Source organism: Aphis gossypii, chromosome 1 (genome assembly GCF_020184175.1).
Source record: "Aphis gossypii isolate Hap1 chromosome 1, ASM2018417v2, whole genome shotgun sequence".
NCBI classification, from domain to species: domain Eukaryota; kingdom Metazoa; phylum Arthropoda; class Insecta; order Hemiptera; family Aphididae; genus Aphis; species Aphis gossypii.
This window is the reverse complement of record NC_065530.1, coordinates 40,904,870-41,036,339: the sequence shown is the minus strand read 5'-3', so window position 1 is coordinate 41,036,339 and position 131,470 is coordinate 40,904,870. Positions and strand designations below refer to the sequence as shown.

General features: G+C 28.5%; 9 protein-coding genes, 1 long non-coding RNA gene and 1 other non-coding gene across 17 annotated transcripts in view; 6 read left to right on the top strand and 5 right to left on the bottom strand.

Moving 5' to 3' along the window:
* LOC126549567 (uncharacterized) overlaps window positions 1-1,629 on the bottom strand; it is a 4,599-nt gene extending 2,970 nt beyond the window's left edge. For both annotated transcript variants that reach the window (XR_007603673.1, XR_007603674.1), the window contains exon 1: window positions 103-1,629. This is a non-coding gene — a long non-coding RNA (uncharacterized LOC126549567). The remainder of the gene's footprint in view (window positions 1-102) is intronic.
* A 9,325-nt stretch (window positions 1,630-10,954) lies between these two features.
* Window positions 10,955-11,073, bottom strand: LOC114123533 (5S ribosomal RNA). Its single transcript, XR_003592360.1, has one exon. It is a non-coding gene; the product is annotated as a 5S ribosomal RNA (ribosomal RNA).
* A 5,899-nt stretch (window positions 11,074-16,972) lies between these two features.
* Window positions 16,973-21,336, bottom strand: LOC126549558 (uncharacterized). Of its 2 annotated transcripts, none has more exons than XM_050199065.1 (7): window positions 21,210-21,336; window positions 20,456-20,620; window positions 20,279-20,386; window positions 19,004-19,259; window positions 18,157-18,351; window positions 17,841-18,050; window positions 16,973-17,210 (listed from the first exon to the last, which is right to left on the bottom strand). In XM_050199065.1, the coding sequence occupies exons 1-7, from the start codon at window positions 21,249-21,251 to the stop codon at window positions 17,029-17,031; spliced, it is 1,158 nt and encodes a 385-aa protein (XP_050055022.1). In that variant the 5' UTR covers window positions 21,252-21,336; the 3' UTR covers window positions 16,973-17,028. The 2 variants fall into 2 exon arrangements, with proteins under 2 accessions (XP_050055022.1, XP_050055024.1); XM_050199067.1 differs by having other exon boundaries at window positions 16,973-17,204.
* A 6,653-nt stretch (window positions 21,337-27,989) lies between these two features.
* On the top strand, window positions 27,990-35,713 carry LOC114123524 (retinaldehyde-binding protein 1-like). The gene is made up of 6 exons (XM_050199081.1): window positions 27,990-28,423; window positions 31,827-31,986; window positions 32,160-32,412; window positions 33,043-33,153; window positions 34,444-34,546; window positions 35,295-35,713. The coding sequence occupies exons 1-6, from the start codon at window positions 28,267-28,269 to the stop codon at window positions 35,453-35,455; spliced, it is 945 nt and encodes a 314-aa protein (XP_050055038.1). The 5' UTR covers window positions 27,990-28,266; the 3' UTR covers window positions 35,456-35,713.
* A 14,255-nt stretch (window positions 35,714-49,968) lies between these two features.
* Window positions 49,969-103,176, bottom strand: LOC114123530 (cilia- and flagella-associated protein 298-like). Of its 4 annotated transcripts, none has more exons than XM_027986547.2 (6): window positions 102,942-103,172; window positions 101,185-101,348; window positions 100,774-101,009; window positions 100,537-100,707; window positions 99,090-99,311; window positions 49,969-53,723 (listed from the first exon to the last, which is right to left on the bottom strand). In XM_027986547.2, the coding sequence occupies exons 2-6, from the start codon at window positions 101,321-101,323 to the stop codon at window positions 53,610-53,612; spliced, it is 882 nt and encodes a 293-aa protein (XP_027842348.1). In that variant the 5' UTR covers window positions 101,324-101,348; window positions 102,942-103,172; the 3' UTR covers window positions 49,969-53,609. The 4 variants fall into 4 exon arrangements, with proteins under 4 accessions (XP_027842348.1, XP_027842347.2, XP_050055013.1 ...); XM_050199056.1 differs by lacking the exon at window positions 49,969-53,723 and adding an exon at window positions 61,648-61,915 and having other exon boundaries at window positions 102,942-103,176; XM_027986548.2 differs by lacking the exon at window positions 49,969-53,723 and adding an exon at window positions 84,801-84,957 and having other exon boundaries at window positions 102,942-103,175.
* On the top strand, window positions 76,984-86,850 carry LOC114123532 (uncharacterized). The gene is made up of 4 exons (XM_027986550.2): window positions 76,984-77,122; window positions 81,866-82,277; window positions 84,248-84,801; window positions 86,349-86,850. Exons 2-4 carry the CDS (start codon window positions 81,888-81,890, stop codon window positions 86,401-86,403), a joined length of 999 nt encoding a protein of 332 aa, XP_027842351.2. The 5' UTR covers window positions 76,984-77,122; window positions 81,866-81,887; the 3' UTR covers window positions 86,404-86,850.
* On the top strand, window positions 77,878-81,229 carry LOC114123529 (uncharacterized). Its single transcript, XM_027986545.2, has 2 exons — window positions 77,878-79,558; window positions 80,136-81,229. Exon 1 carries the CDS (start codon window positions 78,133-78,135, stop codon window positions 79,546-79,548), a length of 1,416 nt encoding a protein of 471 aa, XP_027842346.1. The 5' UTR covers window positions 77,878-78,132; the 3' UTR covers window positions 79,549-79,558; window positions 80,136-81,229.
* LOC114123528 (uncharacterized) lies at window positions 87,169-94,263 on the top strand. Its single transcript, XM_027986544.2, has 6 exons — window positions 87,169-87,463; window positions 89,946-90,364; window positions 91,182-91,384; window positions 91,478-91,744; window positions 91,848-92,142; window positions 93,167-94,263. Exons 2-6 carry the CDS (start codon window positions 89,963-89,965, stop codon window positions 93,533-93,535), a joined length of 1,536 nt encoding a protein of 511 aa, XP_027842345.1. The 5' UTR covers window positions 87,169-87,463; window positions 89,946-89,962; the 3' UTR covers window positions 93,536-94,263.
* A 1,311-nt stretch (window positions 103,177-104,487) lies between the features above and the next one.
* LOC114123520 (coiled-coil domain-containing protein 97) lies at window positions 104,488-106,418 on the top strand. Its single transcript, XM_027986534.2, has 5 exons — window positions 104,488-104,701; window positions 105,054-105,377; window positions 105,466-105,638; window positions 105,718-106,116; window positions 106,183-106,418. Exons 1-5 carry the CDS (start codon window positions 104,687-104,689, stop codon window positions 106,412-106,414), a joined length of 1,143 nt encoding a protein of 380 aa, XP_027842335.2. The 5' UTR covers window positions 104,488-104,686; the 3' UTR covers window positions 106,415-106,418.
* Window positions 106,419-109,960: 3,542 nt separating this feature from the next.
* On the top strand, window positions 109,961-113,500 carry LOC114123514 (otolith matrix protein OMM-64-like). The gene is made up of 4 exons (XM_027986524.2): window positions 109,961-110,081; window positions 110,234-110,461; window positions 110,522-110,626; window positions 112,807-113,500. Exons 2-4 carry the CDS (start codon window positions 110,237-110,239, stop codon window positions 113,338-113,340), a joined length of 864 nt encoding a protein of 287 aa, XP_027842325.2. The 5' UTR covers window positions 109,961-110,081; window positions 110,234-110,236; the 3' UTR covers window positions 113,341-113,500.
* A 12,602-nt stretch (window positions 113,501-126,102) lies between these two features.
* The window catches only part of LOC114123523 (uncharacterized), a 15,709-nt gene continuing 10,341 nt past the window's right edge, over window positions 126,103-131,470 (bottom strand). For both annotated transcript variants that reach the window (XM_050200000.1, XM_050200007.1), the window contains exon 4: window positions 126,103-126,465. In XM_050200000.1, coding sequence (XP_050055957.1) covers window positions 126,388-126,465 — 78 coding nt within the window. In that variant the 3' untranslated portion in view covers window positions 126,103-126,387. The remainder of the gene's footprint in view (window positions 126,466-131,470) is intronic.

Sequence of the window (131,470 nt, the reverse complement as noted above, 5' to 3'; positions counted from 1 at the left end):
GTTAGGTGTGAAACCGGAGAAGAAACCGGTATCAAAAAAGACGAAAAAGGTGAGTTATACGAAAAAATATAAATATAATTTAATTATTATTTTATAGAGCACCTCTATCTGTTATACAGATAAAATATTAGATTTAATAACAGATCCAACTATACCAACCGATGCAGAGAACACCTTAAATATAAAAAAGCATGAAGACTCATTAACGGTCAAGACGCCTGTAGAGAATACGGCCTTAGATTATTGGACTATAGCACATAATAAATGTTATACAATTAATTAATTTTTTTTAAATAAAAAAAAAAATGTCCTGCTACTCTTTTAGAAGCGATAACGAGGAGTCGGTTGTAGTATCCGAAGTAAGCAAAAACACATTTTTTTTTATTACAATAATAGATATAATTAATTTAATCAAAAGACATTTTTTAAAAACAATCATTAAATATTTTATGAAAAATTAATTTTGTAAACCAACATCACCTTATCGTCTATTTTAATTATAGGATAATGTTGCAACAACATCGTGTAGTAAACCGACATAGTCACTTTACTAGCACATAATCGTTTTACTATTTATGATAGTTAAACACATAGTACAATAATTTATTGGCTTTTTGTTTAAGCATGTAGAAATATGGGATAAGTGAACCAGTTTACAATTCTACGAATTTCCTGTTTTCCATGACACGTACGTATATTTTTGGGACTACGCCCAAATAGTTTAATATAAAGAGGGTTGTGGTAGTATTAAGAATTAGACATAGTTAAGCCTCACTCACGCATAGACCGATGGCGTTGTTCTATACTTAACAACACGTTGGGCTAGCTTTTAATTATATACATTGTCTCAGTGAATAAATAACTTTAAATTCAAACTTCCTACACTCTCTGAAGAAGACATACGACAAAGTGGACTTCGTCGTTAAATCGTGCTGAACCATCTTCACCAAGACAATGGTAAAAAGAACGAGTATAGTAGTTATCTCTGATGCTATATCAAATAGCTTGGAAAAATTTGAGGTTAGTAAGTTAGAAGGTAGACCTTTATTGCTACCAATTGACGAAAAAGCTAGACCCGTGATTGAAAATAGTTGCAAGTAGCAGTTAAAGAGATAAAGAGAATATTTGTGTGTAAAACATAGTTACGAGATAATTGGATTACGAACATGGTTTTAATAATCGTTTATATAGATTTTTAAGATTAAAATTATGTATTTAAATAATTGGTCATAGTAAACATGAAATAGAAACTTATAGTCGAATTTCCTGTTTTCCATGACACGTACGTATTTTTTTGGGACTACGCCCAAATAGTTTAATATAAAAAGGGTTGTGGTAGTATTAAGAATTAGACATAGTTAAGCCTCACTCACGCATAGACCGATGGCGTTGTTCTATACTTAACAACACGTTGGGCTAGCTTTTAATTATATACATTGTCTCAGTGAATAAATAACTTTAAATTCAAACTTCCTACACTCTCTGAAGAAGACATACGACAAAGTGGACTTCGTCGTTAAATCGTGCTGAACCATCTTCACCAAGACAATGGTAAAAAGAACGAGTATAGTAGTTATCTCTGATGCTATATCAAATAGCTTGAAAAATTTGAGGTTAGTAAGTTAGAAGGTAGACCTTTATTGCTACCAATTGACGAAAAAGCTAGACCCTTGATTGAAAAGAGTTGCAAGTAGCAGTTAAAGAGATAAAGAGAATATTTGTGTGCAAAACAGAGTTACGAGATGCGTGTTTAGATCAGTTAAAACAAAGTTTAAATTCAACACGAAATAATTTAACGAGAGAGTATATTGATCATTATATCAAACAAGGGAATAAGGAAAATATTATAATAGTAGTATGGAATGGGCATTCGGATAAAACAATTCTACAAAGGTTAAATTTAGATTATCCAATGTTAAACATTACATGTTATGACAAGTATTTTAATAAGAATTTTTTTATTCAGTTTGAAAAATTATGCAATAGGGAGAATATCTTCGAAATAGATATAGGAAAATTCGATAAAACAGGAAGATTGTTGAACTTAGTAGAAACGCATGACAGAATATGTAATAAGAAACATAAGACTACGTATGCACATGACCCAAGATTGGATGTGGAATATACAAAGTGTATATTCAATTATGTGTTACAGAAGCAACAGTACGAAAATTTAATAAAACATTTTAGAGTATAAATACTGTTATATCCTATGATTAAGTTTAGTTATTCAGTTATTTAATTTGGTATGTGGGTAGAATGTAACTTTCGTGTATAATATTAATTAATTATTCACGAATTAATTTTATTATTTTAATTGTAATAATCAAGGTGAAGGAGATTTAAATATTATAAAAAAATATATATAAATAATACATAAATTAATAAATTGTACTAACATACTTTATATTTTTGTTAATTGATTTAAATTTGATATAACTAACACTATTATTAAGTGATAAATGTAAAATTGAAATTGTAAGTGTAACTGAGTGCATTTAATAAAAATTATAAAGATTTCTGTCTTGCAGACATAAACCTTTTTTTGTGGGGAGGTGTTATGGGCTACGAGATATCAAGGCTAAGTTAGTATGACCATGCCTCGTATCGAGAGAGTTGCATATGTTATTATGACAATGACACGTGTCGGGAGAGTAAGCGGACCAATAATAATTATAGTTCAGTAATGATGCAAATACGATGTTATTGCACATTATCAAATGTGGGTCCGAATTTTCAACAACAATTACAAGGACATCTGGTTATTTTATTTGTTACATGTATTTCGTTTATACGTAATAAAGACATTATTCGTTATTAAGTTTTAACTTTCATTCAAAATAACCATTTTGATTCAATTTTGATACTCGGCACACAACATAATCATAGACTTTGAATTTTCCATGGTAAAAAAAAAACATGTATAGTAGTTATTTCCGGCGCTATGTCAAATAGCTTAGAGAGATTTAAGATTAGCAAAGTAGAGGGAAGATCTTTATTGCTACCGATTGACGAAATCCTAGACTTATGGTTGAGAAAGAGCTAAAAGGTGGCAATTAGAGAGATTAAAAGAATGTTTATGTGTAAAACAGAATTACGAGATGCTTGCCTAGACCAGTTGAGACAAATTATAAACTCAACTAGCAACAATTTAACGAGAGGTTATATAGACAATTGTATAAGACAAGGGAATAAGAAGAACGTAGTAGTAGTTTGGAATGGGCATTCGGATAAAACTATTCTAAAGAGGTTAGATTTAGGTCATTACCTAATTTTAAACTTAACTTTTTATGATAAATATTTCAATAACAATTTCTATATTCAGTTAGAAAAACTTTGCAATAGAGAAATAATATTTGAGTTGGACATAGAGAGATATGAAAAAACAGGTAGACTACTTAATTTAGTAGAAACTCATGACTAAGTGTGTAAAAAAAGTACATAAAACTATGATGCGCGTGATCAAAGAATGGATGTAGAATATACCAAATGTATATTTAATCATGTGTTATAAAAACAACGTTATGAGAATCTAATAAAACATTTTTAAAATATTAAAATAAATTATATTTAAACTTTTATAAGAAGAACACAAAATCCTTTATATATATTCAATTATCTAGATATGATGTATGAGTGATTTTAGAATGTAACACACGTGTGTAATAATGATTAATTATTATCAGATTTAGTTTATTTTAATTTTTTACCTCAAAACTGGGTATGACTTCAACTGCGCAATCTAAGCTAAGTTTATTTGCCATTTTATTTATAGAGGGTCTACGATAGGTTAGGTTACGATAGTACGAAAAGTTTGATTTAAATCGATTAAGTTGCTATCGGCCCCCCGTGCTCATAATTGTAATTGACGTACCTAAACTTGAATCTTCAGATTCGTTTACCCTTGAATAAGGTGTTCCACTTTTAGTAGTTATTTACTAGTTATAAATATGAATTTCCCTTAGACTTTCAGTTAGACACGTAATTCTTCAAATAACTTACAATTTGTCTATGCTGTTTGAGATTTATTCGAAATTTTTCCTGGTGGGTGACTTGCTAAATGCACAGGTTGAAATGCTCTGATTGAATGTTCTGATTTAAATCGCTGATGGTTTGGCTTCATGATTAATTTGTAGTGAGCCGGTTTGTAGTAGGTCCGCTTCGGTGATGAAAGATTTGTGGTAAATAAACAACACTAAATAAAGTTAAAAGATAAAGTTTAGTTATTGAAACAAGTTAAAAATAGGCAATAGCCCGATAAGTAAATTAGAATTACTGCACCGGTCTGTGCATAACTGTGGTTAAAACATGACTAATTCTAAACAGTAACTACAGTCCGTTTCATGTAAAATATTGACCTTAGCATAACATCTATGGGCCTGTCAAAGTAGACATGAAAAATAAAAAGCATCTATTTAGTTGTTTACCACCTAACCTTACTTATGAAATTTACAAACTAATAAAATAGTTTGAAAACAATAAAAAAAATTATAAAACTAATAGTTTTATGTATTATTATTTTTTTTTATTATATTATTTTATTATATTACTATTAGTCTTTGAGTAAAACCTGAGACTAATATAAAAAAAAAACAAATAATTACTTTATTAGAATGTGTTTTTTACCGTTATCACGTTTTAGAGCAGAAGACTTTCTAGACAAAAACTCCACAAATTGAGGTTATATGCTAACTGATTATCTACTTTTACTTTCACTTTTACTCTGCAGCGCTCTACACTATACAATGTCAGTGATAAAACAGCGACCAAACCACAGTTACAATGTCGATTCATTTGCTATTTTAATTTTATTTTATTTAAATTAAAATATTAATCGTTATTAAAAGCATTGGAAAGTGATGTAGTGAGCCAGTCTCAGTAGAGATTGACTAAACATGTTTTAACGACGAAGTCAGCTTTGTCGTAGGTCAGCTCTGGAGGTAAGAAGTTAGTTGTAAAAAAATGAACACTTGGTACATTTAAAATACAAGTTTTAATTTTAATTAATTTTTAATATTTTCATACACATATAAGAACAACTTTTGTTTAACACCAGAAAACTCTTTAATTGATACTTAAAATAAAAAAATTAAATTAAATTTAAATTGTCAACAATATAATATAGTTCATAAGATATTTAATAATTTTTTAATTATTTTATTTATACAAAAAATGATCATACAATCTCCGTCTCTGTTCTACTGGCATATGCAATCACCACAAACTAAAGCATATTATAACAATTATTTAATGATCATATTGTTGCGAGGCAAAAATAAAAATAATCTAAAACAATAACAATATTATTTGACTATGAGTTATATCAACAATTTCTATTATTCGAAAAAATTCGCGTAGTTCGTATTTAATGTACGATATGTGGATATCGCTTGATTTTTATAAATAGAAGGTGAACGCAAATGATATCCATATTTTAAAAAAATAAAATTATTGACTGGGAGAAGAAACACTTTTCCTAGTTATAATACATGTCAATTAAAAATTAATCAATGCGTAGAAATGTTTAAAAATATAATATAAAAGTTCCTCATAAGTTGTCAACAATTATATCTAATAATTATTTATTTTTAAACGATTTTCGATAGTGTTTTATTTGATTCGTAAAATTATAATAAAGTAAAAATAATTACACAATTATTATTTTTTAATTCTAAACATAAGTAATGATCAATATATTATAAGTTTCATTCAAATATTAATATACGAGTATAAATCCAAATTCAATATACCTAATTAAGACATATAATAAAAAACACCAACAAATAACAAAATTAAATACTATCCGAAAATACCTCAAAATAAAAATGACGTAAATAACATGTACCGTATACAAGAAATATCGCATAGTTCGATTATGATTAAAGGTAATCGTATTTTGCTTGTTACCGTAATGAGCCGGTATCGGTAGAGATTAACTCAACACGTTTAATAACTAAGTCCACTTTGTCGTAGATCTGCTCCAATGATAAAAATTTTGTAGTAAATAAATAATCACTTGGTTGGTTTAAAATATAAGTTTATTTACTGAGACAAATTTAAGCTAGTCCGATAAGTCGTTAAGTTAGAACAACTGTACCGATCTGAGCGTATTATGGTCCAATCATGTCTAATTAAAAATAGCAACTACGACCAAACTACAGTCTATATAAACAGTTAAACAGAAAATAAGGCGTAATTCATACGTGTGACTGTGGTGGAAAACATGAAACAAAATAAATATTGGCTGTTTACCATTCAACAAAGGTTAGGTCATTCATTTACATATTTGTGAAAGGATGTTTAAAAAAGTTATTATCTAAATCTAAAACAATATAAAAAATAATATAACAATAGCCAACACGTATTACAATAAAATATGAAATGTAATATTAAAATAATTCTAATATATAAACATGTTTAACAGCTCGAGGTAAGTAAACAACATAACCGTCCGGGTTACTACATTACGCATTCATATTATGCGATATTTATTTTTCCTCATATCAAATTATATTAGCCCGTTTCACGGCTATAATTAGGAAAGTTATGAATGATCCTATGATCCTGTACAGATAAAAATATAATATGGTTCCAAATTTCATACTAAAAATACTTTTGTTACAAACCACAGCGATTGACAATATTAGTAGTCGGCGACTTCAACGCCAAACACCCTATAGTGGCACAACCACACATCAAGCACAGCAGGTAGGAATCTACGATTGCATGTGTGGATATTAATACTCAATAAAAATTTCAGTCTCCCGACTACGAGATGTAAATCGGACATGATAAACATCGCCAATTTAAGCATCCCATTTCAAGTTCGCTTTTCAAGCTGAGATATTTTGATTTCAGCACACACTTCGTAATACTAAAAATAGCAAGAACATATAAATCTCATCCCCACAGATTTTTCTTAAACCAGATCGTTTTATAAATTTGAGAAATCATTGTAGGTATTCAGATCAGTTATAATCACTCAGACAATTCCCAAAACGTATTTATTTAGCTCCAAATCAAAATTGACGAAGCAAAAAAAAAATATATACATCTATAACAAAATAATTCTTTTTTTTTTTTTTGTTTACATAACATACCTATTTATTTATTTGATTAATAAATAGGTCAAAAGCACGGTAGTTAAAAGCTTAACTATAAAATTCCAATACAAATATATTTTATAAACAATAAAACCTAAATACCTACTATTTAAAAAAGTTATGTGTTAGCTATTATTGAAAACCATGAATTTACAGACATTTACCAACAATTTCCTGTTATTAATTTATTTAGTAAAAAATAATTCGTGTCTAGCACATTTAGATGGCCACATTTTTGCCAAGATTAAAAATATATAATTCATTTTCATACGATTCGTGTCAAAAAATTATTAATTAATATAATTTATGTATTTTATTAATGTTACTACTTTTATTATACAATATGATAATTAAACTATAAATATTAGTAATTTATCATTATATTTTTATGTAAGCCTCGAATAGTTATTATAAATTAATGTATTGATTTATATAATATTAATAAATGATATTTTATACATTTAATTTGATTTATTTTTAACTGCTATTATTATTCTCCGTTTTGGATTTGTTGAAAATCTATTCAATATTTCCCGAAAAATATATATATATATATTTTTTTTTTTTAAATGTTTATATATTTTGAATCCCTATTTGTTGTATTTAATTTTATACTAGTTATATGGAGTGATCAGATATTTTGGTCAGATAATTAGGTATTAATTAAATAAATGCAGTTTCAGAATTTTTGTTTTTTTGGCTTTCTACAATTTTAACATTTTAGTACTTGTATCGGCCGTGGACTTTATTACAGCTAAATAACTACTTACACGAGTACTTTACCAATGTTTAATAGAAATAAAAAAATAAAAAAATTAACATCGACGGGGGGGGGGGGGGAAACAAAAAACAGATTTAGTTCTTTAGAATGGAGATACAAATATGTTTCTCTTAAACCGTCTGGATTTGCACTATCCAACTTTGGACATGAGGGCCTATGACTGTAAAAATGACCGACAATGCCCTCTACCACTGTAAATTAAACGAACTATTGCAGAGATAGCATTAGGCAAGTTTAAAAAAAACGGCCCAATGTTAAATCCGTTGTAGAGTTATGGTCTGGCGTAGATCACAAAACAACCCATGCTCACGACCCCTGTGTAACGTAAAATAAATCAAATATCTTTTTGACAAACTATTGCGCAAAATAACCTATTCAAAGTTAAAACAGGAATAACCATAAAAAAAATACAAGCAACAATTGAAGTAAAATTTACATATCACAATTCAGTAAAATTTTACAGGCAACTTCTAACCCTTATCTGCATTCCAATAGTAATCAGTGTAATCGTTTCTTTGATGAAAAATTACACCAACAAGACGGACTTAATTACGAAAATCGTGGGATTGTTCACATCACGCAACATAGTCTTAGGATTTAACAGCTTTTATGGATTTAAAAAAGTATAATGGGGTTATGTTCATTAAGATTTCAACATCAAATAATAAGAACAAGACATAAAAGCTCGTAATTAAGTAATTAAATGTACAAGTGTAATTCGAGAGAATTAAAAAATTTAAAAATAGAAAAATTTAAAAAATGGAATATTCTTAATCTTCTTGAATCAGATTTGTTAAATCTCTGGTAGAAAAAATTATTAACCAGGATCGAGAAAACAATGAATCGAGAAGAGGAACAGAAACAAATTAACATAAAAGTGTTAAATAAAAAGATTCGCAAATTATACGTATAAAGAAAAGGTAACAAACTTAGTTGAAATAAACAAATTGAGATATGAAAAAAGAAACATTTTAAACCAATACAACTTTTTTAATTATATTAGTTAAAAAAGTGATAGACACTTAAATCAACGTTTTTCAAATTTGTACAGTCAACTAGATGATTTAAAAAATGGTAATTTATTATTTTGTAATAAATTTTAAAATTTTAAAAATTTTAAAGGAAGTGGTTAGAGTTTATATTCAATTGGTGCATTACAATTAAGAATTAATATTTTAAACCCCGTTAACCCATTAACGAATTTGGTTTTAAAGAAACTATCTAATTGAATACAATTATAATATACTTATAACATTTAGCAATTTAGCATAAAATTATATAATTTTATTTATTAAATTAATTAAATTAAAGTTTGTGATATAATTAAAAATTAAATTATCTTCAATCATATTAATATTTTAAAAACACAACTTTATGTACTTGCTGTACTTAAGTAATATTAAATTATAGCATGAAAGTAACATCTTTATAAAACCAAGCAAAATAATAAGCAGAAAAAGAAAAAATGATGTTGAACTCGAAGCTAATATTAAAATTATAAAAATATAAAATGTAATAATTAATATTATTAATAATATTATTATTATTTCTTTAATATTTTAAATTCATACACACATTTTTAGTAATAATTTAAATATTACTTTATAACAGCAATCAGAAACATATTAAGACCTACTAGTTGGTTTGGTTTCAAAAGAAAATTTCGAAAGTAATGTGACTAAAAGTTTGAAAACGATGGAAGGAAATTGTTCATAAACATTGCCAACACTGTATAATATATTTTATTTAAAATATAAATAATTATCTGACCACAAATGATATTGTTCGAAAAATATCGAATCGATTCTCAAAAAATCCATATTGGAAAAAAAAAATTAAAATTAAAATAGTAAAAATTAAATAGAATTAAACGTACCAATTTAAATGTTTAAACTATTTATTAATATTATATAAATCAATGCATTAATAATTATAACTATCCGAGGTTTGTATAAAAATATAACGACAATCGTTAAACCAGGTATAATGTCATATTATATTCATATCTGATAGTGAATTATTGTAAAATTAAAGTATTTCATACATAAAACAAAAATCATTGTTCTGTTGTATACAACAAAATTATAAAATCAAAATAACGAATATATCTACTGGTTTGTAAAATTATTTCGCTAACAAGATAACGGTAAAATATTGAGAATATTGATGTTGAAATTTAAGTTGCTTTTAGTGTTTACCACTGTTGTAAATCAAGCGTTAACATTTTTAACTAGAATTACTTGCTATACATTCTGTTATAACAGAAATTATTTTTTTAACCAACAATCCAACGGATAAACTTTACTTGCTTAAAGGTCAGATATTGAATGTGGACTTTGATATAATGGCTGGAATTATTTTGCATAACGACGTCTTCTTTTTGATATAGACGGTATATTTTTTTAAAACGTATAGAAATAATGAATGTAATAATTTTAATAAACGTAAATCACGGATGTTAATATAATACTGTTAAATTATGATCATTACAACACATGTTTTCAAACTAAGTATATTACTTGTACAGTTGTACCTATATGACTTTGTATTGTCATTTAGTAAACTGTTTAGATAAAAATGTTTATAAAAAATTAAAGTGAACGTGACATAAAATAAAATAACTCGTAGAAGGGATAATTATTGTATACATAGGTATTTGATCCGTTTAACGTGTAATTTTCATTATGTTGTATATCTAATTAAAACTTGAAGTGTTATCTTACTTGTCATCAAGTTCACGATGTATAAAATCAAATATTAACTCATTTAAGTTGGTTAATTCGATATTTATTTAGAAACGTATACAAGTTATTAAAAAAATATGGTACATACAACTATACAAATATACTAACAAGTAGTATCAATGGTATCATAATATCCATGATATAATTAACAATGTATATTATTATATTATATAATTCAAATATTGATAAACATTCGTTAAAATCATGAATATTTGCAAATTATTTTGTTGTTAAAATTCATAAAAAATTTTTGAATATTATGTAGCTAAGAGTTGACATTTTAATACAAGATTTTCCATAAGTTTGTTACAATAATTAAAAAGAAATGCCAACGGCACGTAGTGTTCCCAAGCGGTCACCCATCCAAGTACTAACTACGCCCGACGTTGCTTAACTTCAGTGATCGGACGAGAACTGGTGTATTCAACGTGGTATGGTCGTTGGCGAAAAGGGCTTCGATAATAAATATATTTCAATGGATTATAAATAAAACATTTTAACAACATTAATAATAATACTATTACTATTACTATTACTATTATTATTAATTTATATATAATATACATTATTATATTATAATTGATAATAATGATACTAACTAAATATTACAAGTTTCCTCACCACCTTAGCTCACATTAAATCACAAACAAGTTGGCAGATAGGTACCTAAACTTTGTTTCATATTAATGTTGCATGAGGTATTGCATAACGGCGCGTTTTTTTTATTGTGGTGTCGCCGTGTGGCGAGCAGCCACTTACGCCTATTCCACATAGAAAGAAGAATGAGTGAATTTATGTTCATTCTAATATTCTGTAGTCCAAATATAATAATAATAAAAACTGTCGATAATTATTATTTATCTAATTCTAATTTTTTTAAACCCGAATATGTAATTATGGGTAAAAACAAAAAAGACGATTTTATAACGAAAGTATACATATAACACAGTTGAAAAATGCACTCATTATTCTTTACTTCAATGTTGAACTCAAGACTTAGAATAGTATCATGTTGGTTATTATCATCTGGCGTCAGAATAAACAGAATTTATAGCATTCAAAAGGAGTAAAAAAAATTTATATTTATAATTACATATTCAATATTATGTTTTGGATACACTTCTATTTACTGAATTCAACATTGTATGTATAAGTTAACTAAGTATAATATGAGAACATAAATACTTAATATTATTATTTATTTCTATAATATTTCTGAAATTACTTAAACTTCTTAATTACTATGTACCAGGCGCGGACTGGTAAAAAAGGGCATGAGATGTTACATAATTTAAAGAGAAAATAACAAAAATTATTAGGTATACCAAATTTAAAATATGTTGATTATTTATAAAATATTATCACAAGCAGTGGTCTTGAAACAAATATAATACATACTTATCTACTTATCATATCAATAAGTCACGCAATGCCTTCATCATTTCTATAACTATTGTGCAAATAACATTATAATAATTAAAAAATAATCAGAGAATTATAATCGCGCATCACTGTGTCATCTACTAATAATAAACTAAGTCCAATTCGACTCGCAAAACTATACAGATCAGGTCAAATAGATAACCCTCGCACATTGACATCCGAATTTATTCAGTCATCAACATTTTAATCAAAAACGTATAATTTCCTCTTCGAACTGTCTCAGAAAAAGAAAAAGAAACCAATATACCTATTTGACTCAAATAATCGCTATTTATTACGTTTAGGTAACCACTTTGCTGTAATTATTAATAAAAATGTTTTAAATGTTTTATTTTTTCCTCCAAAGTACCAATTAATTTCATATCTCTCCCTCCAAAAAAAAAAAAAAATTAGATTTTCCTAACCCAACCTTTACTATGATACATATAAAAAAAAAATATTAAATAAAAATGCATATCACTGAAAAATCAATACCTACATTCATAATCCAACATATGTAAATATTTAACAATAAAAAAAATTGTGTTTCTTCAAATAAATAAATTGAAAAAGTTGTTCGTTGGATCAAAAGTTAACATGTTACAACTTTCAATCTGTTATTAAAATATGTTAATATATTTAATACATACTATTGAATTAACTTAAATTAGTTTCTGGTATGAAAAACTATCAATTTCACCTATATAATATTTAGTATAAATATTGCCTGTACAAAATTTTTTACAGTCAATAACAACCTTTTCTTCTAGATTTTTTTGAAAATATATCTACTTTATCGTTCATTGGTTCAGTGGCTTGCACTACTGACTTACTTTGAACCTGCTTACGAAAACATTAAATTTAATATTTAATTCGGAAAAATATTTTATACTATACTACCTACAATTTAATCTACACTCAAATATAATATGTAAAAATGTTTGTTTAATATAAATTATACTTATCATATAATTATTTTATCTGAACATATGCGGTGGTTCAACAGAGTTCGTTATATTTTTGTCCCCATTCAATGTGACACACCAGCTGTGGCCATGTCGTTTGAACTTTTAGAGTTGTGGGTCTCAGGTCGGTAATAAACTATACGTAATATGAGGATCAGTAGTGTATGATTTCGAAAAGGAAAAAAACACTTCCGTCTTCGTATACAACCCTCTTAGGTATACGTTTTTTTTTTTTTTTTTTAATAATAATGTACAATTGAATAAGCCTCTTTAAAACCACATAACAAAATAGTGTACGCATATAGATATGCTCGGATATGTTCTGAATGTACTTTCCTATTAAAAATTAAAAAAATAATGATCATTGTAAAAGCCTTGTGACTATAATAATATAGAAACAAATTGCTTTTCTTTTATTATATATTTCAAACGGATTTAAAACAAAAATTATGAATTAGAGAAACGATCATTATAAAAGTATAATAAAACAAGAAGATATGTTTGAAATTGAATTGAGCTATTGAAAAATACTTTAATTAAAGTAAATATTATAATTTTATATTAACTTGACTGAAAAGTCACTAAAAATTCATTAAGAATAACATTGAAAAAAATACGAGGCAACGTTACACTTAGAGATTGTCGCATTTAGTCAAATAAATTTATAATATATAATATTATGTTTATGTATAGTATTTATGTGAATAGAATATGTATATCGAAACGTTATATTTAATAATCGTTGGAAAAAAAATTTGTGTATTTTAATTTATTTTCAAATAATGTGATACTTTAAAGACGCTAGAATAAAATCTATTAAAGAAAATCCTTTTGGCATTCATATTTAAAAACATAACACAATAGTCATAATATTACGATTGTTCGGATTTATAATGATAACGTACAGTATTCAGCTTCGCGAATAAGTTATGGAGTTTCTTTATCATATTAAGTCGACTAAACATTATTCAGTAACTTTGATTTAAAAACTTGAATTAAAAAAATATAATATATTACTATTTACTGGCTTACAGAATACCTATGAGGTTTTATATAAACATTATTTGTTTCTACAATTCCGGTATATCTAGCCTAAGGCCTACATAATATTAAACCATTTCGTAATCAGAAAAAAATGTAAAGAAATAAAGTATTAGGTAAAAAGAAAATAAATAAATATAAAATAAAAACAGTGGAGTTAACAAATAGTTAATATTACAGATACATTGTTTACTCTATAACTGATAAATCTTAATACATTTATTGAATATTTTAGTCCCATTATCTTACTTAATTATTATGTTAAATAAATGTATAATAGTATCAAAAGTAGTAGGTAGGTACGTATCGTTATTTTATAAATTAAAATTATTTTATTTATATGTTTTGGCTACAATTTTAAAAAATTATAATAAATTATAATTTTCCAGTTTGCGTGATTTGAGATTTCGACAAAGATAACCCGTATTTTCAATTATTAAATTTATCAAAAACCGAATACTGCAGCAATTTAAACACCACAGGAGTAAAGAAAAAGCATATACATGTAATATTGTAATGTAATGTAAATAATTGTATAAACTAACAACTATAAGTAATCAAAAATTGTTTCGTTCACTAAAATGATCACACACGACTCGTCAATTGTACTTATGTGAAGCGATCATCTCAATCACTAACACGATATCTGATTCAGGTAAAATAATCATGCTTTATTATAGGTAGTAGATAATAATATAGGTAGATCAGTAATGTGGAAAGAGCGGTTCTCTGACTACTCCGCTCGCCCACGTCTTCCTGACCCTTCTAACTCGGCCCGTAACGTATTTTTACCCTCCCCATCAAAATTGTTTAGTGTTCGTTATTTTTATAAGTGATCATTGCTATGGCTGGCTCAATCGCTGACAACGCTGCCTTGTACAAAAAGAATACCTTTACTTATGTGGCACCGTCACCACCAGCTGAACTCATCGAATCTACTAGCAGTACAATCGTCTTTTCAGCCCATAAGTTTGTATATATCGATATTGATCCGACTGAAAAATTACAAGTCGTTGTTCATTTGTTAACTTCATCGCGGTACGTACATATTATTATTACTACTGATTTTTTGAAAAAAATTTTCTCGTATATGGGACATATCTTATCGTTCACATTAGACACACCACAACAGTATATAAGCGGGTAATATTTAAATAAGTAAAACTATCGAGTACGATGTACGGAGGAGAAAATGTGCTAGTAAACGAAGCAAAAAATCGTGATGGATGCAGAGTACTGTTGAATCGGGCGGACCTCATACGTCTTCAATATCTTGAATTTAATAATGGATAAGGGTCTACCGCTAACACAAGACACCAGTGCTTAAATGTATTGATAATTCGTACTGTTAATACGTTTATAATAATCTGATAAAAATATTCATTAATAATTATATATATAAGACATTAATGCTTTTTACCAGATACTGCTAAAATCTAGTATTTTTATGACACATTTCTAGAATCAGTCTGCTCTAGACACCCATACCCGTGCATACACATTTCGCTCTCTCAGTGGTAAAACACTATATGTTTTATATTGAGTCTTTTATATTGATTATTTTAATTATATAGAGATAAATTTACTCGAAGTCGTTCCGTTGTGGTTGTCGGACATCGGCCCGACGAGATAACGTTAAAGTTATTATTTGTATTATTTTGTAAAGGTCAACAAAAATACTAAATAGCGACCTAAAATACATAATACCTATAATACCTATACTACATTCGTTTCACATCCGTCTTTCATTATGGCCGACGTCGTATATGTTAGTTGGTGTTTTAAAATCATTATTCATTTTACATCATTTTAATATTTAATATTATTTTTTATGTGGTTCCTAAATTAAATATAATATATTATATTTTTGTAAGTATTACAGCGTTTCTGCGTTTTTACTATAATATATATTGAAATACCTAGGTAACCCACGCATCTACCGATCTATCACTTTGTTCAGAATTTAAAACTATAAAATCGTTGAATTCTTGCATCCTATGGATTTTATTAGGTTCTTTCACCAAGTTTGAGAACGACTCTTGAAATTTAAAATTCTGAACGGAGACGAGAATATATATTGATTTCGGAAAGTATTTAGGTTTATATTGATACAAACACACTATATTAACGCTTGTGTATCGCTCCAAAAGTTTGGTGTAGTAGCAACTTTGAAATCAGTAGTTAAAGTCTTACAGCTGATACTTATAATAATAATATATTTTACAATATTATGATACTTATAACAGATTGTTTTTGACTTTAACAGTATTTTGGTTTCTCTAAAAAAGAAGACTAAATAAGTAGGTATTAAAAGAAAAAGTTACTTTAAGCAAAAATATTTTATGATAACATAGATTTAAAAATAATATATTTTATAATTATTGAATATTGATTTTTTTTTCATTCAGAAAATAATAAATGTATACCTCAAAATATATTAATACTTATCGTTTATTATTTAATCAAAATCGTTATTTAAAAATTTATTTTTATTTTTTTCGAAATGCCTACTAATTTAATTTCTAATTTTATTGAAATTATACATGTTTAATATAACTTATCTATGTGACCTGCTGTAGCCTTGTGAATAAGTATTATAAATACAATTTATTTCTATTTTAATATTAATTTAATAGTAAAATAGTATTTTTTTTATCCAGAAACATATTTTAAAATATTGTAAAGTGAAATAAAATACGAATCAAACTACTTTTTACCATAAAAATTAATTTACATTCAATAAAAATTATTGCATATCTATATAGTGTATACTATAACGACGTAAATACAATATGATAAATTAACTAAATTAAGAAACATTGCAGGCATATTTTATTTTATTTTTTGAAAATCCCATTTTATATTTATAAACATGAATTTGATTTATATTAAAATATAACAATACAAAATACGCGATAGTGCTATAAATATTTATATTTAATGGCCATCGTTCATTTGTATAATGCTGTTTTCTAAGATCCATATAGTTTTGAAAATATCTTTTCCTTAGATGGAATAATGTGATTGAGATCCAACTTTACCAATTCCCAACATCTAAGCTGTTCTGTTTCAGCCATGAACCAATGAGGAACACACAAACATCTTGTTTCGTTTGTATCGGTGGTTATAAATTCTTTGTCTTCCATATCTTCACCTTATAATGAGAATTAATTACGAATATAATAAAATATAATTACATAATAATAATAATAATAATAATAAATATTATTATTATTATAATATAATGATTTAATTAACCTAATCTAAATCTATGTACCTAACCTAATTGGGAAAATAATTAACGTCAGCGTTATAGTTATCGAGTATGCATCATCATTTAATAAGTCACTGTAGTAAAACACTGTATAGTGTTAAACTGGGATTCAACGATAAATATTATTATTTATTCCGTACGGAAAGGATTTTGTGCGAAAACGATCTGTCAGCCTAATTTCTACCCATGTATTATAAAATGCAATTTATTTGTATTACTATTATACATTATTTTTTTTTTTTTTACTATTAATAGTACGATAGGCGTTTAAAATTTAAATATATAGGTTCAAAAGGTTGAAAATATTAAATGTTTTCATAAATGTATAAAAGTTTAGGTGACCGAACCTCATGGATGTGAAAACGAAGTTTCGTAGGTACTCAAGCCAACGTAATATATTCAAGATATTAACGCATGTGATACACATTAGTAATTTATTGTATCGCTTAAATCAGTAAATTGGTGAAAAACATTGCATAATATTATTATTACTATTTTCAATTTTGTTACCAATATTAAAACATGAATCCGACGAAAGTGTACAAGTATCAACGTATACATTTTTGTATTTTTTTTCACTCAATTTTTGTGAATTCTTATTTAAAATAAACTTTGAAATCCCATAACGATTGACAACCCGTCTAATTTCCAAACGATATATTAAAGATATTTCTCCATCTAATACAAAGTGAGCATAATCAACATCGCCTAGCCCTTTTCCTATGACAGAAAAAGAATATTATTTACAAAATATCGATTTTTTTTTTTTTTATTAATTTAAATATTATTGTGTTTAATATCTTTAAAAATTAAGTACATTATTCACCGAGAACATATTCATTGCCTTTGAATATTTTAATAAATGAAACAGTGCTGCACCTATTTAACTCCAATAAACTGAGGTGTTTGAAATATGAAAATTTTTTTATCGCTATTGCATTTGCATTCCATTTAAGTTGCAAGTTATTTTTGATAATATCCGTGAAATCATTTTTTGATATGCAAATCAATTCCACTGTACCTTTATATTTATGAATATATTTGATATAATTAAAAATTAATAAATTATAATACATAATATTATTATAATGAGGAATTTATTATAATATCAAATGGGAAAATAAGTAAGTTCAATAAAACTATACAGATCAAGTAATTTATTTATAAATAAACATTATGACTTATTATAATAAAAATATATGTGTTCACTGTTCACATATTATATATTATATTCTAAATAAACTATGTATATTTTTACATAATAATGTATATTACCTTAGGTTAAAACATAATCTAGAATTTAAAATGTACATATATAATACGTAGACATAAAAAATCACGCAGTTAATTAAATTTTATTAGGTTACAAAATTTGTTTTTAAAAATGTATACCTAATTTATATTTTTTTCTTAATAGTTATAACAAAATAAGTTTTTTTAATTTCCGATAAAATATTACTACCATTTAGCATATTGTTATATCATAACGTAACGCAAAACTAAACGTCTCATTTGTGAAAATATATTTACCAATATTGAGACTATATAATATTATTAAAGCAACACGTTTCTAATAGAAATTATAATATATGTATACATGAAAATATGTAATAAACATAAATGAAATTTTAGAACCAATATTATTAAGTAAATAAATAAATATATGTATTTACTTATTGATTGTACAGAATTAATTCTACTTGTGTTAAACATAACGGCATTCTCGCCAAAAGACTTTTTTTCCTTTAATATGCAACGCTCGATCCTTTCCATAACTTTAGTAACAGGATTTGGAACATCTTCAGTAATTCTTACACTTCCTCTGACAATTAAATACATATTTTTTGATAAATGTCCCTGTTTCAGTATCCATCTATCAGGGCCATAACATTTATACGATGCTCTTCTGATTAGAGCCATTTTAATTTCCTAAAAATATATTATTGCGATAAATATAATATTATACATTTTAAAATTAGTCAGAATTATATTGATGTATATTATGATATTTATTTAGGTATAGAACTACTAATCGCACTAACTGGTATAGATTTATAATAAATGATGGTATTATTGCTTGTACCATAAGAAGTGGTGGGATAATAGTACAGTTTTAAGGTACTGAGTCAGTAGTCTTGAAAGCAGCATTTGATTATAGCAAATTTTTAATGTTTTTTAGCAAGAACATACTTTTGTACTTTCACCTCAGACTTCGTTGGTCGTGTAAACATGATTCCAGTATTATATTAATCTTTAAAATTTTCATTAAAATTTTTTCCAACAGAATTTTGATATCTTAATTTGCCGATTTTTAAAGATTTTTAAAAATATAATAAATTTTCTTTACAAATTGTAAATAAAGTCTGAACTAACTTGTTGGTTTAAAAATAAATTTGGAAAATTCGATTTTTTTAAGAAACTTATCATGCTTGTTTTGGAATCAAACTTATATTTTATAACCAACGAAGACTGAGTGCTTTTTAGTCGTTTACAGATTTTGAAAAGAAAAAATTGTATTGAAGACACTCGAACTATAACTTACTTATTAGTTATTTACACAGTTTTTAATTTTAAAATATGTTTAATTATTATGCATTTATATTACCTATATTTTATATTGTCCTCACTAATGATGTAAATTATATATCATATTATATTATATTTTAGGAATATCATATAAGTAGGTATCAAGTATGTAAAATGATACAAACAATTTTACAATTTAGTGAATTTATCGTATTTTAATAATTATAAAAATCATTTCACAACCTAATAATAAAAATAAAAATAAGATTGACAATTAGCAAGAAATGTATTTTTAATTTACAAATTTTTATATTTTAACGTTAGCTAATTCACGCAGTCATCATATTATATAGACAGATTTATCCATAGTTCCAACAATATTTTAAAAATAATCAATTTATTTTAATCGTTTAGTTACTTACAACTGGACAAAGATGGAAAAATTTAAATCCTATTGCAAACATCCATTCAATTGTTTCTAATTCAAACATTGTTCTATCATCTGGTGGTTTGAATAAAATTAATTTTTGCTAAAAAAATTAAAATATATTTTCACGGTATTATAATACTACAATATGGAAAAAGCGTTGCGCACTCACAAAAACAGATATTTCAGATAATTTACATGCTGAAATAAGGTTTTTCATGTGTATTGAGCCAAATAAATCAACTGGAGCGGATTGATAATCATCGTCTTTTAACCAAGGCAAATTAGCAATCACCATAAAAACAGCAGCTCTGAATCTTGATAACGGTTGTAAACCCTAAAATTTTGGAACTGTGAATTGTTATTATAAAACCACTGAATTTATTCATTATTTTATTCGTTAGTTTTGTGTTTTTAAAATTCCTGACCAGATGTACAAATTTATAACAGCTGATATATAAGTTTAAAATGTGTTTGCTACATAAGTTTAAATTCTATGCTTCATAATCATTTAGTGATGTGCCTTAAAATCGAAACTTATTATATTACCTAAATTATAATAACTACTGTTTTGATGCGAATACTTCTTTTATTTCTTCACTTCATAGCAGCTTAAATCACTCCTCCATCAATCACATTCCATAACCCACTTTACCCTACTAAGAACCATTCCTTTTTTTTACGTTTCTTCTCATCTAACCACTTATGGCCACCACCCCATAAATAATAAACGCTCCATCACCCTAACAATTTATTTTAGTTTTTGGACTTCTTACTATTTTACTCATAAACTGATGTATTCTTTTTATGTTTTTGAGATTATATGATATTTTAAATTTCTTTTTTTATACACTGCGTTTCACTTATATTCCAAATTATACATCTCATCAACTGCTATTAATTAATTATTACGTATAGTAACTTGCCTTTTTTGTAAAAACTTCATGATGTAAACTCATTTGACTCATTTTAATACTTTTTCTTACAAAAAAAAAATGTTATTACATAATAATATAATATTATGTATGCCTAATATTATGTTAATTATATCAATTGATACTAACAAACAACAACGACGAATAGTAGCCATGCAACAGGGAAGTGAATGTTTTATTTTATAAAGCTATAGAAAATTATCGGGTTATCATGAAAATTAAAAAAAAAATCCAGAAAAGTCGCTTTTCTGAAGTTTTTTCTGAGCATTTGTGTCTATAAATGTATAACGAAACACTTATTTATTTATTTATTGTTATACAATTCAAACAATACTGATTTCTTCTTCTGATTTTCTTAGAAATTTAAATAGGTATGTTTATAACAATTTAATATAAAAACGGCGGGTGTCCGACTGCTTTGGTAGCATATCACTCGCTCGAGCTATCACTCTTGCAATAGTCGTACGCCAATGGGACCGACAACGAAAAGGCGACCAGTGGCCTATACTCACCATCTTTCATCCATTTCACCTTCACCGTCTCGTATTCTCCCACCCATTTCGTTTAATGTGTTGTCCTGTCGATTTATTCTTTTCCCTCCTTTCTGTTTGCTTTTGACCTTTTTTGTTTTCCTAAATGCTTTTATTTATCTATACATTATTTTAATATTTTATGTCACTGACCAGTATTTTTATTTTTATTTTTCTGTGATTAAAAAAAAAAAATACAATTGTTAACACGAGAAATATTGTTATTTATTCGTATTTTGTTGAATAGGCATATAAATAAATTATTTCAAAAACCTCGTACTGAAAGATATTGTTATGGGCTACGAGATATCTACGAGATATCAAGGCTAAGTTAGTATGACCATGCCTCGTGTCGAGGTTGATGCATATGCTACTATGACCATGACACGTGTCGGGATAGTAAGCGCACCAATAATTATAGTGCACTCATGATGCATTTGAGATGTTATTGCACATTATCAAATTCGTGTCCAAATTTGCAACAACAACTATTACTACAAGGACACCTGGTTTCACCCAGAAGGCGACGACTCGACGTAAACAAGAGACGCACCACAATATATAAGGGAGCCCGAAGACCAGCAACTGCAGATGTACCAAAGCTATCAACAACTGAGCACTTTCACGACAATCAGCCACTTATTTTATTTGTTACATGTATTTCATTTATACGCAATAAAGACATTATTAGTTATTAAATTTAACTTTCGTTCAAAATAACCATTTGAATGCAAATCTGATACTGGCACGCAACAATATATTAAAAAGAAGAGGCAGCGAAAAGATAGTTGATAGATTGTGGTTAGAACTATCAAGAAGACCATTACCGGTAAGAGACCACTAAGTAGATTGTGTGAAAACACTGAAAACCGTAGTGAAAAGAATTCAACTAGGTATACCATAGAGTGTAGCAGCTGAAAAAAAGGGGCAGATGGAGATAAAATGAATGTCAGAATGGTCTCAATGACTGAGAATACCTCCCCACCTAAAAATCCTTTTATAATGCACTGAACTAAATTGGTAGGTATTTGGTTTAGTGATATAAAACAAAATGTCTACAATAAATTGAACTTCAATCTGGAACTAACATATAGTGACACATCTCTAGAAGAGGGTTACCCATTTGCGCCAAAAAAAATTAATCATTTTGGGTCATTTGCGTCATATTTAACTGCGTAAACATTTTACATTAACAACTTGGTTAATTCATATAATTTAAAGACATCGTGCCTGTAACATATAATAGAGTTATTTTAATAAGTCTAAAGATTTTAAATCTTTATATAATATTATTGCATAGAAAGATAATTATTTTTAAAAACATCGTATCTACTATTAAATATTATTACCAATATTACCTATAAACTATAATTTTCAAAAAAAAAATTATTAAACTAACCTAACCTCGACCAACAGACGTGCTATCCGAGTATTGTCGGGCTATTCTTTAAACGTAAAACAAGCATAAATTATTTCGTTAACATACATTTTTTATCGATTTATTGTTATTGTTTTACGTTTAAAAAATTACCCGCGACAGGAGAACCATTTGATATATTGTAACGTTAGCAAAACTATCGTCACAGGGAATGTTCAAAATTCAAAAGGTCTTATTATGTGCATCGAAACCAATATTATTTGTTAAATATGATACTTAGAATCTTAGGTACGTGTTATTCCTAATACGACGATAGGTACATTTTAGTCGATTGCGCATAAACGTTCAACTACGCCTTCCAATCGATTTTTAGTCATTTGTTAACAATAACGCCATCTATGGGTTCAATAAAAAAATAGTTTAAAGGTGAAAAAAGAGGAACAGAAATAATAATGTTGTTAGTTTTCTTTGTAGTATATGTTTTACAGAAAGATGTCGTTGCTAGTACTAAAATTGCGAAGAATTATACTTATTTATTTTAAAATAATATAAGTTATTATTGTTTGTAGGTAAGAATCATAGGTATATATTTTATTCTCACGAAACCTTGTATCTATCTCTTGCTTTATTTCAAAAATATTTTTCTTTGTGATATTGAATATTTTCGGAGAAGAATTTACACTAATCTGCGTTTTTCTTCTTAGCAAAGTCCCTCTATGAAAGTTCATAGCAAGTGCATTGCCAACACAAACATCTTTTTGAAAAATACATAGGATAAGAAACATATGCGTATATGACGCAGAATTCCTAACATTTCACAAAATATCAAATTTAAAAGAAAGCTCTCATGAAGCTCAAACTTTTAGTATAATAAATTGATTTCATCTCTATTTATAACTCACATAACAAACTTTGTAAACTTGTAAAAAATACCTGATCATTGCCACATATAAATTGTGAATAATATATCAATTAATTTATATTATTAAATATTTGTGAAACATTTTGATCTAATAATAGTATATTCTGTTAGACAATAAATTTAATATTTTAAGCCTTAAAACGTATAAATAGAAAACTATAAAAAAAATTAATACTGTCGATCGCAGTCTTCCAGAGTAGACCAAGTATACTTAGGTCTGTCAAAAGATACTCTTAACATGCACTTGAATTATGTAATAAAAAAAAAAAAAATCATTCACGGCCGAGTAGTGTTTTAATTTTACGGTTATACGTTTTAAAAGACTTAAAACATTTCAATGCTTATACATAATTTTTAAATCTGAATTGCCTTCTTAATATGTATACAAATAGAGTGAATAACCTTACAACAATGTATATTATACAAGTATATTAATACTTAATTGGTCTTAAAACTGTGTTTTCATTAGATTTAATTTTGAATTACAATTTATATAATATATAAGATCCTACTTATTAATTTTACTACAAAAAATATATGGATTAATACTATTAATTTTGTTTTAACATAGATATGTTTTTTGACTAATAACCTTTTTTTTTTTTTTATATAATCGTGATGGTTTTTTTTTAATTTTAGCGTTCTCGTTCTAAAACTTTATAGCGTTAAAACGCTATTTTTTTGAGTTACAGTATCTATAGGTTGTCCCTAACAACCCAACCGATGAATGATATAATTGCATTACCATAACAACCAAAAAAAAAAAGAAAAAGAAAAGGGATGCAAAATCTAGATACAAATTTTTTTTATCATAGGTGACAACTAGTAACCGGGACATACTATAATTAATAATCTTAGACATCTCATCATTGATACATTATTTTTTATTATTATTATAGTTTTAAAAAAAATCTATGATTTCATGTTTTTTCATGCAGGGGTAAAAATATCATTTAGCGTTATAAAATCTAAAATAGACTATAATTCACGTATAAAGAAAAGCTTAACGAAAAAAAAATACAAATGGTTGCTACAAAAAGGCTACAATAGATAATATTTTTTATGATTAGTTAAATACCTACTTATTATTTAACGAGTGGCTTGAATAAATCAAACTAGTATTAGATATAAAAGTTTTAAACATTATACGCCAACCGTAAAACAATTCAAGAATAAAATTTATACAAATAAAATTTATAATTGCAATTTAAATGCCATATATTAAAAGTTTGAAAAAAACACTAAAAGTAATTGTACCTATGATTGTTATGTCTTATATGACCTTTAATGACCTTTAATTACAAACAGATTCTCAAGGTCTTAATCATACGAGATTGAATTAAAAAATATATTCATACAAATACTGTATATAATTGTATGTGTTATGCATATATGTGTCACAATACTCTATACTCTATAGGCATAAATTAACTTATTAATTGTTATTAACTTTCCTTTCTATATAAATATAGTTATATAATTGTGATGATATTTTTCTACGTTAATGAAAAATGATGATAGGGATCATTACATATATTTGTACAATACAGTGGTTTTTAAAATTTTTTTGATTAATTTTTATTTTTACTACAAAAAATAAATGTTTTAATAATAAACAAATATGTAAAGAAAACCTATAGGAAATATTAATCGTAATACCTTCTAAAATATAGGATTAAAACATAAATTAATCATAAAAGCTGGTCATTGATTAGTTAAAGCAAATAAGCTAAAAATTTCATTTTTTTAACATTCTTAAATTGACTAGTTAAATTACCTATTTTAATTTTTACAATTTGACTAATATGTTTCCAGTTAATTTTAATATGTCAAGATAAAATTATGCTTTTACAATATAATATCCATAACTATAATTTTATTTTAATTATTTATTTTGTTAAATCATATAGTACAGGTACAACGAGTTTACGATGGCAGCAGAGGAGTAGTAGTGTTCACACAGATCCTCCTCTGCTGTCGGTTCAAACGAAAAAAAAAAAAAAAAAAAGGTACAACGAGTTTAAATAAATAATTATTCTTTGATTTAACAATTTAGTTGACGAAAACGTGTAGTTACAATACGTTAATGCAATAAGAATAAAGTTGTATTTATAATATAGATTCTGTATTACTCAGTTTTATAAAAAAATTTCAAATTTTCAAAAAACAAAAATATGTCAAAATCATAATAATATACGTTACAGGTGTTCTGATGATCGTGATTTTTACCAGACCCACGCTGAGTAAATGTAATGAAAAAAAATATATATATAATATAGTATTAGATAGATTAATTAATTTAAGATACCTTTTTTTTATCATGAAAATTGTTCTCAGTGACAGCATACTTTTCTATAATTAAAAAGACTAAAAATAATATTATCATAGGTACCCAGTATGTCGAATCCGATTGATAGATAATAATAATAGGTATAATTAAACATTTTTAAAGATATAAAGAACTTTTTTAGGACGTCTAACAAGGATTTACCAATTTAAAATGACCAACAGCTAATGTTTGTGAAATTAAATTATGTAACAAGTATACATATAGGTACATAACAACGACACATAATACTCAATTTCAACTATAAGGAGTCTTTTAAGGAACTTCATTGTAGAAGATGACGTTTTCAGCTGTTGTAGTTATTTTAGTAACGTTCGTTGTGATTTTAAACATAGTACAACACAATTTCATCTATAATCATAAATAATGTTTTAAAATAAACTATAAAGATTGATAAAATAATTACCAAAAATTAAAACAAGATGAGTGTATTGTTTCTTTTATTTGATTATAATAAAGTTAATACTGATTACCACAAGAGGGATCAACGTTATTAGAATTTGTTTTTATGTTATATAATTGAACAAAACAAAATCTATGAATTTTAACTTTAAATAACATAATAATATTATATTAAAAATGTATAACTAACAACTACTTTAAAATTCGATTTTAGAAAACAGAAACATTTTGTTTTCAAAAGAGTCAAACATTTTAGAAAAAATGAAAGTAGAAGGTTTAAGGTATGCTTACCTTTAAAATAATCACTCTTTGAATAAAATTATAATTTTTAGAAGTTCAAATTACGGGTATAATGCAAATTTCAACTTTTGACTAATCGCTTTAAAGTAAAGACTATCTTAAGACTATAATAGTTTTAATCTTAATGTTTGTTATATTATTCTCTTCAAATTACACAAATGTTCAAACAAAACGGGCTTTTGCAATACAAAGTTACAATACCAATACACAAATAACAATGAGATCAAAGTCTGTCAAGCATTATATTATTATATTGTTAACTATTATCAAAGCATGCACAATACGCCTCCAGCACTGACTACTGTGTATTAATACTCTGTTACACTGAACATCTTGCGTATTACGTCGTATTATCGTATTGTATCGAAAATTATTAGCGAACTAATCGTATAAGGATTATTTTCCGGAATTCAGACTGCCCGCGGCTCTATTGATGTGTGCAATATTCTCGACTTTTAGTCAGTGTTTTATTTTTTTATACATATATGCTTTGAACCGACGACTAAAAAATCGCGTTTGAAACGACGAGACGAAATTCTCGAATTAAAACACGGGGGAAGGGATGCGAACGAACACGACTCGCGACAAATTAAATCGTGTTCGTAAAAAAATTTAATTAAATTCGAAAAACTGCCTCGACGCGTAATAAACCACGACGGCGGCGGCAATAATATCATCTCCGGTCGACGTGAGCGGCGATGAGTCGACGGTAATGCTTGTAAGTTGTCATTATAATAAAATATCGTGAATGATGGACCCGTACGTAATTGCGTTAGTAACGCGTTTAAACGTCGATATGACATTATTAACGACCGCGGTGGCAATATTTATAGTATATACTCATTTTATACACGCTATATTACATACGCATATATATATATATTTACACACGAAAATAGTGGAAGTTAAACCGAAACCGTGTGTGTCGCCGATCGGTCTGAAATCGAATACGCGCCCGTCCGTTACCAGAGTTACACCTTGCACACGGGTCACACGCATAACCTATACGTTTCGTGTCAACACCTGTTGCAGTGTCGCGCGTCAGTGACAACAACGTCGTCGTAAACGGACAGCCATCGTTATATAAACACCAAAATTAATATTGTACCAAAGTACATATAATAACATTTTATACAGCGGCGCTCGTATAAATCACGCAATATCGCGAAATGCAACGAGACGACGGTAAGAATAATGATTCCACAGCCGTCCGGGCCGACGAACAGCTGTCGGCCGGCGACGATCACAAACTGAAACCTTACGACGAAGAGGTAGACAAACTGATCGAATGGTTGCGGGACATGCCTCATTTGCCAAACGTAAACGGTGAGTATGATGCCAGGAATCGATTTAATCGATATAAATATCCGATACTTGTGTGTTCACCCGACGAAACTTAGGCTGGCCATTATTTTGAATATTTTTAAAAGGAATAAAATCGTGACCGAACAATATAATATTATTAAACGATAAACATGCACCCTATATGTAATGTTGGTAGGTATACTGAATAGATATATGATAGTAAGTTGTTTTGATAATTTCAGATAATACATATATCTATAAGCGGAATCGATAACATTAGCTTGATTTATTGAAATAATCATTTAAGAATTCTTAAAAGATACATTTGGGATGAGCATGCTTAGTATGTGTACAATATAATGTTGATTTAAACCAGTGTTTCTCAAAATAGGCGATATCATATCCTCTGAGACAGTAGAGCTGTCCTGGGAAGAAATGGAGAAAAAAAAAGAACAGAGACTTTTCCAATAATATTAAGTTGTACAAATGTATTTTATGTATTTAGAATAATTGTTCGTTGTTTGTCATCTGTCGAATCCAATTGTTATCGTAGTAACATTTTTAATATTTTGAAGAAATAAGTTGTATAAATTTCGTATTGTTGGTATATAGTTTATAAATAATAAGTTCATTATTCATTGCATAGTTTTATACCAATATTTTTGTTTTTAAGGGTAGCAGGCGTCTGTTGATTTTTTTTTTAATTGGGCTATTAAGTTTAAAAGTTTGGAAACTACTGATTTAAAAAAATGATTAATCAATGTACTATAAACTTTTAACTTAGCCTTATCGGTTAATTTATCGGTTTAAAGTTTTGCCAGGCGTATATGATTAGATAGGTTAGGTACTAGTAAATGGTATGATGTTAATATGACCTAAAACATTCTAAAAAATACAATTATTATAAACCCAAAAAAATAAAATAAAATATTAAAATAATACAATATTATAATATATTTTTAATAGGTTATGACTTATAACTATAATATCTTCAATATTTATCTATCTATAAGTATACATTACGAACATTTTTGAACCGAATATAAAAATATGTATATTTAAAAAAAAATGTTGATATTTATTTCAAATGTAAGAAAATCACTATTATGTAAAAAGTTTCGTCGGAAATCATAAAAATGTATTTATTAAAAATTATATTCAGCCAAATTCAATTCAAACGATGGATGAATATAAGGTCGATAACAATTAGGACTAAAACAATCAAACATTTTAAATGTCAAAGAAAAAATTCCAACATGGCCAATATAGTCAAAATAAATATAAATTTTAAATTCGATAACATACAATCCTTAAGAAAATATTTTTATAAGATTAAACTGTAACTGATTAACTGTGTTGTCTTTTACGAGTGGCTTTACTATAGGTATTTTGTTACACAACCTGTAAAATTTAATATTATGATAATTAAATTTATAGTGATTACTGATTAATATCTGCTAGCTTACACTTTGAGATGAACTACTTATAAAATACATTTTCAATTAAGACATCGAGAATTATCAAAAATTACAAATATCAAATTTCACAATATTATGTTATTCAATATACACAGAAGACAAAGTGTATTTGAAACAATTTTTGAAAAAATTAAATAATATTTACAACATTGGAACTTATATCTCATCAATCATCAATCACTTTCATTTTATAATTTAACAAACATTAGTAAGTCACACTATTTTAAAGTACCTTTAAAAGTGTATTGTGTAAAATGTGTCTTAAAATAATATGTAGTTGCAGTATTATATTTCTCCATTTTTAAAAATATATATGCCATTTTTTAATTTAATATACAACCTAAATTTTACTATCTAAATTATCTTAATACCATTTTTTTTTTTATTTTAGCCATAACTGTTTGTTGGCCTTTTAATTTGTCAGCTATTTGACCTATTTAGAGTCGTACATTAATATACCCACCTGCTTAAAATGGGAAAGTCATAAACATTCTATCCCTTTTAATCAATAATATAGAGTTTAATTTATTGAATCCAAAATATTATATTATTACAATAATGAATATGCATATAACATGTAAACGGATTGAGTATATATGCTATTTTAACTGTTGCTCGTGGAAAACACAGATTTCAAAAATCGATAGGTAGAGAATTATCTGGAAAAATACATCACAAATTAAGACTGTAATTAAATTTACTTCCAATTACAAAAATAAAATAAAATATTAAAAACACTTAAAGAAAAAATATTATAGTTCTTATAGTATGATAGTTAATTAATATTTTAAGTATAAAAAGTATTAATGATTAAGAAAAAAAAGAGTTATCAACTACCTATGTAAAAAATTGATTTTGTCGAAAACTATTTTGCGTAAAAATTCCTGTTTTACTGTCACTTTTTTTTTCTCAATTTTTTTGAAAACTGTTGGAAAATTCTTACTTTTTACCTTATTAATGCAGCAAGGATATACACTTTGCCATCGGAAACCACCCCCGAAATTTGAAATTTAAGCATTATTTCAACAAAATACTGTACAAAAAAAAAAAACATCATTGTAATAAAATCAATACATTCATCACTTCGTTCAGAATCTATAATAATATCATTATCATCAATAAGGGAGATATTATGAACTATAGAGATATAGATATATGTACCCATATTGCCTATTCAGAGCGCCGTGTTATCATTTTTTTGAAATACCTATATCTTAGGATTATTTTCACATGACTTGTTGACTTGTTCATTTCGAAATTATACTTTTGTTCCAGAAATATATTAAAATATGTGAATAACTAAAAAAAAAATCATTATCATATATCTTCTATTCAAATTGTGTTATATACATATATATATATATATATGTAATAAAAAATTATTTTACACTGCTGTAATACAAGGAAAAGTGAAAGTAGGAAATTACTGGCAGTGTGTATACAAGCTAGGTGATTTTTCTTTGTACAATTTAAAGCCATTACAAAATAGCATACAAAATTTTAAACTTTGAAATGTATACTAATCCAAATGTGAAGGTTTGTGAATTTTTAGTATATAAAAACCGAAATATCTAAAAAACAATAAAACCATCTCAACTACTGATGACTTGTTTAACGCAATAATATAACAATTTAAATAAAATATTGTTTTGTAGAAATTTCGTTTTATTAACAAAACAGTAACACTAATAATCCTAAAAGACACAGTTTATTATTTTCTAAGACATTATAATATTATATACATTCTATACACTGTATTATCTATACTTTTTTTCGATTCTTGAATTTACATTGTTTTGTAATTACACAATGAAAAGTATTTAAAGTATCAACTATACAGTCGTTAGCTAGCGTTATTTATTTTATTCTATAATTTAGAATATTACAATAAATGGCCGCTGTTTTTATTATTAACTGTTATAATATGATTATTGTTTATCTCTCAGATCGAGCGTGGTTACGAAATTGCTTCATTGGACGAAAGCTCCGAATAGAAAGAACAAAAGAATCTTTGGATGGATATTTTTGCTGCAGAGCGATGATTGACGAGTTTTTCGGCGTCCGCGATCCTCTCGGGGATGACGTCCAGACAGCAATGCGAAAAACGTCAGTATACATTATTGATATCGTAAAATTATTTATTCGGATTTATAATGTGGTGGAACATTGTAGTTTTGTTTTACAAATCCAGTAGAGGGAAATAGATGCGATTGAAAAAACGTTTGATCTGCTTATCATTACTAATCATTATTTCTTGTTGCGTGTGTACTGCAATACAGGTGGTTTGGGTTTTCAACCAATTTGACAGACGAGGGTTATCAGGTCATAGTAACGAGAAATCTCACTGATGAAGACGTTCCCGGCAGATATTTAGACCAATGGACAAAATACTTTTACATGTGCATCGACTGGAACTTGAAGCGGGAAACGGTAAACGGCGTGATCATTATTTACGACATGGCCACGACGAACAAAAACGAAGTACTCACTCAAGTGACACCAAATTTTCTCAGAAAGTCTTTACAGTGTTCGGTGAGTATTATTCAAGGTATTCGTACGATATTTAAGGACATCAGGTGTGGCCGATGCAAAAAGAACTCTTAGTTTCAAATACGTGGCTCGTAAAAAAGAACGTAAAAGTGTGCAAATTATAAACATATAACAAAAAGTATTACAGTATTTAATAGTTATATAAACGCCGTAACTTAAGAGTACTATAAAATTTAATCTAAAATTATCACCAACGATGTGAATTAACGAAAGTGTCATAAAATTCATTCAGCCACCAATTGGTTTATTCATCAATACTGTACATAATTAATAAATTGTTGTACAATAAAGTATACTACCAGCTGTTTGTTTGTGTACGTTTATATAATATAGTGGCACCTCATGATGTTTACTTACAGAATAAAATTCGTTATAATTGTCTGAAACTAATGTAAATTATAACATATAATATTATGTTCATTGTTTAAAATGAATAATTATTTTGAATAAAAATTGTATGGTTTCTAAAAAAAATTAAAAATAATCAAAAAGTAATATTGAATAAAAGTTTGTTAAATGGAGATTCAGCTGTATATTGTAGTTGATAACCATATTGTTTTTATAATTACACAGACACGTTTCGTTAACATACCTATTATTGTTTATTTTCAGACATTTTTCCCTTACAAGCTTATACAGGTCCATTTCATAAACGTACCATCGTACGCAGCAGTAGTGTTCAATATTTTAAAATCTCTGGTTCCCAAAAAAATTCAATCTCGAGTGAGTATTTGCAGTACATTTTTTTTTTATCTATTTGTGTCAACTTTACTGTCACATTAAAACAATACATCTAGATAATATAGTACAAATTATTGAATATTTAGTTTTATATTTTATTTACATTAGCTATTATAAGTACCTACCTACTTTTTAGTACTATGATAATCTTAAAATTCGTGGAACTCTGCAACGTGTTCGCTTAAAATTTTTTGATAACTATACTTTATAATTAACCATACTAAATTTTCGGAAAAACTGGAACTGTACAGGAAGCTAATCGAAATTAATTATTTGTTTTTGAAATATTCTTTTAATTGCAGACACGTGCAAAAAAATAATTCTGATAATTATGCTTAAGTTACACCAGTGTGTAATAATGTTAATTGTTTAAATTAAGAAAGTACCTGTTTTCATATGTTGATATAATTGTGATTTTCTTTCATAAACTATATGTTTTCCACATACGTTACAAAATATTATTTTTCCATCTGAAGTAAAAACTTCTGCATTTTTGTTTGCACAGGAAATCTACTCACGTACTTTAGAACTAAAAGAAGTACTAACTTTTGGCATTTTGTACTTTTGAAATTTTTTTGAAATTAGTTTATTTTTATTGGTGCCGTTTTATTACTAAACAATGTCGATGTCAATTGTTAGCAAGGTTGAAACTCGAGAATAGTTTACTAAATGTTCATTTCATGGCCTGTAGGTTATATTATAAAATTAAATGTATTTCATCGGTAACGACAATATAACAATTAGATTACAGCAGGTCAGCTATTTCTTTTAACACGATGGTATTACCTCTATCATTTCTTATGTTAATATATTATACTACCTTTATATTAAATATTATAATAAGTATTTTAAATTAAGATAGGTAGAACTGTGTTCTTACTTCGACGTACTATCGGCCGAATTTTTTTCGTGACATCGCAATCATTGAAATATGCAACGAATATGCATTTACGATAAAATATATACATTACAGTCTAATTATATAAAGACACAAAGTAAAAATACATTAGGATAGGCATACATTATAATATGATTTATATGAATTTATAATAATGTAATAAGATAATGTAATTTTATATTAATAACATAAAGCGTAGCGTTTAATTTTTTTCATAAATATAAATTGATTGGTATCTGTTGTTATTTATTTTGTGAAATAATATACCAATGTAGTCTAACTGTAAAACAAATAAAAACCTATTTATTTATATGATTTTACATTTACTGACAATAATATTGTTTTATTGAAAATTCAAATGTGTTTGGCTTTAGATATTTATGCACAATAATCCATCAGATGTACTACAACATATCCAAAAAGAATGCGTTCCATCAGATTTAGGTGGTTCCGATAAATCTATCCAAGAACTGGGTGGTGAGTATATTATATAATTATATATTGCATTTAAAAAAAATAAATTATTGGTAACGATGTAGTGAAAACAGACCTATAATTTACTAATGTCGTAAGCGACATTATATATTGTATTAACTATACTTACTTTATTGAATATTCTTAATCACGAAAGGTTGTTGGACTAAAAATAATGATTTTGAAGTTTTAAAAGTTATTTAAAATAATAGTAATAAATCACTTGTAAAATGTTATACTCAAACGTCAGAAAGTTTTAAAATATTAAGTAAACTTTTATGGATGCATAGATATCCATTGTTTTTCTAGAAACTGACTTTTAAGTAAAAGAGATTCGCTATTGATTCGTATATCACATTTATATAATACACGGTAAACTTTGTTGACTTTAGTATACGTAAGTTCCAATTGGCAAGTTAATATAAAGTCTTCGCTGTGATAAATTAACAGTTTTTTAGGCGAATCAACATTTTTCAAACTTAAGATTGTCTCCATTTTATGAATCTATACGGTGGTCTCTAGTTCTATGTTTATCTTATAATTACGAACAAAAGGATTGTTTGCATCACTTTTTTGATACATTTTCAGCACCATATAACTTTTTTTGTGTGGTAGTTGAGGTTAATTGTTGAAAAAAATGTGTAAATAACAATAATAAGTATGGTAGATCGTTCATGACATCGATATTGAATTGTTAATAAACTAGTCTGATATTAAATTTAATCGATGTGTTTGAATGGTTTATCCACAGAATTCTGTAAGAAGAACATCATAGCGGAAAGAGAAATGTTTATGAACGGAATACTATCATTAAAAGCAGACATGGAAAAAAAGCCGAAGGATACAAACAGCAATGAACAATCGGAACTTTTCGGGTTTGATGGGAACTTCAAGCAATTGAATATCGATTGAAAATTTTACTCTGTTATACTGGTGGATGCTTATTAAAAAGCACGAAAAATACATTTACAGTTCTTAATATTACAACAAAAATAGTTAGTGTACACGAAATACAAATTGTAATTACAATCATAGTGTAATATATACTTTTATAGAATTGTGATAATTATGTTTTTTCGTAGTATCCATTTCAAGTCTATGTATCTTAGAGATTTTGTCATAATTAATATTTTATTAAAAAATAAACAGACCTATATAAACATTGACTTAAATAATATGCGCTCAAGGAGCAAACAATTCCTTAATATTGCAATTTACAATCGCACAATAAAATAAAACAATATAATATAATAGAAAAAAATACTGCAAATAATTTACATTTGATTTAACTTATTTGACTGTATAATATTGTAATTGTTTTCATCGAAAATAAACAATTTTTTTTTACCAAAAATTATGAAATAATAATAAAAATACATTGTTATGTAATTATGGTGCTATGTTATTGTTATGGTGCGAAAAACATTTCAGATTATTTATATATATATATTATGCATGTATATAGATGTGGCAACCGAGATAATTGGATAAGAGAATTTATTCATGGCTGAGTCATTTAATGCGGTGCCCGTTAAAGTCAAAATGATAATTATTTTATTCATTTTGCACCTTATTTATCATACATACCTGCAATATGCAAAAAAAAATAACATATTAAATAAATAATCATATTCGTGAAAACTCATAGATTGTACGACAAAACAGAATACTTTTGTACGATTTAGAAATATTGTTAATATTATATCATATGATAATTTATAAAACAAATAAAATAACTGAATTTTTTTTTTAATTATGCAATAAATGCTCTCGGCTATTAAAAATTATTCGTAAATTATTATTTAAAATAGCAGTTCCCATTGAAAGTTTATTTACTCATAACCGCATTATAAAGAGATCTTCATTAAAGTGGATAAAAAAATGAACAATCGAAACTTTTCAGGTTTCACGAGAACTTCAAGCAATTGAATATCGATTGAAAAGTTTATTTTTTTTTGAGAATTTTTTGGATTCAGTAATACGCCATAATACTGGTGGATGTTTATTAAAAAGCACAAGAAACACACTTACAAATTACAATTCTTAATATTACAATAAAAATAATTAGTGTATACACAACACACTACATTTTAATTACAATCATAATAATATAATACATACTTCTATAGTATTGTGATAATTATGTTTTTCGTAGTACCTATTTTAAGTTTATGCTTCTCAGAGGACATTGTCTTGTCATGATTAAAAAATTTTCGTAATTTATTATTTAACAACAGTGCCTGTTGAAAGTGTTTTATTTACTCTTAGCCGTATAATTGAAAGGAATCAAAAAAGAAAAAATGTATAACTATACTTCATAAACGTTACTGTGAAATGGAAATGGAGATAATACCTAATATTAAAATAAAATCTGAGATCCGCTATTAAACATAAAAAATAATGCCCGTTGAATTCGATTGTTATGAATGAATCAAACATTTGTTTAAGTATACTTTTTCGGGCAACTCGTATCTATATATCAATCAAATTATGTCATTAAATCAGTAAGTATCTATGCATATATTAGCGTTACATTAAAATACGTGTACAATAAATTTTAATGTATCTATAAAACGATACTTGAACAAAAGGCACATCCACCACCACTCTTCGGCTGTAAACACTGAACACGACAATATTCCCGAGTATTTATCAGCAAAGTACCACTTAATATCACAAGTGTAAAATTAAAATATGCAATCATATTATATAAAAAGCGAAAATTATAATGACACGTTCATAAGTGGCTGATCAAAAGATTTGATTGAAAGAATAACATGATTAAAATTGTAAGGTTTTACGAAGAACAATGAATTATTTTAATACCGTATAATTTTTAAAATATTTTGCCTTTAGATAGATGATACTTAATATTTTTTACACATTTTAGTGTGCAATAAAAATGTAATCTAACGATTTTACATCGTAATCATAATAAAAAATAATTAGTTTTCATAATTATGGGTCATGTCAATATTATATTATTAAGTCATCATTTTTAAATACAATATTTTAGTTACAGTAAGACATTGTTAAATTAGTACGATGATAAAAAAAAGTGACAACTAAGCTAATAAAGGAACCATTTTCATGTGAAAGTCTATAAATAAATCACTGGAATCTAAAAGAAGGAATTATTATTATGTATAATAAAATATTGAATATAATACATGAATATTATTTATTTAATTGTTCATATTTAAATAAATATTTTTTTTATAAATCCAATGCCAATGACAGAGAGATATAATTAGTTAATCACATAATATTTCAACTGTAAAAGAAGATGACCCAAAAGAGTAATTTGTTAATTTCATTTTATTAGTATGAAAATAATTTGTACAAGTTAATAATGGTCGTTTATAACAAGTAATTATTACTTTTATGTAAGAAAACTTAAAAGTTTTAGAAATAATTTTCCAAAATTATAGTTATTAATATTAATTAGAAATAAGTCATGACTCATGGGCCGTAACAAACACATTGAAAAACTCTGTATAGTTAATTACGGAACAAATTTTATTAAACTGCTTGTTAGGTATAGTTTTTAAATATTTCTGATTATAAACAAAAGAAGTACTTTCCTTTAACTAAAAGGTTTAAAAATAACAAAATACCTTATAATAATAACGAATAATTTGATATAATTTAGCAACAAGTTATAAATATAGGTCTTACCAATAAAGGGTCTTCCACATTCCGCATCATAAAAAACACGGGATTATAATTCCATGACAACTCATCAATTTATTTATTACGTTGTATAATTCTTATGTAACATCCACGTTTTTGTGTATCGCAAAATAATAAAGATCCTATATTTTTAATCTTATAAATTACATGATCAAAAACAAATATTAAATATTTAAATATTTTGTCTCATTATTAGAAACCACATAAAATCTAAATCAATCTGCCGGTATGTTTGAGATTTTTATTATGACAGATTTTTAAGATACTTGTCAATAGCAGATTCATCGATTTACAATGGCTTCTGATATAGTAAAACTATTCGTAAACAGTAAAATGTTACACTAACATCATCAATAAGATTATAATATCGTTAAAAATGAAAACAATTTTCTTAACACCTAAAACTGAAAAAAAAAATGTGTATAAATAAAAAAAGGAATTTACTAATTTGATGACCATTCTGGTATACTATATGTATTGATTGTACCTCATAAAGTCATAAATGAGTAAGTTACTCTTGTAGAGATGTTAAATATCAGTTCAATATTAAACCATTGCATAGAAAAAAACGGTTCTAATTGAAGAAGACCAATATCATTAAGTATAATTTATAATATAAAATAATAGTAATAATAAAATTAATTTATTTTACTACTAGTAATATCATAAGTTTAAATTATCTTCGCCGAAAACATTGCATTTATTATATTATTATATTGTATATTATCCAAGTACCCATATATTTATACCATATTATATTATTATTAACTTTTGAACCATACCGCATTGCCGTCTTACCGTAAGGCAGGCTATGAATAGATTTATGGTATAAATAAGTATTATCTATAACTTAATTTGCATATTTTGAATTTTTAATTACATACATTAAAATCCGTAATATATGTAAAAGTTAAAGTTCCTACGAATAATGATGATGTTCCTTAATTTTCTATTTGTTTTTCTCGATTATTTAAAAAAAATACTATGAATTTTCGACTTTGATCTCTTTAAATTACAAACTAGATCCAATTTACTATCCCCCTCAAAGTTGAAGATTGAAAATTATTATGTATGCATACACATCATTGTAAAATCAATACATTCATCGCTCTGCTCAGAATCTAAAAATCTAAAATAGGACGAATAGAAAAAATAAACATACTAAGTATATTGAATATTTAATGTATAGCCTAAGTAGTGTGTGGGTGTGTATTAAAAATAGTCAAAAGACGATATTCAACACTCCATTGAGATAATGGATTTTTAAACTTCTGGATATTATAATAATAATATTATAGTTCTCCGGGTTATGATAATTTATTTTTACTGTTTTGTGGTATTACAGAAAGATATTATTAAATGTTGAATTACTCATATTTAAGTTAGATATAATATATATTATGGTTTAAGTATTTATTACAATAATAATTAGATACTAATAATAAATAATAATATAAATACCTAAATGCAATATTTTCGGGAAAAAAATACATCCATCTACCGTAATACTAAATATAAAATAAATAAGAAAAAACACATTAGAAATAATATACGAGTACTTGAGATATAAAAGGTTGACAGACCGTTTCCGTTCAGAATTGTTTTCGTAAACAACGATAAGTCATAAAATTCAGTCTTAACACACCAATGATAGTGACCCATTCAACACCTAATGTTCAGCAGAGCGATACCCTGTTGCCTACCTACCTTTTTTATTTTACATTTGATTTTTAAATTATTTAGTTTTTTTTTCAAATCTAGCTTCTAAAAAGATATTACTTAAAATATGTTTATGAATAAAATATAAAATAAAACAATCTTGTATGCAAACTTCGAATCCGAGTATAAATGTATTATTAGATAATATTAAGTTTTTGCTATGAATTATGATACCAAATCTTATACGAAAATTCTTTTCGTATAATTTTACCGTAGTTCCAAAATGGTTCATAGGTCGTAACAAAATCAATACATTAAATTGAACTGTTTGATTATCGAATACAATTTAAATCCCTTTGTAGACAACGATTATAAACTATATTATATAGAACACGATTTCTCAGACTAGAGTTCACTAAATTCAAATATCATAATTCAAGAAATCAAGACATCATCCTGTTTGTACACTATAATGTACACATACATTATAATAATGTATGCTCAGTGTGTGTATCTATATATATATATATGACGTGGTATAAACGCTCAATATCTCGTCGAACCCATTATACACATCTGCAATCCGCAGCTTGACGCGTGTGATAGAGGTATGACATTCGAATATATATACATAATATTATATTATCTGGTAATTTATACGGTCTTAGAGTTTTTTCATAGAGCGTGTGCCTTAATACGGCTTTTGTTTTTTTCCTTCTACTTACGTCGGTATTTTCCGTAGGTAGGTAAGATTCGTGCGAGTAGAGAAAATCCGTGAAAAATAATGATTCGGATTTCGCGAAAATGCGTTAGGTTTTTTAGAAAATACCGTAACGTAGATACTCGACGATATATAAGCGCGTAAATAACACGAAAAACTACGTCACATATATTCATACAGATTTAAGACCCGAGGAGATATTATACATACACTATTATCGATTGTTTCCGGTGTAGGTACGACTATAATAGGAATTGGACTGGAAACAGCGCAGGTTTATATTTCTGCATCGAATACTACCTAGCTACATGTTCCATATAAAAGTCATCACTTCACACCACCGAAGGCCGTACGTGAACGACTTGTGTCATCAATATGATAATAATAATAATAATAATAGTAATAATAATATGATATGATGACATGTCGACACCCAACACGTATTGGTAGGTTGCACGCTATACCATAATAATAATAATAATAATATAATATTACTGAACAACGTTTGAATAAAACAATATGTGAAATATGCTGTTTTCGGTAGCGAACATAATAAAATGTAACTCTTTTTTCTTCTCCATACAATTCGATTGATATAATATTACATTATTATATCCTACGATTTTTTTTTGTCTTCGTTTTAATTACGAATAATAATGGGCGTTTTAAATGTCGAAAATGATTGACACGCCGCCTATAGGTATATGCAACTGATAAAGTTGTGTATATGTATAAATATTATACAAAAAAAACATCAATTATTTAAAAAATAATGCTAGACGAACTATATAACGCCTGCGTAGTAGGTACTGCGGACGTTTTACAACTGAACGATAACTGCTTCGTCGATTTTCCATGCCGCGATCGTTGGTGGTTATGTGATTTAAATATTATTATTAACCTCTTGACATATATTAATATTATGAATTGTTCTGTGTTTTATCTTTAATACTTTTGTCGATAAAATTCTAATTATCTTTTAAATCATTAATTGATGAGCGTTGAATAATCATCCATTTTTATGGCATTAAGGAATTTCCGATGTTGACAGTAGATCGACAATCGTAAAACTTCATTTTTAAACGAGAAACGTCATTTATAATGTAAATGATTAATCAAATCTATTTTTAAAAACGTTGATGTTTCTGAATCAAAATTAAAAACGAATGGTTTCTGAGTTACAAAACTCTATAGATAATATCAACAATCAACACCATAGCTCTAAATAGGTTTAAACCAATTTTCATTAATAACTAACAATAGTTAACCTTTGTTCGTATATTTTAATAATTTGAAAACCATAAGCTCGAATTTTGATTTCTATACTATAAATATGTTTATATATAAAAATAATAATAATCTACTAAACAATTTACAGCAAAAAAAACCGATGTAATAGTTGAAAAAGTTGTTTATATTAATGTATGATAATAATTCTTAAATTATATAAAAACAAATCTTAAGTCATCGTCAAAATGGTGTTTAAATATTCCAAACTTTTGAATTTAAATAAATGCATTTTTAAAAGAAAAACAGGGACGAGCATGCTAGGTATGGCGAATCACCCTGTATACATTACAGCTCGCTCGTATGCATTTCACTTTGTTCGTTTTTGTGCGTATTATTGTTTTTTTTTGAACGGGGAATTTTGATTGTTTGAATTTTACAACACCATTTCACTCAAATAAGACGATGCCCGCAGAGCACGGTTTGTGGGCTCGCCGACGAGTAGAACAATAGCAAAACATATAATAATAATAATAATGAACTTAGCTCTAAAAATATGAACCAATATAATAATAATACAGGCGAAGATATTTTACAGAAACGCGTCAATTTTAATATTTCAAAAGATTGTAACTTTGACTCGAAACTTTGCGCGATCGATTGACGAATTCACACCAAATACCACTCCCTTAAACGAGAACAAAACAATTATTATACATTCATAAAAACTAATGGTCTTGTTGAAAAGTTATAACGAAAGGAGTAATTTTTAGAAAACTTATCGCGTGAATAAATCATTATCATAATATTCAACATTCGAAATGGTTATTATTTCGAAGAGAACTATTGGTTATAAACGTCAAAATGAAAATCATTATGTTTAATGTATATATAATGTATATAATAATTTATTTTCTTACTGAACTACATAATATATTAATCAAAATAAAACTGCAAATCGTATCTCAAGTCAGTTTATATTATCTTGATAAATGAAAATAAAATATTGATAACTAACGCGGTCTCTTAACAAACTACGTGATTAATTACCTTGCAGTTTATTAATAATCGGCTACTATATAATGATTGGCTATATTATTGTGCAGGTACTATTGAACATTAAAACCCGTTCATTTTATAATATAAGTCGCACACGAAAACGACTTCTCACTGATTTCTGTAGTTTTCATAATAATCGTACTGTTTCGTTATATGTACATAATACGAGTGCGTGTGTGTGTGTATAAGGGGGTGGGGTGGGGGTGGTTATTTTAAAGCCAATTGCAATAAATTCACATACACGATTATCCGTTGGATTTTCCGTACTTATAAATACAGAGTGATCGATTTAACTTACATTTCTCAATCATTATTTGCGATACCGAAAAAACTTGTTTTTTCATAATACATTTAGGTTAAATAATTAGGTAAGCGTGTAGATGATTAAAACTATGATTCGCTTCAGAAGAGAAACTGAAAATCTCAAAAATAACTATACGGTGTAATGTCTAAATGTCATAGGCATACTTATATTATATTTTCCGTAAATACTTCAAACTGTATATTATATATAATATATTATATTATATTATGTCAAAAAACATTAAGTTGAATCTAAAAATTAGTATGAATCAGGTTAAGGGATCACTCTGTATGTGTATATGAACTGGCACCGAAACGTCATGCATACCTAACACGCGTTATTGATTTATTTATATTTATGTACATATATATTATATATGAGTTTACTATTGAACACAAAAAAAAAACCGTTTATTTGTTTAAACATTTACACAGAAAACATCCAATCTGTTCCGCAGTGGGTATAGTGGTTCACCAATCGAATTTTTTTTCCATTTAATCGCGCTTATAAATAAATAATATATTTTTTGATCCGAAAAATACGAATCTCATACGTGTTAATCGGCACAGTGTATTCATATGAATATATTTTTTGAGCATTAAAAAAAAAACCATTTTCGCAATCGCTTAATCTGCAGTATTCTCGTGCCCTTACTCTGAACATAATATACACATAATATAAAACGATAATATGATTGTTTTATAATTTAATCGACTTTTTGCGATTATTATTTTTTTATTATCTAACTTAATCCAACCAATTATAAAACGGCACACTCAGTAACTAAATAATTATTTTTTTGAATAATGTAAACATGCTCTCTCAGATACTTATACCTACGTATTTTACTTGAAGCACAAAACTCTCGATGTACGCCTGTGTTTTCGGTAATACTGGACTTCCACTACATATAACTATATTAACACTTGTTTACTTATTAAAAATCAATCATACCAGTAAAATTTCAGAAATTAATATTGCATTTTAAATTTTTTGACTTTTTTAAATATAAAATATTGAGAATAAAAAAATAACTTGTAAACGAATAAATACATACTATTTCCAATGCTAATAATTCAGTAATAAAAACAAATTTAGAAATTTCATTAACACTTTTATGGAAATATTTTAAATTTTAAACTATTTATAAAATGTTTAAATACAAATAACATTAATACCTACACTATAAAAAAAAACTCATTCTGATAAAATTAAGTATGTTAATTATTATTTTATTATTATTATTTTTTTTTTTTTTAATAGTGTATTTATTTAATTTAATCGATGGAAGGTAAAATTAACATATTTTGGTTTTTGTCATGAATAAATCAAAGTGATAACTTTATTAATTTGAATGAACCCAAGCCATGGCCGCATTGCATTTAATATATCCAGACATTATTATGGAAATTAGAAAACGGAGGTATAGGATTAGGGCTATAAGGGATAAGTGAGTTTATAATAATATGATTATTAGAATACTAATATTTTCGAAGAAGCACGAGCAGTGAGCACCCAGTTCGCGTAAAACAAAACAGCTAGATTTAAAGCGTCATTTTCTGAAATTGAGTCACTCACAGGAATGTTTAAATTTATTGAAACCATCAGACGTTTTTCCACGTCAGCTTGACGACATTTAATAAAAACGGCATTCTTTTTTCGATTTCGATAAAGATTTTAAATTACGTATATTTACTGTAGATTGAGAAATTTTTAAAAATTACACGACTTAATGAATTTTTGAGATAATTTTTAAAAATTAAATACGTTATGTGAAATCTATATTAGATTTCCAATCTAACTAAGCTATAAGTGAACTTATCTTATTTGACACTATACCAAAAGTTTTTATAAAAAACTTTAAAAAAAACAGCTCCCTTACTCGTTGATATACTAAACTCGATCCACTTTTAAACTATAGAATGATAAATTGACCTTTTTTTCGCTCTAAATTCGATAATTTGCATCTATAAACAAGAACCATAATATAAATTTCTATTAAACGAATTTCTTATTCTACCGACTACGACTTTCAGTTAAAAGTTCATAATATAATATAATGTATAATATAGTGCGTATAATACTCACCTTTTATAAGAAAAAAATATTTTAAGCTCTGGAATGTAGTGAAAGTAAAATTATTTAAGGCATCGTATATTTTCGACGAATAAACAATAACAAAAACTATATCCGATTATTTTTAAAAATACATTAATTAACAATATCAATATTAACACATAATATAACGTTTATTACCATAAAAACTTTGATTACTCAGATTCTCGTCAAAGCAATATGTTTTTTTGTTATTTCTAAAAAAAAAAAAACGTTTTTCAAAAATAATATTCGAACAAGAAAGGTTTGTGTTGGTAAAAAAAATATGATCATACATTTCAATCATCTAATTTTTACATTTACAATTTTAATAACTATACGTAATATAATATATATAATATATATATATAATAAATTATATTATATTATATACATCCATTTAATTTTTATCAACACCAATATAATATAACGAAGCACGAATAAATCAATATTGTAATATGATATAAATATATATTAATACAAAATATTTGTTTAATGTTTAATAAAAACAAATTCTGCTAAAATAAGTAATATTATTGATTTCATTAACTAATAATTACACTCAAAATTAATAAAATTGTATTTATTTAAATTTATCGTTTATAAATTGTAGATGTTCAGATTCATGAACTTAAATCATCAGTTATTCATACTGGTTTTATGACAATATTTAAGACCCGTAGTTATTTTCATTTCACGATATCTGCAGTTATTTTTCATCGAGATTTTATATTTAATAGAAATATTACACATGTGAATAATACAAAAAAAAACAAATATAAAAATTAAATACATCATAATAAATGCGTATATTTACCTCAGACGTCTAAAAAATCTAACTATTATTTATTTATTTGCTCGTAAATAAACTCCATTTGTATTATAATGAGTACCTAAATACAAATTTTTATAGTTATTTATATAATGTAAGTAATATTTAATATACAAAGAAAATTAATTATAAATAAGTTAAAACTTTCACGAAGAATTAAATTATAAGCATTGGTACAGGCATATTTTCAAATTTTACATTTGATACAATTTTTACGATTTTATATAGTTATAAACACCAGCAGATTTACAGACTGAAATAAAAAGTGTTGTAGGAAAAAATTGTGAGTGATCGGTTTTTATTTTAGGTATAAAATCATTATTGTTAGTATTAAAATTAAATTTTCAAATGTAGGTTGACAATCTACTTTTATTATTTTATTGTTTTTATAAGAACAATAAATTCGGGTATTTTTTCAGCGTAGGTAAACATTTTTAAAAACACCATTATGTTCGGTGTATGATGTTCTTTTTTAATATTATTTTTCATCATTCTTTTTATTAATTTCGACAGAGTGGTTATTATACAGTCCGTTTTTCGGTAGATGTCTACATCATTTTTAAAATTGAACCAGCCGAACACGAATACTTAAAATTAATTAATTCTACAAGACTATAGGAATTTCATACATTCCGAACAGTATACGCCATACACTCTGCCTTTAAATATAATATGATACATATATTATTATCTATATATACACGTTTTTGTAAATTATATTTTACACTCAATACGTGCTTTGCGTGCACGTATATGATACTTACACATGAAAGTATTAATAATGACATATACGCAGTAGCCATTATATTACAATATGTAATAATTATAATGTAGGTAAGTATATCCTTTATGTGTCATACGACACGACTACAAAATATTACTACACGTATTAAAATTTTGTGTCATTAACACGAATACGAAAATACGTTTTTGTTGATTAAATAAACGGACAAGGTGTATTTAAAATAATTATACAATTCGTATACGAAGAACTATTTATTCTTCAGATATCTCTCTATTTTTAATTGACGAATAATATTTTTTTTATGAAAACAAGCAGGCGAATGATGTATGACGGGTCCGTCAATCGATTCAGATGTCAACACATATTTCATGGGTGCAGAATTTAAAGATATATTATTAAAAAAAAAAAAACTGTTTTAAAATCTTTATAGAGTACCAAAAATATAATTTATATGGTAACTTATTTCTTATGTTAATTTAGCTATGAAATATTGTATAGTATTATTTTTCATTAAAAAGGTTTGAAGATACATATTATATACTACAAAGTGATTTATTAGTAATTTAATTGATTTACTTAATTTAATTTATTTTTAATCATAGTTTATTTGAGAAATAATGTGAGTTAAATGATAATTTATTTTAATTAAAAAATTTAAAGAACTCTTATTCGTTTTTATTTGTTGTGTTAACTTAATTTACTTTTTTTAGTTTATTAGAAAAATTTAAATATGTCTTATTTAGTCCTACTACATGTCAATAAATGAGTTATATGGTTTAATTTAAAAATAAGCGATTGTAAAATGTCTTGAACTATTTAACTATGTAGTCTATCTTATTTCAGTTAACTTTAACTATTAAAAATGTTATATTTTATAAAAATTGAAAATACCTTTATTTTTTTTTATTCTTAAAAATAATTAAAAAATTGAGTTTTTAGTTTTTCTTTTTTTGGTAAAAATAGTAAGAGTTTAGAGTATTATATTTGTCCTGCTTTACTTAAACTAACTAATACTACATATTATAATATTCTTATATTATGGTCTTATTTTATTATTTAATAATAATAAGCTCTTACCTGTCTCTAAAATAAAGTGTTAAATATTTATTTTTCCACATAGCTCGGTTGGTTGAAAAAAAGTTTTTCCTTGTTCGTCTAATTTTGTGAAACTTACTCTTTTCCAAAATATTCATGACGATTTCTGATTTTTAGTAATGTATGATCAGTTAGATTGAAAGCTGGAAGACTGTATGTATTCATTTTATTATCCTGAAGTACACTTTCATTGCTAAAAGAATGTCATTTTGTCGTGTGCACAATTGTAAAGAAAACTAGATAGATACGTGGATGATGCGGTTAGAATTTTTTTTTGTTTTCGTTAGTGACAAGAACAATAGATAGAAAAACTTCAGATATAGGCTACCTCAAATCAACATACTAGCACATTTCATGTTGTAGTTTGAAATTAATATTATTTTCGAGAATTCCGCACAATTTACCTATACCTACTTAAGATTTCATGAAATATAAAAAATAAAAACAAAATAAATTGAAAAATAACCAAGTGACTAGTGTTACCTGAATCTTAAACATATTGAAAATAAAATACTGTAATTTTGAGAATTTAAAACACTATTTTAATTACAATGACGAGAAAAAAGGCAAATAACAATTCGATTTAAAACACGCAATGTTGGTATGAACTTCACAATTACGCGAATTACACGAAGAACAAAAGTCAATACTGACAGAAATAAAATTGTATTTTGACATAAATGAAAAATTAAATATTAGTGACGGTAGTGAAAATAAAATAAAATTATAATTAGATTTAAGCCTAAATATATTATCATCGTATAAAACTAAAACTATGTGGTTAGAATAACGTTATCATTATATATAATAGTTTTATTGTTTTATATGTAGAAGTCGTACGTTTTAATTTTCATTATTCCCAGTCACACCACCTCATACTGTCACGTAACCACCCTTTTTAGGGCATGCTCAGAACATATACTCTCCGTTTTATGTATTTTTAAATGGATACGATGTTATAACTGCACCGTTAGATTCCGTTAGATTGGGATTTAATTTTACTTTTACCTCTAAGTGATTGCCATTTAGCGTTTATATTATAATGCAGGGCATAATTTAAACTGTTTGACAAGTCAGCCAAATTAATAGCACAGCAAAATAAAATATTAATTTGGGAAATTTACACAGATTTGTAGCTAATAAGTACCTATAAAAAAAAATAACAATGCTTCTCTTACATCACAACTAATACGAAAACTAACGGCAAACACATTGTATCAAACCATTTATGTATTAAAACAAATTACGACCAAAATTTAATATTTTGAAGATAAAAGTAAATACATGATATCAATTTAAATAACAAGATAATATGTATTCGGTAAAAAAACTTTTTAATATGATGAAAATAAATTATTATCAGATCATTGCACCCATAAACACGCGTTTTCCTTTTAAAATTAAGATTTGTAATATTGTAATAAAATTACTGATTCCACACTCGTAGATCGATAAATCTATGGCAAATGAACCGTATCGATAAAAATAGAAATTACTATATTGAAATAAAAACTTTATTTCCCGTTGATAATAACGTTTCGTTATTAAAACAGTGTTTACAAGCAAGGTTTGACCTTTTTTGGGGAAAAAAAAAATGTTTATTACAGTACAGGAAATAGGGGCTGGTGATGCACTGCAGTCTATGCGCATTGGGTTCTTCATCAGCTCGTTTCACTAGTCACCGTACATTCTTAATCATTGGTTTATACCTATACTCTGGTTACACTACTTGCTGCATATACACGCAGAATATGCGTGTAAATTATATATGCGGTGTAACGCGATGCACCTACGAGTAACACCACATAATTAATTGCATTACAGCGGTGTAAACAATACAACATGCAATATATTATACTGCGCAAATATATAATATTTTAAGGTATGTACACAGACATAATATTAATATATAGGCAAGTGAACACAAATAAGTGTTACTTAACATTATTATATTATCATTATGTGATAACAAGGCGTATTAGCTCAAAACACCAAATTATTAATAAAGCCGTTCTTTTATTTCCACCATAATTTTTTTTTTTTCATAAATTGTTTCACATCGATGGTTATAATAATAATAATTGTCAAATATTATATATTATAATACAGTGTATCACATAAAAGTAATAGTCACATACCCCGCGTGCTCTTTCTAAAATTAACATTCATATAACAATGTAAGCAAAAACAAAAAAAAAACAAAATTCGAAGTAATTATTATAATATATTTCTGTTACGATAAAATAATTGTAATAGTAAACGTGAACAATGAAAGTGCAAAAAAATAGACTCAAAAAATGAAACACTCTATTATTGTACTAGAGAACAATGAAAAATATATTCATAAAATTTGTTTCTTCTTTACAATATTAATGTTAAGAATAAATATAGTAAGTATAAAAAATAAAACGCTCTCAAAAAATTGCCTAAAAAAATCTAGGCCTATATAAAAAATGCGTAAATTTAATTTAAAAATTAAACGAACAGTAAATGAAGAACTTACATACTAAAAGAACATCTAAATTTAGAAAATCTGTACTTTTACAATTAAAATTACCTAAATATTATAAAAGAATGTTGTTTAAATCTACCCGTACAAATATAATAATATGTATCATAAAGGAGCTGCGGTCACAACATTACAAAATTTAAATGTAACAATATAATATAATACTATGATTAGTTCGATTGTATTGTAATTAACGTCTATAAATACATAATATATAATAAATGAGGAAATCAATTAATTAGAAGTAAATACATTATATTATATTATACTTATATGTGTATATTTATAACATAATATAAGAAACGTGATTAAAGTTTTTTTAATGATAATAATAATAATAATTTGAGATCTTACGACTACTCATCATTTAATATTTAAACACGTCACAATAATATTATTATATCTACAACGAATAGCACGTATCAGTCTTTTTGGAAATGATATTTAAGTATATTAATATATTAGATTTAGTTTTAAAAATGTATATAGTAATAATAAAATAATAATAATAGTAGTATTGTGGCCAATATTTCATCGTCTTGCAAAAGCGGTGCACTTTCTACCACGGTTATTATAATATTATTATTTTGTCGGTGTAAAATTTCAATAATAAACCATCATATTAAGTTATAATAAGTACCCACTTATCTGAGCTAAACTATGCGTATAAAACAACAAATATAATAATGATGATTTCTATTAAAAACAATGTCTGTTGAAAAAGAAAAAATATTGTATAAAATGGCACCCATATTTTAAAATATGGCATTTTACGGTCATAAAATCCCGGACGTCTAGTTAGGAACACGTATTATAATTGGTAATTTATTGATAAACGCAGAATGAAAATGGCGTTTTTTACTCGGTTGTATACATAACAATAGTAATAATAAAATTATTATTATTCGATAACTAAATAGTTATATACCGCAACCGTCACACGCAAATGATAAAACTAACATCATACATACTGCACTTGCAGAGTTGGCCAGACTTAAATTTTCTATTAGATCATCAACGTGACATATAATATTTTTTTCTCGAATATTCGACTACAATTTTGAAGATAAAACCCGTCGGTGAGCGATCATCATAATCATAACGATCAAATGTGAGTTATACAGTAAATAAAATCTCTGATAAATCACTACAGAGATCTGCGCTTTTAAAAAAAACCACACGTCTGCAATCGTCTACTGTTTTTTCACTCTTCCAAAAGAACTATTGAAAAATCAAAACAAAACTAGTTGTAATATAGTATCTATTAGTATAATAAAATATATGTTATTTAAGTGAAATACTTGGCTTTTTTTCAGAAAATTAAATTTGCAATATTGTTTGGGGTCTATATTATTATTATTATTATTATTATTATTATTATTATTGGTATGTCTCTCTCAGTGTGCAGACGATATAAAGCAAAAAACCATGACTGTTTGGCTTACTTTCCAGATTGAAGGAACAATTTAAGGACATAGTATAGCCACTCGATGATGATTTGATTTGGGGAAACGTGGCAGATATTTCGACCAAATCGTCTCGAGCACCGATCTCTATATTTTCATCATAATATTACACGGCTACGATTTAATATTATTACATTCACCATCGACTATAAGGGTGGGCATAGATTCCAACGAATCGCGATGATTATTGCAATTATGTATAATGCGTGTCAATCGTTGCGTGCCCGGTTTACGCAATGTATTATAATATTGTGTAGGTAAACGAAACAAAAGCCGCCAGCCATTACGACGATAATAATAATATTATCAATACACATACAAAGTTTTACCTTTAACATTTATAGTATTATTGTTGGCATATATGTGCCAATAGTGTTGTTTTGTACATTACAAATTATTATCGTACTGAATTTGACGGACAATGTGATGACGATATAAAACACGCCATTATTGCCACGTCGTGTTAGGTATATACAGGGCGGAGAATCGAGCGACGCGTTTTCCCATGGTCTCATCGTGATATGATATGATGCGTAGTTGAAACGGAAAAACACGGAATAACCCGACTGTTCGCACTGTATAAATATATCAACTTCGTTCGTGCAAAATGTGCGCGCCAAAGTATGCAACGAAATTATACACAAAAAAAAAAGTTTGTACGGACTTTCGGAAAGTTTTCCTGCAAATCAAAAAAGAATGATTTTTTTTTTTACGCCATATCAAAGTTAATATATTTCTTTTGTACGAAAAAAAAGTGGCTTTGTAAGCGTTTTGTGAATAACATTATTAAATGCACAAAGCGATTTAAATTTTATTATTTTTCCTTTTTTTTTTTTTTTTAATAAAATGAAAACATGTTCAAAATACAGAGTCGTCCTGCAGACGTCTTACCATACCGAGGCGACGTGTTTGGACTTGGTGCATATAGTCGTATAACGATTAAGTGAATCTGATAATGACAACACTATGGATACTATAAATATTAAATACGAGTAGAACGTGATCGATCGGACACGAAAATTCAGTTTTCGCGATACGCGGTGAGACGTACCTATAATCTCGTCGATGTACGAATACGTATAACGAGACACGGCTGAAAAAAAACATGTGAAATCTCACACGATTTGTTGGAGAACAAATCGAGTGTACCTGTACAATAATATCATAGTAATTAAAATAAATGATCGTCTTGTTTAATGAACATGCGCTAGTCACATATTATTGAATAGTAAAAGATGACCGGTCGGACACTAATGCTCCCGCTACCGGCACGTTATATATTATTTAGTAGGCATAACTGATGATACATTGCGAGGACTATGAAACACTGGCCTAGCGATTGTGATGTCAGTTGTAGTACAGGGTATACATCGCGAGTATATACGTATAATATATTATATTGACCTAGATTACCGTTATCCTATGGTTGCTAATGGTACGCTGCAGACGAATTACTGTATAGTAAGTATAATAAAAATGTAAACTTTCGACGGAAAACCACTACGATATTAAAATTTGAGTGAAAATTTAATTAAATGTTATCAACTATTTATAACAATTATATTGTAAACGCGTATTATCAAATAAAAACGAAAACCGCACGCGCGATACGGATCGGACATTATAATAATATTATAATATGGCATCGCGTATTATATCAAATCATTTGGTGGGCTTCCAGGAAATGTTATTGATGTGATGCAAATCTCTTTTCAGACTTCTGCCGTCGGCCCAGGGGGAGTTAAGATACACGTCGTCATCGTCTTGGTCAAGTTTCTGAAACAAAAAACAATATATAATTATATCTTTGAGTATTTCATATAAAACTCAATATATCGAATTAAATCAAAATAAAATATACATATATTCATAGCTGTAAGTCATTGAATTTTATTTTATTAACGAGACCAATAGAAGACGGGCCCTGTGGATAGCATCACATAATTACTGAATACCTACTATGCATACGCGCAACGCGCGTATTAGATAATTAGAGTATTTCATAGGACCCTCGATTAAGTATAATACAACCTCATTCTGTACGATGATTATATTGATTTTAAATATTTAAATGATACATAATAATACATATTTGAGAGAACAAACCCATTCACTCAATATTGATGCATTTTATTGTTAGTAGTATGGAAAGTTTTTAAAGTGTACAAAAATTATACTAAATGTATAATTATATGTTTAAGATGTATTTTAAATACTACTAGAATACAAAAAATATATATTATTAATATTATTATAAAATATTATTTTCTTGTTATTCATAATTTTATTTTATTCACGTCTGAGCATAGTGAATATTATAATATAACTTTGATTTATGTAATTGCATAAGAAGTCATACAAACACATACAATTAGTTAATATTATATGAATAATATTAAGATCACAACTATATGCGCTTTTTATACCTATACAAATTTAGAGAAGCAAAATACATTTCACTAATTACTGTGAGAATACCTCTGATAAAATGGACCCAAAAAGAATATACTGAATAATATTAATAATTGTTATAGGTTAGGTAGTCATCCGAGGAATAAGGTATACTTGTCTCGGCAGCGGTTAACGCACGACTGTCCTGTACAGGCCATACCGTTTATTGTCTTGGCGAGCGCAATGCAGTTATATTATTATTATTGTATTATTTTACTGTTTTGAGTACGCGCAAGCGCGTTATGATGAACTCTCGTGGAGAGCTTTGAAAAGCAAAAGTTTATTTTTTACGGCTCGTGAGTCACAAGTGTAGACGGTGATTATAATACGGGAAAAAAAGACCCATCAGAACGCCTCAAGGGACAAGGATGACTGTTAAATATACAAAAATAAGCTACTTTTCCCCAACCTTTTTTAACAATACGAGCATACAAAGCTCCGAATGAAGTAATAATAATATGTGTTAATAAACCGCAACGGCGGTTTTATTTTTGTTTAAGATTTGGACTAACACATAAGCTCTTCGTGCTTCATTACTTATTACTAAATCGTGTTTTCATTTATTTGTATAAAACGCAATTATAAAATGATAGTTATACACGAAAAGTTTATATTTTAAGTCATGCACTTGAACAAATAAAACAATTCATAAGCCGATTAATTATTTCAAACGATATTTAACTAAAGTTCATTGAAACGACGCCGTATCCATCGCCGACTCTATAGTCTATAGAAATATATTTCGATAATTCAAAATTAATTATGTTTTAATGCGTACATATTCCGGATTTTGATACTTATATATTATGCCACGGACTCGATTCGAAAAATTATGATAATTATAATTCTCGTTATCGTTTACAACACGACAAATTACGAGTGTTACAACAATTAAGACACATTTACTAATATGTTATCATGATTACATTGATATGTATAGTTATCCCAAATTTATAATAATATATCGAATAGGTCATTGGGTCATTGGGTCAACGGTCTCACGAGTCGCGAGGTGCGTTGTAGGTACGGGATGAAAAAGAAGATCATGCGCTCGCGTGTTTCATTGGAAATTCAACGATTTCATCTCATCGTGGAGCCCCGGGAAACCCTCGTCCGTGCGGGCGACTTTCGCCAAAGCCGATTCGCCACCGCGAGCACCAACACCATTTCGTCCGATTTTAATGTTCTTAAATTCATTATAAGTACGAGCGGATAAATCGTCAAAATCGAAGTAACGAGGTGAATCACATCTATATATATATCACGTAGGTATCCAAAAATCTACGCATGTGTGTGTGTGTGTGTGTGTATGTGTGAGGGGGGAGGGTTTAATATATATATACTTAGCACTGGCCTGGGACGATAATTAACGTTTAAATTTATCGCGTTTGCACAGCACGCACACACATATAGATACGAACGATAGATACGCGATACGAAAGATACGCGATTGACGCAAGAGGAAAGCTAACGAGTCGACTTCACAAAAAAATAAATACAACCCTGGCCGATTGCTGCTGCAGAGATTCCGGTGTTTACGAGGAGAAAAATCGATTTTCGGGAAAATTATAGGTTTTGTGAAGTGTATTTGCTTACCGCGACCCAAATAAACACACGAATAAAACGGTTTGCACGTATTTAAGTATACGAAATGATGCGGAAAACGCGTAAATACCTACCTACCTACTATAAATACGATGGACAGCAACGATCGCGATGCGAGTTGCAATAAGATTTTTATCATTTAATAATATAATTTGACGAGAAAATCCGATACTTATATAATATATACATATTACAAATATATATATATAATGGTAAAGCGCAAGCAGTAGTGTACAAACACATGCACATTATACAAACACTATACAGACGATTAATACGTCTCTGCGAAAAACTAAATACAGCAGGACGGGCAACAGTGTTTCTCGTTTTCGTGCTGTGTTAAACTTATGGGAGAAAGGGAAAATGTATATTCCCCTGTTTTCCACCTCTATTTCCCAACGTAAGCCGCCAACCTAAACTATATTAATTATACAATTGTATTATCAATAACACTAAACAAATAAATAAGCAATTTATTTAATTCTATGGCCTCAAATACATTATTTTACACGTAGAGTACTCCAATACCATAATGATTGGAAACAAGATGACTTTAATTTCTATACAATAAATACCATTAAAATGTATAAGTATTGAATCTTTACAACGTACCAATACTTCCAAATCGGTACCGATACATCTAAAATTCATTCTCAGTTAGAATTATTATTTAAACAGTTTAAAGCTTTTTTTTTAAAAAAAAAGTTTAACATTTTCATTTTTATGTTATTGTAACCAAACAAAAACAAATAATAGAATTATAAAAATTCGGTATAATCAATTACTCCTATGATTAAAAAAATATTATATTCTTAATTTATAAATTCTATATCGTATATTATGTTTATTTTTGACAAGTGTTTTTACATTAAAAATTTATGAGCCGAGTGTTAGTGGAGTATATTCAATATAAAAATAGGCGCCGAAACATAAGTTGCGGAAAAATCCCAGTAGGATAAAAAGAGAAAACCACAGTTAGATTTTTAAATTTTGATTCGTGAGAAAACCACTCACGAATAAAAGGGTTCTTAAGTGCGCTGCGGGAGGGACGACTGCGTTTAAAACTAACCGATTTGTTTATTATTATTGCAACCACTCGTCGTATAAATGAAATCGTTATAATAACTACCTATATGTATATATACTTTCAAAGTTCAAATAATAATATTGCGTGTCGGGTAGTATTATACAAAAAACGGTGCGCTGACAAAATATTATAATTATTAGGTTTTTACCTGATGTACCTACTGTCGAGTAAATAGCACACTATATCTCACTGATAAACGATGTGGTTTTACTAGGTATATCATATTTTATCAAACATATATACATCGGATAATGTGCATATAAATTTCATGATATGTAATAACAACAAAACGTACGCACCATTACCTGCGAGTACATAACAGTAAATCAAAATATAGGTAAATGAAATACTACATAATATTTTATTATTATTCCTTACAATAAAGGATTACTGTGAAGTATGAATACACAGATAATTTTGGTGTGTTTCGGTTAGATGACAATCTCATGTACAATTGAAAAAAACCAACTTAAGAAAAAAATAATGTCGTCGAATCGACAGAATATACGCAAATAATTATTGTAAATACATTATACATAACACACATATATATATATTAAATAATTTAAACGAAAACTTACGAGTTAGCACGTTTACAGTAAGCCGCAATATCGTAGTTACGGTTGTTTTAAGGGTCGATGAGAGAAAAAATAATACGAAGCGAAAGCGTGTTCAATGTACATGACATCGTCACGTCAATAAATACGATGATATATATTAAATTAATAATGATTCTGAGACACAGCGCATTAAATAATCGTCTCCATTATTATATTATTATCATTGAAACGGCCTGCCGGGCACGATTTAACTATATAATTACCTCCCATTGCGTTTCTCTAATTATCGCATTGAAAATGTCAAACTTTGGATGCGACAACCATGCTCGACAGTTTCTTTGAATTGTTTTCATCACGAGATTATTTATATATATATATATAAAGGGATGACACTTTTCTAACTTATTAGCTAAAAACTTATGAAGCACGTAAAACATTTCCGTGTACACACACAACGTAACAGTGTTATTTTGACATGGGTATTAATATAAATACATGTACTATGTACGTATTGTTGCGTTACGGCAGTGTATGCAATGTCTTTCTCTAGGATTGCAGCGGAATCTTTTGACGAGCCACAAAAACAACGTACCTTTACACATTGCACTATTAAGTTAAAATAAATTATAGTTACACTAAAACAAGCACATCATAACGGTCGATAGTTAACAAACATTTATTACATATAAGCAGCTGAAAAACTATAACAACGACGAGAAATTAATGCTTTATGGTGTTTACATATAATTTTTTACGAACGTTCGATTATTATTATTATTATTATTATTACTATAATCATTTCCATGATTGTGTGCCAAACAGAATTTATAAATTAATAATATTATATTCAACATCCGATCTACATAATCAAACAATATAATATACAGAAAACTGTATCCGATAATAATAAATAGTCGAATTACTTTATAGTATATATATATTATAATATAGCCATATCAAATCACTGGTATTAATAAATCTCTCGCAAACAATACGTATATTATATTTTTCGTATACGTTATTAGATTATAAGTCATAAAGATACATATTGACTTAAAACTCACTCAACCCCACGGTTGCCAGAAAAAAGTACCCTCTCACCCCGAGTGTTTTGTAAATCTTTTACTTGTGACGATTTCATAAGTAATTGATTTTTTATCATATTCTTTATAAAAAAAATTTAACTAACGTAAAATACGTAAAACACAAATTTTTTATTTTTCCAACTATTGTGTGGGGGATTATAAACTGGTACCAGAATGTGGCTAACTGTATAGCAAACACGTTTTAAAATCGTTTCGATAACTTATCGTTATCAACAATTTAAAAAAAATATGTACAAATTATAATAACTGTACAACAATTGATTATCTTCATAGTGTTGCACACAATTTTCAATTGCAAACATAAAATCTATGTACCTATTTATCAACATCCACAAACGTTATTCATATAATGTATACGTGTAAAACTATTTATTGAAATTTGAAATTATTGTTAGCTATGTAAACTATTTTGAATTAGATAATAGTAAAATAATGAAAATAATAATTTTAATGTTATGTGGAACTTATTTTAAATAAGCAATATAAATTGAACTTGTGAATAATTTATGCACGAACAATTGTCGTATTTTTGAACAATTTCCGTGCAAACATTAGACGCGCAAGAAACTGTCACGCGAACTATTTTCAGTGAACAATTGACGCATATTCAGCTGATTCGCATTACTCGTTAAGTTTAAGATATTGTATAGATAATAATATAAGTAAGACTTGAGTTTCTTAGATTCCCTTCATTCCCAACAGAAAGTTGTGAACATTTTCTTCTGTTAATTAAAAATATATTACTATATCAAACAAAAAGATTCTTAATTATAAATTCCGTTACAATATGGTTATTATACAATAAATTTCTATGGGCTTTATGAATGGTTTAAGCTCAGAAACAATGATAAATTAAATTTAGTAGAGAGTTTTCACGAACACTTTAAAGAGATGATAGTCCTCAAACAGAGTAAAGGAAAATGACACAACTGGTGGAAAAGACGTGAAAATAAACTACTTTAAAATTAAAAAATGCATAAAAAAATATAGAAAGAATAGAAAGATACGGGAAGTATGCAAAAATAATGCTGTAATATGTAGTAATACACATGTTAATGGGTTTAAATTCTGTGTTTAGCCGCTGTAATACTATTTTTAAGGGCTTTAAAACTAGGACAGATACAGAGATACAGAGAAGAGTTAATACTTTAATAGAACATCACGAAATTCTTCATATTTCAACACGTTTTCGATTTAATCTATAATTTATGTTGTAAAATAAAATTGTTCACTGTATTATAATGTGATCAATCTCCTACTGACAACCAATTTAATACAGAAGTATCCATTAAAAACCCTTAATTAAATACAAAACTAATCGTATAAGCTATTATAAACAGTTTATTTTAGCGGTTGACTATAAAATACTCTTTAGAAAATAAAAACTAATGATATATTGAAGCAAAAAATAAAAAAAATTTAAGCACCATACCCGGTGGAATTAGTTGGAAACGACGAAGTGGAAGCAGCGACGGTAGTGGTAGCGGTAACGGTTTTTACTGACCGTTCGAGGCTACTCTCGCAAACGCTCACTTCGCAGTCATCATTCTCGTCTGACCACTCGCCCCTGGACGGTTCGTTCGAGTCTGATTGTCTGAGCGTGTGTTCGGACAGGCGGAGAGCGTTCACGTAGTCGGCGATGGAGTCGTCCACGCCCAGCGTGGACCTGAGCTGATCACCGTAATACGTTTCGGACGCATCGTCGTCGTCGTCGTCATCGACATCGTCGCCAACACGATCGCCTCGTCGGCGATACAATGATTCACTGCCGGGTGTTCCGGTGCCGACGGGTGAAGTCGGCGCGACCGCGGCGCTGCTGTTGTTGGTGAGCGGAGTAGCCTCCGAACCAGATTTGGCCCGGGAAGCGGAACCGCCGTAGCCCGCAGCACTTCCGGTACCGACACCGCTTCCGGTAACTCCACCACCGCCAACCATTCGTCGGACGACGCGACGCTTGACTTTGGGCTTGCTGTGCCGGCCGGCGTACACGCAGAAATACGCGAGCGCCACGTACACGACGGACACGACGAAACACGGTATGGGAAACACCATAGAGTACACTAGCTGTCTGGTGCTCTTGGCCAGGTCCAGTTCGGTGATGACCACCCACGGTTCGACGCGGCTGTAGTAGCACGGGTAGCTGGCGCCCACCTCAAAGTACCTGAGCCGAAACTCGGTGCAGTTTAGCTGGGGCGGGTAACCGCACCCCTTGACGTTGGGATATATGCGGGCCAGGGAATACGTCCACCCGGCGGCCGGCTGCTCGGGCTCGATGGGCCGGTAGCCGCGGACGAGCAACGACCGCCGATGCCGGGCATTCAAGTCTCTCACCCCGGGCACGGTGTAGTTAACGAATATCTGCGCACACTCGTATATCTCTCGGGTGCAGCCCTCCCGGCACGACGCCCAGCCACCCGGAAGCGAACAGTTGGACGCGCCCTCGCGGACCTCTGAATAAGCGGTCACGCACGTTGTCGGCGTTTCGTCGAAATCCATCAGTATGGTCGTGATGGCCGGCTCGATGAGGAACGGCACCAAGAACAGAAACACGAACAGGCTGACGATGCCCAGCAGTATGAAGAAAGTAGTCAAGTAGAACAGCACCCGTTCCCGGAGCTCCTCCAGACGCTTCTTCTCCGCCTCTTCGCGCTGCTGTTTCTCCAACTGCTGCTCGATCGCCGCTGCCGCGTCGTCCGCCGCTGCCGGCCCGTCGTCATCCATCAGCTCATCATGGCACGTGGCCGTTGCCGCCCTCTTGCCTAACCGGCCGGCTGCTTGTTATTCGCATCTTCTACGCGATTTTTTCAATTTCAATTCGTTTGCTTATTTATTATTTTTACGCTATATATTATACGACCGGCGTATTCTGAGTTTAAAAAAAAAAAATTGAGCACACGTTTCACAAAAAAAAAAGAATTTCTTAAAATCAAATAACACTTCGTTGAACTATATTTTGTCGCTGTCGTCGAAGTTTAGTCTAAATTTTAATATTCACGTCGTTTATGTCGTTCGTCGTCGTCGCCGTCTGTCAATTGCCGAGGAGCGCGGAGAAGCGATCGTGACGTCTAATCGTTCGCTCAGATCCATTTTCCCGGTAGTATTATGAGAGTATAATGTACGTGGTAGATATGGTCATCTATTCGTCTCCGTTTGCACGTCCTAAAAACGCATATTGTTATAAAAATACAAACGCACATACTTGTATATCTTTTCACCAACGCAATCGCAACGAAAACTTTCTCGATCTCAACGCGGTGAGCTGGATTTGGATTGGGGGAAGGGGGTGTCTGGGGTAGGTTGATATTTTACGCACGTATTTGTATTGTATAAATATAATGAAGGTACCTTATATGTACCAACTCTTAAATTTTATTCAACGCTGCCGTACAACTAAGATACACGTACTGTACTTCTTTATATAAGTATATATATTATATCCGCTAACAAACTTATAATATATGCCGTTAAAGGACGAATGAGAAACGAAACTCGTAAGTAGAAATAACTTATATTTATTCAAGTTCCACGTGCTCAAGTCACTATACATATATGTTATACGCATTATATATGCGCCGAATATGTTTGAACCACTGTGCAATCAATCGTTTTACGCATAACTTTAGGTAATAATAATTTTACGTAGTATATAATATAGTAAATGGTAATAGGTGTGGTATGAATGTTCCCAATTCGTCTAGTAATATTTAATTTTTAAGAACATCAAATACAGATTATGCACAACTACCTTATAACAGTAATATTATCATCATTTTATATAGCTACTCATCTACATACCAACACCCTCCTTTCTTCCTTCAATCCTTCGATATATATTACACGTTACGCGTAATTCGTATAAATGAAAAAATATAAAACACAAAAGAAATAGAAATTAAAAACGTTAATAAAATTATCTCTACATATGAGATAAATATAATTATATTATATAGTATATTATTATTAATACCTACTAACATAAACTGAGATAGCTCGACAACTACAATATTATATTATATTATTATAGTTTATTTTACTATAGCCTCTATCAATAACATTACGACGTCTCGCGACAGCGTACGTTTATAATATTAAATGTAAAAATAGTGAGATAGTGAGAGAGAGAGAAAGAGAGCGAAAAGTATACGAACGCTACTAAAACACGCACGAATCTCATTTGTTGTTATTATTTTCGAATAAAGTACAATACGCAGTACGTGAAAACTATATATACTTTCATTGCATATTAGATATATATAAAATACGCTATACACACAACTATATTATATAACTGACGACTTATTGTTCACGCGCGTCCTCTATAAACCTATTATACGCTTAGTACGTATTGTTTTTTTCGTTAACGCATAATTTTATGTCTATCGTGTGTATATAATATATATATATATATATATATATATATATATATATATAATATATATATATATAAGACAGTTTTTTTAACACGACAGACTGGATTATCGTGGTTGTATTAACAGTTTTATGTTTTTGAAGGGAAAAAACATTTGTTGGTAGAAACAAATTTAAAGTAATAACTACAGATAACGATATGCACGATATGTTGGTATACACCTATTACACCTACACATTTTTCAATACGTTTTTTATCTTGGTCATATATTATTTTAAGTTTTCGCTATATTTTTAATTTCTTGTTCGAATAATTTTGCCAATACAGTTATTAGGTATCGAACCAATACATTTTAATAATTTATGAGAATTTTAAGTTTTTATATAGTTGACTGAAGTAGAGCATAACTATTTTGAGGGATATTTTTTGCAACTTTTACCACTTTTATCTATAAACTTTAAGAGCTTATAAATAAAATAAAAAACTATGTCGGTTCAATATTCGGTATATTTATAATACATACCAACATATTCATAAAATATGAGATATAATAAAAATATGAATAACTATTCCAAAAATTAGAAGTATAAAAATAAAAATAAAGATCACAAAATGTATATACGAGTAGAAGTACTAATAACTTATAATATTATGTACTATTAAATTATAGTATCTATATCGAAATATAATTTAAATAATAAAAATATGAGATTATTCAAACTAATGTAAACCACGATAAAGTCAAACCAAAAAGAAAATTCCCTTCTCAGAATGAAAAAAATTCACTTACACACAGGTGTTCATCGTATTTAAATAACGGTCTGTAATAAAATACACATTTATTAGCGTTTCATAAACTTTTACCTGCCTATACGGGAGTTATTATAGATACTATACTTTCTTGTTTTAATCAAACACAAGTTTAAATTAAATTAAACGAGGTCACTAAGTTTGATAAAAAAAAATAATATATATTACGTAGGACTAACGTACAATTCCCCATTTATGTTTGTATCGTAAAATGTAAATATCCCTCCGGACGGTTACGCGATGTTCAAAGCATATGTAGTATATACGTTGTATAATATTTACCTACGCTAAAATATATTCAAAATTGATTAATTTAAAATTTTAATAATATTCAAATGTATATCACACAGTGTTTATTTTAGAAATATTTTTTTTCCGTGATATGTAGATATACTTCATGACTTTATAACACGCGGTTTATCCACACAGATTACTAGTAATATATATATAATACATAATGCATTTAACACTCGACCTATGAACGTACGTTTATCTACAAAAGTATTTATCACAATTTATTCAGACGTGATTTTTTGCATAATCGTGCAATATTAGAGCGTAATATATCCTCGAACAACGCGTATTATATAATATATGTGTACCTACTCAAACGGAACGAATATAGATCGTGATCAAAATTCGGAAATTTCAGAATTGTGTATGATGATCGACGAGAAAATACATCATCGCGTTATTATATACATATTCTATGGGGGTATAATAGAGGTACAGCTTGAGATAAAAATAATATATATTGTGAAAAATCGTAGATCACGTATGTAGATTAGAGGAACTATGTACACAAAGCATGTCAGCTGCGGCGGCGGTGGCGGCATCAGAGATCGAGAAAGTTGCGTCGGATTATGCCGGCAAAATTGTATTGTATACGAACATAAAGTAGGTATAACGATATATTAATATATAGTATGTATAAAATATATTAACAGAGGCGGATCGAACACACTTTTGATGGTTTTCCGAACCAACAAAATTACGTGATGGGAGGTCGTCATGAGCATATTATGTTTAATGTGATTTTCAAAGTATAAACTTTTGAAGAGCTATAAGGAGTAATAGCGGTACAGTTACGGCCTACTGTTTGAATTGAACGAGACTAAAATACAAATAGATTTAAAATAGATAAAAGACCGTCACGGATATTTCTAGAAAATAGTACCTATAGCCATCATATAGTGATCCTGGCGACTTCGAGGCTATTCCATTATTTCCGCCTTTAAACATATAGGTAAATATATAGTTTTAAAAAATTTAATAAACAATTATTATTAGGTAATTGATATATTCATAATCTCCGGGCGCAAGTCGATAAAGGGTCTCGGATCAAAAAAAAAATTAAAAATTAAATTAAAAAAAAAAAAAAAAATACTTGATCTCGGGCCGCCTCTGTTAATAAATACGTAAAAAAAAAAAAAAACTATATCGCTATAATATTATAATAATATTATTATCATTATGCACAACGGATGAGACTTATATGACGTACCGTGTGCGGGCGGAGCGGCGACGGCGGCGGCGGCGTAATAACGTGGCGACACGGCGCGCTGCTGCTGCTGCGACGGCGGCAGCGACGGCGACGGTTAACGTGCTACTGAGAGAGCTCCGTCGGCGGGCCGCGATACGGTCGTACGGCGGCGGCGACCCAGCGGATTGATCGAGAGATCGAGCGGAGGAGCGACGTCGCCGGCGTGCGCTGCTCCTCGGTGCGATGCAGAGCGGCGACCGTCGTTGAGTTCGGCGGGGGACCGGGCGCCGTCTAGCGGTGTCCCGGCGGCCGCGGCGCGCGCGTGTCGTCCCGTACAGCGACGGACAGAGACGGACGGACGGCCCGAACGAGCGCCCGCGCAAGCGCCGTCGCGGAAATTACCACGACGGCGGCGGCGGCGGCAGATACGCGTATTGTGTGTAATGTATATATACATGCGTATAATTGCACGTCGGTTGAAAAAGTCGAAAGACGAAAAAAAAAAAAAGGGGGGAAAGACGGCCACCCGTGACCGCGTTTATGCTGAGCGCCCGTCGAAAAAAAAAAATGTTTACAACCCTCTCGCACGACAACGGCCGACGACGATAATCACGACACGCAGTTAATTATATTAACCCTAAGCGGGCCCCAAATCAGATATACCGATCGCCGTCGGTTCGATCCCGAAACGTTCCGACGATCAACCGTTCTGAAAACCTACACCTACAGACGTATTACAGTCTATACCATTATAGAGCACGTGCGTATCGCCAAGTGTCGTCCGCGATCTCGAGTCTGACGATGTGTTATCATGTCCTGCAGCCGACCGTATATGGTCACCGAGTCGTGGCCTCTGGTGACGGTAAAAAGTGGCGAGAGGGTAGGAGGTCACATAATGGGACACAATTCAGCCAATCGATAAGGCTCGTTCGCCCTATATATTTGATATATATATATATGCGTATTATATGCGTATGTGTCGTGGATGCGTAGAGGGTTGGCGGAGTGACGGCATACTATATTCGGACGGGAAGGAGGGCGGAGGTCTCGATAACGACGATTTGACGTAAAGTATTTTATGCACGTGCCGCGGGGGTGGACGGCGGAACGCGCGATATATGTTTAGACGATAAATATTATTTAGTAAAATACGAGTGTATAGCGAAATGACGATCTAGCCTGCGTGTATTACGCAACGACGATACGAGGAACTAAAGTCCCAAAACTTTGGCCGGTCTGTCGGTCCGTTTTTTCTTTTTCTTTTTTTTTCTTTTTTTTTATGTATATATCCTAGAAACCACCCGCCGCCACTCACACACACCCCTAGCGCGCGCCAATCCCGACGCCGCGCGATGGTGCTGTTTGATATATAAAACTATACATAGTTTCACTACACATATATCTGGTATAATGTATACACTGCGGGCTAGAGACCCCACGGACTGTGTATGTATTTCAATCCCCCCGAGACTGCTCTCTGGCGTATCGACTGAAGTCCACAGTACCTCTCCGCCATCGCCACAGACGTCTATGCTGTTATTATATTTTACGCTAATTTACATTTGACTCGCTCGCGCCTTATATTTCGGCGGACCGGCACAAAGACGGAATGACTTCAAAACAGCGACAACATCTACACCGCAATAAATCGGCCCCCGTGTATTTATATATCATAATAACCATATATAGATTATACGTACCTACGCACACGGCATCGGTGAACGTTTCCAATCGTTTCCTATACACCCGCGCTTCCACTTACACCCCAACTGACATCACACACACACACACACCGTAGTCGAACGATCCACCGCGCAAATGGCAATAAAATACATTTTGTACAATGCGTGTGCTGCACACAATCGGTGTCGGGTCGTCGTGCGGTCGTTGTTTGCAGTGGGGGGGAGGGGGTATATGTGTGTAGTACGTATTATTATTATTAATAATAATATTTTGAATCACGTGATTCGAGAAAACAAAATTTACTAGGTCGGGTGACGGGGCAAACTAAACCACGGTATTTGGCTAGCGAGAGATTGTATTGGACTAATAGTATTCTACCACGTATATTACCTATACATACGAAAGGCATTTTTCTTATCGTTGAATATCCATACAAGCTCGGTTTTAACAAATTACTAATAAACGTGCGAGTATAGGTATATTACGTATAAAACAAATTAAAATAATAGTTGTTGATGAGAAGTAGATAGACGGGGTGTACATATAAGAAGACTACGAAATGATTCAAGCAACAAGAAAGAAAAATTTCCAGACATCACTGTAGGCTATGCAATATACGTGTAACAAGAGTGTGGCCGATTCCACTGCGTAAAGAATTTAAATAATACAAGTAAACGAGTGAATAACTCCGAACAGAAAAGTGAGCAAGTTTTATATTATTTGCTTCTTTTCATGTCCTTAACGCATAAGTTTAAATGTTCTTAGTGAAAAAATAAAATTATTCAAAAGTTCTCGTTTATTATTAATTGAATCCACCGGCCACCTTGATCCTCAGCAGTAAACACTGTCGCAACATAATGGGTGTCTTTAAATGTTGAAAGAAAAAGAAAAATGATTCTGTTACAGAGCTTGATAACGATAACTCACTGAATTTTACGTTTCATAGAAACGCTATCTCCTCAAAAACTATTCAAGAAACTATACACGTGCCATACTGAAGAATTCCAAAAATTACCTCCCTCAAGTATGTTCGATAATAATTATAGTTACAGGGCTTTATAAAACTTATAAAACTAAAAGCTAGTTGCTATACGTATAATGTAGAGCACTAATTTTGATTTTTTAAGTTTAAATATTGATTTATATCAAACTTTAAATGAAACTAAAACACTAAAATAAATAATTATTAGATAAAAACTATTAAATATAAAAAAAAACATTTGAAAAATGTATGTAAACAATCTTATTTATTTATTTACGTCTTATAAATATTTATAATGTATACTGCAATATACTACGATAAGCTGTAATCTGTATACACTAAATATTATAAAATTCAATTTTAGATATATAACTATAAAAAACAATAATCTGCACAAAAACACAAAAACGCAAATAGTAAGGAATGAGTATTATATTATAATGAGTTGAATAATTTTCTTTTAAAATAATTACAAAAAATATCTACATTTGCCTAAAAAATCAAAATTAGGATGAGTAGTTTATAAGTTATAACTGTTATAAGTATTTAAAGTTAAGGTTAGCGTAGTGGAAGAGTACGGGGATATCCCGCGGTCTACTACTCTGTTTATCTTAAGTTTAAATACTTTTTAACAACTCATTAATTACTTGTTCAAATTTCAATATTTATGCAACGAAAAACTATAAAAAATATTCTGCTTTAAAATATTAAATTAAAAGTTTATGTTTTCAATCAAAACAGTAAAAAACTGAAAAAACTCTAACGATAAAAATTATTATGACATATGATATATTTATGATGATTTATTTAAAATAATGAGTGGTTCATTAAAAAAATTACCATGTACAAAAAATATTATAATTTTAAAATCTCGTTATAAACATTTTTTTTTTCTATTATTATTAAAATTATGTTTTTTTACGCCTGAGATGATTTACGCTACAAGAATTCTGCACCTTTTGATGCTTATAATTACCAATTTTTGGAGCAAGCCTGCCTAAGTAAGTATAACTACCAACTGCATAATATTATAACTGAAAGAATACCAAAATTATTGCTTGTAAAAGATACAATAAAATAAAACAGGGAACTCGTTGAGTAGGGCACTCTAATAGATGCGTGTTAAAGTTTAATTTAATGATAAATCATTGTACTTGTATGAAAAATGATTCGGAATGAAGTAGACGATTAATATATAATACAGTTTGAAAATTATATCATTTATCTTGAAAATTATTATTTTAATATTTGTTGATAATTTCAAGTCTCTGTGGTTATTTCTTTCTAAATAAATTATTTTACAACAACAAAAACAATCAATTTCTTTAAAAACAGGCGTTGAATAAATATTCTTGTTTTTCATTGTTTTTTTTATTACTTTTACTCTAATAACTTAGAAAATAGTTTGCTATTATTATTTTTCATCTTTCAAAGTACAAACTAGATTAATTTTTCAACCTGAATAAAAGATAAAAGAGAATTTTCTCCTTCAAAACATAATGATTTATAAAAACGAATTAAATAAAAAGTAAATTTTATAGTAAGACCAATACAGATAACGGTGATCAGTAGAGATTATAAAAATAGTAATAAAAGTTCTTATTTTATGACACAGTAAGAAAACAACCAAACCGGAGATAATCATATATGTGCCTATAATATTTACTAATAAAAATAGATAATTTATACATAACCGATATAATAATGAAATTATGAAATAGCATAAGTTAAACAACTTTAAATTCAACAATAACCAGTAAAAAAACTAATAAATCTAAAAACTAAAACTAAAATAACATTTAAATGTTTTACCCGGTGGCCGGTATATTTGTGATTTATGTTTTTTTTCTTTTTAATTTAACTGGTTTTGACATTATTTTAAGCAATCATTACAACCTCAATTCATACCTTAATAAGTTCTACAGTGCTGTCATAAAGTTGAAAAAATCTCTTAAAGAAAAAAATAAAATATTTATTAAAATATAGCTTTAAAAACAAATAAAATTTACTACATGAAAAATCATGGTAAAAAATTAACCTAGGTATATAGAATTTGTTCTAGTACCTATTATACGTAGGTATTGTAACCTTTAAATATAAAACAAGACAGCTATTGGTTTTACAGTGATATACTTGAATTACTGAAAACGCTTTTAAACAATATTCTCGTGTTTCAATCCTTTTAAGTTTATAGCCGACCTAACCAAACACCTAAATAACATAATATAGATACAAAGTACTTCGGGTTTAAAAGATGAAAACTTTTATTGCTTTTTGGTATGTATAAAAAATAAAAACAATATAAATTATTATTTCACTCGGTAATGTTGCTTGATTTATTAAGTTTTAGCTTCTAGGTAATTTTACATTTAAAGTCTTACAATTTGAATTGAAATATTACCAAACAAGTAAACTATCCAAAATCTGTCTTAAAGTTTTCGAATCCTTTTAACCAACAAAAAATACCACACAGGATAATAAAGGGAATTTGAGAACAAATAAAACCCTTATCCAATCAATCGCAACAGTGGCTTAAATAAATAACAATAATAAATAATCTACTTTAAATCTTCGGGATTTACACTTAAAGCTCACATTTTAAGAACATGTAACAATATAAATTAACAAAAGATACTATAAGTATTAAAAAAACTTTATATTTATAAGTATTTAATACTTAGTTACAGAAACAACATAAAAAAACTGATTTAATTTAATTTAATTTTTTTTCTTTTTGAACAGACCTCAAAGAAAGCTCATCTGTGTAATCATTACTACTGCTTTTCACTTTATTTATCAACAAACAACTTAACTTCATAATTATTTAAAAACTGAAACTATCATTATACAATGTTCCGATTAAAAACAATTATTAATAAGTGTTCCTGAGTACAGATGGCCATCATAATGATTACGTCAAATAAAAGCAGGAAGACAATAAACTGTGCAAATAGTATACAATAATTTACCTCAATAAACGAACATTTTCAAGATTATGTTTTAGCAAATTACATTGAATAAACTAAATTTCCACCAATTGTTTGAATTCAGGAATACTATAATTTGAAGACTGAAGACACCATTCACCATAAATACAATTGTTAGTTTAGATTTTTAGAGCAATACTTAATCACTATAACTTTTTATTCACGCACATTTATTATACTAAATTTCGCTGAAAATTTTTTTTTCAATCATACAAGGAATAAAAACTGAACTAAAAACAATAAATTACATACTATCGTATGGTTAAACCAAAAGCTGATAGTATATTGGTACATCAATCATTAATAATATCGTAATAATTAGACAAATATTAGTATAAACACTTATTGTAAATTATTTCGGCTCTGTCGTTCGTGTATTTATCTGACTACTATATGATATATGATAACTCCCTACACATTTTTTTATGACTTATTACTTTTATTATTTCCTGTAACATGTAACTGACAGTAAAATTGTATAGTACCTACCTACATATTTTATACTTTCATATTAAAATCGTACATTTAGATACCTATATTATGGTAATTATGCGTGTAGCCAACTAATTAATTCATTACTTAATAAAAAAAACAACAATATTAAAAAAAAATTTGAATACTTTAATTGTATTATTATCCTTCGTATTAATAAACAACAATTATTTGTTCAAAAATTAATATAATTAATTAATTTTATATATTAGAATATGCATTAGAATATATTTATAAAATTATATTAATTTTATTTATACAATATGTATTAGGCCTTTTAGCAGAAACAATATTTTATGATGACGAAAAACCGAAAATATTATATAAGACACAGTCATAAAAATGTATATAATACCAGAGAATGCGTCACAATATAATAACTTGTTCATAAACTTTAATTGGTAAATATCAACTTTGACGCACGCACACACACACAATAAGGAAACAATACACTATAATAAACTCTCGAGTTCCCTTCATTCCTTCAATAAAGACCTTGCATTAGCAGCGACTAACAGATGTACGTTGCGGGAGGATTAATGAAACAATTTTATACGCTCAAACTGTACCTAACACAAATCTCTCATTTAAGTGCTACATTTACCGCTATATATAAAACGAATTCGTGTTTACGTGAGGTAATCCAACGATAAACGTAACAGAAAATAAATAACAAAAATGAGAAAACCACTCAAAGTCGAAAATAAAAATTTCCTGGTGCTGTGCAGCTATTTTATTAAATTTAAAATCATAATTCCGTATATTATATCGATAAAATGACCAATGTCGAACCCTATTCATCATTATAAATACCTACATCTGTCGTAAACTATAGTTTTATTGTAATGATGAGTCATAAAATATAACACGTTATAAACGTTAGTGTCTCCAGCACCTATATTATACCCTACTCATAAATATAATATAGTCGGCGAGGAATTCAATTTATTCTACTTAGTAGTAACGTAATCATTTTAATCGAAAACGAGCTATTTAAATTACGTAACTGTAGCACGACAATATTATGAACCACGCGATTTCAAAACGCATAACGGAAACGGCAAAGAAATAAAATAGTTTTATGTCGAACCGTATTTTATGTAGCTTTAACGCTCAAACGTTAGTGCATAAACGTCCGCCACATGTGACCGCCACACACCGCCCATTGATCGTTGATCGATTTTTTGACTAAAGCAAATATTTATATAAAAAAAAAAAAACTTATAGCAGTACGTTCAAAAATCTGCTTCAAATTCTTCATTAAATAAATCGCTATTCACTGGAATACGTATCATCATAACCTAGCCTGTTACATACATTTATATTATTATACTATTATATTACCTCATATGTGTAAAAATTTTCATTAGCAGTCATGTTCATCATCGGGCGCTTAAAATTTTTATTTTTAAATTCTTATTGCACCATGTCTTATTACCTTTGAGTGACTGAGACAGTCGCTCAACCCCGAGAAGTTCAATCAACGGATGGTTTCTTAACTTAAGACACTTGACAGCATAATCCATCACAAGCACTTACTATAAAATAATTATACACATATTGTGCAATGACATGCATAACCAAAAAAAAAAGTCAACATTAGTTTTACTTTCTTACGGTTCACCATAAATCTAAAAAAAAAAAAAACATATGTGGTCGATACTATTGATTCGTTTTCATTTTTTATCACTCGATACGACATAATATATTATTATCAAACTTTAGAATAATCAAACTATTCAAACAAACATAGAAAATGCGACTTGGCTCATAAATATGATAACATTAAACAATAATATACCTTTATCGTATTGCATATTTATATATACACCACTGCGCGTTAATATAAAATGATAAAAAAAAAACTTAAACTGCATAGTGTTACCAAATATAATATATAGTTACATTCGTTTTAGATCATAGAAATATATTCACAACAAATGTAAAAATAATATCTAAATGAAGTAAGAATGGATAAAAGATGTTGTAACTTGTAAGAGAGGTGGCGGAGAAGACATCAAATAAAAAAAGTTGATACTTTATGCGAACTTTGTAATAGAATTTCAGGTTACCGTAGTAACGAAATCTGACGAAATGGCATCGGGGGAAATAAAAAAGAAAAACCAGCTGCAAATGGACGAGATGAGACAAGAAAGAAAAAAAGAAGAAATGCACTACGCATTGGTTATATTTGCAAGCTCTGTTTACTTTGAAATCAAATTTGATTATTGTAATTTATTATTCAAGACAAAATATAATCATGAATAAAAATAGCGAAAACTTTTCTGATTATGTTAGAAAAATGCAGTTGGAAAATATAGAGATTATATATAACATGTATATACGCTATATAGTTGCACTCGCTGTCAGTTAGACATATTTACTATTTAATGGGTGGAAAGGTTAAGACGATTGCCCCGGGCGTGATATGGGCGTGATGACTGATGAGTATAGTGTTACTTGGAGAAATTGGTCAAACAATGGCGACAGGGTGCTAAGTATACACCAGTGTCGCCAATGTCCTTAACTCAACGTCACACTACTGAAGTTAATTCTCACGATACAGTATAATTTAGAAAAATACTTAATAGAATACCGGATCCGGCGGATCCTATACATAAATTGATAAATCAAATTTTATTGTAGATAGAAAATATATTGTACTAACCCATATTTTATAAAAAATAAACTTGCTAAAATGTACATGTAAAAATATTTGAATTTGGCCGACTACACGGAAAACGTAAAAAAATATAATAATACTATTTTATCCTTAAAGTTTCTTATACGTTGTAGCGAAAAGATTTGACAAATACAAAATATAATTATATTTATTTTGTATCTGTCTGTCAAACTAAATCTATAACAACAAGTGTACTCTCTTTCTCGTTATTTTTATGACAAGAAGCAATACTATTTTATAAATAAAATCAAATTCTGTACATTGATTTGGTTTCAAAACGCATTCATTCTGTTTAACATATTTTAAATAACCTTCTAAAATATAAAAGAACAATTTATAATATTTACACCAAATAATCAAACGATTCATTTGAATAAATATTGAAAACTATATAAATTAATCGAGTGTTTTGTTTCTAAAACAATGTATAAGATAATATACAGTTAAAAATAAAAGTATCGATTATATTATTTAATGGTATTATAGTATTATGTTTTAACAGTTGAATGTGTAGTGAACGGATCAGAAAAAAATTATAGAGCTTATATATTTATCGGTAGTTACGAAATAAAATAAATCCGTTCACTCCTAATACCGTACACTTCTATGACTATTTTATTGAGCTACCACAAAATGGCTAAGAATTACGGTGGTACTATAGCACACCATAAATATAATCAATAAATTATAGAGACATTAGCGGTATTTTATATGATTTTCTGTAAGTTTTTTCTGAAATATATAAGTGATAACCTAAAATATTATAAGAATAATATAACATAATCTAAATGGTATTTTATTTATTTTTTATTATTTATCTATATAGGTAATCAATGAAAAAAAATCCCATTAGAAATAATTGGAACACATAAAAACGTCAAATACTAACAAAAAAAATCTTCAACAATGTGTAAACATAGCTATCTTGTTCCAAACATAATTTAAAAATAACAAATTATATTCGGACGAAATCGAACAACCAAAAAATTAGAGACAAAACATAAAATTATTGATCGTTGAACAAGAAATAACAATTTATTCAGTTATTTTTTATTTAAATCGGTAACATTATATTAAATTATACAATACACTTAAATGTTGTATTAATAATATATATATATATAGTATACCTACTGTTTGACGAGTAAAAACACCAAAAATATTGAAAAAAAACTTTTCAATATGAACAAAAGATACTATAATAATGTATTTCTAAATAGAATTCCAAACTATAATAATTGTATATCCATCGTAAAATAATTATTATGTAGGTAATATATTCAAAAGCGAACGAGGCCACCATGAAACCATTGAGAGGTGCTCGTATACTCGTATACCTGCATATTAATGAATGTAATGGTACTCATCCCTTGCATACGAATGTAGGATAAACATTATCATAAATTATTGATATAATATTATTAGTGATTTATTTTATTTATTCTGCTAAAAATAATAAAATGTAATACACCTCAAAATAATAAAACTTAGATTTATAATATGCATTAGTAATGTTTTTTATGTAATTTCTTTTTAGACATTCGATTAAAATAATGTCCATGAATATTCAAACAAATAATCTATTATTTATTTTGCATATTTTTATGCATTTTAACTGTATTAACATGAAATAAGCACGCTTTATGTTAGGTATACCTTTTTAAACGAAAGTACAGTGTAAAAAATAGATGACGCTCCTAATTTGCAATTACATAAAAATAATAATTTTATCTTTGATGAAAAAAAAATGTAAAAATTGTATGGATTTATTCAAAAGAAATACGATTAACATAAATAATTTAGCTCAAACCTAAAAAGAAACTGTACTCAATTTATTTTAAAACTATAAGAAATACTTTTACTTAATGATGGTTTGAAATTTATTGTATATTTTTTTTGCATATTTCAACTTGTATTATAATAAAATCATATGCATACCTTATCATTTTCTATATTGTATATTAAAACAACAATCTTCAATATTTTCATTAAAAATGATTGTCGAAATTCTAGAACTTTTGAATTTTGATACCACTTGACTACGATACAACTTCACTCTAGAGAACAAAATAAAGGACCTCCACTATGAAGTGTGTCTCCAATGACCGAAAACAGAAAACCATATTTGTTGTACAATATACAGTGAACACTAGTCTATAAATTATAAATGAGACGTGTCGAAATAGATGAATACGTTTTCTTTGACATTCAGTGCTTCGGGAGCAATAACCAATATGTATTGACTGCATTCTCCATCGATGTTTATACACTTTTCGTAGTGAAGAGGACCCAAATAAATATTTATCGTTTTATTAACGATTTTCTTTTTTTAATTGCATGATATAACTACGCGGGGAACCCTTAAGCGAATGTTTAATTGAATTTTAGTGAAGACTAACTTTATTAATTTATCCAAAGGAAGGTAGCTCGCACTCAGATTATAATTTACATGTAGTTAACGAATAAAAATAAAATTCCAAAGTCCATCAATGAGGATGGCCGATCTTATTCAGTTACCTCTTCCACGAACACCCCTGGTTATGCAGTACGCGACATTAAAATGAGCAAAATAATACAAATAAAAACTATAAAGGAAATGAACAGCCGATACCAATATCATGTCGATTTTACAAAAATAATTCAACTAGACGGAGACGTGCAATATGAACTCGTGGCTCTACCTATAAACGTCAAAAACTGCCAAGACCGTTCTCCGTTTATCGGAGTAAAATGCTAGTCGACTCTTACCACCACGCACGTGAGTGATGTATAGATAGCGCCCGAACACTCGCCAAAAGCTTGTTTGTTGAATCACAAAAGTCCGTCAGTCGACTAAACCCAATCGTAGCAATAACAAGAACGTCGCAAGCTTTTCCGGTAAGATTTATAGCACGTGCGCGCAAACAATACTATTATTTTTACGATTATATAATAAACACTATACTGTAGATTGTAAAAGTAATATTATATTATTGTCATACACGGTAAATGGTCGGTAGCGTACTTACAGGCGTGCGGGGGTTTTGTGCATTTTTGACATTTAAGTCGCGATTGGATTCTTCAGTTGTAGAAAAGCGTATATTATATAATACTAATGTCAATCTCGATTTCATGTTAAAAATTCAAATAACCAATAAAAACATGTAGGCGTTAGACGTCAGCAGAACGGGATTTGCGTATTAAATAATCGTAAATAGGTAGGTAGTCGTCAATATAGATAATACTTATCACACATTACACAAACGACGACATCGACCTGTAATCACAAAGGTCGTGCGATAACGCGGTTTCGCGTGGTGTAAAGTTTTTTTGTAGGTAATTTTTAATAGTACAGGTGTAAATTGGCCTTGCATTCGAGGTCAATAAAATATTGTCGGCGGGTGGTGGATGATAATGGGCATACTACAATTCGCAAAAAGCAAGTCGCTGGAAGATAACCGGAAGCGAGCGGGCAAAGTTATTGAAAAAACTACTCAACACTCAAAATTGACCGAAATCGTTATCAACGAGCGGAAAAAAAACACAAACGAAAACGTGATAACGAATGTCGGCGTCGAGGTTATCTGTTCGCGCAACGGTCTGGATTTATTGATTTTTCTGCGGCGGTCTAGATTCCGAGGCGCCGGTCCGTTGGCGGGCGGCGGCGGCGGCGGTGAACCCCGGCCGTCGCGCCACCTTCATTGTGTGTGCACACACGGCGTTTGGCCTCGTTATTCGCGTTCGCCCGGCGGTGTCGAGCGAGGGGGGTGTACCATTGTTGTTGTTGTTATCGTCGTCGTCGTCGTCGTCACCGTGTCGAGTAGTTCGAGCAGCGGCCACGACCGCGAGGTTTCACGGCATTATTGCAAAGGTCGTCGTAACACGTCGCCGTCGAGCCGGTGCGGGTCATGCCGAAAAAGAAACCGATACCGATCGAAGACCTGGTGGTTCCGCCGCAGGACACCCGGATATGCGGCACGATATGCGTGTGCCAGATGACGGCCGTGTTGAGCAGCGTGGCCATAGTGTACCTGACGGTTGCCATATACATGCCTACCATGCGGGAGTTCAAGTCCGGCATATCGGAGGACCCGGTGGTGTGCACCACCACCAGGAACGTGTCGTCGCAAAAGTGCGACTGGAGCTCGTGCAGCGAATGGTGCCTGAGCAAGCCGTCCGGTGGCTGCGCGCAGATCTACGTCAACATCCGGCAGAACGGGTCGGCGCTGCTGTTGCACAACTGTTCGCACGTCGTCAACAAGACGTGCTTCGGGTTCGACCCGGAGAACGCCAAGCGGTACACGTGCATCCGGGACGAGTGCAAGACGCTGACCGGTACGTTCAACTGCACCGACGGCGTGTGCATTAACATCACGGACGCGTTCCGGTGCGAGTTCCGCAACACCGAGCCGCCGCTCAAGTGCAACGAGTATCGGGGTAAGATCACGTGCATGTCCATAGCGGGGCTAAACAGTTGCGCGCGGGGCGAGTGCAGCCGCATCCTGGAGCCGTACAACTGCGACCGGAGGTGCGTGGACATACCGACCAGGAACAAGAACGTGATCGTGTTGAGCGGCGACCGGACGTTCTTGGCGCGGTGCGACGCGGCCGCCCACCTGCCCGGTTACATGGACGGCGACCCGTTGCCGCGGGACGTCGACGACGGCGGCACCAGCGCCGGACGACAGCGGATATGGTCCGAGGAACAGGACGACGTGCTGATAGCGTCGTGCATGAGCGTGGTGCTGGGCGGGTCCGCCGGAGATCTGCTGGCCACGGACTGCGTCAACGGGTCGCTACTGCGGCAGGACGTGCTCGCCGACTTCGCCAACTTCTCGCACCTGACCAACCTGAACGCGCAGAGCGACCGGCCCATCGTAGCCGGCGACACGGTAGCGCCCCGCGAACACAAACTGCTCATCGCCAAAGACAGCCACCTGCACATCAACCTTGAGGGCTGCGTGAACACGCTCCGCGGCGAGTGCGACGTGTTCATCCGACGGTACGGCAAGGACGGTTCCGACCACAACGCCCGCGCCAGGTTCCGATGTTACTACGCCACCGACATACCCGAGCTGGCCGTCGTTCGGTTCGACCTGGGCCGCACGTACAAGGAGTTCCTAGTGGCGTCCGTGGTGCCGGTAGTCATGCTCGTCATATCCTGCCTTACGCTCATCCTTTGCCAGCGGACCGTCGAGGTGGGTGACGACGCTAAGATGCGATTCAAGCGCAAGAACCTCATGTTTCCACTGCACGACCGCGAACTGGAAGGCATTGCGGGCCGCAGACCATCGAGCGCCGACATGGACAATACGTCCCTCTGAGATTCGCTACGTGAGTAAAACACAAAATAGTAATTGACACGTATTGAGTCGTGACGATCGTCTTGTCCGTCCAGTGTATTTGTCATGGGTGTTCTTGCTGATGTGGAGGTAGAGGGACTGGCATTTTTACATCCACTTAATGGCGGTAATTGTGAAGATTTGAGCCGTTTTTGATATTGTAAATCGGTGAAGGGTTTAATGATCTATATTATTGTACTAATCATGAGTTTATATTTTCCTGTTAATATTATTATTATACGTTTTATCATCAACGACCTTTTTCTTAACTTATAACGAAAAAGTTACTACAACTTCAATTCTTGAATTATTTACATGTTCTTATTTCTATTGTTGTTCTATATGAGCGGTTTTGCAAACCAATTTTCTATCCCACTTCGTTAAAAAGACTTGAGAACTGCTATGCACTCTTATACATTATATCTAGACTCTTATACGAAAATTATTAACACTTGATATACTATACCTATATGTACAGGACACTATTATTACTACTTATAAAATTTTGTGCAATTTTTTTTGTTTTTTTTACTAATCAATAATCATGTTTGTTGTTTATTTTATTCCAGGCATTCCCCTCTTACAAGATAGCCCTACTCGTCAGCAACAGATGTATTCGTTGCCAGACTACTAGAGCTTAACATTTCACCACGATCCGGACAGCTTACATTTAAAAAATAAGCTTCTTACACAACACAGATCTGGATCGGTGAGGGGAACGCGTGATTGTTAAAACATTAAAAAAATTGTTACTAGTGAGATTAAATTGTATTCATTCGTTTAAATATAATTCATTGCATCTCGGAAATTTCGCACATAAATATAAATTTGTGACTTGACACATCTTTACTGCGTCGCTAATTTTTGAAAAATATATATTTTTTTTATACACTCGATGCCTATCTATTTACACACGATACTATTAAATAATAAGCTTTATGTAATACTATATGTATATGTGCGACAAAACAAATTTGCTGTACTTTATAACAACAATTAAAAATCAATAGCACCAAAAGTATAATTAATTATTGTACCTATACAAATAATATAATATAGGTGCGCAATGCGCATATATACCTTATATATTATATAATTTTATATTTTAAGATACCGTTTTTAAATAATTAATTGTTCAATATTAAGTTTATACTAATTGTAATTTATAATTTTATTGTTATATTATATACGTTAAATATTGTTTCAATTATGTATACAATAGTGCATGTACGTCCAACATGTATACACGAGCATTTTTATCGGTATAAGTAGAACGTAATTATAAGTATTAGTTGTTACATGTATAGTTTTAAAACGATGCGCTTATAGATCGAGATTTTTAAATCTACGTATTGTATATTGTATATTGTATTATTTACGTTGTCATTCTTTTATAAAAAAAAAAAAATCTCGCCCGTATCAACAAAATACTACGGTCTAGAATAATGTGTATGCACCAATTTCGCATTCGAGATTCAACACGCAAGCTATGTAATAATATTGTTAATAATGATATAATGTCTTTTGACATGTTTTATAACTAACAACTAATATAAAATTTACATATATTTAATATAATATTATATGTACGCATAATTTCTATTGCTTAACAATAGTGAAATCGACGTAAATTATACTTATAAATATACAAGATAAATTATTATATTGTTAAAATGTTTTTTTTAACCACATACTATTTAAGGTTACTATAGATTTTAGTTTTAAGAACGCAATCCAGGTCTTTCAGAAAATATTACACATAAATTACAAGAAAGGAAAAGGGTTTTTAACACGAAAAATACATAAAATTACATCGGGTTTAATCGATAATTTATTAAATCTAACCATTTAAAAAATTTTACTACCAATACTACTGTTGACGTATTTGTTTGATAACTGTGGATAATAGTAAAAAAAATGTGTAGAATCGAAAAGATGATATTCAGAAATAAATTACTGAAAATTGAATGAAATCAACGAATAAAATAAATATGGTCTCGATTAAATCAATTCTAATTCTATGACACGAAATTCGATTGATTGAGTGTTATAATAAAAACAGGGTAGTTTAACGAGCTAACTGGATCACATTTCGTGTTTTAGCTGCATAACATAACATATTTTATAAGATTCTGATTCCTTGAATTACTATGTAAGTATGACCTGCGTCATATTTTCAAACACTTACAATCTTGCGTAAACGCGGACCAATTGCCTAAAAAATACTGATCGGTCGATCGCCGTTCAATATACATAGCTTGATCAACACCAGTGATTTGTTTTTCTTTTTTCCCGACAGATAGTGACGGACAAGCGAAACGATGGCTGGAACGATCCCCGGCGACGAGAAACAGGTGCGGAGCCGGCAACCCAGCCAGGACGAAGGGTCGAGGTTGCTCGGCGAACCGGCCGAGGACAGCTTCTGTCAGCGCATCAAGCCCAAAGTGAGCCTGTGCCTGGGCACTACGGCCGTGCTATCGTTTATGGTGTTCCTGTTCCTCGTACCGTTCGTCGTCGACCCGGCGGTGTCCCGACTGATCGCCCGATACTCGCCGGAGCCAGGCACGTGCGCGCTACACGAGCACGTGTTCGCCGCGGGCCTGAGCAAATGTTCATGGTCGTCGTGCCGAGAAGGCTGCACGTCGGCCACAACGAAGTGCCATCAGATCACAGTGAACTATTCGCTGACGCCGTACAAACAATACGAACAGGCACGAAACCAAAGAGTTTATTACTTATAAAACATCGAGTTTAAGTGTTTTTTTTTTTTTATATGAATTTTATTGTATCCATTCTATATTATAGAGGCATAAAGTATACTAACAGCTAAGTGTTGAACGCACACACCAATAGATTACAAAATACGATCATCGAAGTAGATATCATCATATAGGTAAACGGATAACACCTTTTTCTATTGACGATTGATCACGAAATCCGCTCTTGTCTTTGCATTTTATCATGGTGATAAAGTAAATTATGACTGATTAATTTCTATATATTGACGATCCTTTTAACTGAATAAATCGTTCACGTGGTTCAAATGTTCAATAATAATGAAAATATTTAACTGAATGTTTTTAATGAATAGTCAAAACATTTAATTCAAATTCAAGTTCACGCCTTTCATGATGACACCATACTGATCATTAGAAATGGCGCAAAATAGAAATAGTTTCTTAATGACTGATAATCAATTTTGATGATTCAATGATGATGAAAAAAGTGTTCACACGTTCATAACTTGTTAAGTTTTGATGAATTAGATATTACGAACGTTTTAACTGATACGTGTGAACTCGGCTTAACGATCGCAAATTATTAAAATTGTTTTTAAACTAAAAATAATTACTTTTTAAACTGAAAATAAAAAAAAAATGTGAAAAAATTCCTCCGCGAAAATATAACGATTAGGTTAAATATTAAAAAAATAATAATAATAGCAATATTCATAATATAGATAGGTACTTTAAAAATAAAAACAAACATTTTTCTATTATTTTACAATATTAATACTAATATAATAATTACAATAATAATACCCACAACTTAAAGTACAAAAATGTGTTAATAATTCATTTATTCTCAACCTTAGGTCGTATAAGAAAACTAAAACAGGTCAGATGCATATAAAGATATTTCTTATTCGTGTATGTTTTCATTAAAATATCGGTTAAATTCAATAGATACTTTTAATTATATAGAAATAAATACATTTATTATACTCTAATAATAACATCAAAACTAAAAATTAGTGAAACGAAATAAAATAAACAAAAACTATCTTCATTACTTATATAATTGAGACAATGGCAGTAAATTCGATAAAAATCCTATAAAGATTTTGTACTGTGTATCTGACTGCTAACGCTAAACTGCTTACTTAAGGTAATATAATAAAAACAACTTATGTATGTGTATTATGAACAACAACTAAGAAATGTGTGATATTATGAAAAAATATAGCTGTGGTATAAATTAATTTAAATATTGTAAAAATTTAATTTCTTAAACTGAAACGATTGATCGACGTCACGGGGCTGTCTAATGAGTAATACTATAACAAAGGTTAATGTCAAAAACTATAAAACTTTACAACTAATTAAAATGAACTTTTGATTTCTGTGAACGACACGAAACGACTAAATATATGATGTTTTCCATCGTTACCTATACAAAGACTGTCATAAAAATTTATAAATTACGTGGTGATTGAAGGCAAAGCCGGTAACTAATAAATTGATTAAATATATATAAGCTACACTGGTGTAAACCGCGCTCTAGCTGCCTTCATTTGTCACATGACAAAAAACAATAATAATATTTCAATTTTTATTAAAATGTGTATACAAATTGAATTATAGCACCAAAAGTGTTATAAATGAAATAACAAATAAAATTGCAATGCATTTTTATTTATATATTATTATTATTTTCTAATATATAACAATAGTATTAACTGTTTTAAGTCATTATATTATATTAATACTTTATGGAATTCTTTCTTTTTTCTACTTTTTATACATTCCACTATAATATATACTGTCGCACAATAAAAATAAGATAACCGAAAACAATCTAATCGAATCTCACCGTTCTTCGGTCGCCCTAAGCCCTATAACTGATAATTACCAAAATACACCGATATGACGTTGTAACGAAGTATGTTGGCGTGTTGCAGGACCATATGTCTCCCGAGTCGCTGGAATGGGCGGGTACAGTGGTCCGGTTCTTGGTGAACACCGAAGGCTGCGGTTATCCGCCGTTCGTTAATTGCACCACGTTCGCTCTGAAGTACGGTCACATCAATGAGGAGGATATCCCCGAGATCAACCACATCACCCAGCCGGTGATCCGAGAACTGTACAGGCACGGTAACGACACGTCACTCGGTACACCTCCTCCGCCAATTTTATTGGAAGGCGCCTCTGACGATACGCAACAGTCGACGGCAGTGGACAGGCGGGAGAGAGAAGTTTCCGAGCTGTCAGAGTTTGAAATGAAAGTGTTTCCGTGCTACTACAGCCGTGCTTACCCGGACAGAGTGGTGGCCGACTACGACTGGCACCACACGATCAAGACCCTGGTGGCCGCCGTAGTCATACCCTGGACGTTGTTTGTCCTATCGTGCACTGTGCTGTGTTACTGGTACTGTCCGGCACTCAAAAGGGAGTTCATGGTTGACAAGAGGAAGACGGCGGCAGTCAAAAACGAAAACCCTCAACTCGTAATCAGGTGAACATATTTTATTTTTTTTCGTGCATAGATACAATGCCAATACACTCCAATTGAATTTATTTCACAGCGTCATTTCATCTCGTAACTACAGTCAAACCAATGGTACGCTAAAGTTTGCCATTATAATCGTTTTTTTTATTAACTCTATCACCCCTGAAAAAAAATTATTTATATAGGTACCTATGAAATAATAATAATACATACACGCATACGTATTACTAGTATGCGATTTTTTTTTTTTTTTTTTTTTGAAACTTTGATAGCAAAAAGTTTGGCACATAGCCCTAATGAGGTTAACAACCTCTGCTATAAACTATATTGTTTTCTTATTGCCAACTACATTGATCTGGAATTCGCGGTCCAAATCGACTTCTTATGTTCGTATAGAAACACTTTTATTTATCGGCTAAATATTGGGAATACTATAAAGATATATCCTATTTTGACAAAGGCGTCAATAAATTAATTTAAACCAACATTAATACGCTATAATATATATATTTATACTTTACACGTCATTAGTCTTGACTGCAATAATATGATATGCAACGATCACGCGAGTTTTAAATCATTGCACGTAAAATTTTGTTTATGGTCGTACCACAAAACATACGAATCAAACTCAAATTTATATGATAAAAGAAAAATTTTTCACATAAATGTAATAAAAATAATAATGATATACCCAACGAACCAAACGAAAACAAGAATATACACTACAGACGACCCAAATGAAATGTATTTCATACAATTATTATACCACTCCTTGAGTATACGTCTAACATTAAATTAGAGTTACAATGTAATATATTATATATTTATAACAACTACATACATAGTATTCAACTTATATATTATTTATTCGACAATAACGACAATTTATTGCCGTCGACAATGCTATAATGTTAAGTTTAATGTAAAACATATCTACCCTTATTTATGCTACAGTCAGTAAGTGTATACAAGATTTTCGTGAAAACGTTTTTGAAAACATTCCAAACTGAAAAATAAAAATCATTGTGTTTAACTTTTAAATTTAATTAAGTAAAGAAATAGAAAGTTTCAAACAGTATATAAACGCAATTATGTTATATTACTTTTATATTAAAACCATTCAATTTATGGTTTTTAAAAATAAACAAAACTTTTACGATTAAGTAATAAAGAAAATGACGCAACACCGATATAATTTTAAAAATTGTACCTTTCAAATCAAAAATTAGATAAAAGTGTTTACTTAACGTAATATTAATAAAGTAATCTGAATAGTTGTTTGTAAAAAAAAAAAAAAAAAGTGTAATGAAAAATAAATACATTTTAGCATTCTTCCAATAGACTACGCCGAGGCTTAATCTTCGTAAAAAATTAATACTGAATTCAAGTGATTTTATTTTTTTCCTAGTTTTTGTTAAATTAAATTATAAAATTAAAAATATAATTAGTTAATTTTCATATTTCATTGCACAACTTACGCCTAATATTATTATTTAATATATTAATGTTTTATGCATGTAAAAATATAATTTTATCACAAATATTTACAGGAGAAAATTGTCCAAACGACCATTCAGCACAGACGAAGAAGATGGCGATTATTGATTTATAGATACACACAATATTTGCTATTATATAATGGCTTTTTTCAGACACAGAAGCGAGTGCTAAATTTTCAGTTCACTAATTCGGTCTAACTATGTTTATATTTACATTTATATTCCGCTTTAACTTCACCAGAATGTAATTAAAAAATTATGTAACGCCAAAAATTATTTTTTATTTTAAAAATATTTATTTTTACTTAATATGAATTTATATTTATTTACAAAGCCTATAAAAGCGAATCACTTTAATTCTAAATATATTATTTTTTATACATGTATATTTCACTTTTTATAATAGTTTATATAGACGTATGATAATAATATACATAAATATAATTAAAATATAAATTGTATGCCGCTTGTTCATAAATAAGTTATTATATAATACCCTATTTATATATATGAATAACTGTTTATATTATAAATAAAATGTATATCAAATAAACTTTATACGGTTTTGAATTTGAGTACACCCCAAACCACGACTATCTCCCTGCCCACAATAATGCTTGCTAAAACGAGTACAGATCGATACTTCAGAAAAAAGAGTAGGTCCATCATATTGGTTGCACTACTGTTACATAGGTACAAACTGATGTATTGGTATTGTTTACCACTGCAGCAAGCATAATGCTTATATTAATTCATTGGGACATTCAACGCGAGATCGTCTTAAACACAATCGATTTGACCCAGTACAAGAGAGGGGCTGACATGTACAGAAAGAAAAACCTCCACCAGGGTTCGTTGTGGTTGGGACCGTTCCCCGCTGGCGGCATCGAATAAACAGGGGAGTGTCACTTCATCGGAATTACGTGTTCCGTTCAAATATGTTTTCGTAATGCAACAGTTTTCGACTAGACATCTATCGGCATACATGTAAAATTTAATCGTAAAATCGATATGTAATGACTAAAACTGATCAACGGTAAATTACAGTTTTCAAGAGATAAATGCAACGGAAAAAAACCAGATAAACAAAAATTCTAATTAAAATATATTTCAATTTTGATATGCACCAAAACATTCGATCGAATACTCAAGAAACGAATAAAGCTGTAAGTACACTGCACCATTTCAATGATCTATGTATACTATTATATCTCAATATAAATATGTGTGTAAGTGTGGTATTATATTATGGTCACATGATTATATTTTAATCACAAGTAACCTTGTGTTATCAGTATTATCATCTTTCACCGCCAAATAAGCATTAATTTAAATTTTGATTATAAAAATGTGCCATAAATAATTATGTAATATTAATTTAAAAAGTAATTGGTGCCTCATTAATTTAAAATGAAAAAAAAGTAAAATATAAAATGTAGGGAAATTAAGCCCAGGTCAAAACATATTTTATATTAAGTTCTACTTGTGCATATTTAAATATTATATAATACCATATTTTTTTTTATGTTTTGAAAATATCTGAACTTTTACTGTAATTTAATTTAGTAATTGAAATTTTAAACATGCTTTTTTATTATTATTATTATTTTTTTTTTTTTTAATAAGTTAATAGATTTTTTTATAAATTGACGACCGTGGTCCGTGATAAAAGTCATGTAAGTCCGGGGCAAATTATTCTTAGTTTGTAATCGTCACTTATCGATTAATATAAAATATATAGATAAAAGAAATATTAATTGGTTTTTATTTTTAAAAACAGAAGAATAATTTAAATACCTCATCTAATTAAATAAATAAGAAAAAATGAAAACGTAATCTTAATAAAAGTAAATTCAAAATATTTTTATTTATTATTATTATATATTAATAGTTTTTAATTTTATTTAGAAAAATATTATTTTCATAGTTATATCATATTAATAAATTTTAAGGTTTTTATTTTCGTATTTAGAAATGTTAAAAAAATATTTGAGTTTGAAATGCGTTAAATTCACAGCCTCATAATAGTTAATAATATGATATTTTAACTTATACGATAAAATAAAAGTATTTTGTATCTTTTTAGTCAAAAAATATCATTTTCATCTCTTAAAGTATTACAATATTACTTTTCAGTTTCATTTTTACACTTTCTTTTTACTATAGATAAGAAAATTCTTAATAAGTACCACGAAAGAAAAGTTTGCCAACCACCCAACAAAGCTGTCACCAAACAATTTTGATAAGTTTCTTTAATAATAAAAACTAACAAAGTTTAACATAAATAATTCGTTTACCCGTTAACACAATTAAGTGCACCACACAATATAAAATATAAGTATACAGATTCTTTATCATATTTTAATCTTTATTATAATAAACATAATCGATGTTAAATATTGACAGTTTATTAGATACGTATTATAGTTTTCTTTTAAATAATTCATATAGAAAAATTTATTATAACGTATAATTGAATTCAAAGTATAAATTATTTTTAATTTTTAAATTATGGCAGAAAGAACAACTAATATAATATAGATAAATAAATAATAATAATATATTTTATCATTATTTTCCATCCGTGTATAAAATCATAAAAGAATACATCTATTTTCATTTATAATGCCAAAAGACTGAAAAAATTAAAACTTTAAATTTCTTCATTAATGCATATTTGCTCATAATAAGCTTTGAAAAGTCTATTCCAAAACATAAACAAAATCGTTAGTTCGTAATAATTTTCATTTTCTAAGTATACTTTGGTATACCTCGATTTATTTTACATAAAAGTGAAGCTTATACTTAAAGGTCACATGTAATAATAATAATAATACGCTATTAAAATAAGAGTTTAGGGGTCAATATACTGACGCTAGCCAAATTAGATACTTTAACGAACTGTAGAGCAAAATAATAGCATATAAATTATAATATTAGAACGTAATGTTATGACTAAAACATTGTAATAAATATTTAATCGATTCATATAAATAATATAATGTGAGCAAAATGTAAACGTATTATAATAAACAATGATTAAATGTAGAAAGATAAATTTAAAAAGACAATGGCCAGTATTTTTGTAATCATTAATTTTGTTTTTGCAGCAGTAACACTGCGGGTAGTAACGTTTCCATTAACAAAGTAAATATAATATAGATATACAATCATATTTAATTATTTTAAGTAGGTACCTATAGAAGTAAAAATTAATTAAACAATCGATTTTTGGCTTTTAACGATTTATTTTCAAACACTGCGTCGGCGGTAGATGCCAATCACAAGAGTTCATTCGACCAAACCTAGCATTTTAATACACACGTACATACACAATTTATTTACGACTAAACCGTTTTTAAACATGACAAATCCCGATCGGAAAAATATCTAAAAACTCTATACACGCCGCAGTGAATGAACTCATTTAGTTCTTTAAAGTCCCCGGTTACACAACAGTGCGTCAAACACGCACGTTTGGGGAGACGAAAACACAATAAAAAACGAGAATAGGACTAGTCAGAATTATATTTAAAAAAAAAAAAATTTAAAAAAACGTCCACAGTATAATAAATCGTTGATTATATACAACAATATTACTATTATACGCCTATAATATTGAGCTAAGTGTACGATACGCCTACGCAGGAAAGCACCGAAAGTCTATGGCGGCCAAAGACCGGGGCGGAAACAGTGGCGGCGGTACCCGGAAGAAGAAACACGAACCGCCCCCGAAACCCATACCGGAACAAGACAGGCACATATGCGGTCTGATATGCGTGTGCCAGCTCACGTTCGTGCTCAGTTCCGTGTCGCTGGTGTACCTGTCGGTGGCCATCTACGTGCCGGGCTACAGAGCGTTCAACGCGGCCATCGAGACGGTGCCGCTCATGTGCCAGACGATCAACTCGACGGTGTCCAACAACTGCGAGTGGGCGTCCTGCGGCGAGTGGTGTCTGACGAAACCGTCGGGCAACTGTCCGCAGTACATGGTCACAGTACGGCAAAACGGCACCGAAATCGGCGTGGAGAACTGCACCCGGCTCACGAGCGTCTCATGTCCGCAGGCAAGTTTCCAAAAAAATCCGCTGTCCGTGTTAACTTTTTTTTCATAATATATATACACACCCCACACTCGGCCGAGTTGTTGGTTATTGCGTGTTTCTCGACTTATCGTTTATACGCGTGTAAAATTCAACCCACGGTCGACTAATCCCACCACCAACACCATCACCGCAGCCAAAACCACCGCGACCACGTGCTGTGGTCATCGTGTTTGAGTATAAGTATCGCCCAATTCCGAACATTTATATGTTTATCGTCGAAACCGAACACAAATTCCCGTGTTTTATAGATATATGTGCAATATTTCGAATAAAACAACACACCGTGCTTTTCGTCCATAAAAAATACGATTCCGTCACGCAAGTCATATGGGTCGACCGTATTAGGGTGTACAGGGAAAAAAAAATTGTATTATAACTTTGCACTGCTATTATATACAATATACATATACCTACACAGAACACACATTGCAGTAAGGCGATATAGTTATATAATAAACGCGGCGCGCTGGTTTAGCACGCGGCATTTCGTGATCGAATAAATAACCAGGACGCCGCAATTATTATTTTTATTCAAAACGAGAAAAAATATATTTTATCACCGAAAAGCCCCGAAGTATTGGTGTACACGGTAAAATACTTTTATACATTATTATACCAAGTACATAATTATGAGTCGATCCAGCTGCAAAAAGCGTAGTCCGAATTAATATGATAACACACATCCTGCAGCAGTGATCGACCCGTTGCGACTGGCCGCCGGTTCATGTGTGTAAAATATGCAACTCCGTAGTCGTCTAAGCTCGCACATTTTTTACAGGCAAATCCGGATACTCTGAAACGGTACAACTGCAACAACAACAAAGAATGTCTAGGCCTGACGGGCATTATGGCCTGTAGGTTGGGTCACTGTTCCAATATGTCAGAATTGTACCAGTGTTACTATAACAAGAGCGGACCGCTGGTCGACAGCGACACAGACAATTTAAAGCTCAACGGTTACTTCGACTGTAACAGCGGGAGGTAAAAATCAGATTTTTTTGACTCGCGGACGATCGTCACGCGGTTATGTGTAATAATAATAAAAAAAAAACTTTTCGTCTTCGCGTTTTCAAGTTGTTACGCGATTAAATGGCCATTCGACTGTGACCGATACTGTAACAAAATCACGACGACGGGAGTGAACGTATTCCTCCGAACGGGGGACACCGTCTTCACGGGAGACTGTCAGCGAGTGGTGGCGTACAACAAGGCGAACGGTAACGCAGCGCACGGCGAACCGCTTGCGACGCCCAAAGAGATCTGGACAGACGAGAACTCGACCATTGGCATATTCATGGCCAGCTGTAACACCATAACGAAAGACAGCGGTAACTCTCTGAGGTAAGTCTGCAGAAATGTCGGTTAGGTTAGGATAACCTTTAAGTCGGCTTTTAAACCTTGTTTTTCATATTTTGTTCATCGCGTACTGTTCTATCACCTGCAGAGCCTATGACTGCATCAACGGTACTGTGCTCGACGAATCTCAAATGCCGCAACTATATATAAACTTCACGACGTTCTGGGCGATATACGAAGCGAGCGACCAGCTACTCGACGAGACCAACACGTTCGTGCCTGCCCAATCCGCCCTCACCGTTTACAACTCCAGCAGACTGTATATCAACCAGCAAGGATGTGTGAACACGTTACGTAACGAGTGTAGAGACTTTGGCTTCACGCATGGCAGGGCCGGCGAAAACCACACGGCCCTCAGCCGGTTCCCGTGCTTTTATACAAAAGTAACGCATATACGTCAAATAATTTATATAATATATTGTGTTATCGTTCACCACGTTGTAATAATACAAAATCCTGGTATCGGCAATAGTACACATAAATACGGGAGGGATAAGGTAGGAATTTTAGCTAGAACACACAACTATCTCCAACGCGATATCCTCGTGGTATTATAATAATATAATTATTAAAGTAACCCGTAAACAAACCATATGTATAAAATCTATTATTTACATTTTCGACACAATTGTTTTTTTTTGTTTTATTTAACGAAGTTTGAACGCGTGTAAATGCACATTTCAAACGGCTATATAAAATTATCGCTATTATAAAAACGTTAAAACAAAAGTTTTTAAAACGGTTGCCAGACGCCAACTTAATCCACGACAATAAATATTAATGCTATTATATATAAATATATGGACGTGCTCAATGTACACCTGTTAGCTATGTTAGTCGATTTTAGATAACGTACTTAACAATATGCGTCATAAATTGTATCACCATATTAAATAATAGGTATAATATTATGTCAGTTAGTAAAAAACGAAATAATTCCGATAAAAGCTACGTATTTAAGAGAAATCGATCCATTTTTTTACTCAAATTAAACAATCGTGTTTTTAGTTTGTTACGAAAGCATTTCCACGATAAAAGATTACGAAACAAAATTCTAAAATCATGGTAAAATTACAGAGCAGCTTCCATTCGATACAATTGCATTTTATTATACGTTTTATCTGTAATCTGTATGCAGACGACGACAGACCTCGAATATTTTGTAGAATAAATAATGTGCATAAAAAATGTCGATTACCCCGAGTTAATTATTTGTTTTCGATCGTGTATTATATCGTGCGACAACGAGATAGACCAATGTGAAAATTCTGTAATCACGATTTCACAATGAAATCATTAAATTTTAGGTTTAAGTCGAAATTTTGCACCGAAATTTAACGACTGAACGCCCAGCGTGGTTCATTGTTATTTATTGTTTTCGTTTTTTTTTTTTTATTTTTGATTCAGAACGATTCGTTCTCGGCGTTGGCCCGTTTCGACTTGAACAAGACGTGGTGGGAACTGATGGTGGGCGTCACTGTGCCCGGCATACTGTTCGCCGTGTCGTTCTTGACGTTGCTGATCGTTCACCAGACGGTTAAGGTGGGCGACGACGCTCGCATGACTTGCCAGTGGTGCGCAGACGACGACGCCGGTGCCGCGGCAGAGGAGCCGTTCATGAAGCCCAGCGACAAGCAGGCGGACAGGAGCGGCCGGAAGCACCGGAAACGAGGAGAGATGCAAGAGCTAAGCGTCATCGAAGCGCTGGTGGCCAGGTCAGCGGACATGTCCGTTGGCGTCGACGGTAGGCGTCCGATGGACGGCCCGGACGTGTAGATGAGCGACTACGTTACGACGTTAACCGACATGATGATTATAATAAATATATCGTTTGTTATCAAACTGACACGCGAAAACCGCCCGGTCAACACCGCTCCGCCGTCGGCAGCGCGCGCTCTAACCAAAACGATAGAGCGATGAAAATCGGACGTCAGGCCGATAATAATAATTATTAATACGATATTAGAACATTACCATATGTTTAACGACAATAGTGTTATTATTATTATTGTAATACAATTTTCATTTCGCCAACGATTCAAAAAGCTTTTGCAAACATTTTATTATTCGGACTCATACATAAATATATATTATTATAAAGCGTTATTTTTTTTATATACTGACTATTTCATATACGCCAAGTAATAAAATAATTTAAGTAAGATAATGCGTGTGTCAAACACACATAGGTACACCACGTATATATTGTACGAAATGTACAATAATATTAAGTTAAAAGTGTATACCTAGGCAAATATTCCGACCATCAAAAATTATTCTTAAAGTTTGCATTGATCAGTGTAGTCTTTTTTTTATTTAAAGACTTTTTGTAATTTTTTTTTTTTCATACATTTCTTATTACGTATTATAATATTGTATTCACTAATATATTTTTTTTTTTTTATTACGCTAAATAATATTATATTTATATTCATTTTTTATGTTTTATCACGTTTAAATAAATATTAAACTATTTTCAAAAATAAATGTATTTTAAAATTTAAGCTCGGAGTATTAATTCTGACACCTTAATATAAACATCAATATCCATTAATACCTATCTATACACATGTCTAGTATAGAATATCAATCGTCTTCACAAAGCCTCTCCCTACCTGACAATTCTTGACATATTGACGTTTACATTTTGAAGTCGGCACATTTAATACAAAGTGTACTTTACCAGCTGTACCGTAAAAATCAAATACATTTACAATCACAAGCAAACGAAAAATCAATAAAACCTACTGTTTTTTAAAAACTGAAAATACACTATATTTTCGTATCGTTTATTTCTGATCAAAAGATATAAACTTACACATGTCACAATCAACCTGATAGCTAACACTTGATTTAATTAAGTGCGTTTGAGTAGGTATGCATGTTTTTAATTCAACGTTTTAAAAATGTAGATTATAATATGAAATACTATATTTTTATTGAAGACCCTATAGTGTAGGGTTCATTACAATTTATATGATAAACGAAACGACAATAATTCGAATAGTAAATCATATTTTATTTACACATAACGTCATACGGCACAGAGCGTGACTGTTTTACTACAGTTTTATACTTGATTTTTACAAACCCTCGTACGCATTAAGAAAAATAAATTCTAAATAATATTTGAAGAGCAGAGTAATTAAATCGTACAAATTATTATAACAAGAAACCTATAAATATTATAGATAAGCGACAAGCATCTTACTTAACCTCGGGGAGCAGTTGACGATTTTCGTCAAACCAGATATTATATAGAGAAGCTTGTTGTTAAGACTCATTAAGCTAGTTAAAATAATTAATAGCAGGCTATGGCGGACAAGAAAGCGTAAACAGTTGGATCGATAATCAGCAAAAGCTTAGAAAATGGCATGCGAAAACGACCAGTTTTCCTAAAATTAACCAAAGAAAAAATCGCAGTTAACCGCATACAACAATTCACTGGGTAGACAAATATGAATCAGTTGACAGGTCAAATATTTTAACCACCAGGTTGATATATCACAATTCACAGTCACCTCTGCAGGTATCCTCTTCTACGTACGACTATTAATTTAAAATTAATTTTATTTGCACGGTAAACCGTATCATTAACAAAGCATGGTGTAAAACAAGAAAATGTTCCCTCTCCTCAAAAAAAAAAAAAAATAAATAAATAATGTTATAAAATAACAAATAAACGTAATGAAAGTATAAAACATTTGAAGATACAAGAAAATAAATATAGCATTTAGAATTTTTCTAGAACTTGTTTTTCTTAAATTTATATAGGTAGATAAGTATTTTATATTTTTTAAACAAAAAAACATCTTTTTAAGGTACATAAAGTACTGTTTCTTAGAGTATATGCATATCCTGTGCGCACATCTATGCACTTTGGTCTTAGAGTTTATGAGATTGAAGTTCAAAACCTTCTCAAATTATAGTCACGTAACGCGTTTATATTAGGAAAGTCACAACCAAAGACTATCACCACTTTGGACGTGTCATGTGGACACCGGTATCATAAATTACTCTTACGTCTTTGAAGAGAATATTCAAGTTTTGTTGGGACGAAAATATACGATACAAATTACAGACAAGACCATAGATATTGTTAATATTTTAAATGAACTGTCTTGTATGCATTGCAATTTTGGTAAATTATATAAATGTATACAATGATTAAATAAAATTCTGATTTTTTACTTTTGTATTATTATTGTTAATTAATAACTCCAACGTAGATTCAGAGATGTCTTCAGGGGATTCGTTAAAAAAGAACATTCACCCCTCTGATATAAAATGTTGGTTTTTATCAAAATATAAATAATACATGTGTATAAATGTATATTAAATTGAAATCACCCTCCTCCCTTACCATGAAAATTGATCTAGAGACGTTACTGATACATTAAGTATAATTCCACGTCACTTAATAAGAAAAAATAACAGAGCAGACTTGAATTTATAGCTACAAGCTACATGAAATGGCAAAAGTGGTGAACTTTTAGCACTGTAACTCGGGATAATAATATTAACCCCAACTGCCAACAGTAATAAATTATAGCGCTTAACGTCACGCGACATTTTGGTTTTTACCGTATACACCCTACTCCTCACAAATGACAGTTTGCAACAGAAATTAATTTCTTTTACGTCATGACAGTCTGGTTATTTGGAATATTTTGTCAGCTTATGTAGAAACATTATTTTATAAGATAAACCGTACCAAATAACAATACATATTATACAAAACCCGTGTATTGTATACTATATTTTCATATTTATTATTATAAAATTCTAAGTTTAATATATAATTTATTATTTTTCATTATTCCCAGCTTATCATTTCACTTTATTATTTTTCTAAATTCTAGTAACATCAATTTTATTATTATACTTATAAATTATAATTCCTCATATTTTAATATATTTTACTTCAGTTCATGTGCATATTTTGTAATATTGCATGTTAATGACTGCGTGTTCATAATCTAAAAGTTGTTTTCTTTACCAAAACTTTTTATAGGAGAATATAAATAAATAAATAAATATGTACTATGCTTATATTTTCTGTAATTGTAAGGCAATTTATTCTTACTTATCATATAATATCATAATCAGATATCAGATATTTGGTAAAATAAATTTAAAAATATGTATTTGAGCTATATCTATAGTAGAAATACTAAAATATATTAATAAATAATATATGCGTCATAATATGTTATTTCATGCAATTATCTACTAATTTAATACACTAACTAAATTAAGCGGTTAAACCATACAATTTATAATTTAACTTAATATTTGTTAAATGCCTTATACTTACTCATATATAATTATAATATTATATACCTACATTTGAATAAGTCATTAAATCAATAAAATAAAAATTACTAAAGAGTGGTAGGGATGTAGGATCTTTTATGAAATAAACCAAACAAAATATTAAAAAAAAAATTTTAAATACTTCGTTTTCATAAAAATCTTTATAGAAAAAAAGATACAAACATTTTGAATGTTATTTTGTCTTTGGATTTTTCAACCAAGATTAAATAATTGCGAGCACAACTTACCTCTTTTCACATCCATAATACTATTACATTGTAATACGACTACCGTTTTTTTATGATAAATAAATAATTAATAGTAGGTATTCCTGTTTCAAGTATAGCCAGTATAGGTGTAATTAATAAATTAACTTAATTTTAGATTCTGAGCGATGCGATGAATGTACTTATTTTACAATATGTACAATGCATGAGTATTAAATAACAACTTGCTGCCAACCTATCAATTTATAAAATTTTAATTTAATTTATTCTGTGGTTATAACTTCTAATCTATGAATATCAATGCATCGAAAAATACCAGATTAAGTGATTAATGTGTTCATTCTATAATTAGTGTGTGAACGTTATTATTGCGTCGAAATTATGTCGGACAAAAAATCAAGCAGCACCTATTTCATTTAAAATTACTAGTGGAACTCGAAAAAACGTCGACCTAACCTAACCTAACCTTACGCGTGTTGACAAATGTGTATGAAACGCTTTATGAAACCGTTTTTCGTATACGATGATATATCACTGAATACAAATAAATACATTAGTTACACATAATTTTCAATTAACAAATCTTTTAAGGGGCTATTTAATTTTTTATGTTACCTCATCACAAAAATAATAAATGACTTGAGATTTATTGAATATAATATTATTATGTTTATATTTAGGTTGTCAACAATAATAATAATCAAATATAAACTATAATGCAAGTATCCAAATAATGGATCAGATAGGCTAGTGATCTATTTAGAGTGGGATTTAGAAAAATAAAGTATTTTCTGATATCACTATGATAGTATTATAATATTATAACATGCTAATACTTTAATAATATCACAACTCGTTATATCAATGTTTTTACACAAAAGTAGATACTACTTTTTAATAAATTTAACTTCCCTCTGTTGCTTTTCAATTTTTTTATATTCAAACAGTCATCAATAGGTACATATTTATAATAATATCAAACAAATTTAAAAATATCGTTTATATAATATAATATATTTAATATTTATGTTATCAAATATTAATGGCTTTGATTTATAAATATAATAATATCTGATTTTCATATTATAAAAACCTTATTGTATTTTATAAACCTAATATTATTTAATATATTATTAACAATGTACATTTTTCTTAACTTTATAGTTCTATGGACACTAAAATAGTATAACCAACCAATGATAAAATAAGATCATAATTAAATTTAAATAAACTAAACTACCTTAATTGTAAATATTCGATAATGAATTTTTAAGAAATTAGTTTATATTTTAAATAAAAATTTTACAGAGGTAAGTTATTATAAATAATCAATTTAGGAGATAGATTGAGAATTACTTTTACATAAAAAAATATAATATGTTTTATTATAATATAATGGTATGTAATGATTAATAATTGAACTGGAGTCTGGAATACTAGTAGTTTAAAATTTATATAATAGAGTAACATTTATAAATCATTAAAATGTTGAAATAATCACATGAAAATAATTACTATCACTTAGAACAAAGATACTTAATCAACAATACTATAAAAATTTATTTTATATTATAAGCACTTCAATTCGAAGCATAAACTATAAATAAAAAACTTTTAAATAAAATATAATATTAAAGGATATACCTATAACTTATAAGTATATTATATACTCTGCTTAATCTGCTCTATCTTACATTATAATAATAGTAGTCTTCTAATTTTTTTATCATAACAAAAAAAACTATGTACAATTGTAGTGTGTGCAGAAACTAATAAAACTAACTTACCTTTAATTCCTCTTGTTTTTTAAAAGCTTCAGCCATTAACAATTTGCGATCTTGTTCACTTAATGGTGGTTCACGAGCTGGTGGTCCGGCACCGGTCTTAGTAAGCTTCAACACAACTTTTGTTTTTTCATTACGTCCCAAATAGTCCTTCATTTTTTTATTTGGTTCTCGCACTAATTCACGACCAGAAAACCAAAGTTGTGCTATATTTGGTGCGATCACCTAAGTAGAAAATTCAATATAACAATTAGTTATTGAAATAATAATTAAATTAAGTTGAAATCAATTAAATATTTACAGGGTATCTTTTATCAAATAATTCTCATTAATTCAAAATCTATAAATGTTTTGAAAAATATTTTTTTTTTTTAATTTTCAATCCAAATGAAGCAATATTTTTTAATATTTTTATTGTTTAATTTTTTACATTTTGAATGACAACATACATTTTTAATTTTATAATTAGAAACAGAACATTTTTCAGAATATTCAATACATAAAATTTTGAAATTCAGACAAATAGTTTATAAGTTAGGTATTTAAAGTTTCAGCGAGCGGTATGGAATATATATGAGGTATGAGGAATTGAGGTTACAAAATGTTGGTGTATTACTCTATTCACTAAAACTCATAAGCTAATCATCCAAATTGCATTCTCTATGTACCAAAAATTATGAAAAATATTCTGCTTCAAGATATAAAATAAAAATGTATGTTGTCATTCATAAAAGTAAACAACTTAAAATATTATAATGATAACAAATAATTAAAAATTTTGTTTTATTTCAACTAAAAATTTTGTAAGAGAAATATTTTTCAATACATTAATAGATTCTAAAATAATGAATTTTGTTAAATTAAAGAAGTACCCAATACTCAGTATATATATATTTTAAATATGAGCTAATAAAAGAAAAAGAAAAAATGTACCTAATTAGTAATTTACAAATAATTTTGATTTTAGAATCAACTATTTATTTTGAAGTTATTATAGAATATATTCAATATTTGATTATATTTTTTATTTCAAAAATATTAAACACTGCCATTATATTTTTTTTTCAAACTTCAAGTATACATTCACTTTAATGGCTTATTTATACAATTATTTTTTTATTATTTTATTTTAATTATTTTAAGTTATATTTTAGAATATTATTTTAAGAATTTAGTTTTACTAAATTACATATACTAATAGTATGATTCGTAGAAATATAAATTTAAGAGACTGGGTAAAATGTAGAATAAAGAACCAATATTCAAGATGGAAGGGCCTGCTTAAATTCTAGAATTAAAAATAGGAATGATCATATTAAATATTCAGAATTTGAAACATATAAATTCAACAATAATTAATACATAAAATTAATTGCATTGATACAGGTAATATAGTTAGAAGTATTTACTCAAATACAAGATTAAAATTAAAGTATAAATGTATTTTAACCTCTAATGATGCATGAGTTCCTGAAAGATCCTCATTGTTTTCAATTTCAAGTCTTATGTTATCGTGTGGTGGTAAATTCATTGGATAAACAATCATAATTGCACCTCTAAGTATATCAAGAGCTTCTTGAACTTTCTTTTGAGTTAATGAAATCTGAGACTGAACCAATTTCTATAAAACATGTATAGGTATTTTAGAAAAATAGATAATTACAATTTGTATTATAATAATATTTACTTTGGACACACAAGCCTTAGCTTCTTCAATTGTTTTAGTCAACACATTTTGCATTTGTTCATTAGGGCGTTTTCCATTTCGGCGTCCAATTGGATCTTTGTGGAATGTATAACCACCACTAGGTATACATTTTTCACCCCATGTATCGACCAGTTTAAGTTCAACAACTTGTTCATCAGTCAATCCCATTATCTCAGGTGGCAACAATGTACCATATTTTTTAAGTTCTTCCATTTCTAAAGAAAAAAAACAAATTATTACTAAAAATCCTCACATACTACAAGTGGCCACGGTGAAAACAATAAAATTTTACTGCCATCATTACAGTAGTACAGTATGAAGAATCCGTGACAGTATTAATAATGACAATTAAAAAGCAGCAAAACTTTTCTTTATTTTAAAAATAATTACCACTACAGATTCTGGAAATTTTTAAACGGCCATTATAGATGGAAGTAATATTCAAAGTGCATTCATCAACAGGAGTTTCCAATGATGCTTCATACAAAAATTGACTATCGTCGCCATTCTTAACATGAATTAATACCATTTTTATAATATCCACAGCAATGCACCTATAAAATAATCATAAATATAAAATAATATTAAAATATAATTGTAAAAAAAAATGAATTTAAAGATGTCAAATCCTACCAAAAATCAAAGAAAAGACTCAATTATCATTAATACAGAGATTTTGCAAAATGATAAAGTTTCTATTTAATTATCTAACATAATAACTTTATAAAGAAATTAGATTAATTATATTAAATGATTTATAAACCTACATTATAAAGTTTTCTACTAGGTATAGCCATTAGGCAATAAAAGTATGATGCAACATTACTCACATTGAATTAACTCTGGAATTAACAGTTAAATTTAAAAAATAATTTAACTAAGAATCAGTAATAGTTAATATAAATAACCAAGTTCATAAAAGTAAACAATATAAATGTATCTCTGCATAATATATTATATTTTTATAAGTATTATTCAGTATATACTACTAGTATACTATTCAGTCTCTTATTTTATTACTTGACAAAATGTATTTTTTCATTTATATGCAATTAACCTCGCAATTAACTTATTTAATAAAATATAGAAAAGTAACTTATCAAATTAAATTATATTAAAATTAAATTATCTTTAGATCTAAAATATTCAAAAGCAGTGAAACGGTGTACAATATAGTTTTTTATTTTTGCGTGTGCCCATAATCAATAATGAAAATCATAGTATATCCCAAAACACATGACGTATTAATGTTTTATTTTTCCTAAAGACTAAGTCAAAAGTTGGATGACCTCTCATAGAGATGCTAATGACAAATCAAAAAAAGTAAATAGCAGCACAATAACAAAAAAACCCAAAATACAAATTATGGAAAATATTATAATTTGTTAAAAATAAAAATGATTCATTAATATATTTTGAGTTCAATTATTTAGGTATACAAATTTCAGTTTTTTTTTTTTTTAGTATACTTTAAAAATTGTTTATGGATTACGAATTTTAAAATCAATCATTATTTATTATGAAATATTGTACCTTCAAGTAATATTTAAGATTTAAAAGTGTACTCGTATTTTTTTTTTAGAATCACCACTGTTCACAAGTACAAATATATTAATTATTTTTCATATTTAATTTGACAACAAAATTCTCTTAATTTTTCAAAACCAAAGTCCATTTAACAGGTTAATTTTTCAATCTGTCCATTCATAACAATATACCTAATACTTAAGTTAAATCCATTTAGGTAGTTTGAATATATGAAATATATTGTGGAAATAAAAATGTTAGAAAACAATTATTTCAACACTATAGGATCTCTATGATATGGACCAAATTTGACAGCAAGCAATCTGAAAACTTCATAGTTATATTTTAATACCCAAGAACCTCAACAAGTAAATCCACTAATAATTACATAACAATATAAATAATATTCAGTGCTCACTGTTGGTAGGTAATCCTAACACAATCATCTTTTTATGATTAGGTTCCCTGTATTTTTAACTAATATTAAATATTTATTAATTAATTGTTCAGACCACAGACATAAAATACTGAATGTCTGTATTTTATGCCTGTGGTTCAAACACGAAATTAATACATACAACAGTAAGATAAGAAATTTTAAAATTTTAAACTATCCCGACCTTGATGTGCAACGATTAACGACGAATCCGTGTGACGATGAAACGTGAAGGCACCAAACAGAGATCTGAGGTATTACCTTTACAAATAAAAAACAAACAAAACTAGATTTCCTTTGTTCGTAACAATTTGTCCGGATCTTATTAACATAAACACTAGTACACTAAACATTTATATACAAAACACAATGTAACCGCGTTATCAACATACAACTCAAACCCGGTGCCATGGCAACTACGGTACAATACCATAATAATATTATGATATACGTAACAACGACGTAGAAAATCGCCGCCGTTGTTTCACCACTGATTGTATCGTTATATTATAATTTGTTTTTATACCCTCCACTCGTAGTCTCATAATATAGTAAGTAGGTAATCACGTCTCGCACTTAACTCGTCACTATTAGATTGATTTAATTTTATTATATAAATACTAGTATTTAGTCATAATAATAATAAAATGTTTATAATTTATATCTATTATTATATAGTACCCATGAATAACTTTTGAGTCAATAACAACTAATTGTAAAACATTATAAATTGGTTCATACTGTTCATAGAAATATAAAACTATAAAATCTATACCATAAACCTTATAACTTATATGGTTTATATTTATACAGTATAACATGATATCATAAATATCTTAGAATCCATATAATTAAAAACAATTTCCCGGCTCAATAAAAATTGACTTGTGAGCTGTGGCAGATACCTAGTTTGAGAAAAACTGGAATAGATAAAATTTTAAACTCTAATAGCTAATCTTCATATTTTATACATTTTATTGTGAAAAGTAAAATTAATAATATTATGTAAAAGTACGTGTAACTTTTAAATCCCTATAAATAAGGTTTTCGAATTATAACACACATTAAAATATAGTTTTGAATACTATTTGATTCCTGAATTTTTTTATATTTCTTTTTCCTGAAATTACTTGATTAAAAATGTACCCAAAAAATTAAAAAGTAGACATTGGAAATTGTATTAAAATTCGGATAATAGATTTATATCAAATAATTATTTAATTTGTTCTTAAGTTTTTAAATGGGTATGATTGTATTATTTACCTATAAAAGTATAAACTAGTTAGTATTTAAACATAATAATTATAACGAAGTATATTATTATAATAGCCTTTAAGTTTAAGGCTTTGAAATCATAGATCTATGATATTAACATAAAGCTGATAATAATTATCAATTCCGCCAATAATTTTAAATTGATATCTGTGATTGAGAATAGTGATAAAATGATGATAACTCATAGATAATAAAGATATGGATAGGCCATGCCTATGTTAAATATATTTGAGGCCGCGTGCCTGGAGGGGAAGGCAATTGAGGCGTTTTTATAATGATAGTCGATACTCGATATAGGTATACTTGTTTGGCCTCAACTGGACCCCTTAAATACCGCTGATAAGACCGATATGTCCTATCCATACACTGAGATAGATAAGATATACTATCTTATTTATCTCAGTGTATCCATATCTTTATTATCTATGTGATAACTTTATTTTGTTATTGCTATTATCATAATGATAACAACTCAGTCAAATATTTAATATTCAATTGACAATTATATTATATTCGTTCAAAAAGCTAAAACTGTTATAAATGCATTACAAATAATACTTAAGTTCTAAAAATTTTCTCCTTTAATTTTACTAATTACTTTAATTTGATATCTATAAATTATAATTAAACCGGAGTAATTAACACAATGTATCAATGATGGACACTGTGGTAAGTTAATACAATATCTATATAATTGTTATTCACAAATATCAAATTAAATACTATTTAATAAAAGTGTTTTAAGTATTACAAAAGCCCCTATTAGGCATTAGGCATTAGCTGACCTTTTTGTCAATATATAATACCTTTTACTTCATTATTATATTCTTTCTACAATGGGGATGACGATGTTTACCACACTAATCTTAAAGATTTTTGTTCCATTTAGAATATTCTAGATCTATTATGTTCCTCATTTTTATACCCGAAAAATATTATTGTTAATTACAAGTAGTTATTTATAAAATATATTTAAAATTATTTATATTTACATGACTTATTAATTATTTTTATTATTTAGATGACTGAAGAAGATCTCCAATTAGGAGTTCAAACAAATGATAAAAACACTAAAACACCACAAGAGCAAATAATTGATCATATTGTATTGAAAGCTTTAAATAGTGATTTTATAAGTCAACAAAAGAATCAATTAGAATTTTCACTTGAGGAAAGAAGAAAAATTGCTGAAGACATTTTAAATGATAGTCACTCAAAGTTTTTATATACTTTTGGTGATTATTTAATAGAAGATCACTTAGAATACTTTAAATCTAGAAATAATGACAATTATGAAATACATTTTCATCTTCACAGATTAAGCCGTTTAATAAATTCTAAAAAAGTATAATATGGCAAAATATATATTATAAACAACTTAAATTTTTATTATTGATTTAATTCACTTATAATTATATATTTATGTTACTTAGGTTGTTTGTAAAAATCGACGTTATCAAGCTATGCTTGAACTTCTTAAAGGCGATTACTTTAGTGATAATGAGATGCGAAATAGAGAACCTTTACTTTGGGAACAACTAGTTGGACAATATCTATCAGAAGAAGAAAAATTCAACTATGACAATCAATATTTAGCTCAAAATTCGTAATTATAACAATAACATCTTTATAATTTTTTATGTATTATGTACTATGTATAGACTTATTTAATATATTTGTTTAAGGTTAACTGAAGTTTTATTTGAGCAAATTGATCGTGATAATAGAGATGATTTAAAACGCAAACAACAAATAGAGGAAGTCCAAAAAGAAAACGAAGAAGGTGAAGAATGTGATGATGATGATGATGACGATGATGATTATGATGATGATGATAATATTTCAAATAAACCATCACTGGCTATGGAAGTTCATAAACCATCAGCCTTTTGGGGTGAATATAGTAAACCAAAAAATGAAACAGTTAAAATTGGCAAACGTCGATGGAAAGAAGATCATTTACTCAACCTAGAACAGTATAACAACAAAGAACTAAATGATAAAGAAAAACTCCTTTTATTAGATGAATTTAAATCTCATATGATTCACAAATTCCTCAATGGCCAAGAAGATTATGACTATAAGTATGAATTTTAAAGATATATAATACATATACATATTTTGATGTATTAATTTGTCTTTTTTTGTAGTAATGTGGATAATAATCCAGAATTTGATAACTTACAAATTAAATCCATTGATGAAGAAGAAAAATATTTTGATTCAGAAAGTCCTATTGAAGAAATACCTACTATAAAAGATGACATGGAATTAGAGCATCCTATAGAAAGTGATGAAGAAGATGAATTAGATACCTATATGAATATGCTACAAAAAAATGAAATTACTGATAGTGTAACAAATAAATTTAAAAATTTATAAAATATTTAACTTCTATTGTTCATTTGAGCTTATCATTGATTTAAAATAATTTTATATTAGTTAATATTATAAAATGGTATATTTAAATTTTAAATTAAGTAATTTTCTTTTGATATAAATTATCAAAATCTAACACTATCAATGACTAAATGATTTTTACTAGACTAAAAATAAATAAATAAATACTAATTGTAACAATAGGTATCCTATTACTAACAAACAGCATATTTATAATTTTATATCATAGTTTACTATTGTATTATTATGTGGTTTATCCAGAAAATAAGATCTATCTTCTACTACAACTTCTTGTGAATTTTACATAGGAACAGTTTGATTATCCCTCTTACAGCCCAGATATGGCACTTAGTGACTTTCATATTTTTTACATATAAAATCATTCCTTAGTGACTAGAACTTCAAAAATGATGACAAGGTGAAAATTAAAAATATTATTTATTATTATTCAAAAGTAATAACTAAACTAAAATATTAATATATTTTTGCCTCAAGTTATTGCATACAAGCATAAGTTTATTATTTATGATTTATTTTGTCTTTCCCAGTATCTTATTAAGAATGATTCCAACATATAATAACATTAATATTGTAGTCACAATGCTATTGCTTTTTTAAAGACATTAATAGATTTTTAAATATTTAGTTTGTTCATTTATAACTTTTAAACATGAGCACTATTTGTTTGTTTTTTAAATTTTTTTCTATAAATATCAATAAACAATTATAGGCTGGGTCAAAATTTTTAAAAATTGAATAAAAAATCCCATATAAGTTGCTGTTATATTTATATAAAAAATACACATGGACTTTTATGTATGCATTTGATCAAATTTTTACAAAATATATCAAATCTTGAACATTTACAAATTAAAATATTTTGTAATAAAAAATCTATCTTCAGTTTTTATAATTAAGTTTGAAAATTTAAGTAGTTTGGTATATTTAAGCAATATTTCTCATATGTGTATCATGCTGGAACTAAAAAATCTTAAAAAATTTTAAACAATAATGTTTTATAGTTATATATGAATGAAATTACATATTTAATACATAAAATGTTCATTATTTTTTTATAATTTAAAAATATTATTCATGCAGGACCTGATTAACCAATAGGCTGAATAGGCTACAACCTAGGGTGACAATCGGCCAATGGTTAAATTGGGGGCTCCACAAAATAATTTTTTTTTTTTTACAAATGTAGAACGTAGGGGTGCCAAATCAACTCTAGCCTACAGGCGACCAACTCCTTAATCAGGCCCTGTATTCATGGCAGTGGCAAACTGACCAGGGAAGTTAGGGAAATTTGTCATTCTGGGCTAGTGAAAATTATAAGATTAAGTATGGGCCGGCCTAGGCTCAAGGAGCTGAGACGTAAGAAACCCAATTCGAATCATATTATACTATAAAATGTCTAATAATTATTTTATTACATTATAGTAAATATACATTATATGTGGGTACTTTTGGTATTAACTACTACAGTATTGACAATTTTATTTATTTACTAGACAAATTAGATATTGTTTGAGATTAATTAAAGTGTAGTATTAATTAGTAGTTAGAGATAAATAAGATGAAATTTGTCTTCTAAAAAAATACATGGACTGTTAGATTTTAAAATCTCCCTGAGCCCATCTGTTCCCAATCATCTGATTCAAAAGTACCTACTTAAAACTTTTATGTATTTTATGAATTTTTTTACGTAATGACATTTAAAAATATTTAGAGTAGTATTTAGTAGTATTGACTCAAAATATACCTAACAACAATAGTATAATATGGTATAAATATATATTTTTATAATAATTAAATATTAAAAATATACTTAATTAATGTAACATTTTCAGAAACAATGTAATTAACCTATTGTTATACTAATAGCTAGTAGAATAAATTATTTTAATAGTAATAAAAAAAAAAGAATGAAATATCTACATACAGGTGATATAAGCTGACAGTTTCTGATCAGAATCTTTTTTGTATAGGTACAATGATAATAATGTTACATATTTTAATTCAAATTTAACATATACAGCAGGTATCTCACATTCTAACTTTCAGCAAAGCGGTACCTACACTTTCATTTTGGATTCAATGGAACAATAAATGTATTAAAATTATAATTAGGTAGGTATGTGTTTTTATTCCTAAATCCTAGAAGATACTTTAATTAATAGGCAATTAGGAAATTCAAAAATCGAGAGAAAAACGATAATTTCAGCGTAAAACTAGTTTTCGGTTTTCTTATTTTGTTGTAATTCAAAAACGAATAGCTATCCTTAAATACTTAAAATTTTAACTAAATATTTATACTTGCATTTTCTATGAATGGTGTAATTTTAAAAATATATTGACTCAAGCTTTTTATAGACACGTAAGACTTTTGATTTATAATATTGTGTTTTTCATATAATAACAAAAGAATTTAAGTACCTAAGTAGGTTGTAGATACCTACCTATATATACCTACTTAATACTACCTAGTATGTAATAATAAACTAATATTGATATCAAGCATATGATATAAGTGAAGAGGCTAATATGAATTTATGATAGTAGAAAACAAAGGAGTACCTATAGCCTATATAGGAATATTTATTTAAATCTTAAACTTTTTTTTATTCCGTACACTATTCATAACTATAATAATTAACTTATTGGCGATATGGTACTATATACAAAAATATAATATAGTTTTTGAATTCGAATGTAAAGATGTTATCTATACGGCTTTTATTTATAATAAATAAAATGTTAAGCAATATTTTAACAAGAGCTAATATTTAATGATTTAAAAACAAAAATTGTATAAGATACTTCATTGATATGATTGTACAGTAGATGAATGATATAACTGTAAAATACTTATAATATTTTTATTAAGAGACTGGTAATATAATGTTATACCTTATATAACCCCCGCTGCGGATGTTTAAGAGTGGGAGTTTGTGGCAGTGAAAAGTTTTAATTTAAATCCCAGCAGAATTCTTAGATTTATTTTATACAATAATTTTAAACCTTTTCCGAACTTTTGTCTGATAAAAATGACTAATCTATCTTGTATAATCGTATTATATAAACTAAGTATTAATCATTTATTTTTTATACCACTTATTTATTTAATTTTTTGTATTATAGATAATTATAAATATTTATATTTTAGGAAAATCGGGTTATTAATTTGAAAAAAAAATTGTCAGGTAAGTACCTAATAAGTAGGTAGGTATGTCATAATATGTCTGTGTCTATTCCACACGACCTATAGGTACGTCATAATAATCAACTTAGGTATTATGATAATAATATGATGTAGGTAGTATGTTGTAGTGTTATAGGTGTATGAGGTACATTAATTGTCTTCATAAAAATAAACAATACAGTGAAATTGAAAATTGACGTGCTTTAAACTAATTAAAATATAGGTATTCTTTACAATTCTAAAAATATATTATACACTTTACGGTATACAAAATAATAATTGAACACCTGTCTAATTATATCAATTATTTTTATAGTAACTTTAAAATTAATAAAATTACACTTAACTATAATAAAACGGATGTATATAAATCAATATAATACGCACATTCTATTTAATTTCTAGTTGAATTGAATAATATAAATTACACGCATCAAGTTGAACGTAAGTCTGTGATACCGAAAATCTAATACTTAAATTTATTACACGACAGTTCGATCAATTTTTTTATGTTAAATACTAAAAGTTACTTAATAAGCATCAATAATTTATAGTGTTTTTGCTTGATCACGGTACTTGAATGTAATTTTTTTCAGTTCATGATGGCAAAATCACTATCCATTATCTTTGTGAGCTTCATATTTTCAACGAGTGTCTCATTCGGTGAGGACGCGTGCAGTAACTTCGAAGATAAGGATTGCGTTAGTCCAAACATACTTAAAAATGGACACTTCATTAACCAATGGTCAGTTTATTTGCCTGGAATGACCAAGAGCCAGGCTAAACAACTATTAGAAGAAAATGGTTTTGACTATTTAGGACAGGTTACAATTTTTCAAGTCGATTAAACATAAAAATATTCTTCAATATATTTTGTTGTTTAGATAATGGATGGGATTGATTTGCATCTTGTGACAAAGAAAGGTACACAAGAAAAACATGCTTTACCCAACGAAAGAATAATAGAATTACTTAAAAAACACGAAAAAGTTGAGTAAAAATACTTGTACAGACTTATAAAACAATTATAATTATATGTATACTGTAGTCATTATTTTTTACATTTATAACTTTTAAAAGATAAAAAAAAATAATTATTTAAATAATTCATTTTTATTAATATTTAAAAAGCTATATAAATTCACGAAAACTATACAGAGTATTATTTTGTCAAAAAATAACATTTTGGAGAAAAGATGAAAATAAATTATATCCTTTTTTTATTATTTACTGTTGGCTTTTCCTTGATTCAATAAACTGTAATTTTAAATCTCCGAATCTCGAGCAAAATGAATTTAAGCCATTAATTTGAAATTTATCTTTATGTCTTGCACATCAATATAATAGCAATTAATTCTGTATTAAAGACAGTAATTTCATTCAATTTTATTTTTTATTGCATTTTTTTGTATGGCAATGTGACATCGTTTATTAATATCACTTTTAGACTTAACTGGATAATGTAATTAACTTTAAATGATCAAAAGAACTAAATTGTTATTAAATTAAATTTATTCACAAGTTATAATTGTATTTAAGAAAAAATAATACTCTCTATATTAATATTATATACTTATATGTACATTGTACCGATAGTATAAACCATTAGAAAAAATTTATAAAGAACATAAAATTATTTGACATACACAAAAAAAAATCATTTATAGATAGATATTATTTCTTAGTTCTGTATCAAATGGTATGTTTTCTTTTTATATTCATTTCTTGAATATTAATATTAACTAATTCAATAAAATCATATTAAAATCTATCACGATTTATTAATTACAAATTTAAATACAGATATACAATGCGCTTGTGTAATACCGTAAATTATCATAGACGTAATTGGGAAAAATTATTTGAGTGGAATGGTAAGTAATTAAGATTATAAAGTAGGTACTAAGACACTATACACATTTTTTATAATTTCATACGTCATATGACATTCATTGAGTGTAAGTGTGTAATTTATTTATATTTATTTTTTTTATAATAAATCTTTAAATTCTACATTAATTGTAAATCATGGTGATTGGTCGTAGATTTTTCTACATATTTTAAATCTGAACAAAACAAGGAATATAGTTGTACCTACCTTATAATTATGTACATTTTATTATTTTTGTTATCAAGTTATAGTACAAAGGATATTATCGAATTGTCACCATTGTAGGTAGTTTCTCATAGAATGTTTTACCTATTTATTACTTTAAGGTAAATAACAGGATTTCCCAGTGACTTTTTAATAAACTAACGAAAAACAGCAAACAGATGAGAATATTTAGTTAAAACAAGTTTTCAACATAATCAATTAAGTTTATTGTTATACATATTTCAGATAGGAAAAACAATAAAAGATATTATATTTATAAAGAATTGAAAAATTAACTTCAAATACAAAGGTAGTTATTTTTTGAGCATGGAATAAATTTCAAAATATTTTGGAAAGATTTGATTTTTTTTTTTTTTTTGTTTTAATAAAATATATTTGCAATTTTTATAATAATTTATAGATTCACGTTGCAAAGTGCAAATAGAATAATATGAACTTAAATAATATTTTTACCATATGTCATTTTTACTTTACTATCACATGGATCGATATTTTTTTAGAATAAAAACCCAGAAAACCGCAAAATAGCATTGATATTTCTCTCTATATATTAAATTAATTTACAATGTACCATTAACAAGAAAAAATGTTTTTATCAAAACATTAGTTTAGATTTATCTAGAACGATATTTGTATATTTATACTTGTTTATTCTTCTAAACAATAATTACTACCAATTATATATGTTTTTCTGTTTTTAAAATATCTATACGTTAACAAAGTCAAAAATCGCAAACCGTCGATAATAATTGATAAAGAATGATAATTCTTGGATAGTTTAATTTATTCTACAGGAATAATAATATGTAAGTTAAATTTTCTATACGGATGTACCTATAGGTAATAGGTACTATTAGGTATAGTATGTACGATCAATTTATTATGTACAGGGTTTTACTACCAATCAATGAAAAATATTTACAATAAAGTATTGATAATCTTTTTTTTTTATGATAAAAACGTTTTTAGGATGTCAAAAACATCCTTAGCAGTATTCTAATATACACAACGGAGCTACTACGAATGAATAAACATTTTTAGTTTTTTCTTTAGGTGCATTCAGTCGCACAAAAGCACGTACTTGAAAACTCTCAAGATCAGGTGGTAAACATAATCGACGAAGATAAAGTCTATTTCGAATCTATTGATCCCAGCACGATCGTATTGAACGACGGTTGGAATAACTTGGAAAGAATAACTGCTTTCGAGGCTGCAGAAGCCGCGAGAACTGCAGCAGCGTCAGCTAATACTAAGTCTGCAGATGCTAACGAAGCAAATGAAGCTGATGGTGGTGATAATCGCAAAAAGAAACAACGCAGAAAAATACAAGACGGCGAAGAGGTGTTAGACGAGGACGCCCTGGACGAGAACGCCTCTGATGAGGAATCCCTGGATGAAGACGTCACTGATGAGGATGCCTTGGACGAGGACGCCTTGGACGAGGACGCCTTGGACGAGGACGCCTTGGACGAGGACGCCTTGGACGAGGACGCTTTGGACGAGGACGCCTTGGACGAGGACGCCTTGGACGAGGACGCTTTGGACGAGGATGCCTTGGACGAGGATTCGTTAGAAGAGAGTCGTTGAATGAAACGAAGAAAGGAACCAGTGGATAAGACTTTGTATAAACTACAGTCTGCATGTATAAATCTTAAAGCGTAATCGCATAAAGCTATATTATAATTTATTAAAAACTGTACTATATTTATGATTTTTAATAAATATGAATTAAACATTGTTAAAAATATTTAGTAAATTAAAATTAATTTACTGGTATAATTATGTTTCTTAGTAATGGTTTTTATTGTTTTAATTATGTTTAAAAAACATTTAAATAATATACATCAGTTTTTTACTTTCGCGAATAATATTTATATTTTTCTGACTACTATTCTAATTTATAATTTCTAAAAAATGTCCACATTTTTTTTTAAATTTTCCTTGAGTTTTCTTAGTGTAAAATTTATTCGGTATTCTTCAATATAAAACCATTATTTTGTCTTAGATTTATAGATACACGCATCAATCCATATTAACATACTTAAGAAAATCGTAAAAAAATTGATCAAAAAATGAATGAAACTTTAAGATAACAAAGGTTTATATTTTTTCAGAACACAAATCTGAAATAGTTAAATGTACCTCATGTTTTACATTACCATTAAACGTTATAAAATGTTTTGAGTAATAAGATTTTATATTAATTATACTATATATATAGATTTAGGTCAGCGGTAAGCTTAACTAATTTTAACTAATTACCAATACCAAGTAAAATAATTTTATGAATTTTGTAAATATATTTAAATAAAAAGTCTATATAGAATTATTAGGATATTTTTAGTATTTATTAAAATACATAGGTAATAATATTATATATATCATTCAATCATTGTACGAACATTTGAATTTTAAAGTTTCGAAGCTTATAAAAAATCATACATACTACATATATATTTTTAATATTTTCATCTACACATAATAATTTCTTATTTGGGATCTTGTTTTAATTTTTTAAGCTTTTTAACAAAGTCTAAAATGTTTTATCAACATTATTAAAAAATCGAAATTTTTAAACGCTTATGAACAGCTTAAAATATTAGTCTAAATATTTAAAAAAATATCTTATACATAAGTTATAAAAATATGTTATTTAAATAATCAAAATATATAATTTTAAGCTTCTAAGATTAATCATTTTTGAGTTATAACTTAAATTATTTGATAAAATTATTAATTTATGCTTGAATAATATATATACGAGTAATGTCGTCAAAATTTAAACTTTAAACGCTCATAATGTAATAATTATGGTTTATATGAACTAGGTACTACTATTAATAATACTATCATTGAAACTTGTTAAAATTTTATCTTCAAACGCTTATAAAACGATATCGTGAATGTGTATTTTCGATATGTTGTAATTGATTCCTATACGAAAACCTTAAGAGAAACATTGTGTTCAATTATCTACCTTTTTTAACCAGAAACAAAAATTGTGTTATACATAAAAAGAATTGTTAAAAATTGAAAGTTTAAAATACCGCTATAAATAACAAAACAGAGCAGTAATATTTTGAAAATTATTCTATATGTAGTAAATACTAATATGAATATTTGGAGAAAATCACTAGTTTTTTTTATTAACATATTTTTTTTTTTTTTAAATCGATTTTGTTAAACCCTAATGTTTTTTGATGATTCTAGTTTTCCCTCAAATTTTCCTTTTGTTATTTATAAAAATACTGAGAATATTTTACTTCTGATCCCTCATAAGACTAAATATAGTAGCAACAAGATATAATTTTTTACTAGAAATCACCCTCAAAGTTAAAAAAACAAGTAAAATAATTGTACTTAAACTAAAAGTTGAAAAATATAACACAAAATTGCCCACATTGTTAAATTTATTTTATAATAATTAAAAATTAATATCAATATTGAGTTTGAGTAGTACCAAATTTTTTTTTTTAATTTCAAATTTCGACGAAAGTTGACAAAATCGCGAACATCCGCAAATTATTTTCTAATTAAAAAATAATGTATTACTCTAAGAAGTTTTAAATATAATACAAGGTTTAGCAGAAGTCTTAAGCATAAAAATTTAGAAAAAGGTTTAGTGTGTAAATCAAATTAATTTTGTATAAGTGTTTGAATTTAGAATACAGACGACAAAATTATTTAAAATCGAGAATTATTTTGTAGACATATAGACTAACAGACTACCTACACTCCGAATCAATTTTCATTATGTATTTATGTGCAATAATTGATCATTGAATTTAAAATATTAAATACCTACATCCATTACAGTGGTAAATAACCTACTCAATGATAATGTGCACTCGTGAACTTGACATTTACAGACTTCTATACAGCAGAGCTATTACTTACATGTCCATTGTCCGCTTATAATTTTTTTTCGCTTATTCGCTTATTGTATTAGACAAAATCTCCGTTGAAGTACATTGTTTATTCTTTTGTCAGATGTTCAAACAATTCAGGTTGATTTTCAGAAAAATCCGTGTATAAAAATGCTTTGTTATAAATTGTTGATAACTAGGTAATTACCTATTGTTTATCGTTATTAAAAGAAAGTGACATACTTATTTGTCGATCACAGAAAAATTTATGGAATATAATATGTATTCAGTCATTCAAGTTTGTTGATAATTAATACCAAGACATGATAATTGTATTAAAAATACAATTTAATTTTTCTATTTTTAATCACCTATTATTGTAATACTTATAGTTCAAGTGACAAATTATTAATTTTGATTTTAATATAAATGAGAATTAAGGCAATATTTGTACCTAGTATTTTATTTGTTTATGATAAATTGAATATTATTATTTATATCTATTTATATTTATATACTAAAAAATATTTAAAACATTTATTCGAAATTTGTTTGAGTTTAAACTAGTTAGTATTTAACTAACTAAAACTTTTTGATTTTTATGCTGTAACACACATTTATTATTATATATTATCCCAGCTTATACTTTAATAAACGGTAGGACGACTTTTTTTTTATCTTTATGGAAAGCTAGATACCAAACACTGATATTTGTGTACAAAATTCTTTATTTATTAATTATTATACATTTTTTTTTATCTAATTAGCAATATTATTATTATTTATATTTCACTCCGCAAAAAACTTAAAAATTATAGTACAAGGTCCCTCATAATAGTGGTTCCTAATGATATTTTTTATAGACTTGAAGTTCAAAAAGTAAAGTAAATAACTATATAATATCAATAATATAAATACCTAAAATATAAGTACTGACAGCAAAATAGGCTGACAGACTGTCTTCGCTCAGAAAATTTTTTTTATATGCAATGATTTTATGAATTCAAATTTAATACAGACATTACAGTAACCTACTCAATTACAAAGTACACTCAATACTACCACTGTATATATTACACAAGATCGATTACCTATTAGGTTACCTCTTTTAACATATATCTACCAATGGATGTTTTTGGGTTGAATACAATATTTTTCTTCAAACCGATTTCACGTGGCTTATTTTGAGTTTATACAATTAACATGGATGAAAATAATGTCATAACGTTTTAATTTTGTGTTTTAATGCCCGTAGGTTACCCCTAGCAACCAATGCATAATATAATTACGTTATTCGGCCGATTTCGTTTTACAGTACTTAGGTTTTCCTTATAAACTGATGAGTAATATAAATATATATATATATATAATTACGCGTTACCATAGCAACGAAAATACCTATCTGCAAAATCTGGATTTACACTTTTGTTTTTGTAATTGGATTTTTCTTAAGGTTGGCTCTTGTAACCGATGACTAATGTAATCACTTTACAATAGTAACTTCGTGTTAATATGTTTTTTTATATTTTAAAACTTCTATGATTTATTATTTTTCCATGGAAAAAAATAAGAACATATCAAGTAGCACGCAATGTGTGTATACATTATTTTTATGTATGTTTTTTTACATATTTTACTATATATTCAAAAAATTTAAAAGGTGTTTAACCGGGCGTTAAGCTATTTCTATAGTATATTTATAATATTTAAACCATATTATATACACATATCTATAATCTGTTCTGAATTTTAAAAATTATTAAAAATGTGAAATAAACGTAATTTAATATTAAACTTAACTCTTAAACTATAACGTATAGAACGATCTAAGCTTGAACAAAAATGGTAGTGCGGTTTTAAGCGGAGCGATGAATGTATGAATTGGTTTTAAAATAATACTTTTTATTTCCGTCTGAAACAGTAAAAATATAATAAATAAAACACGATTTAGAAAAAATAAATAATTATTCATTTTTTAAACAACATGCATTTATACAACATTTCATTTTAACATGCATCCGTGGCACTTTGATTGTTGAACTGTATAAAACGTTCGTAGATTTTCACTTACAACTATTACGGTGTCACTTTTTTTCTTTATAAGAACACGTTTTATATTCTTGACCACTTCCACTTGACATCTGTCTCGCAATTTCCCTCGGCGATTTGGAGACGTGTGACATCTTATCCAGTGATATTAAAGGAAACAAACAGACATAAAACTGGATTCTAGTACATAATTGTAGCGATTGCAAAGTGCCATATTTATATATTATATTGAGTGCATAAAAACATTCATCCTCAGACCTCAATTTATACGACACCAAATAATATATATGTTTCTCTAATCCACTCGATTTCTATCAACACTGAGGTGTCATTCTCATGCTGTTTTCAACGATCGATAGGAGAAACTTATGGATTAGTTATAAAAACTCATTATTTTTTTTGATATTTTTACTAGCGTAATTCGATAACAGTGTTCCTTATAGTATTTAGATCTTTGATGGTAATGATAATATACAAAGAACCTAAGAGGTAACAAAAACATGTACAATTTAAAAATTTAATTCTATCAACGATACACTGGCTATTGTTAACATTATTACGAACAATATTAAAATTATGTAGTCATATACCTATACATAGATATAATCACATTAGCCAAAATGCGTGGCGAATGCAAACATTATCCGCAGCTAATGTCAATGTATCCAATTATTTATTGTTATTTTTATCCGTAACATATACCGTATACCTATATATACTGGATGATCTATTTAACGTAAGTCACTCAATGGTTCAAAAACTATAGTTTCTGAAAACGATTTTTTACACGATTTCAAATCGTTAAAAAACAAAAATTTTCTAAAATATATTTTTTTATCGTTCTACATCTTTAATTTATTAGTATTTTTTAATTACAACGCTTATTTTAAATTTCTTATTCTAAAATATTTCAATTTTGAAATATTTCGATGCATAAAAATTTTAGACGAGTACTCGAGTACACATGGCTATGAGTATTACGAGTTATGAAGTTATGAAAAGAGTGGAGTGGAACAGGAGTCAGGACTCAGGAGTAACTCAAAATTTCGATTCTCCTCATTTAGTATTTAAATGCTAATAATTATAGTCATCTCAAATCTTATCGTTAAACATTTAATTTTCATATATTGAATTCCCCCAAAAATATCTTAACATTAAATAATGGTTCGTCCCGTATCGTACAGCTGCTGCACTATATTATATGCAGCAGTAGCAGGGATATTATTACATTATATACTATACAGCAATATTCTGATACGTATTTTATAATGTATACTTGATATAGTTGATTTAGGTTTATATAGAAAATGCCATTCCGTCTATCATCTATATATGGCTCGTGTATATATTATTATACGATATTATTACACATAATAATATATACTGTGCAGTGTACACAGTGTAGATACACATTATCGCGTATATGACGAAATAGGTACCGCCAAAGTGAATTATTCAATAACTTGTCGTTTATGTCAAAACGGAATAATAAATATATTATGCGCGTCGTTGTGCTGGCGAGGATTTTTCGAAATCAGATAACGGAAAATAATGAATTATTGAAAGGCACCTTTATATATTATAAGTATATATATATAATATATATAAATATATTCGTCTGTGTCTATATATGCATTTATACATTATATATATCTACGACCAAAAGGAACCGTATTATTTTACTAAGTACAAAAAGTATATCGTGTGTATAGATATTATAGGTAGGTATCTACTTATATTAAGTGTATTATTATTTATTTTAATACATACATATAAGTATATATATTATACTGTTTATATTATACATAAGTACACGGCTATACTGTTGTTTACGATATTTAGATCTAGATTAGGATTTATTATTGTACGTTTTGTCTGTTTTGTCTGAACGAAAACTCGAGTTGGTAGATATTACTATTTAGTATTTGGATACCGACAACAAAAAAATCATTGATCTGCAACTAGACCTCTACATTTCAGTGCTCAATGTATAGTTCTTTTAAAAGTTATAAATTATTATTTTTATTTCACTCGTATATTGCTTATATTACTATATTTTTACCGATATTATTTTCAAACATTTTTTATTTTATCAAATACCAACGTATAATATCCATGTTTAATTTCATATTTCAAAGAAAAATAATATTTTTTTTTATATAATATATTTGTATAAATAGTCTCGTCATTTAACGAATTTTTTCGGAATTAAGTCGGAAAGTTTTGAATCTTTGCAGAAAGTTTGCTTGTGGGTTCCCTGTTCACCAGAAAAAAGTCGTCATCACTCCGATGTCCGGAAGTGTCCGCCATCTTGGAATTTATGTGTGATTTTTCAGTCTTTCTTAATTATCTTTATAAATATTCATTTTATCACAAAAATACCTCCACATAAAAATATTGCTGATGAAATTTACAATAAATAAAAGTATTTATATATATTTTTGTAACTTAAACAGGTAAATGGTGAAATCCATTGGCGCGTTGTAATATTTTATGTGATGCGCTTTAACGGTTTATATATATAGGCTGCGCGTGTAAACAAGAAAACGTAATATTTACACTTTTTTGAATGTTCTAAAATTTCATAATATTATATTGTATATTATTAATAAATGTTACGCATTATGTTTGTTGATAAGGCGCACTATAAAGTATAAAGTCTATATTTTATTTAAAGTAAATTCAATAATATGTGGCTAACTTTTCAAAATATGTAGTTATAATAAAATACAGAAGTTGTAATACAATACAAAAAAGATCGAATTTTCAACAAGTAGTCAAGATATGACGTAGGTACATGAGTGTTAAAAATTTTAACTACGTATGTTCAAAATTTAATTTTTATAATTTGAAAGTTTCAAAGAAACGTTCTTCTTCGGAATATGAAGTTTAAAGTTGTGTAGTTGTCATCTAAAACGGTAAAAACTCATTTCTTTTTAAGAATTTTGTTTTGTAACGACTTCGAACTATATGAGGAAAAAAAATATTTATAAAAGCTTCAAAATAATGAGTGTGAGTATTTACCTTTAAAAAGATCACTAGGTTGTACTTGACAGTAAAATGTAAAGACATTTAGGAATATACCAATGTGCTTAGTGCCCGATCGTTGTACACACACCCAATAATAAATATGTATAACAATTAATATGATGTAAATAAAACATTTGCAGTCACAGAGTTAAACAATTTTAAAATTGATATCCATCCCACAAATTATATTCCTTCAGACTTGTACATAGTTTTATATTGAATATATACAATAAGCAGAACATTATGCAGGACAGTAAGTTGTTGTTGTTGTTGTTGACCTCTGTCGTCGGGGTTTTCTTTTTTTCCTTTATTGCCGGCAGACATGATTTCAATTTACTCGAGACAAAGCATTAATATAATATAATGCATCGTATAATATTCGTATATAATACAGTATGAGAATGTAGCTGCAGGTAGTCTCGGGGGTAGAGAAAAATCGGTAAGCACACGGAAAAAAAACGTTATAAACGACGACGACGACGACGACGGAAAGGGTCAAAATAAGAAACGTATTATATTTATACGAGAAAAATAACGTATTTATTTCGAAAATAAATTATTCGCGTGTACACACAAATACACATTTTAAAATATTATATAAGCTTAAAATCAATAAAAAAATTTATATTTATTATGTAATAAATGTATTAAATAAATTTAACAACCGTAATATAGTTTATAGGTATTTACAATTGCAATTTAATTATTTTATTATCATAAATAAAAATATAAATACACGTCTGTGAAGTGTTGTCAAGACATATTTGTACGGTGCTTATCACGATATATAATGTTTTGTTATTATAGGTACATACAAGTACCTATATAGACAATACGCCGACTGATACACGTAGTAGGTGTTCATTATTTTAATTTGTGGATAACGAAAACATTAAAGTTCATTGGTATTAAACGCGCGTCGACGCGTCGTTGATACATATTATATAATATATAGAACGATAACTCTCTGCACTATACTGACTATATCTACATCATACGCATGCTTATACTGTTTACTGTATACAATAATAATATAATATTATACATTGTGCATCGTGGTGTACATATAATATTATTATAATATACCTAAATACCGTGTTTTAAACGAATTTCACGACGTCGAAATAAAAATAAACACACTTATATAATATACTAACTACAAATTAAAAAAAAACATACTTTGTAATTAGGTGTACGTCAAAATATATACATTACGAGCAATTTTGGCGTGTATATAATATAATATTCATGATTTATAATATACATTTATATACTAGGTACGTACAATAAATACCTATTTATGCACAAGTGTACCCAGTGTACCTACATTATGCGTAGGGTAGATACAATTCTGAAACACCAGTATAGGTAGCATAAGGTAACAGGAGGTTTAAGTCCCTCGTCAAAAAAATAAAAAGTCCTACTTGAGAAAAATATTTATAAAGCAAATCTGCTATAGTATTCCGATATAGGTACGAGTCCTGTAGATGGCTATACTGACCTGAAAAACGTTTTTCTATTTGCGTCACTGTGGGAAAACTCTTAGACACACTTATATGCACCATATTATGCATTAATATGTCTATGATATGTATGTATTATGTACAATATACATAATATGCGTGAGCATAGGTATAACAGGCGCCCACGCATATAAAAGGTAGATAGGTACCTACTGTTTTCTGAACGCTTAAATTAATATACGATGTAGATTGTAGACTGATAAATTTAAATGTACGTTGGTATAATACTTGGGTAAGTAAGGTACCCATGTGGGTATAGATGCCTATGAATTTTTTAAGATCTCACGGGGTATACGGCTCAGAGGCACGACTCTATAGACAGTATTATGCTATTATCGATTATATAATAAAACATTAAACAATCGTTGAATTATTGCAACAACATTTTTGCGATAGACCTTTTGGATTAACGCTTGAATGGTAACAACTACTTACAAGAAAAAAATGTAAGTGTCTACGCTTGTAGCGCTTGGACACTAAGGACAGTCTTCGGCAAGATGATGAAAACACTAATTTGCATACCTATTAAAATAGTCTACGGAGGTAAGTACAAGTATATTAACATTTAAAACCAATAGCGACACGTACCTACCTACTACACTTCGGCCATCACAAAATATTTAATTTTTGAAAAGAACTATATAATTAATATCTTTGGTGTAAATACATGGACTGACGTGTGTACAAATAGGTAAAATTTTTCTTTTTGAAATCAAAAAAAAAAAATGTTTAATGCAATGACAATGTGAAGCCAAAATGCATATACCTACTATTATAACATATTACATAATGTTAAAAATTAACAGGTGCCTATAAATATATATTTTAAATATATTTCTCAACTCGCAGCCGTCGAGTCAGTCAACCCGATCGGTGCCAAAACTATCACTGAAGCAAAAAAAGCCCTGTTTCAAAATCGTATAAATCTAAATCCGCCGTAAACAACGTATATATATATATTATTATAATTATATAAACAGCGCGAAACTGCCAGTTTCAGAAATAATAATTACTTGAGAACGTACCTATATATAGATACACCGTAAATGGCCGATTCGACCTCACTCGTCCCGCCAACAACCGCAATGTTAATTGTTCCAATAACATAATAGGTGTACACTGAGCACACACAGAAACGATATTGCCGAACAAACGGTGGCGGGCGTCGGTGGTAGTAAACGGTACAGAATTAATTTCTGCCCTTAATCAATAATATTTATACTAAAACCCCTTTATAACGTTGCTTAACCAACCACATCCAATGCACAGGTAATTTTTAGTCGTTGTTATTACATTTTTTTTTAAATTCAACAGAGCAGACTGAAGCAACATCTGACCTGACGCTTGACGAAGTGTTCTAGTAATCAAGTATAATCTATCATACAACAAATAAATCAGTACTAAAATCAATCCTTATATTATACTCCGATCATATATAAGATTAGAAGAAATATTGAAAGCAGCTTTAAATTCTTGAGGTGAATTAATTTTTTGTTTCCGCGACTGCATCCAAGAATTTTAAAAACAACACGATGACTATGAGGCGAAATTTACGTTTAAATGTCATATCATAAGTATACCTATTGTATTATACATATTATATGTTACCATCAAAGACGTAAATTAAGGAATTAATATTTATGACTAGTCAATAACGATATTTCCGATCAAATTAAACTGTATATACGTCATACGATTTTGACTAGAAAATTAAGATAATTCTGATCTTTTCATAACCATCATAATTGATAAAAAATTTTATTAAATTAGAAACAGGTCTACGTTGTAAAATTTATTTGTCTTATCGGTATATAGATACTATAACTATAAAATATTTTCGGGATCTGTTATCTACGATCGTATAGTACCTATTATTAAGTAAAATATAGCCGTTTATCAGATTTAGCTGATTATCAATACACGTACGATATAAATCGAGATAATAATGCAGTCAACTTATTTGTTATAATATTTGTACTAACGCAAGTGTGCTAGGCTACTAGCACAGTATTTAACATAAATATAAATATATATATTTGTACCTACCTATATAGTCAACCGATTTCTTTGTTCACTGTTGCACTGCGCAGCATCATTTTAAATTTCTAAACTAATTAAAATATTATATCAAACAAATTTATATCATTATTACAGTCTATCGGAAGTAAATATTAAGGTAATTTCCTATAATATAGTCATAGGTATTTATAGTTCAATAGTTGTAAATGTATTATCAAAATATTCAAAATACTTGATTTTTACAATATTGTCTATTATATTCTATATTCTTGCCTAGGCACAGACGATAGCATTTAGTAGTGTTAGCCGTTCGGCATTAATAATATTGGAAAGGCATTTACGTTATTACTTAAATTAAATTATTTGCGATAACATATATAGGGAGATAACCGGCCTTCGCTAAATTCTTATTTATATTATGAAGTAAAAACTAAGCCACGGACGAGGACGTCTAATTAAAGTTTGCCTATGATACGTTCAAATATCTTTTCATATTGCTACAATATAGTTTGAAAAGACTTTGGCTAATGCATTCAAAAAATTATAAATGGGCGCGAGATATACAGAAAAAAAACGAAAGAAATAAGAATTATACATCTAAACAACGGAACGAAATTGTGTCCTCCGCCAAAAACGATAATTACTATCTCAACAATATTATATGTGTAACAGAAACCTCATGCCAAACTGCTACACTAAAATTTTACCGCGGAGAAAGAGATAGTTTTTTTATCTTTATTTCTGGCAAATTTTTGGCAACGAAGATCTGAGAAATAAAATAAAAATGTTTAATGAATTTATATATATATATACCTATAGAAGTATAGAATCGTATAGTATGTATTTAAGGTATCGTTGGTACTTGCCAACATCGTGCACGCGTTATTCCCATACATTTTAGTTATCAGTATAATAATGACCTATAACTACAATCAACATTTAAACTGAAAACAGCAAATATATATTAAATATATATATATATATATATATATATATATATATATATATATATATTTAAAAGAAAAACCCCATTTGTTGGTAATAACTATTAAGTAATAACGATTTTATGCATTATTTAATAGATGCAGATTATTTAATAATCTTTAGAGTAACTGGTATACTTAGATTCGGAACAAGAAAAATTAAATGCATAATCATAAATCATCACCTGCTGCAATCCAATACAACAATCTGCAGTAGGTGTTTGAACTTACACCAACAAAAGCAACGTCTTCGCTATCATATAAGATTAACGCATTAAACCAAAAATGAATAGATAACATTTCACAAGTTGTAAATAAACAATAATAGGTGCATAAAATATTATTAGGTTATCGAATCAAAAGATTAATTTTATAAGAGTATATAACTATTAACACTTCATGGTGTTTCTTAAAAGTGTTATACCAAGTGGCAGGCGCAATGGATGAAAATAGAGACCAGACTTCAATTTTTAGATACACGCTAAAATAGCTTCTTCTTAAAAAAAAAAGTCTAAAAAATATACATATATAAAATATATAGTATATATAATATATAAAATATGTATATATATATAATATATAGTTGTATGTAATAAAACTTAATGCAATTATGATGACACTTGATTAAATTTTACCTAACTAAGTATCGTTTAAATTAATAATAATAATATATACAATATACATGTATACGTATATATATGGGTACTAAATTACTAAATAATGAATAATGATAATACAAAAATAGTTAATGAGAAATAATATGAGTGTACCATTTTAGGTACATATACAAACACAAACACATACAATTGGTTTTCTGTTGTAGGTGAATGTTTTAGACTAGCAAGCACAAAGACAAATAATAATAATAAAAAACATATATAAAATAATTCAATAAACTGGCTCAGTTTTATTAAAATTTAAAATTTTAATTTTATGTTGCATAAGGCCGCCCAAAAGAGCCACGTACCACATTTTAAATGCTATGTAGTAAAGTATTGTTAAATTAACACGTGGCCCAGGACCGAAACACACAAACAAATTGGCCAAAAATAGTAAGTTATGGCGAACTTAACGATTTAAACATTATTAATACAGCCTTTCTAGGTAAAAATAAAAATTGAAAAAGAAGGAAAAATATATAAACAACAGTTTTATCTTATGGAATCACCAACAGTACACTGACAATTCACCACTGTGATCTTTACTAGTATGCCTCCACGAAGTTGCTGACAACGATTTAAGCTGTAAACAAAATATAACAGTTTTGATTAAATTATATTTAATAAATTAATCATTTTAATTTTAGACTATAAACACAAAATACGTTATACAAATCAAAAATGTACACAGCTAAACTACTTTTTTTATCTCATTCAAAAAAAAAAATGTTCAATAATTTCAATACCTAAAGTAAATGTAGGTATAAGACTTATTTTTTGAATGTCACAATATTTTATATTTTTTTATAAAGGTGAAAACTATTTGAATTTTGACTGCTGCTCATAAATGCAATTTCAAGAGAAAAATAATTTCAAATTTATATTTTTATTTATACAAAATGACAATGGAAATTACGGTATATTTTTATGATTATTAAAATCAATTTCCAGTAAACAGAGTAGGTAATAGCGGTATTTAAATTATAAAGAATATTCATAAACTTTATATGTACAAGGTCGACGAGTACAAGTATTAGAATTTAGTTGTTTAAAAATACATATTAAATACAATTCAAGTATAAGAAATGATAGTACCACAATAGTATTTATTATAATATTATAAGAAATATAAAATCATTTAATGTTCATTTGTATGTAAATAGTAATATTTTATCAAATAAAATAAACTGTATAATTATTTATTAGATGTATAATATATCATAACGAACTTTAAGAAAAATTATACCTAAATTATACAATATCTCAATTAGGTAATTAAATTATTAAAAAGTTTTATGAAAATATATAGTTTTTGTTATTTTTGCTTTAAGCCTTTAAGATACAATTTATTTCTCAGTTGGATTTAAAGTAGGACCTAACCTTGGATATGAATAAAACAAAAATAAATTAACTAAAAAATGATTAAAATTCTATTTAAATTGACAAAGTAAATTATCAAAGGGAAATAAATAAAAATATTATTTAACAAGATATTTTCATTAACATACCCAAAGGTAAAAAAATACCATAATTCAACTACAGAATATTCTGTATTTTATTTATTTACTCTGTGATTCAACTTCAAAGTCCATAATTAATAATATTTACTTATTATATAATCACGCATCAGTATTCATATAGTTTCATAGCCATCGTTAAAAAAATTCTTAATTAATAAGAACGAAAAAAATGAGTTTAGCTGTACAATAAAATCATATAAAAGTGTTTTTAATATATTATGTAACAATGTAAGTTAAGTAGATATAAATAATAAGACTAAGATGAATAGATAAATGATTATACATGTGATTGTAAATTAAAAATTCACATAATAGATAATAATATATGAATATTATTTGTAAATGTTTTTATATTATTTTAATAATAATCAATCAAAAAGTTATTAAATCAGTCAATAATGGGTGGTTTCTACACAATTATAGGCATATTAAATCAATTTAAAAATGAAAATCAATGATAAATACTAAGTTTGTGTTACTTGAATGAGTTGAATGTCGATATTTTTTTAAAATTAATGTTGCATACTACATAATATATTTGGATACCAATGACGAATAACTTATATTAAAATAATATAGTTAGACCACGAATCTATATTTATATTATGTATATATACATTATGTTATAAATATTCTTTCTACGGAAGTGATCACAGTAAAACGTAACAATAAACCCCAAAATGTACCATACATTTTTTCCTCGATATAGTTAGTTTATTAGGAACTATACTATACACACTTCATTTCACTTGTTTATTGGTATTGTATAATCCTACATTTGAATAGATAGTCATTAGTCATATTACTATATTTACATAGTTTCTTTTTTTAATAATATTTTTATTGGCTTTGAATAATATGTTAAATTAATTTATAAATATAAAAATAATACTCAATATTAAAATCACCATGATAATAAAATTAGTATTAACAAACAATAAAACAAAACTGAATAAAAATTATTGATTAAGATTCTTACATTCACTGAATGAAATCGATGATTAAATTAAATTTAACAAAAAGTTTAAGTACAACAAAAAATTGTAATGACAATTTATATCATCGAAATATAAATTTATCGTTATTATACATTTCTTAAGTGGTAGTGTGTATATAACTATACCTACCGATATGCACTGCAGTAGTTTAAGAAACAGTATGCAATGAAAAATGTATAGTGTACCTTATAAGTTATAATATATATAAATTCGATATCTGCTTAGTTATACTAAGGGTTTCATACTAAGTTCAGAATGTAGGTTATATTTATGCTATATAAATTCATAGATAGGCACAGTGATAACCATATATGTGTGTGTGTGTGTGTTTTATATAGAGAAATTATAATATTTTACTTTTATCAGAAAAAGCTACCAAGATATATTTTTTAATTGCACATACATAATATTATATCTTATTTATTATATAATATTTTATTCTGTACAATCCATAACTTTTGCACTGTGAATTTTTTATACTTGTCATATACCGTCAACAGCTCGTATAGAAATATCGATATGTACATGTAGTAACAATATAAGCGTAAAAATAAATGAAACAGCAGCACTGCTGCAGTATAATAATATACAAAACTACGCAATACTTGATATGATTGTGATGTTTTCCAGTCGATATTATATTATGTTTCCACAAAAATAATAAAAAGAAACCCTCTTACTTTCCGCTACTGTGACAAATTATAATAATATAATATATAATTCTTCGTACACGGCTATAGCTGTAGTTTAGGATATTGTATATTGTTGAATGGGCGGTTGGCAATCGTGGCAGCTGCATTACAATAATGCAATAGATATACATGGGATAGTGTGCAGTATAATACATATAATAGTATAGTAAGTATAACCGGGTCCTGGATCGTGGTAGTAAAATATAGTAAAAGAATGTGTGATCGTCGTCTGACGGGTGTTAAGTAGGCGGGATTGAGGGGAAGGAGAGGAGAGAAAGACGTCGACGCTGTTTGTCCGGCACCAAAAGATTCCAAGACTACTCGGACCACCGACGTTTCGTTTCAAAACACAATACAAAATAATCTGTGTGTGTGTGTGTGTGTGTGTGTGTGTGTGGCATGCAGGCGCGTGAGTATGAGTTCGGTCGAGTAAAAATAGCGGGAAAGGTGACCTTCAAAGACTTGTTTACTTCTAACACAGTCTAATTCACTTTACACAAAATACTCGGAGAGGAAATGAATAGAGTTGTAGTAACTAGTAGCGTAGTAGTAGTAGTAGTAGTAGTAGTAGTAGTAGTAGTAGTAATAGTAGTAGTAGTAGTTCACTGTTTTTAATAGCGCGTAGCTAGACGGAGGGGACAGCTAAATAATAAAATACTTGTACTCTTCTTTGGCTTATGTTAACTAAAAAAACAATGGTTTATACATTTTGTAAAATACGCACGCACGCACTCACTCATAATACATGTAATAACGATTAACGATCGATTTTTGAAGACAATGCAACATAAAAATGTATACATAATATTCCAGAACATATTATATTATATTAATTTAACATTTTCATATGCATATTTTTTTTAACGAATGTGATTAACATGATGTTATAATGCAGTTGTTTTATCTTAACCGACTACCTACATACACCCAATCTAGCAGAGCGAAGTTAATAATTAAATAACTCAAGGGTGTCTCGACGTAAAGAGGATAGTGGTGACACGAATTATTAAAAAAAAGCCAACATCTTTATTAATATCTTTTAAATAAATTTATTGTCAAAGCGAATACTTTGTTAAAAGAGAAACTAAATTTGCATTAATACCGTTAAACGACGATTTTTATTACGAATGACCTTAAAGTTTGTTTAATTTTATACAGGATTATAAAAACATAACGTAATATATTTGTTTAAAATAATGAGTACAAATGTAATAGACTATAATTTTGTCCTGTAAAGTAGCCAACCCAACCTAACCTATATTTTACTTTATTGTATAAGGCAGCAAGTTGTTGTACATTACAAAAAAATATATACATTCAGATCTTATCTAACACTCCAACTTCAATGATATACAATTATTAAACTGAATATTCTAAAATGTTTAACCTATCATTAAAAGGAAAATTTATTTTAAAACAATGCTTTGCGTACAAAGAGCAATATATTCTTAATTACTTCTATACTGTTATACGATTAAGTAAACTAATAAATAATACTAAAATAATTACTATAATAATAATAACCTATAAATTATATAATAGTAATAAACACGGCTATAGTCATTACAAAATTGCAAAAAAATAAAAGACTTGGTATTATTAAGTATCTATAATCTAGTCATAAAAAATAACAAATATATGTCAACGTAATATTATGTATATGAGTCATATACATATATTTGTATAATACATCAACAACCTGGCGTAACATATTTTGACTTAAAAATGAAACAAAGCAATAACACTTTTGAAAAAATTCGTAATAAGTACACTTATTTCAAGTCGTTTTATAATTATCCAAAAATTCATTCAAATATTTAATTATGGTATGCACGACTTCGGTTACCCTAGGAAAAATCCTACAATAATACATAGGTATACAACATAACCACCAAGCCAGTAATTTTACCAATATCCCGATAGTCATTTTAAACTCATTTTACGTTATTTATAACTAGTACTTAAAAGTAAACGTAGTATACACGAGTGGATTTTTAATATAATATTCCATAATTTGTCTACACATTTTTCTTCGTCCCATTATAAACATTTCTACCTACGCTACCGTGTTACTTAATGAATGCCGCAGTACAGTATGCGTGAGAACGTGTGTAACATGATCATTAAATTATGTTTATTTTTATTTAATTTTTCTATACAAAACAAGTTTATATGCACAATTATTAAAATTACCAGAAAAGAAAAAATGTAATATTATAGCTTAAAGGAATATATGAAATGATATTTTATATTACTACAAAGTATAAACCAATCAAATACTTTATGGTGAATACAATAGCTATAAATGCTAGAATTGAAATGTATACAGACACGTTGTACGAGTTATATAGTTTACACTAAATCCGTACAAATAAAAT

What these genes read in the sequence shown, in the direction of transcription:
- LOC126549558 (XM_050199065.1), bottom strand. Translation starts at nt 21,251, where the DNA reads ATGAGTCAAATGAGTTTACATCATGAAGTTTTTACAAAAAAG. An exon ending in ATGAAGTTTTTACAAAAAAG is followed by an intron (nt 20,621 to 21,209) that starts GCAAGTTACTAT and finishes CCAAAATTTTAG; the next exon opens with GGTTTACAACCGTTATCAAG. An exon ending in TATCTGAAATATCTGTTTTT is followed by an intron (nt 20,387 to 20,455) that starts GTGAGTGCGCAA and finishes TAATTTTTTTAG; the next exon opens with CAAAAATTAATTTTATTCAA.
- LOC114123530 (XM_027986546.2), bottom strand. Translation starts at nt 61,477, where the DNA reads ATGGATGACGACGGGCCGGCAGCGGCGGACGACGCGGCAGCGGCGATC. An exon ending in TTTCCAACTAATTCCACCGG is followed by an intron (nt 53,724 to 60,188) that starts GTATGGTGCTTA and finishes TTTTTGTTTCAG; the next exon opens with AAACTTGACCAAGACGATGA.
- LOC114123528 (XM_027986544.2), top strand. Translation starts at nt 89,963, where the DNA reads ATGGCGGCCAAAGACCGGGGCGGAAACAGTGGCGGCGGTACCCGGAAG. An exon ending in CGAGCGTCTCATGTCCGCAG is followed by an intron (nt 90,365 to 91,181) that starts GCAAGTTTCCAA and finishes CATTTTTTACAG; the next exon opens with GCAAATCCGGATACTCTGAA. An exon ending in TCCCGTGCTTTTATACAAAA is followed by an intron (nt 92,143 to 93,166) that starts GTAACGCATATA and finishes TTTTTGATTCAG; the next exon opens with AACGATTCGTTCTCGGCGTT.
- LOC114123520 (XM_027986534.2), top strand. An exon ending in GTTTAATAAATTCTAAAAAA is followed by an intron (nt 105,378 to 105,465) that starts GTATAATATGGC and finishes TATGTTACTTAG; the next exon opens with GTTGTTTGTAAAAATCGACG. An exon ending in CAAGAAGATTATGACTATAA is followed by an intron (nt 106,117 to 106,182) that starts GTATGAATTTTA and finishes CTTTTTTTGTAG; the next exon opens with TAATGTGGATAATAATCCAG.
- LOC114123529 (XM_027986545.2), top strand. Translation starts at nt 78,133, where the DNA reads ATGCCGAAAAAGAAACCGATACCGATCGAAGACCTGGTGGTTCCGCCG.
- LOC114123524 (XM_050199081.1), top strand. Translation starts at nt 28,267, where the DNA reads ATGCAACGAGACGACGGTAAGAATAATGATTCCACAGCCGTCCGGGCC. An exon ending in GAAAGTCTTTACAGTGTTCG is followed by an intron (nt 32,413 to 33,042) that starts GTGAGTATTATT and finishes GTTTATTTTCAG; the next exon opens with ACATTTTTCCCTTACAAGCT. An exon ending in ATCTATCCAAGAACTGGGTG is followed by an intron (nt 34,547 to 35,294) that starts GTGAGTATATTA and finishes GTTTATCCACAG; the next exon opens with AATTCTGTAAGAAGAACATC.
- LOC114123532 (XM_027986550.2), top strand. Translation starts at nt 81,888, where the DNA reads ATGGCTGGAACGATCCCCGGCGACGAGAAACAGGTGCGGAGCCGGCAA. An exon ending in CGTACAAACAATACGAACAG is followed by an intron (nt 82,278 to 84,247) that starts GCACGAAACCAA and finishes GGCGTGTTGCAG; the next exon opens with GACCATATGTCTCCCGAGTC. An exon ending in AACCCTCAACTCGTAATCAG is followed by an intron (nt 84,802 to 86,348) that starts GTGAACATATTT and finishes AAATATTTACAG; the next exon opens with GAGAAAATTGTCCAAACGAC.
- LOC114123514 (XM_027986524.2), top strand. Translation starts at nt 110,237, where the DNA reads ATGATGGCAAAATCACTATCCATTATCTTTGTGAGCTTCATATTTTCA. An exon ending in GTTTTGACTATTTAGGACAG is followed by an intron (nt 110,462 to 110,521) that starts GTTACAATTTTT and finishes TTTGTTGTTTAG; the next exon opens with ATAATGGATGGGATTGATTT. An exon ending in TACTTAAAAAACACGAAAAA is followed by an intron (nt 110,627 to 112,806) that starts GTTGAGTAAAAA and finishes TTTTTTCTTTAG; the next exon opens with GTGCATTCAGTCGCACAAAA.